The sequence below is a fragment of the Castor canadensis genome, chromosome 16 (assembly GCF_047511655.1).
Source record: "Castor canadensis chromosome 16, mCasCan1.hap1v2, whole genome shotgun sequence".
Classification (NCBI taxonomy): Eukaryota; Metazoa; Chordata; class Mammalia; order Rodentia; family Castoridae; genus Castor; species Castor canadensis.
The window spans coordinates 1111310-1238802 of record NC_133401.1 but is presented as its reverse complement, the minus strand read 5'-3'; the positions used below and the strand labels follow the sequence as shown (position 1 = coordinate 1238802).

At 49.2% G+C, this 127493-nt stretch overlaps 1 protein-coding gene, 1 long non-coding RNA gene and 2 other non-coding genes across 8 annotated transcripts; all 4 read left to right on the top strand.

The window, feature by feature from the left end:
- Window positions 1-5816: 5816 nt before the first annotated feature.
- Window positions 5817-21338, top strand: Kctd15 (potassium channel tetramerization domain containing 15). 5 transcript variants are annotated; one of them, XM_074056966.1, is made up of 7 exons: window positions 5817-5837; window positions 8376-8472; window positions 10069-10158; window positions 10795-10970; window positions 15668-15812; window positions 18510-18815; window positions 19970-21338. In XM_074056966.1, the coding sequence occupies exons 3-7, from the start codon at window positions 10096-10098 to the stop codon at window positions 20126-20128; spliced, it is 849 nt and encodes a 282-aa protein (XP_073913067.1). In that variant the 5' UTR covers window positions 5817-5837; window positions 8376-8472; window positions 10069-10095; the 3' UTR covers window positions 20129-21338. The 5 variants fall into 5 exon arrangements, with proteins under 5 accessions (XP_073913067.1, XP_020037058.1, XP_020037060.1 ...); XM_020181469.2 differs by lacking the exon at window positions 5817-5837 and adding an exon at window positions 6611-6751 and having other exon boundaries at window positions 8373-8472; XM_020181471.2 differs by lacking the exon at window positions 5817-5837 and adding an exon at window positions 6613-6751.
- Window positions 12953-13142, top strand: LOC141418243 (U2 spliceosomal RNA). Its single transcript, XR_012442933.1, has one exon. It is a non-coding gene; the product is annotated as a U2 spliceosomal RNA (small nuclear RNA).
- Window positions 21339-26110: 4772 nt separating the features above from the next.
- LOC141417824 (uncharacterized) lies at window positions 26111-64974 on the top strand. The gene is made up of 2 exons (XR_012442430.1): window positions 26111-26547; window positions 61438-64974. It is a non-coding gene; the product is annotated as an uncharacterized lncRNA (long non-coding RNA).
- On the top strand, window positions 49653-49725 carry Trnag-acc (transfer RNA glycine (anticodon ACC)). The gene has a single exon. It is a non-coding gene; the product is annotated as a tRNA-Gly (tRNA).
- Window positions 64975-127493: the final 62519 nt, after the last annotated feature.

Genomic DNA, 127493 nt, shown 5'->3' with positions numbered 1-127493 from the left:
GAGGTGGAGGAGGAGGGAGAGGAGAGAGAGCTCAGGGAGGAGGGAAGGAGGAGAGAGAGAGGACAAGTGAGGGGAGAGGGGGAGGCGGAGAGGGGGAGAGGGGGACTGGCTGAGGGAGGGGGTCCAAGGAGGAACCAAAGAGGGTGTCTGCAGGAGGGCGTCTGCCATGCCCAGTGATGTGAGAAAGGCTAATGGCAGACACAGATGGAAGAGGAGACAAACTTCCATTATATACAGGGTTATAACACGAGCCAGGCACAGTGGCTCACGCCTGTAATCCTAGCTTCTCAGGAGGCAGAGATAAGGAAGATCACGGTTTGAAGCCAGCCTGGGCAAACAGGTCACAAGACCCTATTTCAGAAAAGCCCATTACAAAAAAGGGCTGGTGGAGTGGCTCAAGGTGTAGGCCCTGAAGTGGGCTGTCCCTTGTGTGTGAGCGTCTGTGAGTGTACCTCTTCGTGTCTGTTACTATGTATCTGTGTCTGTGTCTGTAGTGTGGTGGTCTGTGTGTCTTTGATCATGTGTATTCATGTGCACATGTCTGTGTGAGTCTGTGTAGTTGTGTGTCCGTGTGCACCCCGTGTGTGTAGAATAGAAAAAAGACTGTAGACAAAAGACTAAATAATTGTCACTGTGCCCTTTGGGAAGGGGAAACAGGTCTTTTGCACATTATATTTATTTATTATCTATTTTGCAATGATTACATATTGTTTATTTATCTTGGCAGTACTTGGGTTTGAACTCAGGGCCTCATGCTTGCTATACAAGCACTCTATCACTTGAGCCACTCCACCAGCCCTATTTTTAAATTTTTGTGTGTGTGTGTGTGGTGCTGGGGCTTGAACTCAGGGCCTTCACCTTGAGCCACTCCACCAGTTCTTTTTTGTGATGGGTTTTTTTGAGATGGGGTCTCCAGGAACTATTTGCCCAGAGCTGGCTTTGAGCTGTGATCCTCCTGATCTCTGCCTCCTTAGTAGATAGGATTACAGGCATAAGCCACTGGCATGGGCTTTATTTTTTAATTTTTTCATTAACATGTCTTGATTGTACAGATTAATGGGAGTCAGCATGACAGTTCAATACCTGTGTGTAGCATTCACTCATCAATACACCCTACACCCTCTCCCCTTCTGACTTTTACAAAGATAGTAAAGCCTTTCCCAGCTTGAAAAAGAAAAGAAAAAGAACTTCCCGGCAGAACCTCAATGCCCTCCAGGGCTCCTCCCTTGAGCTGTGCTGCCTTTTCTCTCTTGGGCCCTGGGGACATTTCCTAGCCTTGCCCCAGGGGCAAGGCCCAAAGCAAACAGGACATTTTTCTACAGTCTTGTATTTTATCTTTCAATGCTAGGCAAATTTTACAGGCTTCCCCCTAAGGAATACATGTTTATCTTAATTATACTATCAGGAGGGCTGAAGCCCCACCTCGTGGAGTCTAGGGTTGCTCAAGCCATCTTCATCCAACCTTCCTGGGCTCCTGTGTGCCTTCTGAGGTGGCTCAGGCAACAGCACTTAGGGAGGGACCGGGTACCAGCAAGACGAGCTTGGAGTGGAGCTCCTGGAAGGGCAGTAGGAAGGGGAAGCCAGCCATTCTCGCTTTAAGAACGACACCCGCTTGCTGAGAACTCACCCTAGGCTGAGCCCAGCTCTTTGTGCTTGTGTCCCAGCATCCCCATCACCTAGCTACTCTCACAGTTTTTCACACTGCAAACAAGGGCGCTGGGACTCCAAGAAGTGAAACCCAAGGCCACCCAGCTGAACTCCTATTCCAAGTTCCCACCCTTGCTAATCTTCTACAGACAAGCCCAAAGAGAGGGAGTTGCTAGGGACAAGAGGTGCAGTCAGGTGCTCCAGGCTTGGGTCCCAGGAAAGAGCCGAGAACAGGGCTGACTGAACAAAGGCCACTGTCCTCACCATCTAAACAACTTTCATGAGAAAAACTCCCAGGGATCTTTGCAAAAATATCTGCAGAGCCCTTCGTCCTGGAAGCTCAGGTGGTCACTTGAAGCCAGAATTGTATCCACTCCAAGTCATTAAGGGACAGGACTCAGTGTCCCTGGAATCTAGTCTATGCTTATACTGATTGAGAAAACTGGAGGACCCCCCAGGGAGGGTCTCACTGGTCCCCTTGGCTCCACTAGCGAGTGTGTCGCAGAGTCAATGCTGTAGGTCTGGGGTGGTGGGGCTGCTTGTAGGCTGCTTCCCAATGCCACCCACCAGTCACTGTTTGTCACTGCTGATGACTGGGAGTAGCCCCATCCCCATATCCCTAGGGGCCTCTGGAGGCTCTCAGTGCTTCCCTGCTGCACTTAGGAGAGGGGATGAGCCTGTCAGGAACCCAGGTGGAGGGCCTGGGGCTACTTAGTGGCCTGGCCCTTACCTGGAAATAGCAGTAGCCATATTGCCAGGCCACCCCCATGGTTGCTTGAGGCTTCTGTCTCCTGAGGGTATGGGTAAAAGGCAGCACAGAGGCCATCCCTGGCTTGAGCTTTTCTGGAGGTGCTCATTGGGGGGCCCCAGCCTTGAACACAGCATCCATCCTCTTTTCCTTCCTCACACACAGCCAGTCCTGCCCAGGACTCACATTGCCCCAAAGGAACTCCAGCCCTGCCCAGTCCAGGGAGCAAACCTGATTGGCTGAAGCTAATCAATTTCCCAGAGGTAGTCTTGCAAGTTGGCAGGGGATCCAGTTTTGGCCAATAGAATGTGCCAATAAGAGCTAGGGGGACTACAGGGACAATTTTGTCATTCTGCATGGGTGTCTAGGTGGGTGTGAAGCTTTGCCGTCCATTAATCTTTGGACCAGAGAAGAGCTGGTGTGAGGACAGGCTCATGTGCTGAGGGGGGCAGAGGAAAGAGGGTGGACCTGGATCCTTGAATACTCTGCAAAGTCACCAAATCAACTCCAAGATCATTTGACTTCCCACCTGCTGTTCCTGGAAAGAACCCACATTCCCATCATGAAGCCATTCTAAGATAGTCTCCGCTGCTCACTTCCAAACTCATGGACCATTTGAGCCTTGGTGAAAATGTTGAAATGTCTCTTGGGAAATAGTTCAGGCGAAGAGTAATGGGGGTGGGGAGAGCCTGACTCTGGAAGGCTCAGTGTGGTTCTGAGCAGCACTCCTGGGCTAAGGTAGGAGGGAGGGATGGCCGGCAGCACCTGGAGGCAGCCCCTGCCTTCCCGACCTCCAGAAGTCAAAAGTGCCCACCAGCCCAGCTCAGCAACAGCTGACTCGTTTTCTATTATTCTCCAGGACAGGCAGGGGTGATCTGGTAGCAGTGGTGATGGTGATGAGCACTGTAGTACCTTTTCCACTGCTCCTTTTGGTTTGCACGTTCACTGGATCACAACCACCAGAGAAGTTTGAGGGCGATTCCCAAGGCAGAGTCTGAGGCCAAGTTCACTGGCAGCCTGGCTCAATCCTATCTGTGAGTCTCTAGGTGGGCACAGCCCTAGGAGAGTCTGGCCTTCACCCCAGGAAGCCTAAAGTGGGTGGAAGAAACAGCCCTGCCTAATAGCCCAACTCCCCCCCCACCCCACCCCCAACAACCGCAATCCTCATGATCTCTGCCTCCTGAGTAGCTAGGGTTACAGGCGTGAGCCGCTGGCGCCCAGCGCAATGTGTTTTCAGTCATAATTATACATCTTCAACTAAAAAGTCATCACCATTATATGCCACAGACCACATCCAAATCTCTCCATGGAACTTTGAAAACACTTGAGAATAAATTATGACCCAAACTTACTCTTCGTAATGACATGTCTGAAGTTCAACTCTTGAATAAAACGATTTGGGGATATGAAAACTAGAGTCCCCAGCAGTAAAGGCAAGGCCCTTCAAAGTGGTCAGTTCTTGTTCTGATTAAATTGTGCATTTTTAATATAGTTGGTATAAAGTGAAACTCTTTTTTTAAAATGTAGGAATTTAAAATAAAACAGAACATCCTGTTTTCAGGGTCACAGTATCACGGTGAGATGTGTCTCTCAGACAATGACACTTAGTATCTCTGTAGTTCTATGAATACTTTTGAAGTGTCATATTAAAACCAATCTCGTGGCCTTGAGGCAAAAGGAAGCAATTAGTCTTGGAATTGTGAATAAATAAAAATCCATTTATACACCCGTCCTTGACATGTACCTTCCAAGTCTTAGAAACTTCATCTAGTGGGAAAAGAAATGTTAAATCATGAATACCAGTACTAACCATGTCGCCATGTGGCTTCCTGAAACAGTTGTGTTTACACCAGTCTTTTAAGTGTTAATTTATATGTACATATTCATCCATATCGAACACAGAACAAAGACGTACTAGTAAGCCACCAAGAAGAGGAGGGTGCTGGGATCACAAACAGGTTTTCAGAGGGTCCTTGCTTCTCCAAGGAGCCTGGTGCATTTGTCCCTGGTCTTTGCTCCTTAAAGACGTGGGGAGGTTTCTGTCCCTGAAGGTGGTGACACCCCACGGTGACTTCCTTCACTGGTGATTCCAGGCAGAACTTTAGGGAAGACCTCTGGAGGTCACAGTATTTGGTTAGTTGCTTCACTTCTTTTTTTTTAAGGGTCTGTTTCTGCAATGCTAGGGGGCTTTGCCTGTCGGACAGATGGGGCAGTCACCCACACAGAGCTAAGTGGACCCCTCAGGTTGGGCACCCAGCATCAAGAGTGGTGCTGTTTAGCCCAAGTTGAGAGCAAGAAGCTGGGGGGCTCCAGAGCGTGGGGGAGCCGCGAGTGGGCAGCCTTGGGCGGCCCTGCACAGATCCCTGACCTACTTCCAGGGCCCCTTTCTGTTCTAGGAGCATCTTAAAAAATCCATAAATTAGGGAAATTAACTGATGGGGCCCAGGGCATCCTTGTAAGCTATTTAAATCTATAAATTTACAACATTCTTCTGCATATATCAAGTAATTGAACTAACTGCGGGGATGTAACTTTAATGAGAAAATTTCCCTCTTCTCCAAGTAGATGGAGAGCTAAAATAAATAAATAAGTAAACAAATAAATAAATAAAATCTTCCCTTAAGAGGAAAGTTTCTGCTTATTCCCTGTGTGGAGAAGTTACAGAAAAGTAGTCCGGACACTTTGCTCCAGGTCCCCTAGCCACTCCCCACTTTATCCTGCTCCCCCCAGCCAGCCTCCCCCCCGCCCCCACTGCACTACGCCCCGGGAAATCTGGCCACTAGAGGGCGCCAAGGCTCGGCCGGAGCTCGCGGAGGGGGCGCCGGGCTTTCCGGAGCTCCCCCGCCCTTCTGCTTGAACCTGGCTCTGGCCGGGGCGTCCCGGGAGCCAGGCGGGGGCGCAGTGGGAGCGGGGCGCACCGGCCGGGATCCGTTTCCTAGGAGCTGGGAAATGGTCTAGGAGGAGGAGGGACGGGCGGGGCGCAAGGGAAAGAGGAGGGAGAGGAGGAGGAGGAGGAGGAAGGGGCAAGAGGACCCTGGGACCAGCTTGGGGTGCCCAGGGCGCAGGCCTCCATGGCGCCTTGGGGAGCTTTTGGCCGCCACCGTCTTCATCGCGCAGCGCGCGTCAAGGAAATGGCGCGTCTAGCCTCGGGCTTGTGACCCGCCGGGTGCCCCCCGCCCCTCCCCCGCGGTGGCCACCGCGTGTCCGCAGACGTCACGGGCGGCGCTGCGCCCCGGGGGAGAGGGGCAGCCGGGGTAGAGACCTGGGCAAGAGGGACGGGGAGGGGGAGGGGGTGGGGGGAGGGGGAGGGGCGGCCCTGCCCCGGGCTCTGCTCCAGTCCGGGTCGACTCGCAGCCCAGTTTCTTCCCAAGTCCCGCCCCCAGCCCCGGGCGCCGCGGCGGCGGCTGCTGCTCTCCCCTTTGTAACCGAGGAGTCAAGAAATGTGAGAAACGTGCTCTGTGTTACTTATTTGGGAACCGAAAATTTATGCCCAGCTGAAAACGCCCGGGGAAATATTACATCAGATGAAATGACAATGATTAAAATCAGCTTCTCCCCCGCCCCCTCCCCGAGCCCGGAGGAGGCCCGGGCGCCGCGTGGCCGGCCGGCGGGGAGGGGGGGGGAACGACAGGGGGGCTGGGCCGCGGAGGGCGCGGGGGGACCTGGGCGCCCCGATCGCGGAACGGTCCAGGAGGAGACCCCCGGCGGGAAGGCACGGGCTTCGGGGCCAGGCGGGTGGGGATCGCCTGGCGAAAGGAGGGGAGGCAAGCGCATTTTTGTCGCCGAGCGCGGCAGGCGCGGGCGCGCGGAGCTAATTGCGACTCTAATCCTCTGCCCCGCGGCGCAGCCGAGCCCCGAGCCAGGAGTCGCCGCGCGCGCCCGCTCGCGCTCGCCGCGCTGGGTAATTTGGAGCCGGATCGCTGCCCTTTGCGTCCGGGCTGGGCCGCGGCAAGGCGCGGGCTCCGGGCTGGGGTAGGGGGGCCGGGTTTTCTCTCCGACGATCGGGGGAGGCCGCTGGAGAGAGGAGGGTGGAGAGGAGGTGGGAGCGGCGGGAGGACAGCCGGAGAGCCGCGCGCAGCGGAGGAGGCGGCGGTGGCGGCCGCGAGGAGGGGAGGAGGCGAGGGGAGGGCGGGGAGGGGAGGCCCCGGCGCGGCGCGCCGCGAGGGGCCGCGCGAAGCGGGGGCCGGGGCGGGAGGGGTGGGTGGGGGGAGGGTTGGGGGCGAGAGAGAAAGTAACTCCAGGACGAGACCGGAGCGACCCGCGCAGCGATCATAGGCGACGAGGCTGCGCCCGGGCGCCCGACACCGGCGGCTGCGGGGGCTGCGCCCGAGCCCGATTCGTTGCTCCGGCTCCAAGGTAAGCCCAGCGCGGGCGGCCACCGCTCAGCCAGCGCCGCGCACCCCTGTTCCCAAAGTGCTTGCGATGCCGAGAAAGTCGCCCGGCCAAGGTCCGGACCTGGGCGGGGGCGGCTGCTTTGTCCCTCTGCTGGGCGGCGGGGGGCTGGCGGCGCGGGGGCGCCCAGCACAAAGGCCTGGCGCGAGTGACCGGGGGGGGGGTGGAGGGAGTTGCCCACGTGGGCTGGTCCTGGCCGTGGGGTGGACCCTCCCCACGCGGGCGGGCCCCAAGCTTCCTGCCGCGCGGTGTTTGCGTGTGTCCAGGTCCCCTCACTCTGGTCCCAGTACAAGGCCGAGTGCCCTGCAGAGCTGGCGAGTTTCCGGGGTCAGAAACCGGCTCACTGCAGCTGGGGATTCCGGGCGCACAGGGCCCAGCTTGGCGCCGAAATCAGAGAAGGGAAAAAGTCTCTAACGGGACAGATGTGCGTCCTCTGACGCCCACCCGGCGAGTCCGGAGCCCGCGGGAGGGGCTGGCGCGCTGGTTGGTGGTCCCTGGTGCGCGGGGTGTGGGGCCGCGAGCGGGCCGCGCTGAGCCCCGATCTCCGCCTCCAGATGGATCCCGGCTGGCCTCCCGCACCCCCTGACCTGGACGCACACCCCCCGCTCCCCCTGCTGCAGCGCCTTCCCGTCCTCCGAAGCCCCCGACTGCAGAAAGATAAACCTTCAAGTTTTCACTCCGTGTCTCAAATGTGCACGAAGGAATTTAACTGCACGAGTGAATAACAGCATTAGTTTCAATTAATTTTTTTTTAATCCCGGCAACAATAAACTTTGAGAACAAAAGCGCTTTTACGTCCTTAATTAGACGAGTTTCCCATCTGTGGTCTCCAAGTGTCTGCCTCTTGATTTAACTTTGTCCCCGCCCCCGCCGCAACACCCCTCCCTTCCCGGGCAGGCGCTTCGGGTGCCACTGCCACCCCGCCCCGCGGCGCCCGGAGCTTTGGCCCAGCCGCCCCGAAGTTCACACCGGCCAGCGGCCTTGGCTGCGGGGCTGGCGCGCACCAGGTGGCCGCTCGTGTCGCCCTGGGCCCATCCCCCGGACCATCCTGCTGGCCCCTGGCACTTTGGCCCCGGGCCTGCGCCCAGGGCGTGGAGCTGGAGGGAACTCGAGAGGCGCCTTCTGTTTACCTTTTATGGTTAAAATAACAGCTTAGCAAAGAAGCGACTTCACCAAGAAGCGATTTAGTGAAATCGTCTCAAGCTGCCGCAGCTCAGCCAGTTTAATCACCCCCAGAGAGCTAAACAACTGGGAGCACAATGGGACACAAAATCATTTTGTGTGTAAATGAGCGTGGCATTCTGCTCACTTCCCTCCTCTGCTCCTGCGGGCGGGGCTCGGCTGCGGGCGGGCGCGGGGACCCGGGTCTCCCGCCGCAGCGTGGAGCAGCGGGTCAATACCAGGCCAGTGTGCAAACCCGGGGGCCCTCCCTCTCCAACATTGCCACTGAGGCCCGGGCAACAGGCGGCTTGACTGAGCCTTGGGAGGGTGGCGCACGCCGGGTCTGGGTGGTGGGGTTGAGGTTGGTGTTGGTGGGAATGAACTTGTGTGTCTTACTGCATCTACTTTTATGCCCTGGCTTCAGCAGTGGTCTCAGGAAAAAGGGTCGTTGTCCAGCACAGATGTATTTGTCCGAGGGAGCTTTGGAGATTCCGGTCAAGGCGTAAAGCCTGGGGCTTCCAATGGTGAGTTTCTGGTTTGCCATGGACAACAGTTGTGTGGTTTGATGGGTTGCATGAGACCAGGATGGAGCAGCTTAGGAGATGGATGCTTGATGTTGTGTGCCACTTGTGATTTGTGTCCTAGAAGCAGGGAAAACGTGCAGTCCACTTTGCTTGCCCTTCCAGTCTGTCCTCCATGGGTGCCTCCTGACTCCTCCCCTTGCAGAGCCTTTCAGGGAGAAGCCATTCCTAAGGTCTGTTTTGGTTTCTCAGAACTTCCTTGCCATAACTGACCTGGTTTCCTTTAAGGCTTTCCAGAAGTCCAGAATGGACCTGAGTAGCAGCCAGCCCCCAGGTGAAGGTAGAACTGCCCCGCCCCCTCCCCCCCACACACTCCCCTACTTGTGTCAGGCCTGGGAACTTCTAGGCCCCTGGGGGCTAACAAATCACAGGAGAAGGACCTTCCTTACATTTGCAGGATTTGATTCTCATTGGACCCTGGTCCACGTTTTAAAATTGAATGTTGGATTTCAAGGCATAAATTTAGAAGCCAGAGTTTAACAGGAAAAAATGGCCTCTTGGGTCAGCAGACGTCCTATGATTGCTGTCTAAGGGTTAAACCTGTGAGAGAGAAGTCCAGGTTAGTCTGTGGAGAGAGAGAGAGAGAGAGAGAGGGAGTATGTGTGTGTTCACTGTGCAAATCCCCCTTCAGTCCCCATTGAGATAGCCCCAAGTTAGTAGAAAGGTGGGGGGCAGAAATCTGCCCTTCTCCACCCCTCCTACATGGGAACTGCATAGTGCCTTGGGGGTAGCTTCTCAAGACTGAGGGACAATCTTATTTCAGGTGGTTGTGACAGGAAAAAAATCCCTTAGTAGCTCTGGGGGGAGGCGGAGAAAGGGTCCCGGGTGCTGATTGCTGTCTGGCCAGGGAATGCCTCCAGGGTGTGTGTGTTCCTGAAGGGGTCTGGAATACATTAGGCACAGACCACACCATCCTGGGGTCTGGAGAAACTGGGAGGTGCAGTGGAGACAAAGACAGGTTTTCTGTGCTATTGGGAGCCATAGTGGGGAGAGAGAGGTTCCCAAGTGACTTCGTTTTATTCCTGTGCCCTGGCTTCTGCTAAAAGTGGCTTCCCTGTGTCTGGCCAGTGGCACACTGTATCTTAACATGGTGGAAAGAGGTCCTGGGCTTCCCAACCTGTCAGGGTGGGGGGATCCTTCCTGAGCTGCCGGTCATAAGTTTCTCTGCTGATGCCAGAGGAGACACGCTTGGTAACATGGCTCTAAACCAAAATACCAGGAAAATCAGATTTGTTCTGAAACATTTCAGGGCAATAATAGTGAGCATATGTTTCAGAACTGTCATTAGCAGAATTAACAGAGAAGGAACTGCCCAGAAAACACATGTGAGTGAAGAAGTGAGCTTGTGCATGTGTGTGTAATAAGCTGTGTCCTGGAGGCCTGCTTTGGGCTGTGCAGATAGTGGGGGGTGGGTAGAATCTGGGAGGGCTGTCTAGTGCTCATGGGGGTCCCAGAGAGCGGTCCATCGTCCAGGGGTCACCCAGCACCCAGGACTGTTGGACAGTACGTCTTCTCTGCTTTTGTCGTTGCTTCCCACAGATATTCTGGGCAGGGATGGATGTCTAGATGCCTCACCGCAAGGAGCGGCCGAGCGGGTCCCAGCATCACACACACAGCGCCGGCACCGCGGTGAGCCTGCAGGGTGGGCTGGGACAGTCACGGAGGCCCCTCTTTGCTGTTTTCTGGGGTACCTGTTCACTGGCTGCTGCTCCTCTGGGTGCTGGCACTCAAGAGAAGGCTGTTGACTGGCTGTACCATTATGTATTTTTTTTTTTAAACAAAAATGCTCTTAATTTGATGTGAAATTTACTACATGTATAAAACTCAACGCCTTAGGTGCTGAGGAAGTCACTAATTTAGAGGTGTCTCGTTACTGAGACAAACTTGCAAAAACCCCTGAATCCCAATTCACAAATTGGTGATTCGTTTGTCAGGGGATATTTCACATCTAACACATAAGCCCGCGACCTTTAATTAGAATTTTGCAGTTTGTTTTCTGCCCCTGGAGGCTGACACCTTGAAAAAAATTTTTTTTCTTGATTTCTTATTGCTAATAAGCATCTTTCTTTTTCCCTCTGGTACTTTGAAGAAAATGATGCAAATACACTTAATTACAGTGGTGGCCGTAATTTGTCAGCTGAATATGTGATCAGGCAAAGGCACAAGTGATCTGATTAGATCTGTGATCACACGCACAATAAAAGGAGTTGCATGGCTGTGTCGTTTAGGTGAAACTCTCGTGTTTCTCCTTGTTTCTGTCTCCAGGAGGAAGGAAACATGTCCCGGCTGTCTCTCACCCGGTCGCCTGTGTCTCCCCTGGCTGCCCAGGGGATCCCACTGCCAGCTCAGCTCACCAAGTCCAACGCACCTGTGCACATCGACGTGGGCGGCCACATGTACACCAGCAGCCTGGCTACGCTCACCAAGTACCCCGACTCCAGGTAAGAGCGTGTTCCTCCACGCGCCTCCAGGCAGGAGGTGGAGACGGTAGCGGCCATAGGGACCTGAGCCCCGCAGCCCCCACACGGTGCTCTCTAGGGTGCAGGTCCTGTGAGCTAGGGCTTGTGAAGCTGGGTGTTTGTCAAAGGCTGCTCTGAACTGGGTTTGAGACCCTGCACCGGTGGCATTGACATTGACCATGTGGTGTGTAGCTCCTGCTGGCAGAGACCTGGACTTATTCAGAGTCAGCCCTACCTGATCTTGGTGGGGGAATCTTACAGACCTTCAGCATCCTCCTGAGTGAGACTCGGGCCTGGCTGCTGCCTGGGACCATTTGTGAGCCAGGGATGCTAAGTGTATCTGCATCGTGTGTGTGTGTGTGTGTGTGTGTGTGTGTGTGTGTGTGTGTGCGCGCGCGCGCGTGCACGCGTGTGAAGGTGTGTGATTCGATTTACTATTCTAACCCTGGGGAACGTGCACGGGCAGGAGGCACCATGGGTTGCCCTCTTTGTCTGCTTGGGGTTTGGGTGGCCATCACTAGCTGCAGGCTGCAGTGACTGCCTGAGAATTCCAGCACATTGCAGGGTATTAGAGGCAATGGCTGATTGAGTCTCATACCCCATAATGGATAAAGTGTCTGTGACCAGGCCCCCGGGTAGGGCTGAGCTCCTCCCACACCCAGCCATCCTGACACTTGGCCTGAGGGAGGTGTTGGTTCTGTTGAGTCTTGCTCTTGCCCCTTGGGCGTTTCCCTCCCCGGGGTGGACCTGGTTTCCCGTTGGCACAGCAGCAGGGCTGCCGGAGGTGGGCTGGTCTCTGAGCATCTCCTAGAGGTGATGTGTGTGCTGCTGGCTGAGCCTGTTTGTGACAGTTGTCTCCCAGCACAGTGAGGCGGCCACCGCTCTGTGGGGCCACGGAGGGCTGAACAGTGGGAGGGCAAGACTGTGGGGCATCACCCCTGTTTTAGACATTGGAAATAAGAAGAGGAGTTAATTAATTCCCTAGACACCCAGGGATCATCTCTCGGGGGCGCTTCGTGGACTTGCTTGTGATCTCAAGTGTGTGGAGGCGTCTGCTTTCAGAGCCTGTGAGCGTCCCTCACAAGATTAGGCGTTCCCCCTCAAGAAGGAAACACCGGAGGTAGATATGTGTCTGGTCCAAAATTTGGGGTATAGATAGTGGTTGGGGCTTCATTCCTTCAGCCCCAGGGAGACCAGGCGAGAGGTCCTTGTAAAGTCTTGTAAGGCGCGTCGGGGGCAGGAGCCATGAGGCCAAGCCAGCAGCGTCGGCCAGCATGCTTGCTTGCAGAGCCCTGTCCAGGGTGGGAGATGGATTTTTTATCTCCTTGCAGTTTTGCCTTCTGCGGCATTCCCGAGTTGTGTGAGATAGATCACCCTTTAACCGGCCCACGATGTTTGTGAGTGAAATTCATAAAGTCTGTGCCTGAATACCTCTCGGAAGAATGTTTCCTGAAGTCAGACGTCTGATTTTTCTGGAGGAATCCCAGCCCAGGCCTGGGGGAGGGGGAGTTGAGTGGGGGGTCCTTCCTGCTTCTTGTCTCTGCTGCCACTGAGGAATCAGACCCAAGATGGGAGGTGGTCTTCCTCCTCACGCATCTGCCTGCTTTGCAGTGGGATGTGTTGTCTTCCTGGGGGACTGAGGACCCTAAGGCCCCGTGATCTGGCTTGTGGAACCCTCGGCTGGCAGGACGTACCCGGAGCGGGTGGCAGTCTGCATTCTTTCCCAGGGCTGGGGCTCAGGGTGAATCTGTTGTTCTGCCTAGGTGGCTTCTGGTTCGTGATAGAGCCACTCTGCAGGCCCGGAGTGTTGGCCTAGAGACCAGGGGCCAGTGTGACCTGTACGGTAGTTGGGATGGGGGTCAGGTGACGTGTGAGAGGTGGCTTGCAGAGCTATGCTGGAAGGGGCCTTACAGACACCTCTCATCCTCTCTTTAGTGAACTATTAGAATTTAGAATGGTTTTTCATTGCTTCTCGGCCTTTTGGCCAAGAGCAAGTGTAGTATCTGTTCTTATCAGTTTAACATCTGATCCGTCCTCTATCCGAGGACAATATATTAAATGGATTTTTGGAACAGGGAGATGGAACAGGAGCTGCTCTGATCACTTCATGCAGCAACCTGGCATCGCAGTACCTCTGGGAATGGTGCGCCAAAAAAATAAATAAAAATAAAATGGTTTTTCAGTAATTCTGGAAAAGACTGGCCTTCACCCAGTGTCACTGAGGGTCACCTGGTGACAGAATTAAAGTACTGAGGCCACTAAGGGGGTTGTAGTTGTCAGCAGAGTCCCACCCTGGGCAGCTTGGTGAGAACCAGGGGACCTGTTCCTTGGGTCCCTGTGCCCATAGCACTATGTCCTGGCCTCTGGTTCTTGTTCGGTCAGGGTGGCCTGGTGCCATCTTCCTCCTCTGGCCCACCCAGCAGCAGCCATAGATTGTCACCAAGAAATGGCTGAGCACAGAGGCCTAGGGGACTAGGAGTGGCCCCTGGGTTTGTGCCTCCCCTTGTCTGGTTGGATCTCACTTAGCTGGTGTCATCACCACTTCATGCTGGCTCCATCCTCTCTGTGGGGAGCAGCCAGTGAAGATGACCAGAAGCTGAGGAATAATAAAACAGCCCAGAAATTGGAGCCACAGCTTTTAAAAAACAAAAGGAAGGGTAAAGACGCCATTACACCTCCTTTTGGGTACCAGGGACAAGGTGTCTGCTGGATGGTGTCTTTCACATCCCCAAGGGACCCAGCTGCCAAAGTGTGAACTTGTCAGTTATTCCATGGAGGACTTCTAAAGTGGCCCATGGTTGGTTTCCACAGGGACAGGCGGCACCCACCAACAGAAGCCAGGAGGTCCCAGCAAGAGCTCAGTCTTAAGACCCTGTGAGTGGCTAGGGGTTCCTTCTCGGTGATTATCCAAATTGTCCCTCAGCCTGCCCACATCTGTGGGCGTCTCAGATGCTGAGTGCACTGAGTGGCTATGTCCTATGAGGAGGTGCACCGCTACCATGGGTCCCAACACAGGGACTGAACCATGGAAAGATCTAGAACTCAGCCAGCCCTGACGTCAGAGGGATTTGGAGCTCGGCCAGGCAGAGCACCTTGCTACTCAGCAATTGAGCTGAGCCGAGAAGGGTGGGGAGAGCTCCCAGGGAGGCCAAGGCTGTGACTTGCTGACTCACCTGTGGGTGGGAGTCTCACCTCTTCTGACAAGTCCTCGATAGCCCCTCGCCGGTCTGCCCGCCACCATCCATGGCACTGGTGGCCTTGCTCAGTCCCTGAATGTCCCCACTGACAGCTGAATGCCCAAGTTCTGCTAGGCCAGATGTTAGGGACTTTAAAAGCTGGAATGAACCATAGAGCCGATGAGGGGCTTGTGCCTCCTGGGACTATTGTCACTAGGACTGGGGGATTGATGGGTGGCTCAGTGGCCTTTGGAGCCCTAAGGAGTCATCTGAATAGCCGCCACTCTGGTTCCACGGGCTTGGGCCTCCACACCTCGTACCACGGGCAGCCTTGCCCTTTCGTACTGCCCTGCTGGGATGGGGAGTCACCTGGAGGACAGGTGACAGGTATGAATGGGGGTTCCTGAGAGCAGCTCTGGGGACTCGAGGCTCGCCTGCTTCTGCCCAGCCAGTGTGTCCTGTGTACACATGGCACAGGGCGGGGACAGAGAAGCCCGGGAGCATCCCTAGAGGGCTGTGGCTGGTGCAGGCAGCTGGGGCCTTAGGCCGCACCTCACGCAGGCTGGGCGGGTAGTCCCAGGTCAGACCATCTTTCTCCTAGGCTTGCAGACAGGTGCAGCTGGCGTGATTGTGGCCTTGTGACTGAAGTCCAGTGGTGCTGCTATTAGGAAAACGTTCCACCTTCCTCCTGTTCTCCAGCTACGCTCTTGGCTGCTCCGCTCCCCCCTTTTGGCCTCCTGTTTATCCACAGCTTAGCCAGGGGTCTGCTAAACCAGAGGCTGCCACCCTGGCCTTGGGGAGGCACCAGCCCTGACTCTGTGACCTGGTTCCTTCTCTTTGGAAATAAGGACAGGTTATCAGGGGCTCTGCTCAACAAGTGCCCTGCATTTGTTGGAAGCGCTGTCCTTCTTCCCTCGGTCCCTGCCCTTCCCAGGTGTGGACCCCTGTGGCACACGTGCTCACGTCCCGTTCCTCCTGCCCGCCTCTGTGAGTGGCTATGGGGATTTGTGACGTCGTCTCTGAGGGGCTTATGTTGACTGACGAGTGCCTTTGCCAGGGTTATGGGGAAGGGGACCATGGGACCCTGTGTCTGTTGACTGACTGCTGTGTCTAATGCTTGTTGACACGGGTTGGGTCCAGAAGGTGTGTGTCCCCAGTGACTGTTTTGGCCAGTTGACATGTATTCACCAGGTGTGTGGCTGTTGGTTGGGGTGTTGGGTGGTCAATGTGTGTTTTCTGGGTGCGTCTGGCTGGCTGTGCGGGAGTGTGTACCAGCTCTGTGACCTGCTGGTTCGTGTGGCTGTGGCTTGGGTGTGTAGCTGTGACATGTGGGAGCCTCAGTATCCTATATGACAGCAGCCTGGCTGCCTGAGGTGTGGACAGGCACCCGTCAGGCTGTAACAGAACCTAAGTGACCCACCCAGCAGGGCGGGTCCTGGGGAGTGGGGGCGAGGCAGTGGGCGCAGCCTTTCCCCCTCATGCTTCTGGCCCGGTCTCTCCCAGGATAAGCCGCCTCTTCAATGGCACGGAGCCCATCGTCCTGGACAGCCTGAAGCAGCACTATTTCATAGACCGCGACGGGGAGATCTTCCGCTACATCCTAAGTTTCCTGCGCACGTCAAAACTGCTGCTCCCAGACGACTTCAAGGTAGGTCTGCCCCGCCCGAGCTGTGGCATTGCACAGGGGACGCTGTCACTTAATAAATGGACCCATGGCTGTCATGGCAACGAGGGGAAAAAAAAGAAAACTGAAACGATGAAGCCGAGGGCTGAATCCGTTTTTTTAAACTAATTTTGTTTTCTCACATTTTTAGCTGCTTTATCAGAGTGTAGCAACAGTCAAGCTGGGGCACCTACCCCGGTCATGTTCGTCGGGGTTAAGGGTTGCTGTGTGCTGGAGTTGTGTGAGTTAGAGGTTCACAAGTCTGCTTCCTATTGGAGTTTGGGGGGGAGCCCTGATATCCAGACAGGTTACCCCCACCCCGGGGTCTTAGGATGAGCCTGTTCTGCCTTAATGCTGAGCCCCTCTGAGGTCCCAGGAATCATGGGAGGAAGAGAACTCAGGCCTGGGCTGCCCTGGCTCATGCTAGCAGATATCTGTCCTTCCTCCTTTCCTTCCTCTCTTCCTCCCTCCCTCCCTCCCTCCCTCCCTCCTTTTCCTTTCCCTTCCCTTCTCTTCCCTCCCTCCCCTCTCCATCTTCCTCCCTCCCTCCCTCCCTTCCTTCCTTCCTCCTTTTCCTTTCCCTTCCCTCCCTCCCTCCATCTCCCTCCCACTCCATCTCCCTCCCTCCCTCCCTCCCTCCCTCCCTCCTTTTCCTTTCCCTTCCCTTCTCTTCCCTCCCTCCCCTCTCCATCTTCCTCCCTCCCTCCCTCCCTTCCTTCCTTCCTCCTTTTCCTTTCCCTTCCCTCCCTCCCTCCATCTCCTCCCTCCCTTCCTCCCTCCCTTCCTTCCTCCTTTTCCTTTCCCTTCCCTCCCTCCCTCCATCTCCTCCCTCCCTCCCTCCCTTCCTCCCTCCCTTCCTTCCTCCTTTTCCTTTCCCTTCCCTCCCTCCCTCCATCTCCCTCCCCCTCCATCTTCCTCCCTCCTTTCCTTCCTCCCTCCCTCCATCTCCCTCCCCCTCCATCTTCCTTCCTCCCTCCCTCCATCTCCCTCCCTCCCTTCCTTCCTCCTTTCCTTCCCTTCCCTTCTCTTCCCTCCCTCCCCCCCTCCATCTCCCTCCCTCCCTCCCTGCCCAGAGCACCAGTAGCCCCAGGGCCCTTTGTCCTTTGTCCCATTTGGTCCCTGAGTGCCAACAACTGAACTTGGACTGAAAACCTGGTGACACACAAGGGAGCCAGCACTGCAGAGAGTAGAGGGTATTGGGATGTGGGTGGAGTAAGCGCTGTTTAGCAGGGCAGTGAAGGAAGAACCAGGCAGGCAGGTGTGAGGACCCTGAGGAGGGACTGTAGGTGGCAAAGGGCTTGGTACATCCCAGTACTGTGGAGAAGGTGTCGAGCCTGGAGCCTTGTGACCTGGGAGGGGAATGGTGGGAAGGGAGGCTGCTGGGTGGTGTTGGGGCCTGCGTTTGTGCTTGACCCTGCCTGCAGTGGGAGTGTCGTGACTGGGGAAGGACGATTATTTGCACAGTGGTAAGATTGCTTTGAGGAGGATGCAGAGCGGATGGGGAGGGGAGAGAAGGACCAGGGATGGAAGCAGAGAAGCTAGAGCAAGGTGAACACTTCTGTTTACAAAGAGGCTGCAGATTCATGGGTGTGGATTGGCAGGGTCAGGGAGTCTTTGGGGTGTCTCCCAGCTTGTGGTTGAGGTGACAAGTGGAGGCTCAGGCATGGAACAGGCTGGAGCCATGTGACGCCACACTCCTTTGTAGAAGAGGTGGGGGGCGGTTAGCAGGAGACATTCAGGGCTAGGAGGAAAGATGGAGTTGTTTGGTGTCTAGATCTGTAAAACTCCAGGCACGGGTATGAGAGCCAGGAGGGCAGAGGCCCAGGATGGAGCTCCACAGAGTCTTTCCTGGGGCAGAGAGGCTCCCTGACCGATGACAGGCCCAGAGGAGGGGGCAGTTCCAAAGCCTGGGACTTCTTTGCATTTCCTCCAGGGGCCCTAGTGTGCTGGGCACCAATGGGTGGTGTGAGTCACAGGCCTGGGCTACTGGGGGCTGCTGTAGGGTGAGTGTTTGACTGGGGCACAGGGTTGGTGTCAGGGTCCAGAGGGCAGGTTGTGTGAGCTCGTCCAGCCTGGGAAGGGTAGGCTGCCTGGTGAGGGGTGGGCTTCCCTTCTTGAACACTCATCCTACTCTGCCTGCAGAGCTAGGCATTTGGTACCCATTGTGTCCTTCAGTCCTCACTCCCCTTCTCTGAGTGAGGTACCCATTTTACAGAGGAGGAAACTGAGGCTCAGGGAAGGTCAGTAACCGAGGTTCATAGATCTCTTGGCTGGTAGGTGATGGCATTGTAAATCTAATACCCACATGTCTGCTTAGAGAGGACCGTTTTCCTCCAGACTGGGAGAGGACAAGATGCCCTGTGTCCAGTCTGATGTCCCCAGACATGGGCACAGCCACCACCCCTCTAGTGTAGACTCGGGGGTTTCTATGAGAATTAAACCCCCAGGTGCTGAGACAGAAGGGTCACAGAGGGAATCTGGCCTGAAGCTAGATTCTTTATGCTTGGGCACGCTTACCTGAGTCTTATTTACCCATCTGTACAATGGGTACAACCACCCCAGTCCACACTGTGCCCTGGGTGTCTTAGCGCCTGCAGCCCGGGGAGAGGAGGTCCCCTGGGGTTGGAATGACAGCCGTGACACCTTCCCCGCCCTCCTGACACTGAGTGCGCTCGTCCGCAGGACTTTAGCTTGCTGTACGAGGAGGCTCGGTACTACCAGCTGCAGCCCATGGTGCGAGAGCTGGAGCGCTGGCAGCAGGAGCAGGAGCAGAGACGTCGAGGCCGGGCCTGTGACTGCCTGGTGGTGCGGGTCACACCGGACCTGGGAGAGCGCATCGCCCTCAGCGGTGAGAAAGCGCTCATCGAGGAGGTCTTCCCCGAGACCGGGGATGTCATGTGCAACTCCGTCAACGCCGGCTGGAACCAGGACCCCACACACGTCATCCGCTTCCCGCTCAACGGCTACTGCCGGCTCAACTCTGTGCAGGTGAGGCCCTCGGGCCACCACCCCTGCCTCCCGCCACCTCCCCAGAGCCCTGGAGCTGCAGAGCTGATGGAGGGGGTTAAAAAAAAAATTGATCTGTACTTTTTTCCCTCCCAAAAGGACGTTCTCTACAAATGGCCCGAAGTGTTTTCAACCAAGTGTGCTTCATTTGACACCCAGATTCTGACTCTGGATTCAAATTAAACCCAGGCACCAGCAGAGGGACAGGGGCCCGGAACCTCTCTTTACACTACTGACCTGGGGCCACAAGTCCACAGTGCCTTTCTGGGCTGGTTTTTCCCACATGCATCTCAGCACTCAAAGGTGTTTTCCAACAGCACACTTGGTTTTGTTTTTATTGTTTTTATTTTTTGCAGTACTGGGGTTTGAACTCAGGGTTTCCACCTGAGCCACTCCACCAGCCCTTTTTTGTACTGGGTTCTTCAAGATAGGGGCTCATGAACTATTTGCCCAGGTTGGCTTTGAAACTTGATCCTCCTCAGTAGCTAGGATTATAGGTGTGAGCCACCGGCACCCAGCTCAGCACACTTATATTTTGAGATTTTTGAGGTTAGAGCAAAATTGATTGTGCAGGGAAAAATGTGTCCTGTCCCTCCCCTCTTCCCCGCCCCATCCCCGCCAACCCACTATAGGACACAGGGCAAGACACAGTGACCAGCCCCCACCTCACCGAGGCCCATGTGAACATGGAGGCCTGCAAAGACCTCCACCCTTAAAGGACTGCCCCTTTTCCTCTCCACCCAGAGTTCTCTGGAACTGAAGAGCCCTGAGGCCTCCAGCCATCTGGAACTCCCACTCAGAGAAGCAGGTGGCTGCCCAGAGGCTAGGGGGCAGGGCCTCTCCATTATTGGGGCAGGAGGCTGAGAGAGGGGGTGCCTGGGGCCACGTGTGCCCCTGAGGGCAGCAAGGTGTCAGCCTGAGGGGTGGGGGCGCGGCAATAGTCCACCCAGGTGGGCAGGCTGTGCCTGTCCCTCCTGCTGTGGAGCACAGCTGGTGGTGCAGCCGGGACCCAGGACCTTTGTCAGTGCTGAGACAGGTCTTACAGGAGCTGATAACCTGCTCTAGCTGGTGCCCAGCTGCCCATCCTGCAAACTCTTGCAGCTGGCCACTGCTGACCCCTCTTCCTTCCCCGGCAGGTCCTGGAGAGGCTGTTCCAGAGGGGCTTCAGCGTGGCTGCGTCCTGTGGGGGTGGCGTGGACTCCTCCCAGTTCAGCGAGTACGTACTTTGCAGGGAGGAGCGGCGACCTCAGCCCACCCCCACTGCCGTCCGGATAAAGCAGGAGCCCTTGGACTAGGCCCTGCCTCAGTGCCCACCTAAGGCCCCTGGGCCCTGGGATCACCCAGGGACCTGGAAACAGTGCTGGGCAGTCCTGCCTGAACAGTGGGCACGAGATTGAGGGTCCCACACTGGCCCGGGGAGCACCAGGTGTCATGGCAACAAAATGGGATGCCCCACGCGTGCCCACCGAAGGACTGTTGATGTGACCCAGGCAAGCTGGAACTCCACTGCCAGCTCCAGCCTGGCCTAATGTCCTCTGAGGCTGTGGGGACATCAGACGTCCCCCACCACACTGGAGCAGCTGTTTATCCCTCTGCATGGGTGGCAGACTCCGGCGAGCCTCCTTGCTTCAGGAGGTGGCTTATTTTTCTACAGTATTTAAAAACAGAGAGAACTCACTGCGCAGTCAGCGAGCTGACTAGGACCCACGCTGCTACCTGGTGCTCAGTTCTCAGTCAGGCGCGCGGCGAGCCGGCTTGGATGAGCTGCTGGGTACTTGGGTCAAGGTGCCTATAGGGACAGAGGTGGGGATGGCAGTGCTCCAGGAGATGGAGCAGGGCAGCTGGGAGGAGGGGGGTGGGGACTGGGTGACTCTGTGAGCATCTGAGACCCTCACCTTTGCCACTGCCTAGCGCTCAGGCTGCCCTTGGTGGGTCACCTGACCTTTTTGCCCCTTTGCGTGCACTCACATCTGGTCCCCATCCAGACTGGCACAGGGCCACGCCTTACCTCAGGAATGGGCCCCACCAGAAAAGGGACCTATCCGTCAGCAGCATCCTCTGGGTCCCCAGCTCAGGGAGCCACCCTCAGCTCCAATTTTCCCACACTAACATGTACACTGACTTTTAATTAAATTTGTTACATTAGCTTGCCAGAAAGACCTGAACACAGGCTAACCTAGTGCTCTTGAACCCAGATTCCAGTGAGGACTGGCCCTGGGGTGAGGTGGGGATTCCCTCACAGACCTGTCTCCCAGGTGACAGGCCCAAAGATGGACACCCCCAGCTTTGTCACACGTTGCTGTGTGCTGGCTCTTGAGTGGAAGAACTTGCAGAGAACTGGTGGGTGGAGCCAGCTGGCACCACCCAGTGTATAGTAACTGTAGGCTTGTACATGACTCTGATATTGTAAAGATGATGTATAATTGTCGTGAGTTTCTGTAAACACATCATGTCCCCTGTTCAATGCCATAAACGACGCTATATAAAGAAAAGACTGAGGCTTTCGTCCTGTGCCCAGGCAGCAGCTGGATTCCTGCACCTGGTTCTGCAGGGAGGTTTGGGGGTGGAGTTCTCTGTTGCTTCCGTTCAAATCCAGAAAACACCAGCCACGGTAGCTGGGGGGAGGGCAGGGCAGGGTCCCAAGCTTGGATTTATTTATTGCATTTGGGTATTTCTTTGCTGCTCTGCCTGTCCCCTCTGGGCACACAGATACTCAATTCTGATTCACAGCCCCTAACCAGATGCAAACAGGGAAAGGCAGACAGAAGGTTCCCGGGGGCTTCTGATCCCTGTCTTAAATGGTTGGGATTTTCTCTCTCACTGTGTCTTGGTGGGAGTTGAAGTTCTCTGTAAAATCCTACACAACAGGATGGGAGGGTGGCAGGCCATGGCTCAGGCTAGCTAAGGGACAGAGTCATGCAGCCAGCCAGGGAACGGCAGATCGCCTAAGCAGAGGACAGTAGTCTTTCTGTCCAAGAGAAGGAGTCTGAACGTCACACGGAGCCTTTTTGTATTTTTTCCTCGAAGTCCTTATAATCTAACCCACGAGGACTCTTTTACGTGCCCACTAAGGGCCACCAGCCTCGGTCTGCCTGGGGAGCACAGACCAGCAGCTTGCCGTCTGAGGCCAAGGGCAGACGCCATGCCACCATCCAGGCTAATTTGCCCGACAAACGTGCTAGGCTTCTGCCTGGCAACCGCCTACGGTCGGCACAGCTCCCATCTGAGAGGAGAAGAGAGAGTCGTGTTTATTTAAAAGGAAGTCTCGTGAAAACGGCTCAATGCTGCATGTGTTTATGGATCTTCCTGGCAAAATGGCCAGCGTGGGTCTCGATGGGTGGAGATTAATATTCTAAAACTGTGCTACCTTACTAAATGTTACTCTTTGCTACTGAAATGAAATCAAGAAGTATGATTTTCTACAAGCTGGGGAATTCCCAAATTTGGAGGGAAATACTGCGCTCCCACAATAATGCTGTCATTTTAATATAACTAGTCTCCAAACGATAAGAACGGTTAGTCCATTCCTTGGACAAAGCATTGGTGCACTTCCTGGAGCCAATCTATTATCAGAAATCTTTAGATGAGATACCATCAGTAGCCATGTTACTTCCGCTCTTCTAGAAACCTCAGAACCAATGACTCTTGGTTGTAGCAACTGGACAGAGAGCCATGCCAACATGCTTTCCTGTTTGCCACCAAACCTCTGCCAGGGCAGAGAGCTGGGCAGGTGGCTCCCACCACTGGTCCACTCACGGGGACTGAAAGCCAGATCACGCCACTAAAAATATTGGAAAGTACGTGTGTGGTTTTTTTTTTTTTAATTATTACTTGACTGTGTTCCTTAGAATAAATAAAGACTATTTTATAAGTTACACACAGCTCTGGTGCTCTGTTTGCCACCAGAGGGGAGCCATCAGAAGGTCCCTCTGGCTTGGCTTCTGATCTATCCCAGATCCCAAACCCAAGGCTTCCTGATTTGGGGACTGTGGTGAGAGTTCCACCCTATGCAGCTACCTAGTGCCTGAATACCTCATGTGCACCCTGCTGGCAGATCCCCAGAGTGAGTGAGCACAGGCTCCCTTCACCCCTGCCAGCCCCCAGCCCTAGACCCCAGAGTTCAGGTGTGGTGGGCCTTTTGTACTATGTTGGTTTTGTGCATGTGTGAACCAAACCCTAATACATTGGGAAAAGGGGCAGGGAAAGCAAACATTTCAAAATTGGGGACAGTCTCCTTGAAGCCCATGACCGCGAGAAGACTAGAAATTTCACTAAGCCCTGCAGAGCCTGCTCTTTCCTTGCCAAGGAAGCAGACCTGTGTTCCAGGGAAGGCTGTCTGCATGATGGTCCCAACCCAACTCACCCTGTTTTTCCCCCAGACTCTAGAGACAGGTAATGGCCACACTAGTGTAGGATACACCAGAGAGGAGTTTCTCCTACGTAGGTGACAGGTGGAACATACAAAGAGGGAGCTTCTGGAGGGTTCAGTTGCAGGCAGGAGACTCGGTACAAAATAAAGAGAGCTCCAGGCAGGGTTAGAGGGACAACTGATGGCCAGTGAGCAGTTGAGCTTGAACCTGACGTTTGGTTGGCCGTGGGGGTTGGGAGAAGTGCATTGTTGCAGTGTGACATTTCCCAACTTCACTTGATTTGAAGTTAGGTGGACAGGTGTCTAGCCATGACTGTCAAGGCAGCCTCTTAGCACTGGCCTTGTCTCCTGTGAAGAAGGCATGCTTGGCCTTTCCTGCCCCCCTCTTCCCACCCAAAGGAGGTGACTCCAGTGCAGGAGGGCGTCCCAGACAAGCCGACTTCTCTCTGGAGAGATCTTGACTCCAAGCTAGCAACACTGAAAACTCTGGGTCGCTCCACCAGATAAAAGTGTAGCCTCTTCATTGTCTGAAGCTTTTAGACTATCAACAAATGGATGTCTTTGTGAGTATAATGAGGTTTTTTTTTTTTTCCTTTTTTTGAGACATTTCACTGTGTAGCCCAGGCTGGCCTCAAACTTGAGATCCTCCTGCCTCAGCCTCTCCAGTGCTGGTATTACAGGCATGCGTGCCCACGCCCGGTGAGAAATGATTTAAGGCATGTTCATCAAAAGCAGCTCTTGCTCTTACTAGTGGGAGATTGCTCATTAGCTCAAACAAGGGTTCAGTATCCAAGGAAACCCACAAAGCATTACAAAGGCAAGGCTGTAATGAGCCCCAGAAAGCCAAAGATCATTTTCCTGCTTGATTTTATAACCTCATCCCAACCTGGAAGATGGGCAAGAGCACCAGCTCAGATCAACTGTATTTATAAAACTGGAAAATTCACCAAATGGGACAGAAAGACATTCCCTCCAGAACCCCTGTCTGCTGGGAGCTCTTCCCTAGCTGCATTCTGTGGCCCTGATATCCTCTAAGGGACCTGGGAGGTAACTGGTGTGGGACAAGACAAAGCAGCTTCCTGCCAGGAGCAAAGCTTGCACTGGTGTTCATTTAGAAGCATCGGTGTGTAGCTGAGCATGCTGGTGCACACTTGTAATCCCAGCACTTGATGCAGTGACAGAATTGTGGAGTCCAAGGCCAGCATGCCTCAAAAAACTATCAAAAAAAAAAAAATCAGCATTTTCTAAGGTGGCCAAAGGGGACACAACCCTGATGAAGGCTGATGGTCACAAAGGGTGAGTTGAGCAGGGATTTGACCTCCTTCTGCCAGGGCCTTATAGCCCGTGGCTCAGTCCTCACCCTCATGACCTCTGTAAGCACAGAGGCATTTCTCTGTGACCTTTACTAGAAGGGAGATCCCAGCCCTAGGGAAGGTCATGTTCCCCGCCCTAGGCTAATCCTTGCATCTGGTTTGGGAGCCCCAGAAGCAGCTCTCGTTCCACAAACCCCGAAGCTGAGCAAGCAGGACACTTGCCTGACCCTCAGTGAGCTCTCCAAACCTCAGAGCTGCAGGCGGAATGGGGGACTCACTCCTGGGGGGCCACTCCTGGGGATGGGTTTCCAGGCATAGCTGCCTGTTGGTAGCTGTTTACCCATGGAAAGTGGCCTCCTGCGTTTCTATCCCTCCATCCCTGTCCCCAGCTGTGCCCCCAGTGGAAGGATCTGTTGGTGAGAATTTACGCTTTTTTGGGGTAAGTCACACAGCCATGACTTGGAATGGTAGGCTGAGGTTTTGAATATTGCTTACAATACTTACCTCCCTGTTAGTTAGGACATGAGGTGCCCCTCCCCCAATGTGTTGTAGGCTTAGTTGCTGACAGATGATTGGGTTTTCTGTCACCTCCTGAGAGGTGACTGGTGCTTTCTCAATGGGTTAATCCATTGACAAGTCCATAGCTGAATGGTTATTAGGAGGTGGGGTCTAGTCAGCCACAAGGGTGTGACTTTGAAAACTAAACTTTGTCCCCGCCCCTTCCTCTCCACTGTCTCTGCTTCCTGTCCACCATGAGGTGAACCTCTCTGCTCCTCCATACCCAATCCGCCATGATGCTCTGCCTCACCACAGGCCCACAGTGATGGGGCCAAGCAGCCCTGGCCTGAAATCTTTGAAACCTAGACCTAAAAAGACTCTTTCCTCTTGTAAACTGATTTTTCTCAGATATTTTATCACAGTGATATAAAGCAAGCTAGCCTCTAGAAGAACAGGGGCCATTTCTTGTTGGCCAGCCTATGCCAGCCACACAGGCCTGGAGGATGACAACCCAGAGGCAAAGAGAAGCCAACTTGCTTATCCCCATGAACTGTTTGATTTCAATTGCTTACTTTTTTTTTTTTAAACGGTTTTGGGGTTTGAACTCAGGGTCTACACCTTGAGCCACTCCACCAATCCTTTTCTGTGATGGGTTTTTTGAGATAGGGTCTCATGAACTATTTGCCCGGGGCTGACTTTGAACCACAGTCCTCCTGATCTCTGCCTCCTGAGTAGCTAGGATTACAGGTCACCAGCACCTGGCTTCAATTGCTTACTTGAAGTTCTATAAAGTTATCCAGAAGAGAAACCATAGTCTCCAGGTTTGTCATGGCCACAAACACAAATTACCCCAAATTCCTGGATTTGCACATACAGCCAGCAACTTATTGTACCCCAACAGCAAAAGAAGACCCTGTGAAAGTCTAATGAAAGAAACAGAGGAAAAGAGGGTGCACTCCTGGGGACCACAGGTCAGCTGCATGCGGACTTTAGTGTTTATTTCTATTACCAAGAACAGCGCAGGTCCTGACAGCCATCCCTTGGCCCCTGGCCAGGGGTGGTGGAGGCGGGGATCCGGAGTCACAGCTGAAGAAGAACAGCAGGCTCACCAGGGCCAGCCCTCCCAAAGTCCACCTTACACTGAAATCACGGAGTGGGACAAAGTCCTCAGGGGCATCGAAGCAAGGAGGGAGGAGCCAGCCAAGGTGGAGCCCTGCAGAAGGACATAAGCCACCCATGTCCCTGGCTGGATGGGCAGGAGGTGGGCCACCAGCCCCAGCTGCTGCGGGCCAAAGCCGGCTGCAGGAAGCCGGTGTCTAGAATGTCACCAGCGCTTCCTCCCCTGTGTCCTGGATGGGGTCCAGGGCTCCCGGAGAGGCTGCGGTTTGGGGCGCGCAGCAGGGCTGGGCGGGATGCCTGCCTGCGGTGGACGCGCGCCCCGCCTTCTTGGACGCGAACACACCCCCCCATTTCCCCGGGCCCAGGCGACACGCCTGGCCCTGCAGCCAAACAGGAGGAAGGCAGATTTGTGCGAGTAAGTACACGGTCCTGGAATTCTCGCCGGTTGCCACACACTCCGCGGAGAATAACTGGGGGGGAAGGTTGCGTAACCGCCCGGGAAGCCGGGGCGCGCAGCGAGCGCGGAGCTCTCCCCGCGTTCCCACGGCAGGCAGCAAGCGATCGCGGGACCTGGGGACACAGCCGGACGTCGCCTTCGGGTGGCACCCATGCCTCGCTGCAGCAGGGTGACACCGTGGCTCCGCGGAGGGGTTGAGCGCCAGGGTCCCCCACCACCACCCTGGGCTAATGATTGGGGGGGTGGGGATGAAGATTAGCGAGGGCATCGCGCCCACAGCCCCAGGCCAGCAGCGGTGGCAGTGGCCCCGCCTGGCAGCGCCTAATGAGCCGCAGTGCCATCGCCAAGGCCCCAGGCTGGACGCACACCGGGTCCCCAGGGAGGGGGCAGCCTGGGGAAGCCCCACCCGATGTGATCTGGAAGAGTGACAAGCCCTAACCCCATCCCAGGGCCTGCGCCTGGGCAGCTGCTCCGGCTTCTCAGCCCCATGGAGCCCCCATGGGTGTGGGTCCATCCCGGGGGTGTGTGGGGAGCGGGATGAGTCACTTCCCCAGGCCCAGCCGCCTAGTGGAAGGAGCCACCCTCTCCTCCGGCTGGCGTCACTTCACAGCAACCCTCTCCCTGCTCAGGTCCTGTGGGATTGTAGTGGCACAGGGTGGGGGTGTGCGAGAGAGAGGAGAAGGGGAGCAGCACAGAGGTGGCCAAGCCTGCAGCCTCCAGGGTGGCCTGGCACCCCAGAGCACTGGAGCTGGCTTTCCTACCTCCTCTGCCCTCTGAGGGCCCTGGGCTCCCACTGCTCCAGACATTGGGGAGGCCCCCACCTTCCTCCCCCAGGCTCCCCAGACCAGATGGACACACACCAGGAAGGGAGGGTGGCTCTGTTGGCTCACCCTGGTGGGCACCACTGAGCTGCGGAACTAGCCTCTCCATTAATCTGGAGAGAAGCTTCTGGCACCAGCTCCCACTCCCCTGGCCTCTTCCCACTTCCCATTTCCTGGTGAAGGGACCTTGGAAACCCAGCCCAGAAAGGGAACTCATCAAGCCACCTCCACACACAGTCTCTCCTTTTCCACCTCTTCACTCATCCTCCAGCCCCAGCCTGGAGGCCACACGTTTGGCTCACATCCATCTGGGGCGGTGCCCAGCTGCTTGCTGGAGAGCTGACTGCCCTGCCCTAAGAGCAGCTGCCCACGACATGGTTTATGTGTGTGCTGAGAACCAGTGTGCAGCCCACTGGGCTCTTGTGTTGAAGAAGTAGAAGAGTGGTTTCCAGAAGCACCTGTAGTAGCCAGGTGCTGGTGGCTCTCGCCTGTAATCCTAGTCACTCAGGGAGAAGGAGCAATTAATAATCTCATTTAAATAGAAGAGGAAGTGTAGATGAACAGCCTTAAGGAGGAGCAGAAGAAGAGCTCCAGCAAAGAAGAGCCCAGAGGCTGGGCTCCCACCATTAAAAACCCAGGTCATTGTATTTGTTTTCTATTGTTGCTGTGACAAATGACCACAGACTTAGTGTCTTTAAAAACACTAAATTTGAGGTGATGTATTTTTCATCTTACAATGAAGAGGGCAGGAGCCTGAAATGGGTCTCACTGGACTAAAATCCAGGCGTTCACGGAGGTGGGCTTCTTTCTGGTGACCCTAGGAGAGAATCTGTTTACTGTCATTTCTACTTCTAAAGGCTGCTGGCATTCCTTGGCTTGTGGTCTCTCCTGCTATCCTCAAGGCATGGCATCCTTGGGCTGGTGGAGTGGCTCAACTGGTAGAGCACCTGCCTGACAAGCGTGAGGTCCTGAGTTGAAATCCCAGTACTGCCAAAAAAGAAAGAAGGAAAGAAAAGAGAACAGGCATGGCCTCCTTATATCTCTTTGACTCTTCTGGACTCTGGTCATTACTTTGGGCCCTGTAGGATAATCTCCCTATTTTAATGGCCACTGATTAACCTTAATTCTTTTTGGAACCTTTATCCCCTGTGTCACATAACCTAACATATTTGCAGAATCCCAGGAGTCAGACATATTTGGAGACCCCTTTTCTGCCTGCTACAGCTAGGTAACAACTTCACTCAAGAAGCTGAAGTGAAAACAGGTGATGTTGTCAGTGCCCGTCTAAGAGCTGCCAAGGATACAACAGTGAATAAAGACAAAAATACAAAATCACTGTCCTCGTCTGGTTTGCGTTTGGTGAAAAGTGATGAGAAGTAAACAAAAGAGGCAAAATAGAGATTGTGCTAAGTGCTAAGGAAAAAAATAACGCAGGTCAGGAGCTAGAAGTGGTGCTGGACACCACTGTGTGCTGGACAACTGTTGCCCACATCTCCTGCCCTGGGCCTGGAGGCTGATGTCATGAATGGCGTCACAGGTGTCATTAGGTCATCCTTACATCACTTCTGTTTGAAGCCCATTCAGGAGACTGGAGGGCAGGAGGCAAACGGGCCAACATTTCTCCCCTGAAGGCCTCATCCCCTGTAGGAAGCTTTTCCAAAGAGGCCGGTGTAGGTGTATTACTCAGACTTTGCATCTCTGTGATCAAAGAACCTGAGCGAACTGCTTAATGGAAGAAGGATTTATTGATTGATTTTTTTTTTTTTTTTGGTGGGGGACATACCGGGGTTTGAACTCAGGGCCTGTGGCTTGCTAGGCAGGCGCTCTACCACTTGAGCCACTCTGCCAGCCCTGCTCTGCGTTGGGTATTTTTGAGATAGGGTCTCGCAAACTATTTGCCCTAGCTGGCCTCAAACCATGATCCTTCTGATCTCTGCCTCCTGAGTAGCTGGAATTCCAGGCGAGGGCCACCAGTGCCTGGCCTGGAAAGATTTATTTTAGTTCATGGTTTCAGAGAGTCCAGTCCATGGTTACTTGGCCCCCACTGTGCTTGGGAAGGACATCGTGGAGGTGAAGCCTGTGGCAGAGGAGAGCCAAGGAGGACATGAAGGAGGGAGGGGGTAGTGGGTGGGGGAGAGAGAGAGGGAGGGAGAAGACAGGGCTCTAGAGGGAAAGGAGAGGAAGTGCCAGGGAGAGGCTACCCCAGTGACCTGTCCCCAGTGACCTACCTTCTTCAGCTAGACCCCACTTCTTAAAGCTTCCCACCACCTCCCCTAATAGCACCACCAGCTGGGGACCAAGCATTCAACAAACACCTAAGCCTGTGGGGGATTACAGGTGTGAGCCGCAGCACCCAGCATGTAGGATTTTTTAAGAAGTTGTTTCAGTGTCCCACTTACATCTCCTCACCACCCCCTTTGGACTCACACAGCCTAGATGGCTCCCTATTGCCTGTTCTGCTCTGGGCCTGAGAGCCCTGTTAGGCAGTTGTGGAATGAGACCCTTGTGTGTGGGGCAGGCCAGGGGGTTAATGCCTCTGGGAAGAGCAATGCAGGTTGGCGACAAACACCCAGGTCACTTGCCTTAGCAAGTTGTCACTCACTCATAAACATTCCTTTCTCAGCCCTTTCGCTTCCCTTCCTCATTTCTCGATTTTCCCCCACTGGTGCCAAACTGGCCACTCGGGCTCCAGACCGAGTCTTAGCTTCAGCTTCTGGGGCATCACAGGCACTGTGTGAGCCACCGTTAGGATCTGGGGGTCTCCCAGGGACAGGTGAGCAGCTGCTGCCCAGGGTGAGCAGGGGAGAGGCAGGGGACCAGGCGGATGCTAGGGGGACAAGCCAGAGGTGACCTGGGCAAGGATAGGAGCCAGAGGTGCTGTCATTGTGGATACACTGTAAAGAAAGAGCCAGTGTAACTTGCTGGTGTGAGATGTGAGTGACATCAAGACTTCTGTCTGAACTTCAAGGTTTGGGCTGAACAAAGGAAGGCTGGGGTGGCCCTTGGCTGGGGTGTGCAGGATGGAGAAGGAAAGCCAGGTTGGGACATGTGGCAGCTGAGCTTGGGGAGCCAGCAGATGGCCGGGGTCCCAGGGCCCCAGGGAAGAGCCCAGATTGCAGGTAGGAGTTGGAGCATCATGAAGACACCAGTGATATTTAAAGCCAGGACTGGAGAGGTCCCCGCAGGGACGAATGGACAGAGAGAGGAGACCCCGAAAGTGAGTCCTGGGCACCCAGTGTTTCAGGGTCGGGGGGAGCAGAGAGCACCAGCACAGAAGTCCTGGAAGGAGCAGCCAGGGAGGCCGGGGAAAGCCCAGGAGAAAGAGGGCCTGGAAGAACTGGGATCAAATTATCTGATCAAATCGTCTCATCCATGTGTCAGTTTCAGGTTATTTTGAACTGATAGATAAAACCGTAAAATCTATACATCTTCATGGAATGCTTTCTGTGTTTTATTGTTTTATTTTTTGAGACAGGGTCTCTCTGTGTAGCCTAGGATGGCCTTGAACCCATAATCTACCTATCTCAGCCTCCGGAGTGCTGGAATTTCAGGGATGCACCACCACTCCCAGCTTCCGTGTAACATTTTGATACATGTATCCATATTGTGTAATGCTTAAATCAGGTTAAACAGCTCTGTCTGTCCCCTCAGACGTTCCTTACCTCTTTGTGGTGAAATTTTAAAGTCCTTTTTTCCTGATTTTTTTGAAGCGTACAGTATATTACCATTATCTTTGGCAACCCCGTTGCATAATTGCACACCAGAACTTCTTAATTCCTGTTCCACTGTAACCCGGCAGCCATTGATTGATCTCTCTCCATTCCCTTGCACCCTCCCAGCCTCTACTCTCGACTTTCTTTCTTCTTTATCTCTTTTTTTTTTCTTTCTTTTTTTCTTTGGTGGCAGTGGGGTTTGAACTCAAGGTCTCACTTACACTTGCTAGACAGGCTGTCTTAATGCTTGAGCCACTCCACCAGCCCCTTTTTGTGAAGGGTTTTTTGAGATAGGGTCTCTTGAACTATTTTCCCAGGCTGACTTCAAACTGCGATCCTCCAGATCTCTGCCTCCGGAGTAGCTGGGATTACAGGCGTGAGCCACGAAACGCAGCCTACTCCCAACTTTCTGTGAGAACAATTAATTTTATATTCCACAGAAGTGAGTTCACGTGGTACTCGCCTCTCTGTACCTGGCTAATCTCAAAGCACAACAATCTCCAGTTCTATCCAGGTCTTCACCAATGACGTGACTTCTTTTTAAATTATTTTGCATCAGTGTCAAATTTACAGAAAAAGTTGAAGTATAATATAAAACTCTTTTGTTGTCTGTGTTTTGAACTCACGACCTCCATGCCCGCTAGACAGGTGCTCTACCGCTTGAGCCACTCTGCCAATGGTGTTTTGAAACAGTCTCACCGTGTAGCCCAGTTTGGCCTCAAACTTGAAACCCTCCTGCCTCTGTCTCCTGAGTGCTGGGTTGATGACTCGTGTACGTTACTGACATGATGCTCGTCACCCCCAAATTCTTGCGTGTGTATTTTTCCACAGACAAAGACATTCCCCACACAACTCAGGGCTTCATGCTAGTGAAGCAGGGGCTCTACCGTTTCAGCCACATGTCCAGTCCACTTTGCTCTGGTTATTTTGGAGATAGGGTCTCGCACAGTGTCTGCCTGGGCTGGCCTCAACCCACAGTCCTCTTGATCTCAGCCTCCCAAGTAACCAGGATTACAGGTGTGAGGCACCGGTCCCTGGCCCATCATGTCTCTTTTGTCCCTCCAGGCCTTCCCTCCTGCATGACCTTGACAATTTGGATGATGACAAGGCAGTCATATTTTAGAATGCTTGTCAATTTTGGTGCATCTGATAACATCTCATATGGTCAGGCTATGTAGCCAGCAACTCCATTCAGGGTGTATACCCCAAAGAATTGATAACAGGCACTCAAACAAATCCTTGTACGTGAATCTGCTATGTCCATCCATCGGTGGATGGATAAACAAAAATGACAACTGGCAGAACAGCTCAAGTGGTAGTGCATCTACTTTGCAAGCACAAAGTCCTGAGTTTAAACCCCAGTTTCACCAAAAGAAAAAAAATCACTGGCCAGGTGCCAGTGGCTCACTCCTGTAATCCTAGCTACTCAGGAGGCAGAGATCAGGAGGATCACGGTTCAAAGCCAGCCTGGGCAAATAGTTCATGGACATCTCAAAAACATCCAACACAGTAAAAGTGTTGGCAGAGTGGCCCAAGTGATAGAGCGCCTGCCTAGCAAGTGTGAGACCCTGAGTTCAAACCCCAGTACCACCACCACCACCACCAAACAAACAAGGCACTGTGTATATTTATAGGATGGAATATTATTCAGCCATAACAAGGAATGAAATACGATACAAGCTACAAGATGGGTGAACTTCAAAATATTATGTAAGGTGGGCTAGAAATGTGAATCAGAGGCAGAGCGCTTGCTGAGTGTGTGCAGGACCTAGGTTCAACCCTCAGCACTGCACACACGCACATGTACACACAGATACACACATGCACGCACATGCACACATTCATCTACCATCTGTCAGCTATCTATCTATCATCTATGGCTATCTACCCATCTATCTGTATCTGTCATCTATCTATCTGTCGTCTATCTATCTATTTATCATCTGTGGCAGGCACAAAAGGTCACAGATGATAGCTTTCATTTGTATGAAATATCAGGATAGGTAGGTCGCAGAGGAGACACCTAACAGATTGGTGTCTCACGGGGGCTGGGGGAGAAGGAGGGATGGAAATTAGTTGCTTAATTGATACTTGATTTTTTGGGGAGTAATGAAGATATTTTGGATTTAGATAGAGGTGTTGGTTTCACAAAAAGAATGATTCACTTTAAAAACAATTGCACTTATTCAGTAAGTTAGTTAATTAATTTTTTGCTGCACTGAGGTTTGAAGTCAGGGTCTTATATCTGCTAGGCAGATACTCTGCCACTCGAGCCACTCCACCAGCCCTTTTTGCTTTAGTTATTTTTCAAATAGGCCCTTGTGTTTGTGCCTGGGTCAGCATGAACCGCTGTCCTCCTAGTCGTGCTTCCTGTGTAGCTGGGTGGCAGGTGCACACCACCACAGTCAGCCATTGGTTAAGATGGGGTCTTTTTGCCTGGACAGGCCTCGAACCAGATTCTTCTGCTCTCTGTCTCATGAGCAGCCAGGATCACAGGCTGGTGCCACCACACCCACAGGTGATGCATGTGTGTGAGGTCACCTCAATTTACGAAAGAATCAAGTTATGCATCATGGGCGGGGATATCAGAAAGGCATTTCTGTCTTCTTACTGCATCCAGTTAGGTGACACACAGGTTCTATTTGTCCTGTTGCTGATGGTTGGATATGGTTTAATTGTGTCACCCCCGCCCCCAGGTGCCTGTGTTTGAAGGCTTGATTCCTAGGGTGATGGTACTGGGTGGATGGCACCTTTAAGGGCAGGGCCCAGTAGGAGCTCCATGGGTGATCCCTCAGGAGGGATTCCAGAGCTCTCAGGAGATATAAAAGGACCAAGCCTGGCCCTGACACCCAACCATGCCCTGCTATTGCCACCTGTGTCATGAGCTCTACAGCCAGGTGGGGAGGGGGTACCTTCACTGAGCCATTTGGATTCTCAGCCTCCCAAACCGTGAGCTAAACAAACCTTTCTTCTTCTTAAGTACACTGTGTCAGGTACTGTGTTACAGTGATGGAAAACTGGCTGACACACATGAAAGTGGACGGTGTCTACTTTCATGACTAGATCAAGGTGCTGTCTGCCAGGTTTTTCCTCCACAAAATTACTCCTTTCCTCCCTGTAATTAATAAGGACCTTGTCAGTAGCTGCTTTGAAGCTATGTAAATAGCCTGTTCTTCATCAAAATTTCCGTCTATTTATTTATCTGTGGACATAGTGGTTCTGTCATTAATTTCCACCTGTCTCGGTGTGTTATGATCTCTTATTTTCATTATTTGTTGTGGGGCTTCCATTGCCCCAGATTCGGACAGTGATGACCCCCTTACTGCCTGTGTCCATGTCCTCTTGACATGGCCTGTCCCTTTCTGAGCGCCTGCTGTTTGCTTCCTGCACAAGCTACTCCAGGCTTGCTTGGTGTTTTCACTGATTGACTCAGAGTCAGCCTCTCCTCCGAGGAACTCTGGTTCCATTTGCAGGACAGCAGGATTTAGGAACCAAGAGATGTGAACAACTTAAATATTAATAACAAAAGACAGGACTGTGAAATAGGTACAGGGTGGGGACACTAGTGGGAGGGGGAAGTGAATGAGGAGAGGGAGGTGAGGGAATATGGTGGATGGACTTCATATGCTTATATGAAATAGACAAAGAAACCTCTTGCAATAGTTTTAAGTGGGGCGGGGAGGGTTGAGAGGGAGAGCTGGTGAGGTGATCTGACCAATGTACAATGTCAGGCTATTTGGAGCTGTCACAGTGAACCCCCCTGTACAACAAATGCATTCTAATTAAAAAATAAGAAATTAATAATAGAAAGAAACCACGCGATGGGGCTCATTGCTGTTGGGGTGTCAGTTCTCCCTGACCCCCGGCGAGAAGCCCTGTATGCATGCAGGTGCACATATGCTCACTTTGTGCACACTTATTTCCAGATTTGTGGGCTTTCAGAACCTTGCAAATTCACACCAATTCTTCCGGTTCTACCCTAACCCCACGTGTCTCTGTCCCACGTTCTCCCATCTGTGAATCACTCTTTTCTGCCATGAGAACTGGCCTGCCGCTGCCCTCCAGTCAGCCCTGGGACGGACACCTTCCTCCTCCTGCTCAGACACCCACACGGCCTCAGGGCAGAGTCCAGCCTCCTGACCCAGCGCTTCTCCCACGCCTGAGTCCTCCTCGTGCTTGGGCTGCAAACTCTATCTCAGTTTATCGCAGCCGTTTCCCCTGCTCAGCCCCACCTAATAAATTCTGGCCTGAATTGTTCAGGATGGAAAGAGAAGGCACCAGGATCGGGTGCTGGGGCTCACGCCTGTAATCCTAGCTACTTGGGAGGCTGAGATCAGGAGGATCACAGTTTGAGGCCAGTCTGGGCATACAGTTTGAGAGATCTCATCTCTAAAATAACCCAGAGCAAAATGGACTGGAGGTTTGATTCAAGTGGTAGAGCGCCTGCTTTCCCACCCTTCTCCTCCCCCAGAAAAATAGGGGATGGGGTGTGGCTCAGTGGTAGAGCAAGTGCTTGGTGTGCAGGAGGCTCTAGGTTCAATTGCCAGCACCGTTTTTTTTTAACTTTTAGGAGAATTTTAGTTGCTACATGGTAGTTGTTCACATTTAAGGCACAGTGCAACATTTCAACACGTTACAATTTGTAACAATCAGATCAGGGGAACTGGCAGACCCACAACCTCTCCGCAGACGCTTGTCCTTCTGTGCTCAGAACATTCAAAATCCTCTGCTACTATTCTGAAATATATTACTGTAGATGATACAGCAATTATCACAGTACTGCAGTGCCATGGAGGTGAAAAGTTATTCCTTTTATCCATCTCTGCCCTGTAGCCATCAAACCAGCCTCTTCCCGTCCCCTTCCTGCACACTCTTCAGTTTTAAAATGTTACCTGGAAATAGACTGTAGAAATTTATTTTTACTTTTTTAGGCTCTATTTTTTGTTTATTTTTAATTTTTTATTGTGCTGGGGGTCCATGGTGACATTTACAGAAGTTCTTACGCTATATCATAGTTGAATTCACCCCCTCCATCTTCTCCTTTATCCCCTCCCCCATTCCTGGAACAGTTTCACCAGGTCTCATTTTTCCATTTTCATTCATGAGTACATAATATTCCACCAGATTCACCCTCCCACACCCTTTCCTTATATCTCCCCCTCCTACTGGTGCCAACCCCTAGACAGGACCTGTTCTCCAATTTGTAAGAGGAAAAAAAAGACATTTTTTGTTTGTTTAAGATAGCTACACAGGGAGTTTCTTTGTGGCATTTCCATGTATTATAACCCAAATTGGTTCATCCCCTCTATTTTTCTCCTTTTCCCTTAGTCTCCTTCTTATTGTGACTTCAACAGGTTTAAAAATTCTATATTCATTCTTGTATAGAAAGTACATCAGCCATATTCACTTTCTTAGCTTCCTCCTTTTACCCTCCCTCTGTCGTATGTGACCTCCCCTTAGCGTGACCTGTTTTCATGACGTAGCTGTGTTTGTATAGGGCCTGTATTCCACATATGAGGGAGAACATGTGGTCTTTGTCTTTCTGACCTGGCTAACTGCACTTAAGATGATGTTCTCCAGTTCCATCCATTCGAGACTAGAAATTTATATCGCAAACCTAATTATGTTTGTGAGTTAAAATTATGAAGTCTTTCCCCCTTTATTTTCCAAATTATCTGTAATATAACTATATCATCATTTTGTGTTTGAAGTTTTACTTTTTGGTGCTGGGGATGGAGCCCAGGGCCTTGAACTGAGCCACGCCGCCACCCCTGGCTGTATTACTTTTCAATTAAAATTCATTGCAAAGGAAACAAGCCTTAAATGGCACTTTCTGTCATTGCCACTGCACACCCAGCACTTGGGATTCACACTGACAGCCCAAGAAGGTGGCTGTAATTTTTTTTTTTGACAGAAGACCAGGAGAAGAGCAAGTTTATATCAAAAGAACTAGGATCAGAATATAAAGTTCTTATGAATTTTAAAGAATAAAACTGGAGCTCTTGCTCTGAAACAGGTGATATTTTTTCCCTTGCTCCTCCCTGTGGCATAAGAGCTGAAATAAGACTTGATATCATGCACTGTCTTGTCTGGCAAAACAGAGCGGGTCAGCTGGGTGCTGGTGGCTCACTCCTGTAATCCCAGCCACTCAGGAGGCAGAGATCAGGAGGATTGCGGTTTGAAGCCAGCCCAGGCAAATAGTTCATGAGACCCTATCTGCATTATCTTGATAATACTCAACACAGAAAAGGGCCGGTGGAGTGGCTCAAAGTGAAGGCCCTGAGTTCAAACCCCAGTAGCACAAAAAAGAAAACAACAAACAAACAAAACCAGAGAGGGTCTCAGACAGACTAACTGCTGTCCTGTCCTCCTTATCCTGTTCTCACTTAGAAAGTCCTCCAGCCAAACCTCCTCCTCTCAGGGCCTCAGTCTTGCCAGGCAGGTGCTCTACCACTTGTGCCACTCCGTCAACCCCAAACCGCCAACAAGCCAATCACAGCTTCCTTGGAACCAGGGAGTATCCCACCGGCTTGGTACTGCAAAGCCTGTCTCCCATGGCTCCTGCTTCTTCATTAGGTTCTGGTTCTCATGTGGCCCTGTGCGGCATGTAGTGTGACTACTAAAATGCTGTCCATCTGTCCAGTCTCGGCACTTGTGTATCAGACCATCCCCACAGGGCAGGAATGGCTCTCTCAGCAATGGAGAGAGGAGAGGATTAAAACTTTCCCCTCTAGCTGGGCTCTGGTGGTCGCGCCTGTAATCCCAGCCACTCAGGAGGCAGAGACCAGGAGAACTATGGTTCAAAGCCAGGCAAATAGTTCTCGAGACCCTATCTTGAAATCATCCATCACAAAACAGGGCTGATGGAGTGGTTCAAGGTGTAGGCTCTGAGTTCAAATCCCAGTACCAAAAAAAAAAAAACCCCAACCAAACAAAGAAACAAAAACCTCTCCCCTCTAAATATAGCTAAATACCTTGGAAGTTATGTAACAGACACTGATGACAAGACTTGAAGCTGGAAAGAAGATGAGGGACCAACGAGGGACAATGACATAGTCAGTTCCCTGAGTTTCTCTTTCCATCTGCCATATCTCTAAACAAGGTGCCAAAGATCCCTACAACCCAGAGCGGTCACCAGGCATAAAAAGGGTGAGAAAAGCCTGCTCTCTGGATGAGCGGCTAGTGGACGAGTAAAGGAAAAGCTCCCACAGGACCTTTAGGGGTCCGAGTGTCCCGTCCACCATAGAAGCCCTGGCAGGGGCTCAATCAGAGAGGGCTGACCCACCAGCGGGAGCAGCCCCAGACCAGCCCTGTGTCTCTCAGCCCTGCACTGGTGACACAAAACGACCCAGGCCCGGCAGCTTCTGTGTCAACCCCAACCCTACAGCAGGAGAAGGTGGTCCCCAAGCAGCAGGCAGCCCTGGCAGGGCCTCTGCACAGGGCCAGTGGCACAACAGAGCCCCGAAAGCTGACGGAGCACACTGCAAGGGTTCTGAGAGCAGCTGCTGCTGAAACAGGGTTAACTGGAAGTCACTCGTCACACCAAAGAACTACAATGTTTTGTTTTCCTTCATTGTGGTGCTGGGGATCAAAGTCAAGGCCTCACTCACGCTAAGTAAGTGCTCTACCACGGATGACCTCCATCCCCAGCCCAAGAACTGTAAGCCGGGTGTGGTGGTTCACACCTGTAGTCACAGCTACTGGGGAGATGTATGCAGAAGGAATGAGAAAAGCCAAATGACTCCAATACCTACAGGAATCAGAAGTTGGAATTGTCCAACACGAACTTACAAGGAGCAGCAACATCAAAACGCCTCACCAAACATTTACAAATTCTCTTGAAACAAATGGGGGAAAAAAAAAACAACCCACATCAGCCCAAAAGAGGTGTAATTGAGAAAAAAAAGGATATTATAAAACTGAAAAAGCATAACCAAAAAAAAAAAATTTTAAGGGGCTGGCAGAGTGGCTTAAGTGGTAGAGATTCTGCCTAGTGGAAGGCCACAAGTTCAAACCCCCAGTGCTGTCAAAAAAAAAAAAAAGCTCACTAAGTTTGCAGGTTGCAAGGTCAACACCTTTGGGTGTTGGGTGTTTCTCTGTACTGAACAAAAGGCAAGGTGAGACCAAAATAAAAGCCACAATACCACTTGCAACTGCTCCAAAGAATATTCAACACTTCTGTGGGAGTCCAACAAAACAATCTGTCTGACGACAATGACAAGAGCCAGAGAAAGGAATCAAAGAAAACGCAAATTCTTAGAGTTCACGCGATGGAAGACAGCACGGAGGACGCAAACCTGCCCAAACAGGTACAGGCTTCCTGAAATTAATCCAATTCTCGGGAGATTTTTTTGTTTTGTGTTTTGTAGCTTATTCTAAAATTGGTACAGAATGACACGGGCCTAGTTCGGCCTTCTTTTTTTTTTTTTTTGGCAGTGCTATGACTCCGTCACTGACATACACCCCAAAACTTGCTTGGAAAAGATGGGAAAGGGCGTGAGGAAGCCTCTCTGTGATGGTCGGTTTCACTGGATAGCTACAGTAATTAAGACTGTGGTGAACTCAAAGCACGTCTAGGAAAAGTAGGAGGAAATGTTCATAATGCCAAACAAAGACATCTTCAACCGACAGTAAAAGGGAGGCAGCATCGGGAGGATCATGGTTCGAGGCCAGCCTGGATAAAAAGGTTAAGAGACCCCCATCTTGACCAATTGACTGGAAATGGTGGTGTGTACCTGTCACCTCAGCTACACCAGGAAGCACAAAGACCTGGCAGAGTGACAAAAGTGGTAGGGTGCCTCCCTAATAAGTGTGAGGCTGGTACTGAAAAACAAATAAATGAAGGAAGGAAGGAAAGAAGCCTTCTAGTTACCTGGGAGGCTGAGATGGGGAGGATCGCGATTCGAGGCCAGGCTGGGCAAATGGTTCTAGAACCCCCCCATCTCAAAATAGATAACCAGAGCAAAATGGACTGGAGGTGAGACTCAAGTGATAGAGCGCCTGCTTTGCAAGTGCAAAGCCCCGAGTTCAAAGTTCAAACCCAAAAAGAAAGAAAAGTTACCATGAGGGAAAACAGACTGAAGCACACATATGCATTTCTTTGCAATTTCCTGTGAACCTATAGTTATTTCAAAATTTAAAACTAACACTTGCGACTTGGAGTCCCAAGCGGACAGAATTGGGTTTCTCCTCGGTCTCTAGGAGGACATTCTCTGGGTCTGCTTTATCCGACGTCCCTCGCACAATGCACGACACCTGAGCGCGCACAGCTGGAAAATGAAGGAATAAGGGCACTGGGGTTCCTCAGGGCCGCGGGGTCCCCGCCCGGCCTTAAGGCTTGTCCACACCAACACTCAGCTACATAAGGACAAAGGGTGACAGAGGACAGAGAGCTTGATTTATTGCAGCAATGAACACAAGAAATGACACTTTCCAGCAAGGCCCAGGGAAGAGAGGCCCAGGGACAAGTACCAGCAGCCAGGTGCCAGCGAAGGCACAAGTGTGTGAGAGAGGTTTCGAGTTTGGTGGGCAGGATGGGGGCAGAGAGGAGGCGGGGAGGCAGGCCTAGTGGGGTCTGTCACCACATGGCCATGAGAGAAGCTACAGCCCTGGCTGGTATGGGCCGGTCACACCTCTCAGCATTCCAGTGGTGGCCACTGTGCCCAGGAAGGGGGGATTTCTGGCTTCCGGTCCCTGTCCAAGGGGACATCTAGGGGCTCATGCCCCACCTGTGGCTGGCAGGGATGTCCTAGTTACCGCCTCTCCTTCCTCTCTCATGCTCACCTCAGCCTTCTTCTCTGTCCTCCCAGCAAGCAGTAGTGAATTGGAGCAGAAATTGAGGAGGTGGAAGTAGAGCGCCTGAGGGGACATTGTCCATGGGCCCAGCAACAGAACCTCCTGAGCTGGAAGTCAGACCCACCCTGGGGACCCTCTGTGTTCATCACAGTCCATGACACCCGTGAGGGCTGGTCTGTGACCGGGGAAAGTGAACAGCAATGTCACCCTCCCCACCCATCAGAGGTAGGAATGTCACTCAAGCAACTGCAGAGAGACCCCTGCCTTCATTGCCAGAATCGCTGGCTATGTCCTGGCCTAGGAGAACCCCGACAAGAGAGAGAGAGAGAGAGAGGCCTGGGCTGGAGGGTGTCGCTGAGTCCTGGCCAGGGCCTGTCCTGCCCCCCGGCCTCCTCAGAAACAGGAATGAGCAACAGGCAGTACCACATCACAACTTTTCAGCCAACGTCACGCAGTGAATATGACAATGGTCCCCCCAAATTACAATGGGGCTAAAAAGGTCTATCACCTAGTGAGAAAGGTCACAAAACTCAGGTGTCACACACACAGTCACTCCCTCTGTGTTACAGCTTCCAGTGTCCTGTACAGTGACATGGGGCCGGCTGGCAGCCTAGGAGCAATGGGCTTTGCCATGTGGCCCGGGTGTGTGGCAGGCCGCAGCATCTGATGTTCACACAGCGATGACTCCCGAGGCCGTAGTTCTTGGAACATAGCCCTGCTGTGAAGATGCACGCCTGCTTTTTCATTGTTTTTTTCAGTACTGGGGTTTGAACTCAGGCCTTTGTGCTTGCTAAGCTAGTACTCTACAACTTGAGCCTCTCTGCCTGCCCTGTTTTTTGTTGTGGTTGAGATGGAGTCTTGTGAAGTTTTTGCTTGGGCTGGCCTCCAACCGTGATCCTCCTGAACTCTGCCTCTTGAGTAGCTAGGATTACAGGCGTGAGCCCCCATGCCTGCTTTTGTTCGTGTTAGGCCAATTTGAACTGTGATCTCTCTGTCCTTTGGAATGAAGAGTTTTAGCTGGTAAGAGGATTAGCTACCATTAGAACAGGAAAAATTGGTCGTTACCCTGAGAGCTTAGGAAGTGGTGTGAGAGCATCCCGAGATTCATAGTCTTGTGTGAGGAGCAGAACCTCGCAGAACAAAGTCCACTTCCTCACAGGAGGTGAGGATAAACTTTGGGACAGGTTATTAAAACTTCCAAGAAATTCCAAATTTAGGATTGATAGTGTCCTCCATAGTGGTCTCACAGAGATATGGAAGAAACAGGAAAAACTGTAAAAAGAAAAAAAAAATCGAATTTATATTCATGATTATGAGGACAAATTTCATCTAAAACATAAGGAAAAAGTCACCCAAATGGAGTGAGCTGGGGACAGAAACTCTTGGGGAAGAGAAAACTGGTCATTGAATTTGTAAGAGAGGCAGCAGTAAATAACAGGTGAGTTAAGCCGGGGGCCTGTGGCTCACTTCTGTAATCCCAGCTACTCAGGAAGCAGAGATCAGGAGGGTCATGGTTTGAAGCCAGCCCCAGGCAAACAGCTCAAAAGATCCTATCTTGAAAAAACCCATCACAAAAACAAGGCTGGTGGAGCGGCTCAAGGTGTAGGCCCTGAGTTCAAACTCCAGTACCACAAAAAAGAAAGAAAATCCAATCCATGAATCAGAACACAGGCTCAAGAAATTCTCCCAGGGAAATTCCAAGACTGCTTCAAAAACTATATAATACACGTTACTGAGGGAAGACCTCTAGTTCCATGTTTTTAGTTTGGTTTTAAAAGTCATTAATTTGGCCAGACACTGGTGGCTCACGCCTGTAATTGTAACTACTTAGGAGGCTGAGATGGGGAGGATCACAGGTTGAGGCTAGCCCAGGCAAATAGTTCACAAGACCTCATTTCCAAAAAATAACCAGAGAAAAATGGACTGGAGGAGTAGCTCAGGTGGTAGAGCGCCTGCTTTGCAAGTGCAAAGCCCTGAGTTCAAACCCCAGTCCTGCCAAAAAAAAAAAAAAAGTCATTAATTTTGGAAGTCACACAGCTAAGCAATACATTATAGTCCCCCGCCTCTGACTGAAACCACCTGGTGGGTTTAAGTTCAGTACCATGGTAGGGCACGGTGATTGTGCCTGCAATCTCCAGAGGCAGAAGTAGGAGGATAGAGAGTTCGAAGCTAGCCCAGGCAAAGTTAGCAAGACCCTACATCTCAAAAACAAAATGAAACAAAAGAACTGGGCTCGTGGCTGAAATGGTAGAATTGCTTACCCTGCAAGCTTGAGGCCCCAGGTTCAATTCCCAGTACTGCAAAAGAAACAAAAAGCAAAACCACCAGCGGCAGTTATCTTCTCTGTCTGGCAGTTATCTTCTCTGTCTTCGGAGGAAAGTTGCTTTTTCTATCTGCCCTGGTCCTCAGGGGAAAAGTAGTGGTCGCTAGCTTTCTCTGTTCCCTGGGGAAAAGACAGCTTTTTGAGTCCTCAGAATGAACAATTCCTGGGAAAAGGAGCTAAAAAGCCACCAGCCATCAAACTTACTAATCAGAGTTATGGAGTCCAGGACATCCAGTGACCAGCAGATAATGTTGGCAAACCACCCCAAATCTGTACTTGCGCTCTACCTAGGTCTCCCCCATCCTCCTTTGTCAGCCTCCAGCCTGCAACAAGATGGTCTTTTCTGTGGTTTGCCAGTTCTCCACCCAAACCTCTTTCCCAGCAACTTGACCTCCAGCCTTTTGAAGTGACAAGCAATGAGCATGGGTTCACAGAGACATGTGTGTGAAGTGAGACCCAAGCTAGAAAAGGCAGAATGACTACAAATCATGAAAGAACTGAAGGATTTAGGGCTGGTTTTAAACACTGAAAAACAGTGCATGCATTCAATAACAGTCACTAATCTTAGCAATTAATAAAATATTTTGAATGCATGATAGAAGGTGCAAGATAGAAGGTGCATGATAGAAGGGAGGAGGGAGGAGGGAGGGGGAGGGAGGAGGAAGGAGGGAGGAGGGAGGAAGGAGAAGGGAGGGGAGAGGGAGGAGGGAGGGGGAGGAGGAGGAGGGAGAAGGGAGATGAATGAGGGTGGAGAAGGACAATTTTTTAGCAGAGCCTGATATACATGTGTTGTAACAGCATGCCATAAGTATGTGCAACTTTCATGTCAGTTGAAACAATTTTAATTAAAAAACTAAAAAGTAAAGTGATGGTTGTTAAGACTCACAAAATGGCAAAAAGAGTAACTTGAAGGAACCTAAAGACACAAGACGATAGGACAATAAAATGAGTGCAATGTATAAGAAAAGAGCAGGCCAGTGCACAAAGCACTCTCTGCACACACACACACACACACGTGTACCCACACACACGTGTGAATACAGCAGTGCAAATGGAAGCACAAAGATAAGAAAGAGACTGAAAGCAGAGCAGCCTTCATGACTCACCAGACAAGTGTCTAAAATACCTACAAACCAGACATAAAAGGAAGCGAGGGGTTGTTTTTCCCCAAGAAGTAGTAACCTAACTCTTCCGTGAATTGAAAAATTTCCACACGTAGACCAAAGAATGTCAACAACCCCAAAGCAGGACACTCAAAAGCAATCGTAAGTAAATGACTATGAACTGACAATAAAGAGAAAATGAAGAAACGAGTATATTAAAAGGTTTTTAGGTCAAGATGACCTAAAATAGCATAACCTGATTGCATCCAAACCCGTTTTCAAAGGCATCGTCAGATCCATCTTTACTCCAAACACGGACTAGTATTTGTTTATTTATTCATTTATCCATGTATGTATGTATATATGCATTTATTTTATTTTCATTCTCAATGGGACTGGGGTTTGAACTCAGGGCTTCACACTTGCAAAGCAGGCGCTCTACCACTTGAGCTGCACCTCCAGTCTGTTTTGCTCTGGTTATTTTGGAGGTGGGGTCTCATGAACTATTTGCTCACACTGGCCTTGAACCGTGATCCTCCTGATCGCAGTCTTCCAAGTAGCTAAGATTACAGGTGTGAGCCATCCACGCCCTGCCAGGTTAGTATTTTTAAAAATCACTTAACTCTGAACAGATAAGACCTCGTAAAAGGCATCTGATTGTGTCATGTCACCATGACAGACTCTGTAATAAAAAATTAAGAGGACATCGCGTACAGGAATTACAAAGATAAGAGTAAATGCTGACTTGTCAGAAACAATGAGACCGCGAAGAAAGGAGATAACTTGATGAAGTACTTCTCTGGTATAGAATTGCGGTTTGACTTTTTCCAGAATTTCAGAGAATAGCTTTCTGGGAGATCTTCACCTCAAGAAAGGCAAAAGGAAATTCTCCAGGCTGAAGAAGGAAGAGACAAAATGAAACTTACAGCAACACAGAGAAGGAAGGCAAGGTGGAGGTGGGAAAATAGAACCTGTTCGTTTTCTTGCTATTTTTTCCCCTTAAATCTCCTTAAAAGATATTTGATCATTTAAAGCAAAGTAATAAAAATATTTTTGAGTTATAATATATTTTGAAGTAAAGTGGATAGTGGCGGTTGTACAAAGGGTAGGAAGAGGCAAGAATGAAGTGGTGCTGGGTGCAGTGGCTCATGTCTGTAATCCCAGCTACTCAGGAGGCAGAGATCAGGAGGATTGCAGTTCAAAGCCAACCTGGGCAAATAGTTCACAAAACCCTATCTCAAAAAAACCCTCCACAAAAAAGGGCTCATGGAGGGGCTCAAGTGGTAGAGCGCCTGCCTAACAAGTGTGAGGTCCTGAGTTCAAACCTGAGTGCTGCAAAATAAATAAATAAACAAATAAAAGTCTGAAGTAGTATAATATTAAGTGCCAGCAGACTGCAATACGTTAAAGATGCAAAAGCAAACCCTAGAGATGACGACTAAAACTAAAACGAGCAGGTGTAGTTAAATCAGACAACACAGAGATGGAATAAAAAAAATACTCAATTCAAAATTTAGATGAACAAATAGGAAATAAACAAGACAGTGGTGCAAATTAACCCTATCCATAGTTACTTCCAATGGAACTGGTCCAAGGGCTAAAAGGTAGAGGTTATCAGGCTGGATAAAAACAGGAGATGGAACCATGGTACACCCCTGTAGCCCCGGCTTCTCAGGAGGCTGAGGCGGGTTGAGATCGGGAAGACTGAGCTTCGAGGCCATCCTGGGCAAATACTGGTGAAACCCCAACTCCAAAATAGCCAGAGCAAAATGGACTGGTGGAGTGGCTCGAGGGGCAGAGCACCTGCTTCGCAAGTGTGAAGCTCTGAGTTCAAACCCCAGTCCCACCAATAAATAAATAAATAGACGGAGGGAGTGAATTCAATTACGATATATCGCAAGAACCTTTGTAAATGTCACAATGTACCCCCAGCAAAATGATAATTTTAAAAATGTTTAAAAAAGTCAGAAAACTCTAAAATTATATGTACTTAATAACAGAATTTCAAGATTCATAAAACAGAAGTAACTTAAAACCGATAAAAATGTATTATACCTGGAGATTTCCACACTTCTCTTCAATAACTGGTGAAAATCAGTAGACAGGATCTCAGTAAGAACACAGAAGACTCAGCTGGGACAGAGTGCTCACCTGGTGTGTACAAGGCCCTGGGTTTGATTCCGAGCACTACAAAAAAAATTACAGAAGACATGAATAATAATTAGCAACTATCTTGACATAACTGACATTTATAGAAAATACACTAAAATTCAGAAGAATGTACTTTCTTTTTCAGTACTGGGGCCTAAACTCACCTTGAGCCACTCCACCAGCCCTGTGTGTGTGTGTGTGTGTGTGTGTGTGTGTGTGTGTGTGTCGGGTATTTTTGAGATAGGGTCTCACAAACTTATTTGCCTGGGCTGGCCTCGAACCACAACACGATCCTCCTTATCTCTGCGTCCTGAGTAGCTGGGGTTACAGACGCGAACCACTGGCGCCCAGCCAGAATCTCCATTTTTCAAGTGCACATGGGTCATTTAGACTCTATGCTATGTGATTGAAATCACAGAGTGTATTTTCTGACCACAAAATGTTACATTACAATGAATAAAATACCAACTAATTTCCCCAAATATTTGGGGATTAAACAGTCCAGTTTAAAATAATCCACAAGTCAGGGAAGTGAGAAGATTCCTTGAACTGCGTAACAATGGAAATAGAAGGTGCTGAATTATTAGTACAGGGCATAAGTGGAAGGTGTGCGAGTTTGATGTACTTAGCAGACGAGTGTACAGTCAATGATCTAAGACCTCCACCCTAAGTAACCAGAAAAAGAAAAGTAAATTAAACCCAAAGAAAAGGGAAGGAAATAGTATAAGTAAGTACGGAAATCAACGAAATTTAAAATGAACAAATAACAGAGAAAAATCAACTAAATAAAACCTGGGCTGTTTGCAAGGATCAGTAAAATTGAAAACTACTTAAACCGATCATATGACAAAGAGTCAAGTCACAAATGACCAACATCAGACATGGAAGCAGATCCCACAGGCGTTAAAAAAATCCTAAGGAAACTTTGTAAACTATTTTGTGGCGATAAATTTGATGGTTTAGAGGCACTGAATAAGCTCCTTAAAAGATACAAAGTATCAGAACTGACTCAGGAAGAAATAGAAAGCCTGTGTAGTCCTCCATTGGTTTTTGACATTTTAATTAATTAATTAATTAATTTCCAACAAAGGAAATTCCAGGCTAAGGTGATTTCACAGGGGGAATCCTAACAATCATTTTAAGAAGAAACCACTCGTAAGCGTGCATACGTTCTTTCAGAAAATAGAGAACACATCTCTGTGAAAGCCTGCACAATCTTCACAATGAGAGTACACACAGACACTTAAACTCCAGAGCGATATACCTTCCCCACTTAGCTGTGTAAGCCCTCAACAATACATGAGCAACGGCTTTGATTTCAGGAATGAAAGGTTGGCTTCATGTTTCAAAATTAGCCAATGTAGCAGGTACAGTGTCACGTGACTGTAATCTCAGATACTCCGGAGACTGAAAAGGGAGGATTGCTTGAGCCCGGGAGTTTGAAGCCACAAACACCCTAAGACCCTGATTCCAAAAGAAAAAAAAAAAGTGCCTTTGAAAATCAATCAATGTAATTCACTATCTAACTGAAAAATCTGTATGATTATCTCAATAGATGCTAAAAGATGTACTTGATAAAATTCATCACTCACTCATGAAAAGGCATCAAACAAAAGCGAGAACGGAACTTCTTCAACCCCATAAATGCCACTAGCAAATTGTCATTTTTGGATCATGAGGAACAAGACGTCTACCTCACAACTCCCATTCATCATTTTCCTGAATATGCTATCCAATGCGATAAGGCAGGAAAATCAAAGTCCAAAATATATAGGCAAGTATGTACAACACATAGGAGGAAGTAAAAGTGTGGGAAGTCCTATAGGAACGTCCACAGCCGACAAGGAATGAATGAGAGAGTTGGTGGAGTGGCTCAAGTGGTAGAGCATCTGTCTGGCAACCACAAGGTCCTGAGTTCAAACCCCAGTGCCACCAAAACCACATTCAAATAACCGCAATAACAGAGTTTAGTAAAGCCTCAGGATACAAACACGATAAGCAAAAAAATAGTCTTTTCTCTGCATACTAGCAATAAGCAATTGAAAAGTGAACTTTAAAGAATTTATAAGTTTCTAACACCATGAGATTACAAGGGAATAAACTCTACAAAAATATGCAAGATAGTTACACAGAATCTGTCAAACATTGTGCAGTAAATTAGGGAGCTCTACATAAAGAAAGACTATTTTATGCTCATAGATTGAAGACTCAGTATTGATGAAATATATTTTCCAAACGGATCTACTGATTCAAATGAGCTCTATTAAAATGACAGCATTTTTTGGCTGTGTTAAAATTAGCAAGCCAATGATAAAATTCACATGGAAATGTAAAGTCCTAGAACACCTAAAACAATCTTTTTTTTTTTTTTAAAGAGAAGTGCAAAGTCGGGAGACTTTTTATTAACTAAGTTTAGGGAATTTTAATAAATCTATAGTAATTAAGACAGCGTGGTATTGGTGTCAAGACATATTTTCCATGGCTAGAGATTCTGAGATACAGATGCAGATAGGATCTTACAAGTAATGTTTGACATGGTGTGAAGGTTATTTGATCAGGAAGATGGTAATTTTGGGTTTTTTGGGTTTTTTTTTTTTTTTTTTTTTTGCAGTACTGGGATTTGAACTAAAGACCTTCACCTTGAGCATTCCACCATCACTTTTTTTGTGATGGGTTTTTTTGAGATAGGGTCTTGTGAACTATTTACCCAGGCTGGCTTTGAACAGCCATCCTCCTGATCTCTGCCTCCTGAGTAGCTGGGATTACAGGCATGAGCGCCCAGCGCCCGGCTAAGAGGGTAGTCTTTACAGCAATCAGACATCCATATGGGATAAACAAACTTCAACCCTGAATCTCATCTTGTACAAAAGTTAACTTGAAATGCACCAATAGCCCTAAATTTAAAATACAAAATAATAAAATGTGTACCAGTACAAGTAGGAGAAACTCTTTGTGAACTTGGACACAAAAGCACTTGATATTTTCTTTCTTTTTAATCAAAATTAAAATTAAGAAACTTCTACTCTCTAAGATACTATTAAGAAAACAAAATTTGGCCAGATGATGTAGCAGTTCATGCCTGTAATCTTAGGTATTTGGGACATGGAGAATGGGAGGACATGGGACAAAGCCAGCCCAGGCAAAAAAGTAAAGGGCTGGCAGAGTGGCTCAAGTGGTGGAGTGCCTGCCTACCAAGCATGAGGCCCTGAGTTCAAACCTCAGTACTGCCAAAAAAAAAGTTAGTAAATCCTATCTCAATCAATAAGCCAGGAGGTCTGGTGGTGCCTCTCTGTCATCCCAGCTACACAGACCATAGCTCGGAGAATCACCCAGGCAAAAAGGGGAGGCTCTACCCGAAAAAAAACACTAGCACAGAAAGGGCTGGGGGTGTGGCTCAAGCAGTTGAGTGTCTGCTTAGCAAGCACAAGGCTCTGAGTTCAAACCCCAGTTGGAAAGAAGGAAGGAAGGAAGGAAGAAGGGAAAAAGTCAAGTCACAAAATGAGAAGGAATGTTCACTATACAGACCTTATAAAAAGAGTTACATAATAGCTCACAAACAAAATTTTAAAATGGACAAAAGATTCAAACAGACCTTTCACAAACTAAGAAACACATGAAGTCTTAGTCATCAGGCATTAGGGAACCGTAAGTGACAACTGAAATAAGATACCACCAAATACCCACTAAGATGGTTAACATAAAAAATATTGACAATAGCAGTTTTTGGTGGAGACATTTGAGCCCTCGTACACACTGCAGGAAGTTTAAAATGCCTTACATCTTCAGAGACCCTATCTCGAAATCACCCAACACAAAAAGATGGCTGGTAGAGTCTCAAGTGGTAGAGTAACTGCCTAGCAAGCGTGAGGTGATGAGTTCAAACCCCAGTGCTGCCAAAAGAGAGAGAGAGAGAGAGAGAGAGAGAGAGAGAGACTGTGTACAAGTTTTCATAACAGCTTTATTCCTAGAAACAACTCAAATAGCAGAAAAATGGAACAACAAATTGTGGTGTATCTACATAATGGGATGCTATTCAGCAATACCAATATGCGCCAGTCCCATGAAGTCTAAGTAGTGACAAAAAGCAGCCTTGTCATAGCCTGGGGCTGAGGGCAGGGAGCAGAGTAGGCACTGCTGAGGGTGGGGCCTTAGCTGCAATGGTCTGTGTATACTTTTGTCAGAATTCACCAGACTCTGCCAGGCACAGTGGCTCACGTCTATAATCCTAGCTACCTGGGAGGTTGAGATCAGGAGGGTGAAGATTCGAGGTCAATCTAGGCAAATAGCTCAAGAGACCTCATCTCCAAAATGCCCAGAACAAAATGGACTGGATGTGTGGCTCAAGTGTAGAGCACCTGTCTTGCAACTGCCAGGCCCTGAGTTCAAACCCCAGTCCTACCAAAACCCCAAATACTCAGACACCACACTTAAAGTGGCATTTCACTGTGTACAATTTATGCCTCAATAAATTCAAATTAAAAAGAAAAAAGATAGGAAAATATTTTTATGCCATTGAGGGTAGAGGTTTTTTTTTTAAAATAAGATATAAAAACTATAACCCACGAAGGAAAAGGAGAACTGTACTACATTAAAATTCAAAACTTCTGCATATCAAAAGACACCATTTCAATGTTTAAAAAAAAACAAAAACAAAAACCCGCCCACGGATTGGGGGAAGAGAGTTGCAACCTACATAGCTGAAAACAAAGTAATATCCAGAACAGGCCCCAAACTGTTATAAACAATAAGCAGACACAATTTAATGGGAAACCGTGAGGTATCACTGGACAAATTCTAGGTGAAAAAATCCCTAAACAGTCCATAAACACAGGAAAGACGTCAAGTTCACTGACAAGCAGGGAGACACAAGCACCTCAAACTCTGATGGCCTGAGATGGCCATGGCCACAGCGAGTGGGGAGGTGAAGGTTTGTGTTCCTGCCAGGAGCTGTCTTCACACGGATCTGGCCAGAGTAGGACGTACATGGCCCCAATCCCCCACACCTCCTCGTTTAGCTGTTTACCCGAGTCCCCAAGGGCACCAGGGGTCATTAAAATATTGAAGGGGAAGGTAGGAGGGCAGGAAGAGTGACTATGATAAAAGTACCTTAAATACATGTATGACAATGTCATGAAGAAACCTACTATGTGCAATTTCACACGCACCAATTAGATAGATAAATAGATGATAGATAGGTGATAGATAGATAGGTGATAGATAGATAGATAATAGATAAGTGATAGATAGATAGGTGATAGATAGATAGGTGATAGATAGATAGATAGATAATAGATAGATAAGTGATAGATAGATAGGTGATAGATAGATAGATAGGTGATAGATAGATAGATGATAGATAGGTAGATAGATAGATAGAAAGATAGACAGAGGGTTGGAGGAGTGGCTCAAATGGTAGAGCGCCTGCCTAGCAAGCATGAGGCCATGAGTTCAAACCCCAGTGCCACCAAAAAAAACCAAACCAAACAAAACCCATAATCACAAACCAGTCTACCAGCAAGCACTCAGCAAACACCTGCTGTCCTTGCCTATGGTCTTGGGTCCCTGTCACCTTCCAGCTCAAGCGCTCAGGAGCATCTTTGCTGAGCAGAAGAAGGAACCCTGTCCCTAAGGTCAGGTCGAAGTTTGCGGAGGTGACAGGGAGCAATGATCACAAGGCTGTGATTAGCAGCCAGTGCAGGCACAGTGCCTGTGGGCTGGCTAAGAGCATCATGTGAGTCCTCGTACTGACTGCTTACGGCCCTGTGACTGTCACTGTCACTCCCACTTACGAGTGAGGACGGAAGGGGACCTGCTCGCAGCGAGTCTTCACCAGGTACAGCGTGCAGGGCACGGGGTGCCAGGACACATGGCAGGTCAGGAGGATGGAAGGCTGTCTGTCCAGGCACAACAGAGGCTGGTGGGGGGTGCACAGCAGTGTGGGGAGAAGCCGAGCAGAGGATTTCTGGGGCGCCCCAGAGGTCAGGGCCATGGGGGCAGGGAAGCCCAGGAGGGCAGCTGTGCCCTGCAGCGCTGCAGGCGGAAGCCACCCCCACCGGCCCCTTTTCATTCACATAAAGCAGGGTTTGTTTCCATTTATCTGCTCAACTTTTCAGCCAAGATGCTGTTAGAAAAACATATTGCTCTAATTTCATCCACATGTGCACCGCCGGGATGGAGTCTCAAAGGAAACTTCAGGTCCTGACTCCCAAATCCAGAGTCTCAGTCCTTAGGATGGCACAGAGAAGGGCTCTGGCCTCAGCAGTGACCCTGGCCACCTTGGGTGCCCATCCTGAAGCCAGCACCCACCCCACCTGTGCCCTGGGCATGGTGGTGGGGGAGCCAGCAGAGAGTCTGTGAATGGTCCCTTGCACCTGCCCACCGCCAGCATGGCGTATGGTGGAGGAGCCAGTGGGCATGGGGTGAGTGTAGGGTGGACATGGGGGTCTGTGCAGCTCCGATCAGTGCGGGGCGACCCGGGGCCAAGGCTCAGAGGTGGGCACGGAATTCACACAATCTCACTCAGTATTTGGAGTGAGGTTTAGGAAGCTGGTCTTGCAGCCATACCTTGTTGGTCGAAACCCAGTAGGGAAAAAGCCAGTGGGTAGGATTACCTTCAGATTTTATTCCTGTCATATAACTTATTTTTTTAATCTAATCATACTATTTGAAGGAGTTATTTCTCAAATGAGAAAAACAGAGGATCCATCTCACACAGACATTTTATCCAGGACTAAGTTTGGAGACACAGTACCAAAGAACAGAATCAAAAGGTCTGATTTTGGTTCAAGATCTGAACCTTTTTAGCCAGGCACGGGTGCCTCACGCCTGTAATCCCAGCTACTCAGGAGGCAGAGATCCGGAGGATTGCGGTTCAAAGCCAGCTTGGGCAAATAGTTTGCAAGATCCTGTCTCAAAAAACCCTTCACAAAAATAGGTCTTGTGGAGTGGCTCAAGTTGTAGAGCTCCTGCCTAGAAAGCCCAAAGCCCTGAGTTCAAACCCCAGTACTGGAAAGAGTTGAGCCAACAGAGCTGGAAAGGGCCCGGCACAGCCCTCAGAAGCTACCTAGGTAGAGTCTTAAAGGAGGCTGCTGGGGAGAAGGGACTTGGGGAGACTGTGAGGTTTTTGAGTCACACTAAATGGATTCCTGTCAAAACTGGCAAAGGCGAGCTGGGCATGTAGTCCAGTGGGTAGAGCACTTGCCAGCACGCTTGAGGCCCTGAGGCCCCAGGTTTGATCTTCAGCACCCCAAGAAAAGGAAAAAAAGGACGGAAAAAAGGAGGGAGGGAGGAAGGAAGGAAAGCAGTAAAGGAAAAGATAAATAGTATTTAGCGATTTGGGAACCCTATGAGGCTCCATTTGCAGCCCAAATCAGAGAACCATCCTTGCATGACTCTGGCTGGACAGCATTCTTGGGGTGTTCCACTGAAAGTTGTGGAATCCCCTAACCTGCCAGGGACTCCCCCCTCGATCTCGAGACAGAGGTTCAGCTGTGTGGTCAGGAGGTAGCTATCAGGAAGTTCTTTGGTGTGGGAAGGGCCTGGGAGGCCTTCCTGAGGCCTGGCCTGCCCCGCCGGGGCCCTCCACAGATGGACAAGGGTAGGGGCTATTTCGGATTTTGCAAGTTCGGGCATCAGGCAGGTCTGAGCAGTTCGGGTGCTATAGGGGTAGGTCAGTCACATTCCCAGCCAAGTCTTGGGTGAACCCCATGTGGGAAGCCAGCAGGCACCCACCCAAGAGACTGTTGCCATCAGCCCAGGGTCAGCAGAGGACAGAGTGGTGGGTGTAGATCCACAGATGTTCAGCCCTGACCCAGGAGTCCCAAAGTGAAGGAAGGCCTAGGACCCTGCGAGGGAAGGACAGGAGGCAAGGGGGAGGAGGTCCCCAGATGCCACCAGACACCTGCCCTACACACAGGCTCCAGCAAGGACTTCTGTCCTGCATAAAAGTCAAGGACCTCCTTAGCCGGGCGGGGCCTATATTCTGGTCTCAAATTCCACTGACCACTGATGATAGAACTGCCTTTCCACACTGACCAGGTTTATATGGACAGCACAGAGGCGTGTCACATCCCTGACTCGTGACCACCAAGGCCCGACGGCTGCCTGCATCCCTCTGACAGAAACTTTCTTAAGGTTTTAACAAGATTTGAAGTGATCCTTTTTCCACAAAAGGGCTGTCGCTGGGCACCACGCTGTGTTGTAACCCTGTAATCTTTGGGTTTAGTCAAAACATATTCAAAAACCTAGTGTGATGTTCTGAATGAATGTTTATTTTAAAAACAATTTGCTGACTCTTATTATTAGTTAGTTAGTTAGTTATTTTTAAGGGACAGATTGAGAAAGGAATTTCTTGGAGCCAGGTTTCTCCCTGCCCCTAAGCAGGTCCCAGTGCTGGAAAAGATTGTGGGAGACTCTCAGGTCTCTGTAATTAACCAATGGCTGTTGGGAAAAGGAGAGGGCGTTTGACAAAGAGTTAACAGATGTCGTGTTGGTGGCCGCTGGCCCGCCGCCACTGGGTCATTTGCTGGCTGGAAGCCAGTTCTGCTGCCGTATAGAAGGAGTAGCCACGATTAAAGACTAGGAGGAACACAGGATCCGATGTACAACAGTTCTGGGAGAACCCAGCATTTCTCTCCAGATGCAATGGAGACGACCCCGTACCTCCAAGTTTTGTAAGTCTCCAAAGATTCCCCGCAGATTTTCCAATAGGGAACTAGGTCATGTTCCTCCCTGGCTATTTTCTGCCAAGGTCCGGGGGTGGCACAGACCTGTGCTCACACACCCTTCGGGAAGTCGGTGCTGCCCTACGCCACAGCACTGCCTTTTATTATTTTTTTTTATCCATTTGAAAAATGAAAGAATTCAATTCAAAACAAACAACTTCAATTGAACACCAAACTACAGGATAACCAATCTTAAAAATGTCACAGTATAAAGGATCTTAATACCCATAGAAAACGCAAACCCGGCACCATTGTCCCCAGCCAGGCACCGCAAGCTCCCAGAATCTCGGTGAAGAAGAAAGAAGGGAAAAACACCTTATTACTTCCAACCCCTGCGAGCCATTTTGGTCTCCAAAGGTTTTAGACTGCCCCAGGCCGTGCGTCTGCAGTGTTTCGGGAAATGACTTGCCTTCGCACGAATGCTGCTCTGTTCGGCAGCGAGGCTGCCTGCCCTGGAGCCATCCCGCTCCATTTCTGGTTAACTCTTCCTTCCCGGGCCTGCAGCTCCAAGGAGCAGGGGAGGCAGGGCCCAGGGATGCCAAGGCCACCGCAGCAAGGTCTCCTGGGTGGGGACAGATGGGACTAGGAGCTCACAACTTCTCAGCACTGCCAAGTTAGCTCCACTGCTCTTTGGAGAATTCATGCTCTGAGTCTGTTCCAAAAAAAATGCCATCCACACATCAGGGGACGGGGGGCCTCATGAGCCAAGCTGGGACAATCCAGCCCCTCAAGGACAGATCCCACTCTGTCACCTTCAAAACAGGATGCTTTTCTGGCTAGTAGGGTGCAAGTAGGGTCCAGCCTGCCATCAGGGCATCACTTGGCCCAAGGGACTTTACTTCCCTGTGGCCCCCCGATCCTGGGAGGTCCAGTGACAGAGACGTGCTTGCACCACACACGTCGGAGCTGAGAGGCAACGGGAAACACTTAGCACTGAAGAGGTTAACGCAATTCCTAAGTGTTCAGCAATCACTTCAATTTAGAGCCATTTCGATTATTACACAATAAACAGACCATGTTGTCTGGAAGCAAATTTTTATGAGTATAGCTGAAGGGGCTGCAGCTCATTTAGCTGCTGCAAGTCAGAAGGAGAGAGCCTTTCCGAACACCAACCCACGGATCAGAGATCCAGGTAAGAGCAAGGTTATTCTCAGGTCACTGCGCGACCTTCAAAATAAGGATGTCGTTAGCGGGGGATAAAGTTCAGCAAAGTGTTCTTTACAGATCTTAACGACAATATTGTCGAGGTTCAGACTGAAAGATTTGGGGTTTTCCAGAAACTTGCTATGCTTGAGAAATAACGTCATGTTAACATGGGCTGGAAATGGGTGGACCTTTTTGGCTACCTCAAATCTGTATCGGACACAGAGACATACAGACAGAGTCAGAGAGACAGAGAGAGAGAGAGAGAGAGAGAGAGAGAGAGAGATGGAGAGACAGAGTCAGAAAGAAAGAGGGAGACAGACAGTGACCAGTGTTGTATTTTACAGGAATGTGAGTGCAGTGATCACTAACCAGATCAAATTCCTAATATACTAAAAGAATCAAGCATTTAAAGCTGGAGACCGGCAAGTGGTAGACCACCTCCTCAGCTAAGGCAAGACCCTGACTTGAATCCCCAGTACTGGAAAAAACCAAACAAACCGGAGAACTGATGTGCAAAATTTTGCTGCACACTGAGTTCTAAGGGGTCCTTTTGTTTTCCAAGGTTCAGATTGGAGGAGACCAGCATCCCTCAGCCCCATCAATGGAAGAACAAAATCCCCCTGATATCAACCAATCCTATTATACTTTGGGATTCAAGGTTAAAATTGCACATGTTCGTAGAATACAAGTTTGTGCACCACAAGGCTTGTAAACAGCTCTCTCTCCTCTCTCTCTGTCTCAATGGCAGCACTGGGGTTTTAACTCAGGACCTCGTGCTTGCTAGGCAGGCGCTCTACCATGTGAGGCACTCTGCTAGTCCAGCTCTCATTTTGATAAGGTGATTTGAAGCAACCACCAGCCTTCTGAGCAAGACGAGGTTATCATTTTTACCCCCATTGTACAGATGAAACCACTGAGGCTCCACCCAAGAAGAAACAACTTTTTAGTCCACACAACAGCTTCTACATTCCAGGAACCACTTCCAGAAGGAATGAAACCTGGGGAGAAGAGCCCTCTTTTTTGGGAGGTAACAGATGGTTCTGTGGCTAATCTGCATGCACAAACTGCACCCAGAGTGGCTGGGAGGCCAGGCAAAGCTGCAAGGTGCACCCCCCCTGCCCTGCTCCTAGGGCATAAGCAGTGAGCCTGCTGCTGAGATGGGTGAGGCTGTGGGACACAGACTCTGTTTGGTGGCAGGGAGGGCTGGGCTGGGTCCTGGACTGCCTTGCCTGGTGCAGAGAGCAGAAAGGAGGTACAGCTGCTGAGACCAGGTGAAGGTGGCATTCCACCCCACCTCAGTGGACCGGCCTCCCTGTCTTGAACTCCTGCCTGTAGAAGGCAATGGGCTCCACCACTGGAATGTCCTGGGGTGCCTCCCCAAAGGGTACATTTCTGGTCATGTAAGTCTGGGGTGCATCCCAGGATCCAGATGAATGGGTCAGAGCAAGTGGTCAGAAGTGTATCTGAGAAGGCCTAATTTGGGGTCACGTTTCTTTGTGCAAAGCTTGTTTCAAAAATTCTATGCTCCTTGGAGGCCAGTATATTCAGTTCCTGATGTTTATGAGATGCTGTCAACTATCCTCCAATCTTTCTGTTTCTCCATCTGTCCACTCATCCATCTATCCATTCATCCAACCATCTGCCCATACTTTCTTCTATTCATCCATCTACCCGTTCATTTATTTATTTATTTTTGGCAGCACTGGGGTTTGAACTCAGAGTCTCACATTTGCTAAGCTGCCACTCTACTGCTTGAGCCACTCCACTAGCAACATCTACCCATTCATTCACCTTTCTGTCCATTTGTCCATCTTTCTATCCATCCACCCATCCACCCATCCTTTGTTCTATCCATCCAGTCAGCCAGCTATCTTCTGTTCATCCATCCATCCATCCATCCATCTACCCACCCATCCATCTGCCCATCCTTCCTTTCTTCTATTCATCCAGCCATCTAGACATCTTTTCTGTCCACATATCCATCCATCCATCCGTCCATCCACTCATCTGTCTACTCAACAGACCTTCCTGAACACATCCAAGTCAAGCCATGTACTAAGAGTGACAGAAACAGTCCGAGCAGGCACACGAGGGAGCTGGTGACTTAGAAAGGGGACACCACTGTGGGAGGCCCAGAGATGAGTGACTCCACCTCAGCTGCACACTGGCCTTGGTCTCAGCAGTTCATTGTGACACGTGGCTCAGGGTACAGTTTGGAACCAATAGCACTCATCGTCTACTCAGGGGTCAAATTCTTTCCCCCTCAGAAGGGAAACTGATTCATGATGATTGCATGGGAAGACAGAGGAGGAGGCATGAAAGAACAGGAATAGGTGGAGGATGACAGTGGCAGCCAGAGAGAACTTTCCCTACCCGAGGCTTCTATCCAAACCCAGTAAGGCCTATTAGGAACCTAGAAACCACCGGGCTTTGAGTCTTCAAAACTCTATTTTGAATTCTCTTTGAACTGTTTATAATTGGCCACTCAGAATAACTACTGTGCTTATAAAGCCATCACCCTATGGTCCAGTCTTAGGGCAGTGTTTCAGACAAAGGAAGGCAATCCATCAGCCTGCATATAATTTCAATGAGAGCCAAGTTCACCCTGCCATCCTGGGGCTGGAAAGGAGAGACACAGTTTCCTACATGGCGCCTTAATCCTGCCCGCGCTCTCCAGGTCGGGTCTGGAATTTTCCACACACTGCAGCACTGTTGCCCAGGCCTCTCTGTCTTCACCCTGACCTCTCGCTCTTCCTTTCTTTCTGCTCTTGCCATGCAAAGTCCCCAGAAGGACTGGCCTGGCTGGCCGGGAAGGGAAGTTGCTGAATCCTTCTGGATCTGGAAAGTGGAGACGAGCCCACGATCTCACAGATTTCTGGGAGGAATTAAGCAAGTTACGAATAAAGCATTTAACAAAGGAATTGTTATTTGTTGGTCAATTCAGAAATATCACTTCCCCAAGAAAAACCTAAATGTGGGGGCCAGGGGAAGGAATCACCACAGACTATATCTTTTCAGAAGGATTTATTTTTTTCATATAAAATGATTCTACAGTCTATAAAAATAGATTTGTAAATTTGGGGGGAATATTCTCATAATTTATGGAAAGGAGAAGTGAAGTTACAATGACGTAATGTTTTCCCTAGACAAGTTTCATACTGATATTCTAGTGAAAACAGGGTCCCCAAATTCTGCATTTTTATTCCGTGTACCTACGTAGCATTTATGTTATATTCTGAATTAACAAACATCAAACGTTGAAAAAATTACATATGCATAAAAATGGGGAAGGATATACACCTTTTGTAAATCTCACTGGAGTGTAGTCAAACCTTTAGCCTTCCCAGATCCTTCCAGATTCAATGACATGGTAATTTTGGAATAAAGGATGACAAAACAATAAGAAGGTTTTGGGAGCATTTGGTTAAAAAAAAAATCTTTAAAATCAGGCTGTGTTTTAATGAACAGCATTCTCAATGAAGAGCCTTTCAGCTCACCCACACTTTTTCTGCTTGTTGAAATAGCACTCAAGTCATTTTATGAAACACAAAGTTAATGCAAACTCTAAAAAAAAAGGGAAAGAATGTCAAAAAGAACCAACTTTTAAACTCTGTACTTTTATTAGTAGATGCTATTTCTAACTTGTTAAAATTGATCAAATAGAAAGCTATGAAAAGAGAAAAAAATTAAGCCAAGGAGAAAAGTGTGACTTGGATTTAATATTTTATAATTGCCAAGGGATATTCTGAGATCAATGAATTTTTGCCTAAGATGAACGTCAGAAAGAGATGTACTTCAGTCTTTCAGGGAACACTGGTCTATTTAATTCTTGTGTCTGACGCATGCGAAATAGGCCTGCCTCAGCCTTCTTTCTTTGCCGGGGGCGTCGCTGACAGGGGACATTACCAGTTTTAATAGGCCGCTGTCTGAGGAGCAGCAAGGGACCCTATAACCTATCCCCGCTAATGGAGCTGCCTGTTTGTTCACTTACACCTCTTTTTTTTCTCTTTTTCTGCCCAGCTAATTTTAGTTTTGCATGCTGAGTTGTTTCACTTTGAATTAAAAGAATAGAAACAAAGAAAAATGCTTCTGCACTTAATAAACTAAGATTATATCCCTGGTCCCTCTCAACAGGCCACTCAAGGTGCCAGGTAAACGCCACCAGAAAACACTCGCTGTGGCATTTGCACCACTTGTTGACGAACATGCTCAGATGTAGAGAAAAAAATTCGATTCCTGCCCTCATTTTTTGTGGAGAATGTGCTGTTGTTTGTAGTAAGGTCTAACTGGCCACCCTCAGGCCCCAGATGTCCTCACTTCGAGCACCGGTCAGTGACTTCTCCAGCCCGGTGTTGGGGCAAGGGGGTCACACACACGGGACAGATGCAGAAACGCTTTGCTTCGGGTAATGAAAACCCAAGAGAGACACAAGAAGTCCACAAAAATGACAGGACTCAGGGGTTTTCAAACACCCTCCACTCACAGATACCTTGAAGAAGGGGCTGGAAACCTTTTAGGGAATGCACGGCAAGGGGTGTGAGTGGGGTGAGGATGTCCGGTATCAGAAAGAGGAGGGGGAGAAAAAGGGACCTCATTTTCTGAATAATTGGGGCTTAAAATTGTCACCAAGACCCCAACAGCAGAAGGGGCAGATGTCCCCAACCCCCCACTCCCTGTAAAGGCGGTGTAGGATGCAGAGTGGGTCCTGTGTCCTCAAGAGACAGTCTCACTTACAGGGAGAGGTTCCCCCTCAAAATAGCCCATCCGCAAACGGATGGTGCCCCAAATGGCAGAAAATGGACTAATATTTTTTGCCCAATCAGAAGCAAAGAGAATTTACGAAGTAATCTGGGAAACATGAGAGAATTCAGTCCGAGTACTGCACAGAGTGTCAACAACCATCCCTTCCAGACAAAACGATAGCCCATACCCAACTTCTGCCCTCCCACGGTTAAAATAGGGTCATTCTTTTAGCCCATTTCTCACAGCTCTAGCCTGTCACCAGGAGAAAGCCCTCTGGCTCCCCAACTGGGTCCAGCTTCTTACAATGTCTTTTCTTTCCCTTGTCCCCAGTTCTCATGAAGCTGGAAGTCGAGCAGCTTAGACCCTTCAGCTCTGCCTGGCTTGGATTCACATTTCTTTGCTGTGTCGTCCTCCCTCCAAGCTCACAGCACCCCAAAATGGTCTTTTCTCCAGGATTTGTTCCACAAATATGCATTCCTTCCTACCAGGAGGAGCACTGAGCTAGAGGTTTGTTTGCCGACATGGAGCTGAGTGAGATGCTAAAGAAATAAAGCCATGTGTAAGGTGCCCGGCTTACCCCTCCCTGCAACTGTCACTCTTATCGATACGGAGGTCACAATAAAATAACAGTCCAAACCCTTCAGAATGGCCATCAGCACCCCTCACCATTGCAAGAAGCAATCTGGTCCCAGCCCCACTGTGCAGAGCAGAGGAAGGAAAAACAGATCCAAGTTGGAAGTGATTTTACCTTCATTAGCTGGGATTACAAGTTTAACTTACAAACCAGAGGTCAAAATTTCTCATTAACAAGGGGGCCGTGGATGGCTGCAGGCTCCAGTTCAAGAGGAGACCACTCTTATTACGAATTACACATTTCAATCTGTCTTTGATGTTCTCCTTCTTCCCTCCTCCCTTTTTATTTTTTGGCAGAAGAGCTGATTTTAATTGTGACTCTACAACAAGGCCCCCTTCCATCCCAGAGCAGCCTCCTGTCTGCTGCTGCCTAGCCAGCCAGGCTGCCGGATTGGGTGCACTCCATCGCTCTGGGCACATTTTAATGGCTTCCCTTCCTACAAGGCTCGGATTGTTTTCTACGTGACTCTGGTTAATTTAGCTGCGGGAAAGGGCATCGGTTTTCCTTGTGAGCTTCTGATCAGCCTGCTTCAGAGAGGTGAAATATATTAAAACAGAAAAGGAGGCATCACTGCAACTTTGAGAATGTGAGGACCAGACCTGGCGCGTTCTCCAGCACCCAGAATAAAGGGATGAGTTTGACAGAGGGCATTTAGGGTAGAAAAAGCACTCTTTTGATAAATCAGCTTTTGGTGGTTTACAAAATACTCAAGTCTGTCTTCGTATGCCCCGCCTCTTCAAAATCATTGCCAAGGGTTAAAAGAAGCCGCTTGAATGAGATAAAAACCTTTGCAAAATATGCCAGACTTGAAATCTCAAACCCCAACCTCATAGAAGCCTTCTCCAAATAAGGATACCAGGAAAATTTTCTAGCAGCGTCTGCTCTGTGCAGAACAAATAGTAGCACGCTTAACATGTACATTCTGGGTTTTGTTTGTTTGTTTTGTTCTGAGACAGGGTCTCCCTATCAGCCCAGGCTAGTCTCGAACTCGTGATCGTCCTACCTCCGCCTCCCGAGTGCTGAGATTACAGGCGTGTGCTACCATGCGTGGCTTGTTCTTTCTGTTTCTAACGCCCAGCTCCCAGTTGACCACTGTAACTGCACCAGGTCTGCGAATGGAGTCACTAGGGTAATTATTGTAATATGTACTAATTTAGAACCATGGAAAACAGCTAAATTGCTATTCTGGTCCAGTCTGGGGAGAAGGTCACAATCAAACCACTTAAATTCCAGGAACACAGCTGTTATTGTTTGCTACCCCTGAGAGATGTGATCTTAGTCGCTGTGTGACAGGACCTAAGGTGGCACAGAGACCACAGATGGGTGCCCAGTGTCCAGAGAGGCTACTAAGCCGTCCCTGTCACAGAGTGGAGAGTCAGTGTTGCAGGCATGGAAGCCACAGTGCTGGGGATGCAGGGGTGGACAAAAGACCCATGCAAAAGGAGCAAGACAAGCTGGGGTGGGTGGCTGCGGAGCTGTGGCTTCTTGGTTCTCACTTGGTGCCTCGGTGTTGGGGGTGGAGCACCCTTGGTTTTCTTTGCTGTTGTCTTTGCTAAGACTCGGGTGTGTCTCGCTTCCCTGGGGCAAAAATACTGCTTAGAACTCAAGGGGTCTGCGTGAGCTTTGGGGCGATGCGGAGAAGAGCCATCTTCAGCTAGGGACTGCCAGTGCTCAGAATTGGAGAGCCTCAGTGACCTGAGTTGTAAGAACCGGAGGCAGCCCAGCCAGCCATCTAGGCTGGAAGCCATCTCTTGTCACCTGGCAGCACCCCCAGCCAGGCCAGGCAGTCACCTTGACCTGGCTACTGGGACTTCTCACCCATGAGAAATGCGGGTGTGTGTGGGGTGTCCCCTGGCAATCTTTCAGTTCCAGTAAGTAGGGGGGGCGGTGACCTCAACGACGAGCCATTTTAGAAAGTCATTATTCCAGCCTCATTTCAAACAGGCACTTCAGGGAGGACTGTCTTTGTGGGACATTTATTTTCAAACCCCAGGACTGGATGGGGGGGTTGGCATAGGACTTCTGATCCCGGCCACCGCCGGGGGCTGGTTTCTTAGGAGACAGAGGCTGTGACAAGCCCTTCAGTCAAGCTGAAAGCAGGCAGGCGGCCAGCAGCAGCCACAGCCCCAGGGCACCCTGTGACCCCTCGGAAAAGTCACATTCGCTCTGCTCTTGAGAAAGGAAAACTAATGCTGTGGGCGTTTGATTTCAAACCATGTGAAATAAGAAAATGGTGAAGATACGAAAATGAAGTGAAAAAAAGAGTTCCAATTCATTTCCGTCCTTGCAACGGCTTAGAAGCCAAAGTCGGTTCATTTTGAAAATGTGTAAGAAATCTGATTCATTCCCTACCAGGGAAAGTCTACAAAATGCTTAAGGTAAAATATGTAAATATGGAAAATTATCTGTTGAAAACCATCTCCTTTTGTGCATGAAAGAATTTTTTAAAAGCATCTTTATTTCTATTCTGCATTAATATACTGTTGAGCAGAAAAGTTACTTTTTTGGCAGAACAACAACGAAAAAAATAAAAAAAAAACCCAAGCAGCTAAAAATTGAAGGACAGGAAAATGAAATCCCCAGACAAAGGGAAGGTCAGAAAGGATTTCTAACTTATGCTCTACTTGAATGGCGTTTTTAGTAACAATTTAAAGAATTCATTAACATAGCACATGATGGGATTTATTTTTTCAAAAGCATTGTTTGCCTGAAAACTTCAAACAAAAACTCACCTTTCGGCCTCTGCTACCATTTCTTTGGGAAATGGGGTCCCCGTCCTCCTGAACGTCCTCTGTTTGTACCTGAGCCAGCCCCACTGTTCTCACTGACAGAACCAGGACCCCTCCGTCGTGTGTTAGACACACACCACGAATAACTGGCCACAAACAGCTTACCTTATTTCCAAGTCTTTTCAGATTAATTTAAAAAATACATGGAGAGAGAGCCCAGCATGCTGGTGCACTCCTGTAATCTCGGCACTCAGGAGACTGAGGCAGGAGGATTGAGAGTTCGAGGCCAGCCTGGGCCTGTCTCAAAAAAAATATTGAGAAGAAGGAGAAAATAAATGCCTATAACCATATTATCATTCATTTAATTGAATTTAAATATATTTCATTGTGACGACAATGGTTTCATCGTATGACTTTCAACTTTCAGAAACAGTTTTGTCTTTTATCTCTCTCTCTCTCTCCTGATCCCATGTTATCTGGGACAATAAATGGATAAAGCCACCAGCTTCTAGATGGAGGTCATTTCTCGTCTCTTACAGGTGAAAATGTCCCTGGTGATCTGCCTGCAGCCCCCGGCCAGGGACAGAAGGATGCACGTAGGGTGGAGATTGGTGTGTGCTGGGACTTAGTCAGCTAAGCCTCTAAGTCAGGTGCAGGAATTCTCCCCACCCCCGGGGGACACTGCACACCCCACCCCTCCCCGCAAAGCCCGTGGTTCTCACAGCAGCATGGCCTGTGGAGCAAGAGGCTTAAAACTGAAGCCCCGTTTTGCAAGCTCATGATTCTGTCTGAGAAACAGAAAATAGGCTTTCTCAAAAAGTGTCCATGACTGCTCAACCTTCTGTGACTCTCGTGTTCCTAGGCCTGTAAAATCTCTCATTCCCTCAACAGGCTCGCCAAAGAATTAAAAAATGTAAAACACACACACATGCGTGCACACACTAGCATACAGAATGGTCTCCCGGTTTCTCCCATGCTGATGGAAGGCAGGTCTAGCCAGGCATGGTGGCTCACGCCTGTAATCCCAGCTACTCAGGAGGCCGAGGCAGGAGGCTTGAGAGTTCAAGGCCAGCACAGGCAAGATAGGTAGACCCTATCTCAAAACAACAGCAACAATAAACAAACCCCAAAACAAACAAACAAAAATATCATCGCCCCCTCCCCGAAAAAAAACCCAGGATGGGAAAGAGCTCCTGAATTAAATTAGAGCTTTTCTTGTCCATCACACGAAAGGTGAATTATTCTGTCAGGTGTCACCACAAGCCACTTCCACATCCCGCGACGGTTTGCTGTGTGCTCAGGCGAGGGGAAATGTGTTCTTTGCATCTTTATCACTGACCACTGCTGTCCCCTCTCGAGTGCATGCACGGGGTGAGGGATCCTTAATGCACAAGCATGACTTTGCTCAGTCCCCAGTAACCCCAAAGGCAAGTCTGGGGGTGCACAAAGTGGCATGGGAGGAAAGTCCAACACCAAAGCTTACATCCCTGGAGCCTCAGAGGGGGTGACAGGCGTTCTGTGCTCCTGAGCAGTTCGCTGACCCAGCCCTGTGCAGGGCTGCTGAGCCCAGGCCTGAGGGCTGGACATGTGGCTGCAATGGTGGATCCACCAGGTAAGGCTGAGGACTGCAGCCGAGAGCCCCTGAGTGTGGCCTTGCAGAAGAAGCAGGTGGCCCGGTGGCAGGGAGGACAGAGCTGTGCTGTGGTGGCACACTTCAGCAAAGCCTGTGAGACCAGAGCCCACGTCCTCTGCAGGACGCCTTGGAGGGCATAGCAGCAGTGGCACTGATTTTTTTCCTGTTTTTCGACAGTCTCACTCTGTAGTCCAGGCTGGAATTGAACTCTCAACCCTCCTGCCTGCACTTCCCAAATGCTAGGATTACAAGTGTGCACTATGCCTGACTTGGGGCACTGATTTTTTTTCTTTTTTTTTTTTTTTTTGCAGTACTGGGGTTTGAACTGTGGGCCTACAGCTTGAGCCTCTCCACCAGCCTTTTTTTGTGATGGGGATTTTTCTAGATAGAGTCTCAAAAACTTTGTCCAGGCTGGCTGTGAACTGCCATTCTCCTGATCTCTAGGCGTGATTACAGGCAGGAGCCACCTGTGCCCAGCTGGGGCACTGATTTTTAATTCTAGATCCGCAGGCAAAAATAATCAAGACTTCCTGTTGGAGCACCCGGATCTGCTTGCAGGGAAGAAGAGGAGGACCGTGTGAAGAGCCTGGGCTGATTGTCCCCGCTGGAAACTCCATCTCTATGTGTCCAGGACAAAGCGTCCTCCAACACCTCGCCCGGTCCTGCCCGGTGGCCCTCTGGGGACCCAAGCTCTGTGGCTTTCGCACTGTCCTCTTCTCTGTGCCCCTCGGCAGCCCCAGCGGGGATCTGCTCAGGGAACCTCTGGCTGGCATCTCACCCAGCCATTCTCTCAACTTCTCCTTTACTTATGCCAAGATCCCCTACACACAAGACCTCTCCCCACCCGCTCCACCTCTCAAAGTTATCACCTCTTATTCACGGGGCACACTTGCTCAAAATCCCCAAAAGTCCCCAGGCCCTGAATCCAAGGTCACCCCTTTTCCATTCTGTGACAGGTAAACACTGGGTTTGTATTTTTTCTTTCTCTGAAGGTACTGGGGCTCGAACTCAGGGCCTCACACTTGTGAGGCTTGCCAGACAAGCTAGACAAGTGCTCTACCGCTTGAGCCATTCCACCAGCCCTAGTTCCTCTATCATTTTTCTGACTTTTCCCCCTGTATTTTGCAGCACACGCTTGAAGTCCATTGAAACGACGGAGAGTTGTTATTGATGAGTTTCGTTGACTTTTTTTTTTTTACATAAGAGACACAGTGTTCTGCAAATTTGGGTTTTTTTTAAACCCGACCATACCTCTTAGAGATCTATTTGCATATATATAGATCCAAGTCGGTTTTTAAAAATTGCTGTACGAAAAACTGCACGCTGTGAAGATGCTGTGATCTGCTTAGACATTTCGGAATGGATGGGCATTTATGCTTCTGCTGCCGCGAATGCTGTCTCCGTGATGTTTCTCCAGGGTGGCTAAGACAGAAAGGAGATGGCTGGGTTGCAGGGCTGCATTCTCATCCTAAAAGTCACTGTTGAGTGCTCCAAAGCATTCACCGCTCAATTCTCGCCAGCACCTGATATTGTCAGGCATTTAAAAGCTTGTCCATTTGATGGGTGACAAATTTATTTCATTTAATTTGCATTTCCTGGGCTGGGTGTGGTGGCTCACGCCTATAATCCCAGCTACACAGGAGGCGGAGATGGGAAGATTTCCCATCTGAGGCTGGTCCCAGGCAAAAGCACCTGATGCTGCCTGAAAAAACACTAAAGCAAAAAGGGCTGGAGGGATAGTTCTAGTGGTAGAGCACCTACTTAGCAAGCACAGGCCCTGAGTTCAAATCCCAGTACCGCCAAAAAAGGAAAAGAAAAAAAATAGCTAAACAACCAAGGCAAACCCCACTGAACAGTGACAGAGACCTAAACAGTGAGGGCCAGGAGTGTAGAGCAGGCCGTGTTAGGGGGAGGGCAAGCGCAGGAGGGAGGGTGGATGAAGAGGTGAATAGGGCTGAGTCCACACAGGTATGAATATGGAGCATTGAAACCTGTCAAGGTCATTTAAGAAAGGGCATGGGGGAGGAGAGAGAGTAACGGAGGGGATGAGCCAAATATATGTGGAAATGTCACAATGACACCCCTTGAACAGCTATCATGTGCTAATAAAAACCGAGTAGTTTGTCTTTTTTACTTAAAAAAGACACTTTACTGAGGTCTGGTTGGTAGGTAAAATGCTCTATTTACTTAAGAGGAAGTGCAGACTCGTGAAAGCCATCACCACCTCCAGGACCAGGTGTCTCTCTGTCACCTCCCACGACCCCCTCCCCACCCTTTGGTGACATGGAAGGGCCATGTCACAGAAGATCCGCCCGCTAGCAGATTTCAAGTGTAAAACAGCATTTAACTGCCAGGTTTCTGTAGCGTGACTTATCTTTTTTAAAATTTTTATTTACGTATTTATTTTTGGTGGGGCCGGGGTTTGAACTCAGGGCTTCACACTTGCAAAGCAAGCACCCTCCCACTTGAGCCACACCCCCCAGTCCATTTTGCTCTGGAGATTTCTGAGACAGGGTCTTGTGAACTATTTGCCTGGGGTTGGCCCTGAACCGAGATCCTCCTGATCTCAGCCTCCCGAGTAGCTGGGGTGACAGGCACGAGCCGCGGTGCCCAGTTGGTTTGACTACTTCAGACCCCATGTTTAAGTAAGATCAGGAAGGTGTTTGTCTTTCTGTGCCTGGCTTGGTTTGCTTAGCACCACATCCTCCGGATTCAGCCTGTGGTCACAAATGTCGGGATTTCCTTCTATTTAAGGAGCTCTGGTTGTGTGCATGTGTGCGTGTGTGCACGTGTGACATTTTCTTTATTCATTCATGAACCCTGGTGGCTTCCAGATCTTGAGGATTTAGTACACGATGCTGCCATGACCACAGGAGTGAGCACAGGCGTTTCTGAGACCCTGACTTCGGTTCCTTTGGGTGACAGGTCACATGAACCTCTGGATCAGAACCTCCATCTTGGTTCCCATAATGGCTGCACCAGGACACACTCTCACTTCCCCTTCCCCTTTCTCTGCCTCCTCACCAGTACTCATGATCTCTATCTATTTTATTTTACTTTTTAATTTTTATTTATTTAGTCTTTTTTTTTTTTTTTTTGTACTACGGGGGTTTGAACTCAGGGCCTTCACCTTAAGCCACACCAGCCCTTCTTTGGTGAAGGGTTTTTTTTTTGAGATAGGGTCTTGTGGAACTATATTTGCACAGGGCTGGCTTTGAACCACAATCCTCCTGGTCTCTGCCTCCTGAGTAGCTGGGATTATAGGCGTAGCCACCGGCGCTCGGCTGTTTATTTTATTAATCGCCATTAAAGTGTCGGGCAACATCTTATTATACTTTGAGCTACATCTCCCTGTTGAGTAGTGACAGGGACATGTCTCACAGACGTGGTAACCACTTGCATGTGGAGTTTGTGTTTGAAAATCTTCATTACTTCTCTGCTGAGCACACACCGTGCGGGGGACGTGGAGTCTCAAACCGCCCAATTCACTTCGTGAGTGGACACAGCCACCCTGTGGCTCCCGTAGATCCCTTCAGAAGAAATCAAATAATCAGGTCTTCTGAGCCTTCCCAAGATTCCCCTGATATTTGGGGATTGTCAATGCTGGTGTTGACCATGAAGCGAGTGGACACTGACCAGGAGCCCCTCGACGGTGGAGGACCCCACAACACCCCACCTTGGACTCCCACCGGAGTTTGCTTCCAGGTGGAGCGGTCACAGATGGGCTGGGCTTAGCCCCAGCCTTGGCCCAAGGTGTGAGGCTCCGAGGGCTCCACTTGCAGGATGCCCACCTCTGAGCACCTACTGTGTGCAAGCCCTAAGCAAGCAGTCACCACACGTCCCTTAACTCTGCCATGCTCACAGATGCCAACATCCCGTTTCTTGACGTGCCCCAAAGCTCTCTGCAGGGCTCTGAGAAGAGTGGGATTTGAACTCAGCTCAGCCTGTGACTGTGGCCATGACCGGGACCCTGGCTGAGCTCCTGAGCTGGACTGCTCCAGAAGCTGAGGTGTGGCCACCACCTGCATCCTCACCACTGCGTGTGCACTCCAGGCCGCAGAGGATGACGAGTAACAGGGACACAGGCATAGCACCCCCTGTGAGCTGGGAGTCCCGGTCAGCCAGCAGCCCGCCCACACCGGGCACCCCTGCCCCAAGAGCCAGGAGGGAACAGGGCTTCCTGGACCCCAACGGAGCAAATTTGGCATAAATTTTAAGAATCTGCCACTTAGCATTAACATTTAATACAGAAAATCCTTAGAGTGACCCAATATCTCTCGGGTTCCAGCGTCTCTCCAGGTGATGCCCTGGTGGTACCTGAACTCATTAGTGCCTCATCAATTGTGCTGCCCTTACTTCAATCAGCGAGGCCGCAGCCCCCAGTCCCGCTGCTCCACAGGTGGACCACTGTCAGACAGCCAGGCCCCAGGCCCAGGAGCAGGGCAGCCAGCAGCCAAAAGCCAGGGGTCTGCAGCCCTGTCTGCAGAAGAGGGCTTCTGGGCAGTCGGAGGGGGAGATGGACCAGGTCAGAGGTCCAGAGCAGAGGTTTCTGCTGGATCCCAGGAGGGACCTGGCCAGGAGGCCTTCCTCCAGGCTCTTTTCTGCTGTTGGAGACAGAGTCTCACCCTGTAGCCCAGGCTGGCCTAGAACTCGTGGACCTCCTACCTCTTGGGGATTACAAGCGTGTACTAGCATACCCAGCCTTGTGGGATCTTGACTTGCCCCATTCTGGGGTTCTCTGAAACTGGGTGTCATCCCTTCAGTTTACAGCACAGTTACTTGGGACATAGTCACTTCGGCAAAGGTGAAGAGGTACCTGTCAGCTACTCAGGCCTGTGTGTGAGCGCCGCCCTCATCATGGTATGGAGGAGGACGGGCAGCGGCAGACACCCAGGTACAACGAGAGCTGCCACCCACCAGCATGGCTGGCTCCTTGAGACGTCACAGCTCTGTCCTGTGTGCACTGTGCTTGTCGGGATCGATACAGTTGTGACACTTGCAGAGTTGCAAAGTGATGTCTTTTTTTAAAGCAGGTAAAGACAAGACAGCTTTTGAAACGTCACTTCTTAGTGCCAGATGAGGTGGTGCACGTCTGTAATCCCAGCACTTGGGAGGCAGAGGCAGCAAGAGCAAGGAGTTCGAGGCCAGCCTGGGCTACCTAAGGAGATCTGTCTCAAAAGATCAAGGGCTGAGAATGTAGCTCAGTAGCAAAATCCTTGCTTAGCTTGTGCCAGTCCTAACTTCATGTCCCGCACTACAAGAATAAATAAATAAAACAAAATGTCTCTTCTCGGCCCGCCATCTGAGCCTACCCAGTACATGGATGGGACAGCACAAGGGACACAGACCAGGATCAGTGCCCAGGGAGCCTGAACCTCAGCAGGTCTGGCTTTGAATCCAGACCTGCGCTGTGTGACTGTGGCCAAGTCACCTAACTCCTCTGACTCAATATTAAGAGACAGCACTATGTGTCCCGTGGGGTGGTTATAAGAGACCTTTCATGTCCCAAGTGACTTGTGACAGGGACCAGCTCCATTCAGCTGCTCAGGTGGCATTGTGTCCAAATTGTCTAATCAAAACCGGAAGTGCCGGTTCTCATAGCTAAGCCACGTGTGAGCCTGCCATCTTGGATGGAACCCATCTCGCCATCTTGGATGGAACCCATGTCTGACCCCCATCCCACCATGAAGGTTCGGGGCAAGGGGAATATGACCTTCCACAGAGCAGGTGTTTAAAATCTCGTTGCGGGGCCACACCAGGGCGACCCACACTGAGGTGCTCCATCCCGGCTTGACGGGCCTCCTTAAGGTCACCTGGCTAGTGGGGTGACAGGGCCAACTGGGAAGCGGGGAGAAAACGCAGGTCCCGGGAAGGTTTAGAAAATTGCTCACATCCTCAGGGGAAGGGAGGTTGTGCGTGCACGGACAGGCGCTGCCAGGAAGGCCACAAGGAACTGGCCCAGCAGTGGCTCTGGGGAACCTGGAAATGATGGTGGGGGTGCTGCCAACCAGAGCCAGGACTGCTCAGAAAGTCCTGGACCTGGTCACCCTCACTTTGGCCCGTGGTGTTCCCTAGGCAGGGCAGAGCTGGGGCATCTGAGCATCCTCCAAGTGGGTGGGGAAGAGGTCCCGCCAGGGATGGGTGACCGGGTCCTACAACTAAAGACAGAGGCGAGGAGGTGGGAGCAGGTACGCTGGGCTAAATCCACCAAAGGGAAAATGGAAAGTGACCTGTCATAGTTTGGGTGTGGAATGTCCCCCACAGGGCTATGTGTGAAGGATTGATCCCCAGGGAGAAGCTACTGGGAAATGGGGTACCCTTTAGGGGGTGGGGCCTACCCGAGCACAGTGTGGTACATGCCTGTCATCCCAGCCCCTCTGGAAGCTGAAGTAGGAGAATCCTGGTCCAGGTTTGGCCAGGGCAAAAGCATGACACCCCAGCTGAAAAATAACCTGGAAAGCGAAAGGACTGGGGCGCATGGGTGAAGTGGTAGAGGCTCTGAGTTCAGGGCCCAGTACTGCCAAAAAAAAGAGGTGGGGCCAGTGAGAAGGCCATAGGTCACTCTCGCCCTTGTAGGGAATGAGCTATGACCTCTTCAACTCATTCCCTGAGCCCCTCAAACCTTTCCTCTTTCCTTTTGGCTTCCTGACCGTGAGGAGAGCAGTTCCCTTTGTCACCTGTTCCTATCACAAGGCAATGGACCCAGGACAGAAACCTTAAAACTGTGAGTGGAGATAAACCTTTTCTCTTTATAAGGTAATTATCTCAGGTATTTTGCCATAGTAACAGACAGCTGGCTGACACAGGCCTGTATGAAATCTGTTTCCAGCAGCTGAACCTACAAAGTTCAAACTGTGAGGATTTAAAAAGAAGTTAATTTGGAAAGATATAAAAGATACCCAAGTTCACTTAATCAATGGTAGGGCCTTCCAGTGGGGGCAATAGCCATCTTCCTTGGGTTTCCCCACCATGATTCCCCACTGAAGTCATATTGCCAGCCTGTAGGAGAACAGGAGAGCATTTGTCCCGGTCAACGGCACCACTTACAGAGAGACTGGTTCCCAATGAGTATGGGAACCTTCCAGAAACCACCAAGGAAATGCCAGGACCCTGATCGCCCACAAGGACCGGGGCCTTCTGACACCTTCCTGGGTTTGGACCTGTCCCCTACTAGCAAGCAACAGCCTGGGGCAAAGTCCCCAGAGACAGGGGGAGGGGCAAGGGGAGGAAAAGGGCGGGAAGAAGCTCCAGTCTTCCATGTGCCTGAGATATCTGAGCATGATCTCATGGTCTCCCCCCTTGCTCTGCAAATGTCACCCACAAGCCCAGGGGTCCCTGGAGGGTGGGAAGTCTCCAGGAAGCCTGCTTCTCAGTTGCCTGGTGAGCTGAGAAGGGCACTGGACCAAGATATCAAAGACATGGTGTCAGGGCCTGATGTGGCTCAAGTGGTAGAGCACCTGCCAGCAAGTGCAAAGCTCTGAGTTCAAATCCCAATACTGCCAAAGACCTGGAGCCTACCAGTCAGCTCCTTGGGGGGTAAGCTGGGGTCTCACTACTTGTCCTGTTTGTGCCTGGACTTTTTATCTCCCCCTCGGAAATATATATATATATATTTAAATTTCTGTTTTATTTTTGCAGTCCTGGGTTTGAACTCAGGGCCTTGTGCTTTCTAGGCAGGTGCTCTACCACTTGAGCCATGCCCCTGGGGCCTCTTTGTTTTAGTTATTTTTCCAATAGGGTCTCACACTTAACGCCTCAGCCGGCCTGGACTGTGGTCCTCTTATTTATGCTTCCCATACAGCTGGAATGACAGACGCATCCCACCATGCTCAGCTATTGATTAAGATGGGGCCGTGGGGTGTCACAAACTTTTGGCCTGGGCTGGCCTCAAACCATAATCCTCCCAATCTCTGCCTTCCAAGTCACTAGGATTACAGACATGAGCCACCATGGCCAGGTCCCATTGGGTTATTATAGGGATTGATGAGATAAAAGTAATGAGGACCCCATAAAAATTGGTTTGTTTCATACCACCCCCTATTTTGACCTGTGACTCTGCTTCTTTGCTCTATATTTTATAAGATGGAACAGTATTTTGGAAAGAATGTAGGTCCTAAGTCAGGGGCAAGCAAACCGTGCAGTGGTTCTTTTGGGTCTTAGATCAGGGAAAAATATTATTAGTGCTGGCTAGTATTTGTAATTTCATGGTTATCTGTTCTTTTCATGGCTTCAATTTCTTCATCTGAGATTTGGGGAAACGAATCTTGTTGGGGAGAACAAGATACTAACCGTCCAAATGCCCACAGGTGACACGGTCCGGGTGCAGCCAGCTGTATCAGAGCATGGCACCCAGGTTGGCCCAGACCTCAACCAACCAGAGAGGCATTCGAGAGAAAGGGAGGCTGCAGAGGATGAAAAGTCGGGGTGGAGGCACCCCAGTCTCCCACACAACAGATTTCACCATCGCAGATTGTCACTTCCTGGGTGACTCCTGTTTCTGCCCCCGCACCGACTCCCAGCTCCACAGCCCCGGTGACACGCACACACTCGCTCTTCCCTCCCATTCAGGGCTCCCACATGGACCACACCATTTGTCAGAAGCACCTGGCTCGCTCTTAGGTACCTGCTGCTACCTACCCACCACGCAGGGCTGGCTGAACCGTCACCTTGTCTCTGGAGGCTTCCTCAGCACCAGAATCATCGTGACTTTGTCTCCTTTTCTACTTGGTGCCACCAGGATTTGAACTTTGGGCCTCATGCTTGCTGGGCAGGCACTTTACCACTTGAGTCACTCCACCAGCCCTATTTCATATTGGGTATTTTTCGAGATAGGGTCTCACAAAACTATTTGCCCAAGCTGGCCTCAAACCATGATCCTCCCGCTCTCTGTCTCCTGAGTAGCTGGGAATTACCTGCCTGAGATTCCAGGATTTTCGACACTTAACCCCAATCTTGCATTTTTAGCACTTATCCAAAGGAAAATAGTTTCAGTTGTCTGATGACAGAGTGACTGCTGCTTTACAACTTGACAAAAACCGTGTTTTTCATCTGGGAACAAAGGATTTGTCATCTGGACACATTAATGAGGGAGGTATTTATTTCCTGATTTCTGCAGAGTTAGTTACTGTGTTCTTTCTCAGTGCGCTCGCTCCATTAGTGAGATCAGGACAGAAGATTTCCCCCTGGGTCAGACATCAGAACTTCAAAACAAGACACATTGCTGAGGACGTGAAGGTCCCCTGTAACTCAGCCAAGGCGTGACACGGTTCTGCTCTTGGGGTCTGCTGAGAGTCGGCTGGAGTTTTCCCACAAGGAAGAAAAGGAGGTGGCAGAGGGGTGACCCCCAAGTTCAAGGGCACTGAGGACGGAGGAAAGTTCGTTTTCCTAAGTGTCCTTTGTGCTGAGCCCACAGATGAAGACCATCCAAATGCCCACAGGTGACACGGTCCGGGTGCAGCCAGCTGTATCAGAGCATGGCACCCAGGTTGGCCCAGACCTCAACCAACCAGAGAGGCATTCGAAAGAAAGGGAGGCTGCAGAGGATGAAAAGTCGGGGTGGAGGCACCCCAGTCTCCCACACAACAGATTTCACCATCGCAGATTGTCACTTCCTGGGTGACTCCTGTTTCTGCCCCCGCACCGACTCCCAGCTCCACAGCCCCAGTGACACGCACACACTCGCTCTTCCCTCCCATTCAGGGCTCCCACATGGACCACACCATTTGTCAGAAGAACCTGGCTCGCTCTTAGGTACCTGCTGCTACCTACCCACCACGCAGGGCTGGCTGAACCGTCACCTTGTCTCTGGAGGCTTCCTCAGCACCAGAATCATCGTGACTTTGTCTCCTTTTCTACTTGGTGCCACCAGGATTTGAACTCTGGGCCTCATGCTTGCTGGGCAGGCACTTTACCACTTGAGTCACTCCACCGGCCCTATTTCATATTGGGTATTTTTTGAGATAGGGTCTCACAAAACTATTTGCCCAAGCTGGCCTCAAACCATGATCCTCCCGCTCTCTGTCTCCTGAGTAGCTGGGATTACAGACGTGAGCCACCGTGCACAGCTGGCTTTGTCCTCTTTAGCACAGAGCCCCCAGCACAAAGGAGGTGCTCGGTAAATATTTTAGCAAGGTTGAAAGAAAGGGATGAAAGCGCTTTCCAGGAAGACAGCCAGGCTTCTGTGCCTTCGGGATAGACTGCACTCGATGATTTGGGGTCCTCTCTCTCCCATGCCTGTCTCTCCCCAGCTCCCGTGAGTGTGCATGGCTCAGAGCCCAAGAAAGAGCCTGACCCTGTCCCTGAGCTGACCTCACAGGCTCGATGCCAGATGAAGCATTTCCACTGACTGGCTCTGACACCTTGGTCATTGGTGGCATGGGATATCTTTTCCCATCCCTGTCCCTCCCTCCCCCCTTCCTTCTTTGCTTCCTTTCTTTGTTTTGAGACAGGATCTTGCTAAGTAGCCCCAACTTGTGATCCTCCGTCTCAGCTTCCAGAGTACTGGGATTACAGGCATGCATCACCATGCACAGCCTCCACTTTTCTCACCGTTATGCGTAAGTCTCAACGTGTAATTGGGTTTAAGTTATTGCCCTGTCAGAACGTTTTTATAGTTTGAGATCCGATATGTCTGTATTTGAGTTTAAGCCTATAAAGTCTCTATTTTCTTTTTTCTTTGCCTCAACTGTTTTATGTTCCTTTCCTTCTCCTTTGCCTTCTTTTAGAGGTAAAGGAAAACATTTTTTTTACTTCATCTCCTTCTTTATTAGACAATTACTTACATCCTTTTTACCATTCCTTGAGAGCTTGTTTGGAGGTTCTAGCAGGGGAGCGCAGCTACTCGTATACCCTTGACGGAAGAACGGTCCTCCTCTATCGGGGATGGTCGTCCTCTTCGACCGAGCGCGCAGCTTCGGGAGGGACGCACATGGAGCGGTGAGGGAGGAAGGGGACACCCGCCTAGCCAGCCAGATCAGCCGAATCAACCCTGGCGATCAATGGGGTGACAGATGTCACAGCCAGATCGCCCTCACATCCTTACCATTCCTTTAGTAACTACACCCTAGAGATTATACTATGGACTGAACTGTAGCCTCCAGAAAATCACGTGTTGAAACTCTTAACCCCAATGTGACTGTGTTTGGAGACAGGGCATTTATGGAAAAAATGAAGGTTAAACACCATCATAAGAATAGGGCTGGGGTCCTATGGGATTGGTGCATTTATAAGAAGAGACACCCAACCAGGCACAGTGGCTCATGCCTATAATCCCAGCTACTGGGGAGGCAGAGATTGTGAGGATCACAGTTTGAGGCCAGCCCAGACAAAGAACTAGCAAGACCCCATCTCAATCAATAAGGCTGAGCATGGAAGTGTGCGCCTGTCATTCCAGCCACTCTGGAGGTATAAACAGGAGGATCTTGTTCAGGCTGGCCTGCGAAAAATGCAAGAATCTACTTGAAAAATAACTAAAGCTAAAAGGGCTAGAGATGTGACTCAAGTGACAGAGCACCTGCCTGGCAAGTGAGAAGCCCTGAGTTCAAACCCCAGTGCCGCCAAAAGGTTAAAATTTTAAAAAAAGAAAAGTGATCTCTCTCTGTCTCCCCGCCCTCCCCCATGTGAGGACTCAGGCCACCACAAGCCAGCCGGGGAGGGAGACACAGCAGAACCGAACCGTCACCATGGCCGTGGACTTTCCCAGCCTGTAGAAAAGTGAAAAACAGCAGGGCACCAGTGGCTCACGCCTGTAATCCCAGCTACTCAGGAAGCAGAGATCAGGAGGATCACGGTTCAAAGCCAGCCCTAGGCAAATAGTTCAGGAGACCCTATCTTGAAAAATCCTTCACGAAAAAGGGTTGGTGGAGTGGCTCAAGGTGAAGACCCTGAATTCAAACCCCAGTACCTCAAAAAAAGAAAGAAAATGAGAAATAAATTTCTGCTTTTCAACCCACCAAGCCTGAGCAGACTAAGGATTATATTATGCAGCCTTAGCATATTAAAATCTAAAATAAAACAGTAATTTTATGATTTCTTAACAATTTGCAAGGACTTCAACATATTTTAAGATCCTATTCACTTTTCCCACTTTCTGTTCCTACTTATCATGTATTTTAATTATATATAGTGAAGAATAAACCAGGCATGGTGGCTCACACCTGTAATCTTAGCTACCCGGGAGGCTGGGATTGGGAGGATCTCAGCTCAAGGCCAGCCTGGGTAAATATTTCGTGAGACTCCCCCTCCAAAATAACCAGAGCAAAATGAACTGGAGGTGTAGTTCAGGCGGTAGAGTGCCTGCTTTGAAGCCCTGAGTTCAAATCCCAGTCCTGCCAAAAAATAAATAAAGATTAAAGCCTTACACTACTTTTAAGTTTCCATCTATGATAATTTTGGACTGGAGGTGTGGCTCAAGTGGTAGAGAGCCTGCTTTGCAAGCATGAAGCCCTGAGTTCAAACCCCAGTCCTGCCAAAAAGTAAATAAATAAAAGATCAAAACCCTACACTATTTTTAAAGTTCCATCCATAATAATTTTGGACTAGAGGTGTGCCTCAAGTGGTAGAGAGCCTGCTTTGCAAGCATGAAGCCCTGAGTTCAAACCCCAGTCCCCTCCCATCAAAAAAAAAAAAAAACAACTCCCCAAACTTGCCTTTCATATTTCTTTTAGGTCATATTTGCTAGTGATTTTTGGACCTATTTTTTGAAAACTTTAAGGTTCTTTCTTTCTTTCTTTCTTTCTTTCTTTCTTTCTTTCTTTTTTTTTTTGATGGTACTGGGGTTTGAACTCAGGGCCTCACACTTTCCAGGTGCTCTACCACTTGAGCTACTCTGCAAGCCCTGTTTTGTGAGTGTATTTTGTTGTGTATTTTTTGAGATAGGGTGTTGCTTTTTAGTTTTTTTGCCCAGGCTGTCCTCAAACCGGGATCCTCCTCATCTCTGCCTTTTGAGTAGGTAGGATTACAGGTGTGAGCCACTGACGCCAGGCTAAGCTTCATTCTTGATAAGAGTTTTTAGAATGACAGAATTAGGGATCGGCCTGTGTATTATGTCTCTTGTGAAGTGTCACTTTGCTGTCTTCTGGCTTCCATGGTTTCTGTGAAAAGTCCTGCCATAGCTACATTGTACTTGGCTGCTTTTAAGATGTCTTATTTATCTATTTTCAGTAGTTTTACTTTGTGTTTTGGTGTTATTTTTTCTGCATTCGTACTTCTTAAGGTTCTACAGGGCCCCTTGGATTTGTGGTTTGCCTTTGATCCATTTGGGGAAAATTCCTGACGACTATCTATTCAAACATTGCTTGTATTCCACGATCTCTCTCCTTGCCCTATTCTTCTGGGACTGATGTTACATGCCCTTTCTGTACTTTCCATCCTTTTCTCTCTGTGTGCTTTAGTCCAGAGAGTTCCTTCTGATGTATCTTCCAATTCACCAATTCTCTCTTCATCTGCATTTAACCTGCTTTAAATCATCTACTGCGTTCTTAATTTTTAAAATATTTTGTTATAGAAATTCTATTGATTTTTTTAAATATATCTCCATTCTTTGTTGAAATTACCAACTTTATCTCCTTAAATATCTGAAGCACAGGTTATTCTAAAGTTTGCATCTGATAACTCCAGCAAATGCATTTCCCGGGGGGCTGTTTGTACTGTCTGCTTTATCTCTTAGTTTTCAGTCATTTGGTCTTGTCTCCTAGTATGCCTAGTAAGTTTTGATCAAATATCCCATGTCTTATATGAGAAATTACAGGATCAATGTAATGCTACAGACAATGCCATCTCTTCTGTTTTGCTTTTGTCAAGAAGTTAATATAGAGTCAGATTATCTTAACCTGGTTTGAGTCAACACTATATCTTTGTGAGTGTTGATGACTTTTAAAAATATACTGTGACAGTATAGCCTTTCAGAGGCCCTAACCAAAAGCTGACAGTATTATTACCAGCGTCTTTCTGAGACAAAGTTTTGCTCATATTTTTTGCCTTGAAAACACTGCTCCTAGAATCAAATACTTGGAGGAAAAGAACAATGTGAGGGGTCAGGCTTGTCTTTCTCTGCCTCCCTCCCCTCCAGGAATTTGCTTCCTCAAGTCCTCACTGCCTGGGTAGTTTTCCGATATCTTAGAACACATTTTTAAAAGTTATCTCACTGTTCTCACTGTTCGAGGTGGGAGGTTTGGTTTGATCTAGGCTGGTGTTCCAGCAGTCTCAAACATTCTCTTTAGCATAATTTCCTCACCTATAATGATGGCTAGCACAAAAATTAAGGTTTAGAGTCTTGGCTTTGGTGTAATAAACTCCATCTGGCTGGGTTAAAAAAGAATAAATTGGTTAAATTGATTGGAAAGAGTAGAAAATTATAGTTTTCTGTTAAAGTCAATTATTCTAATTAAATTAGCATAAGGAACTGGAAATATACAATATATCATAGCTATCTTTCTTTGTAGTGCTTTTTTCCCACAGTGAAGTGTGTCTTTGGTTTATAGCAACAAGAATTAGGAGATTTCCAAGCAATCCCAACCCTCCACCCTGCTCTGAATCCTGTCAGGTCCCTCAGAAAACAACGTGCTTCACTCAGCATCATAGCTCTGCTAAATTCATTCGACAAACATCAGTTGCCAGCTTTAGAGATTCATCCAAAAGTTTCAGAAACTGCTCTTGTAAGGTGCAAATAGCTGTAAAAACCGAGATGAAAAGAGGAAGACGCAAAAATAATTTTGCACAACAGACTGGTGAGGTGGTACAGCTACTCGCTAACTGACCACTGCAGCGCAAGCTTTTCCTTAGCGTGTGGAAGGAAGAGGTCTTCAAAACACAAAGTCAGACCTGTCATGCAGAATATTAGAATGAACCAGTGAGCATGGAGGTCCATGTGCTGGACACCGAGCCACACGCACTGTGGAATGAGAGAAAAGACAGAGTAGATGGAAAGGTCAAGAGTGTCTACTGCATACTCCTACATGGTGAAGACCAGGTGAGCTTTAGGCTGACTGAGTTAGAAGTAAATCTAAGAACCCAAGACCATTTCGTAAGCAGGGCAGGGACTGACTAATCTGGTTTTGCTTTGCCTCTAAATGCAATGGGGAGATTTAAGACCAACAGTCCAGCCAGGCACACCTGTAATCCTGGTTGCTTGGGAAGCTGAGATTGGGAGGATCACGGTTCAAGGCCAGCCCAGGCAAATAGTTCTCAAGACCCAGCTCCAAGATAGCAGGAGCAAAATGGACTGGAGGTGTGGCTCAAGCAGTAGATCACCTGTTTTGCAAGCATGAAGCCCTGAGTTCAAACCTCAGTTCCACCAAAAGGCAAAAGAAAAAAGACCAACAGTTCCAGCTGGCTTGCTTCAGCTAACAAAGTAAGAGATAATGACAAGGAGTTCCTGGGGGATGGGGGGAGCTGGTCTCTAAACTCCCTGGAGAGACACGCACCGAGGACAAACATAGATTCTGGCAGAGTGTTATCACAGAATCTATTAGGACCTAACAGGTCCTCCTTGTCGATCTAGTCTAACCATCTTATCTTCAGAACATGAGCAGACACGGGTCAGGGAGCGCCTTCTACCTGTCACAGCTCATATCAAACATGGAATCTCTGCAGAGCCTTCCATGGCTTTCTATTTGGTGGCTTCTTCCTCTGGCTTTTTTTTTTTTTCCTCCCTTCTAATCTAATCTCAGGTGTAAATTCCATGATTTTAGAAGTTCTAGCAGACAGGGGCCCTCAGTCACCTTTGCTGAATGGCTATCAGTGACAAGGACCATGGGGACATGTGCAAAGGGTACACAGTCTTAGCTGTCCCCAGCTCCAGCCTCAGCAATTCAGCCAGGCTCCAACACGGGTTCACAAGCTCAAGAATACCCTGAAAACCAAATTTAAACATGACAATATGGGACTGAGGGTGTGGACCAAATGGAAGAGCACTTGCCTCACAAGCACAGAGTTCAAATCCTAGTACTGCAGGTGACAAAACAACAAAAACGATAGTAATAACCATTACTATATTCCCATTGCTGTACCTTCACCCATTTTTCTTGCCCTGCTATAAAACTACTTAGAAATAAATCATGTCATTTCATCTGTAACTATTCTACCTTGTATTTCTGAAAGATGGCTTTAAAATATGACCAGAATACCTGCCATCCTTATAAATATTGGAAGTGACCCCTGAAGAGCACTTTTTTTCTTTTTGTCGTTCATTTGATTTGGGATCTAAATCTGATTGTTTTCCTTGCAATGTAGAGCTGGCAGAGTGGCTCAAGTGGTAAGAGTACCCGTCTAGCAAGCGTGAGACCCTGAGTTCAAACCCCAGTGCTGCCAAGAAAAGGACCCCCCCACACACACACACACACTCCCCATTCCTTGCAGTTCATTACCAGGGAATCAGGCCGTTTATCCAGTCATTTCACATGCCTGGATTGTTTCATGTCTCACAGTGTTGTTTAATGTGTTCACAATACTTTGTATTTCCTATAAATTTGTAGGTGCTCTAGATAAGGTCCATCAGATTGAAGTTTGATATGTGAGGTCAGGGTGACAAGCGAGGCATCTAGACTACTTCAAGGTTGCTGCTAAGTCTGATTCATTAGAAAAAGCAAAATGGTGGGTTCTCTCTTTTTACCTTAACTGTTCATTAGTGATCATGCCTAAACCCATGCAAAATGGTGATATTCTGGATTTTGTTATTTCTTCATTTATTATTTTTAAAATTTTTGGTGGCACTAGGGTTTGAACATAGGGCTTCACTCTTGCTAGGATACTCTTCCCACTTGAGCCACTCTGCCAGCTCTGTTTTGTATTGGATTTTTCAAGATAGGGTCTCATGAACTATTTGCCCCAGGCTGGCTTTGAACCATGATCTTCCTGATCTCTGCCTCCTGAGCAGCCAGGATTATAGGCATGAGCCATGGCTCCTGTCTCCCTTCTTCATTTTACCTGGAAATTTCCACTTGGATAGTAGGTGGCCACTAAAGTTCAATTTGAAATCAATATAGCCAAAATGGTGCTTTCTCTTCAGCTGCAATTTTCTGCAGGAGAATGAACAACTTTAAGCCAACCTTCATTTATTCTTTATTTTCTAGCCAAGAGTTAACCGGAAGGGGGGCCTGGCAGCTGGAGAAAGGCATTCTGGCTTGGTTCTTCGCCCACCAGTGGGCTGAGCGGGGCCTGCCTGCCCTGAGACTTGCTTACAGAACCATTGCCCCAGGACTCACTCTAAAGAGCTGGCCTTTCTCTTTGAAAATGTTTTCTCCTGTAATTAAGGGATTTTCTAATTTGAGGAATAGATAAAAATTCATCAAAATAATATTTTCTAAAAGTCATAAAACCGAAGCAAGTAAGATCTGGCTCCAGGGAACTCCAGAGTGAAGGGGAGATGCTAATCAGGAGAAAATTTAAGACAATAGCTGACCATCTTTCATTCCCTGGGAAGAGAATGTCTCAAGGAAATGCCAAGGAAAAAAAGTAAAACCATCCATCGATTTTGCATTTGGAGGAAAGCGATCGACCCAACTTTCTCAATCAAAGGCTGATTGCCAGGCTGAGTCAAGGTTAGGCAAGTCCTGCCAGGCACCTCCTTTGGGCCTACATATGCTGCGGTTTTGAAAAACCAGTCTTGGGCCATCAGAGCCCTCTCTGCTGCACAAAGGAAGGACGCATGCCCTCTGCGCAGCGCCCTGCCAGGCTGGGAGGGGTGGCAGAGGTTAAACAGAATCTCCATCTCAATTGAGGACAGAGAGGCATCTTGTCTGTACTTTTATGGGGCTGAACGCCCCGCGGCTACCCAGCGTGGAGGAGCTGTCTGGGTTTTCTTCTCTCTGCCCCCCTGTTCTACCCCGCAGAACCCCAGAACTCAGATCCTGGGAAAATCCCGGCCTCTGTCAGGCGGCTCCCGGGAGGCTTTGAAATTCGCTAGCTCACAGAGTGGCCTCGGGACAGTCTTTGTGCCTCAGTTTCCCCAACTGTGAAATCATGGAATTGAACAGGAGGCATGACTCACTCCGGGAGCTTTTCCAAAACTCGCGGTCAGGGCGCCCCAGGGGACTCACTGGATGGGAACTGGGGTGTGGGGCTGTGGGCGGATCTGCAAAGGCCTGCGAGGCTCGGGGTCCTGGCTGGCATCCAGAGTTCCGGCTGGCCGGCAGGTCCACCCTCGTGCCTGGCCCCGGAGCTCGCCTCCGGCCTGGGCGGGCGCTGCACGTCTCCAGGCCGGTTCCAGGAGGCTGGGCTGGGCAGCCACACCGGAAAGACTCGTTTTGAGCCTGGCTGGCGGAGACCGGGAGGAAAGTGACTTGTCCCTCCCGCCCCACCGCACCCCGAGGTCCTCCCCATCCCCGCGAGGGCGAGGACGAGCGGGCCTGCAGCTGCCGCAGCCTCCATCCCCACCTCCATCCTCGCCCTGCCACAGGCCCCGCCCCAAACCACACCTGGCCCCGCCCCCGCTCCCGGGCCCCGCCCACGGGCCATGCTTGGGGCCCGCCCCCGCTCCCGGGCCCCGCCCACAAGCCATACTTGGGCCCCGCCCCCGCGCCCGGACTCTAGCTGGGCGGGGCTTGTGGGTGGGGCTGGGAGGAGGAGTGACTCGCTCACGGAGGCCCCGCCCACAAGCCATAATTGGGCCATTCTCCCAGGCTCTGGCTGGGTGGGGCCTCAGTGGAAGTCCCTCCTCCAGCCCCGCCCCGACACAGACCACGCCCCCAGACCACACCCAGGCCACGCCCCTCAATCTGGGCTCTGGCTGGGCTGGGCATCAGTGGGGGAGGAGGTGCGGCCAAGAGAAGGGAGCCGGGAAGGGATTGGCCCGTGGTCCCTATAACCGACCCGGCTCCCCGCAGCCGCCTCCCGCTGCCCCCAGGTTGTTCCAGCCAAGGCCTCCTGCAGCGAGGGTGCTCAGTGACCCCAGGCGACAGGGACAGCTCCGCCTTTCGGTTGGAGCCCCGGGCTGAGGTCCCAATGGGTTGCAGCATTGTCACCCCCCTCCACACACACACACACCACCAGGAGGACACCTCGGCGGCGTCCCTCCACCTCCACTAGGCAGCCAGGTCCAGAAATGCATGGGTCTGCAGGTTGGAGGGTGACCCTGCAGTCCTCAGGGTCACCAGGGTGTGGCTGGGCCCTGCAGCCAGGAGCTTCTTTCCCGCCATGGTTGGCCTCCAGGCTGCAGCTGTGCGGTTCCCCCATGGCTGCTGGGAAGACAGACAGGCGACCCCAGGTCTCTGTGCAGCCTCCCGTGGGCCACCATCAAACGCTGGAATCAAGCAGATGAGCACGGAAACCTGCGTGCCACCTGGTCAGGAATCGCTGTCCACCCACAGCTCCCAAGGTCTGCGACATTGGGCCCGGAGAAGACCCGCGGGCACCTCAGAGCACGTGCCCTTAGTATCCAGGCTTGGCTTACTCTGGAGACCAGTTAAGAAAAAGGCAAGTCCAATGTTCAGACTTGGCCTCAGGAGACCTGGGTGGCCTGGGTGGGAGTTCCTGGGCTTCCTCCCAGCGTGGTCACCTTAAAGTCCTGAACCTACACATGGCAGCTCAGGGCTCAGGCATGAGTTCTAGCAAACAAGGCAGAGGTTTGTTGACTTTATAATCCAGCCTTGGAAGTTACAGCCTCTTTTCCTACCAGCCACACGGCCATCGACCGAAAACAGAGGAGAAGGAGACACTCCCTCTTGACCTTGACAAAGGAGCTTGATAGAAGACCCGTGGATGCTCTTGGAGACGCCATGTTTTCCTTTAGGTCACAATAATTCTTGTGCAAAATGCCCTCCCGCTGCTAAAAGCCCCTCCTCTCTCAGTCTCATTCCATTGAATTATCAGACTCAGACTCGGAGTCCAAGACTCCTTCACTAAATCAAATCCAGGTGTGCACAGTGCGCCTCAGGTATAATGCGTTAGTACACATCTCTATTTGAAGACTAAACAGACAGACACATTTGCTGTGTCCCCACCACCAACGCCACCTCAATACAGAATAGTGAGGCAGAAATAGGGCAGCCAGTGCTCCCAATAAAAAGGGAGAGGGAGGGCCACCTATAGGAGACCTCAGACCACAGCAATTCTGAACAGTAGCTGGGTGGATGTCATCAGTTCCCTGGGGCTTTGTCTTATTCATGGCTCTTGACTTGCTGCTCTCTATTTTTGGTGGTATTGGGATTCGAACCCAGGACCTTTTGCTTGCTAGGTAGGCACTCTATTACTTAAGTCATGCCGCCAGCCCTTTCAGTGCTGGTTATTTTTGAGATATGGGCTTGCTGTATGTCTGGACTGGCCTGGACTATGATCCTCCTCTTTATGCTTCCTGACTATAAGTGATCTGGAATGATGGACGTGTACCACCACGCCCAGCTATTGATTGCAATGGGGTCTCCTGAACGCTGGCGCTGAATTGCAGTCCTCTGGATCTTCACTTCCCAAGTAGGTAGGATTACAAGTTTGAGTCGCAGTGCCAGTGCCAGGCTATGCGATTTTTTTTTCCTTTTTCTTTTATTATTCATATGTGCATACAAGGCTTGGGTCATTTCTCCCCCCTGCCCCCACCCCCTCCCTTACCACCCACTCCACCCCCTCCCTCTCCCCCCCCTCAATACCCAGCAGAAACTATTTTGCCCTTATTTCTAATTTTGTTGTGGAGAGAGTATAAGCAATAATAGGAAGGAACAAGGGGTTTTGCTTGTTGAGATAAGGATAGCTATACAGGGCATTGACTCACATTGATTTCCTGTGCGTGTGTGTTACCTTCTAGGTTAATCCTTTTTGATCTCACCTTTTCTCTAGTTCCTGGTCCCCTTTTCCTATTGGCCTCAGTTGCTTTAAGGTATCTGCTTTAGTTTCTCTGCGTTAAGGGCAACAAATGCTAGCTAGTTTTTTAGGTGTCTTACCTATCCTCACCCCTCCCTTGTGTGCGCTCGCTTTTATCATGTGCTCAAAGTCCAATCCCCTTGTTGTGTTTGCCCTTGATCTAATGTCCACATATGAGGGAGAACATACGATTTTTGGTTTTTTGAGCCAGGCTAACCTCACTCAGAATGATGTTCTCCAATTCCATCCATTTACCAGCTAATGATAACATTTCGTTCTTCTTCATGGCTGCATAAAATTCCATTGTGTATAGATGCCACATTTTCTTAATCCATTCGTCAGTGCTGGGACATCTTGGCTGTTTCCATAACTTGGCTATTGTGAATAGTGCCGCAATAAACATGGGTGTGCAGGTGCCTCTGGAGTAACCTGTGTCACAGTCTTTTGGGTATATCCCCAAGAGTGGTATTGCTGGATCAAATGGTAGATCGATGTCCAGCTTTTTAAGTAGCCTCCAAATTTTTTTCCAGAGTGGTTGTACTAGTCTACATTCCCACCAACAGTGTAAGAGGGTTCCTTTTTCCCCAAATCCTCGCCAACACCTGTTGTTGGTGGTGTTGCTGATGATGGCTATTCTAACAGGGGTGAGGTGGAATCTTAGTGTGGTTTTAATTTGCATTTCCTTTATTGCTAGAGATGGTGAGCATTTTTTCATGTGTTTTCTGGCCATTTGAATTTCTTCTTTTGAGAAAGTTCTGTTTAGTTCACTTGCCCATTTCTTTATTGGTTCATTAGTTTGGGGAGAATTTACTTTTTTAAGTTCCCTGTATATTCTGGTTATCAGTCCTTTGTCTGATGTATAGTTGGCAAATATTTTCTCCCACTCTGTGGGTGTTCTCTTCAGTTTAGAGACCATTTCTTTTGATGAACAGAAGCTTTTTAGTTTTATGAGGTCCCATTTATCTATGCTATCTCTTAGTTGCTGTGCTGCTGGGGTTTCATTGAGAAAGTTCTTACCTATACCTACTAACTCCAGAGTATTTCCTACTCTTTCTTGTACAGGCTATGCGATTTTAACTGTGCCTTTTCTCTGAGAAATAGCCTGGGCTTGCAACTATGTAGCCTTTTGAGCCCTTAAGAGGCAACAAAGTAGCCTTCGGAGCCTTTTAAGTGGCAACCAAGTAGACAAAATAAAGAGGCTCTTTATTTTGAAGCAGCTCTGTTCCTGCTCCTTTCAGTACATGTGTTTAAGCCCACTTTTCATTACTATAACCAAATACTGGAGCCAGGCTACTTTATGAAGAAGTGTATTTTGACTCATGGTTCTGGAGGACCAAGGTCAAGAGGCTGTGTCTGTGATGTCCGTCCTGCTGGCTGAGTCCTCAGGTGTCCAGGGCATCCCATGACATGACACAGGCTGCATGTGTGTTCTTCTCTCCCTCTTCTTAGAACACTATCAGAATTTAACCCTGATTGGGCGGGGGTGGGGGGCCCATCTGATGAATTTATCTAATCCAGTCACCTCCCAAAGGTCTCACCTTAAACACCACAATCAGACTAATCCCTCACCATGTGGATTAAATTCCAACAAAGGCACCCGTGGAGGACACACTCAAGCCGTATTCAAACCATAGCCCCCAGCTAATTCAAGTCCTTTAAAACTTTGTGGATTTCTTCTGCCTCAATTTATAACCCACCCCACTAAACAAAAGTCATGCTTGTAAGTATTTTCAAAATAAACTTTTCTCTACTTTGGACTCGCACTGGAGTTGATCTGGGACAATTCTCATAGGCTCATGACTAATGTCAGCTACGTGGGAGGCAGATGTAAGAGGACTGCCATCTGAGGTCAACCCAGGCAAAACTGGGTTTCAGATCCTGTCTGAAAACAAAACAAAAGCAGAGAGACTTAAGCAGTCCAGTGCTTGCCTAGCAGGCACAAGGCCCTGAGTTCAAGCCCCAATACAGCCAACAAAAATTTAAGTTTAAATTTAAGAAAAGATTGTTAGGAGTCTTTTAATACAGGGGCTTCTTTCTAGTTAAAAGAGTCAGCAAGGCACAACCTTAAAACTTCTCAATGTCTTAATAGAAAGCTTCACAGTTGGGTGCTTGGCTTTCCCTTCATCTGAGATGTTTTCCTATATTTCTGGATTTGATCTTTGACCTGCTTTGAGAATCTTCCATGGGGAGAAAGCTGGATTGAGAAATCCCTTCCAATTCTGATTTGTAAATTCTGCTCATGAAGGCTTTTGATCCATGTCTCTGTCCATATCTTATGCTGCACAAATAAAAACAAATCCAATGTTACTCTTAACATTTTGTTTACAAGTCTCCTTAGGCTGACGGTGACTTGACAGTCCACACAATTGGGCAATTCATCCTCTAGAAATTCACCCAACTGACTAAACAACTTATATGTGTCCAAGAAAAAGCAAGCATGTGCTTCTTTATAGTAGATCTATTCATAGTCACCCCAAACTGGAAGCAAATAAAGTCAATGTCTTTCAATAAGTGAGAGGCTGCAGAGAGCCCTTGAATGGAATACTACTCAGTGATAAAAAAGGAATGAGCCATAGGAGCCATGGATGGGAGGAGAGGAGGTGAATTTTAAATGCACATTTGTAAATGAAAGAAGTTAATCTGAAAAGGCTACACACCATATAATTTCACTCTGAAAAAGGAAAACCCAGACACACAAACAAGTGAGTAGTTTGTAGGAGGTTGGGGAGGGAGGAGACTTGAGCAAGTGTAGCACATGTGATTTTTAAGTGTGAGGAGACTATATGATCTCGTAATGATGGACACACACCTTTGGATTTATAAAAACCATAGAAGCCAGGCACCAGTGCCTCACACCTGTAATCTCAGCTATTCAGGAGGCAGAGATCAGAGGATCTGGGGAAATAGTTCATGAGACCTGTCTTGAAAATTGTCATCATCACATGGGAGGGTTGGCACCAGTGGGAGGGGGAGGATATAAGGAAAGGGTGTGGGAGGGTGAATATGGTGGAATATTGTGCACTCATGTATGAAAATGGAAAAATGAGACCTGTGGAAACTGTTCCAGGAATGGGGGAGAGGATAAAGGAGAATGGTGGAGGGGGTGAATTCAACTATGATACATTGTAAGAACTTTGGTAAATGTCACAATGCACCCCCACCCAGCTCAACAATGAAAAAAGAGAGAAAAGAAAAAAAAGAAAGAAAAGAAAAATGCCCAACACAAAAAAGGATTGGTGGAGTAGCTCAAGTGGCAGAGTACCTGTGTAGTAAGTATGAGGCCCTGAGTTCAAACCCCAGTGCCACCAAAAAAGAAAAAACATTAGAACTATACATCAAAAAGAGTGAGCCTTAGTTAATGAAAATGTGAACATTTAGGAAGGCACAGGACCTCAGGATGGAATGCAGATAGCCAAAAAAATCTATGTTAGGACTGTAACCAACAATTCCACTGGAGGTGTGATGGAGGAGGGGATGCTGACCCAAGTGACTCTGGAGACAGACGACTGGAGACGTGTGACAAAATGCAGAAGAAACTGAGCTTCAGTTGATAGGTCACTGTCCATGAGTGTGAAGTCCATGAATCGTGAAACCATTATTCTTATTTATTGGAACAGAACAAGAGCAGATGGTGGGGGCTGCAGCCTGCTTTCTCGCTATTCGAGGGAAATAAGCCAGGACAGGAGGTTGGACTTGCCCGTGTGATGAGGGAGTCAAGTTGGAGACCGTTTGAACTCATTCTTGAGTTAATATAGACAAATTTGGCTGGGTGTGGAGATGTTTACCGAGCGTATATACACGTAAGCTATTACACACACTTAGGATTTCTCACTATCAGAGAACACCTAGAAGCAGTAAGACCTCAGAAGCAACGACGTACTGTCTGCTCAAATCTTGGTTTTTAATAGGATTCCTCTATAAAAGAAGCCAGGCTTGAATGGTTAATTTTATGTGCCAACCTGAGCAGCCCATGGGGGACCCAGCTACTGGTTAAATATTGTGCCAGTGTGTCTGCGAGGTGTTTACAGATGGCATTGCCCTTTGGTTCAGCAGATTGAAGTCAGTCGCCCTCGTTGGGGGGTTGGGCGGGGTGGGCCTCACCTGAACCGTCAAGGTCTGGCTGGAGCAACCGTGCTGGGAAGGGAGAATTTGCTCTCTCTGCCTTAATGTCTTTGAGGTGGATTTTGGTCTTCTTTCTCTTGATTTGCACTTAGGCTTGAACTGGAACATGTACCATTGGCTCTCCAACTTCTCAGGCCTCGAGAGTCAGGTGAGTCAATTCCTCATAATAAATGTGTCTATCTATCTGTCTATCTATCTATCTATCTACCTTTCATCTATCTACCTATCTATCTACATATCTATGTATCTATCTGCCTGTCTACCTATCTATACATCTGTCTATCTATCTGAACACTATCATCCATCTATCTATATATCTATCATCTATCTGTCTGTCTGTCTATGCATCTATGTATCTATGAATCTCTCTCTCTATCTATCTACCTATCTATGCATCTACGTATCTATGTATCTATGTGTCTGTCTGTCTATGCATCTACTTCCTATTGATTCTTTTTCTCTGGAAACTTCTTCTTAATATCAGGGATCCTTGAAGAAATGGCTGGTTCTAGGACTGGGTATATGTAAGGCAAGCTAGGAGCATCTTAACAGTGCCAGAAAAACCAAGGAAATGTCCCCAAAGTACAATCATGGAGCTATGTCAAAGGTACACAGGAACCAAGTGAAAGATCTTCCAGTGGCAAAGATGGAACAATTTAATTAACAAAATAAATAGCATACTATTAGATCGTAACTCAATGGGTATTGCAGATAAGCAGGAGTCCACACCAACACACATAACTCACTGAGTAAACAACTAAAGGGGGAAATAAACAAGCCTTCCATGCAGAATTCCACAAAATTTATGTCTGAGTTGGTACAGCCTCCCACTCCCTAGTTCCTTCCAAAGGTACAATGGAAAATTGCGGGGATAAAAAATAACTTTACAGTGGAGATTCCTGAGCTGGGTGACCAAGGTCAGGAGAGGGAGTACCCTTGACACCATGGATGAGAGCAGCACTCCATCATGAGGTCTTCTCCCAAGCCCATATCCCAAGTCAGTCAGAAGAAAACCATCAGACAGATGCCAGTCGAGGACCACAGTACAAGAGACCTGACCTCAAATCTGGAAAGCTCATCAGAATGAAGGAAAGTGGGAGACACTGGCACAGCCAGGAGGGACCTGGGAGAGAGGACGATCACACGTAATATGGTATCAAGCATGGAGTCCGGGAAAAGGAAAAATAAAGGAGTTAGGTAAGAACTAAGGACTTCTTCCCTTAAAAATCTCTAACAGGAGAGGAAGCTAAGAAGGTGAATATGGTTGATGGACTTTCTATACAAGAATGAACATAGAATTTTAAACCTGCTGAAATCACCATAAGAAGAGGACTAAGGGAGAAAGGAGAAAAATAAAGGAGATGAACCAATTCAGGTTATGATACAGACATACGTGGAAATGCCACAGGAAACTCCCTGTGTAGCTCTCTTAAACAAGCAAAAATGTCATTTTGTTTTTTATAAAAACAGACAACAGGAGGGCAGAACAGTTCCTGTCTGGGGTTGGCACCCGTGGGAGGGGAGGATATAAGGAAAGGGTGAGGAGGGTGAATATGGTGGAATATTATGCACTCATGTATGAAAATGGAAAAATGAGACCTGTTGAAACTATTCCAGAAATGGGGGTGAGGGGGGGATAAAGGAGAACGATGGAAGGTTGAATTCAACTATGCTATACTGTAAGAACTTCTGTAAATGTCACAATGTACCCCCACTACAACAATAATATGATAATAAAAATTAAATGCAGAAAAGAACTAAGAAAACCCAAGGACTGGAGGTGTGGCTCAGTGGTGAGCACTGACCTTGTATGTGCAAGGTCCTGGGTTCAATCCCCAGCAGTGGATAACAGAAACAAAACGACACAGTTAAGGCATTCTGAGTGAAGTATGGGTTTTACTTGGTGTTAGTGTGTCGACCATGGTTGTTGATTGTAAGAAATGAGCCCTACTGATGTAAGACGTGAATAATATAAAAAATTGAGTCCGTAGTATATATAGGAACCCTCATCTCTAATCTGCAACTTTTCTGTGGATTTAAAGCTATTCCAAAGTAAAACTGTCATTAAGCCAGGTATGGTGGCACACAACTATAATTCAGCACTCAGGAGGCTGAAGAGGCTTATGAGCATTTTAAATTTTATTTTATCATTTTTACATTTACTTGCATGTGTATACATTGTTTAGGCTACTTCTCCTCAACCCTCCTCATGCCTCTGGGGGGAATATGAGGTTTGAGGGCAGCCTAGGCTACCTAGTGAGACCATGCCTCCAAAAATAATCCTGGCCAGGCATGGCAGCTCACACCTGTAATCCCAGCTACATGGGAACCATAGGCAGGCAGACTGTGGTCTGAGGCTGGCCTTGGGCAAAAAGCATGAGATCTGATCCAAAAAATAACCAAAGCAAAAAAGGGCAGAGGTGGCGTGACTCCACTGGAGGAGCACCTGCCTAGCAAGCATGAGGCCCTGAGTTCAAAATCTAGTACCACCAGAGAGAGAGAAAGAGAGAGAGAGAGAGAGAGAGAGAGAGAGAGAGAGAGAGAGAGAGGGAGGGAGAGAACAGCAAGAAGGCCCTCATTCAATGCTGGTGCCTAGATATTGGACTTCCTAGTCTCCATTTCTCTTCTCTATACATTACCCAGCCTGTGGCATTCGTTACAGCAATACTGGTGGATGATGACCCTCCCTAACAATGTGTGACCAAGGCACAGGTTACCGGATTCTTTGTCTCTGGACTTGGGGACTTCGTCCTTGCTATGACCCAATCTCATGGAAGAAGCTGCCTTCTGAGTGTGTGACAGGTAGACATAAGATTGCTTTACATATTTTTTTCTAATATTTATTCTGCTTTTATACAATAACTTCTGACAGTTTTGTCCTAAACCTTAGGTCTAGAACGTGGTGATGGATCAATGTCATTGGCTCTACACACAATAAAATAACCTCTAAATTAAAACAAAAAAAAAAGTGGAGTCTGTGGGGCGGCCAAGGTTTCCCTTAGGGATCCAGAACAAGGCAGAGGCCAGGAGCCGTCCATGCCTCCGACCTGAGGTCCTGTCTGGTCCCAGGATGGGTTGGGTCTATGGCTTGTCACTGCAGAAACCCCATACGAAAATAAGAAATAAAAAAAAGAAGAAGAAAGGAAAGGAAAGAAAGAAAAGAAGAAGGAAGGGAAGGAAGGAAGGGAGGAAGGGAGTGATGGAGAAAAGGAGGAGGGAGAGAAGAATCCCATGGCTCCTTGACCTTGGACCATCGTCAAAAGGCCAGAGAGAAGCTGGGAAACTGAAATCCAGCTCGGGACGTGAAAGCCATCTCTTGGCTTTAGTGGGAAGCTTGGAATGGCTTCAGAGTCATTCGAAAGGTCACTAGGAGGTGGCTGTGGCTGATGTCACCCTCTTTTTTCAGAAGAGCAGACTGAACTTGGGAGGACAGACAACCTACCCACTGCCAGAGGAGCAGTTGCTCTGCGTTGGGTACCTCTGTGACAGGCTCAGGCTACACTCTGCTCCTACTTACAACAACCGCTCCTATAGCAACCGCTGCTATAGCAACCGCTGCTATAGCAACCGCTCTACAGAGACCTCTACTACCGGGACTACTATTGTAGTGACCGCTGCTGTAGCAGCCAGCCCTGGAGCAGCCCCTCCTCCTTCTGCCATAACTGCTGCATGCCTGCAGACAGCACCCAGCAAGGCGGCCTCATCTCCTATCCATTTCTTTTTAGATTGGCCAAGTGTACTGCCATATGGATGGATCGATATAAAATTTATATTCTTGGCTAGAGTTTATCGTTGCTTTTGGCAAGCATGCTGAACACCTAGTGAGTATTTTGGTTTTGGTCAACACCATGAGTCCATTTGAAAGATCCAAAATTGCCAAGGACCTCAGCTGCAAAAACACAGAACTCTGGGATGCCCTTGGCCCTTAAGGTTTGTTTTTGTTTGTTTGTTTTTAATGAAGAGACTTGATTTTTTGGTTTTGAAAAAAAAAAAAAAGTGAGAGTACAGAGTCCCCTATTATAAATGTCCTACATTCCAGTTCAATCTGCATTTGTTACGATTACAAATTACATTGTAGTTAATTGTTACAATTACAATTACATTATTTGCTGTGTTCTGGTTTGGTTTTTGTTTTCAGGTGCCGGGGGTAGATGCTGGGGGTCAAACCTCACAAATGCTAGGTAAGCACTCTAACACGGAGCTGCACCACCAGCTCTATTGGGTTTTTTTAGACGGAATCTCATTATGTAACAGACTTGTCTTGAGTTCTCCATCCTCCCACCTCAGCCTCCCAAGTCCTGGGATTACAGGTGTGTGCTGCTGTGTCCAGCTCGGTCACATTACTATTAACTCAACTTCACAGCTTACAGTAGCGCTCACTCTGTGTTGTATGTCTCATGGGCTGTCACATGTATCCAACCTTATAGTATGATCTAAAATCATTTCGCCGCTCTAAATCTGCATCCTCCACCCACTATCCCTCCACCACTCTCTTCCTGAACCCCTGAAAACCACTGGCCCTCTTACTGTCTTCATAATTTTTCTTTTACCAAAATGTCATATAATTGGAGTCATACAGTGGGTACCTTTTCAGCTTGGCTTCTTTATCTTAGAAATATACATTCAATATTCCTCCATGCCTTTTGACAGCTCATTAGTTCTTCCTTACTGCTGTATAATATTCCAATGAGTGACTGCACCGCAGTTTGTTCAAGCATTCCCGGTTGAAGGATGCCTTGTTTGCATGCAAGTCTTGGCAACTGTGAATAAAGCTGTTAGAAACATTCACGCGCAAGTACTTGTGTGGACACAAATTTTCAACTTGGATCAACGATGAGGCAGACACTGCTGTAAGAGTAAGAGTCCACTTGATTTCGTAAGAAACTGTCAAATTTTCTTCTAAGCCAGGGCTGGCTTTGAACCATTATCTTCTGGATCTAGACTTCTCAAGTAGTTAGGATTACAAGTGTGACCACTGATTTTAAGAGTTCTTTGTGTATGATGGATACTGCGTGTTTTATTGTACATTCATTTTGTAGATTTTCTTCCAGTCCGTGATTCGTCTTTTCAGTCTCTTAGTAGTGTCTTTCACCAAGCAAAAGTTCTTAATTTAATTCTTCTTTTCAGGAACCGGGTTTTTAGTGTTGGGTCTAAAAAGTCATTGCTATGTGAGAACTGGTGTTCAACCCAAAGCACTGAAAAGAAAAAGTCATTGTCGACCTCTAGGCACCTAGATTTTTTCCTGTTATCTTCCACTTTTATCATTTTGGGTTTCCTACTTAGGTATATGAAAACCTCTTCTTAATTGCAAACCCAGGAGGCAGAACACACCATCCATCCACGTGTAGAAACATCACAAGTGAAAATGCTAAACAATGATTGCAGGCCGGGGTTGAGACACACACAGGTGTGCCATCCTGCGGGCAACATGGCACACAGGGACACCAGGATCTCTCCTCTGAGGGCACCTTGCTCCCCTCATATTCCCTGATTCTTTCCAGCCCTGGAGAGAGCCGACCTCATCAAAGGGAGAGGCAGGAACAGAAATATTCTTCTGGAGAGCTGAAGGTCACTTCTGTGTCTCGTCAGTCACTCCCACTGAGACCTGGCCCCCGGGGAAGGAAAGGCTCCATTCTGCTACCCAGGTTATAGAGAGCCAGGAGGAAAAGAGGCAGGGAAGAACTTGAAATCATTGCTGTTCTTTTGCTATTGCTGTTGTCACTTTCCATGTGCTTCTAAGAAAAGGACAGACCGCGGGGCTGCACTCATGGCACACCCGCTTCGCTCAGGGGAAGATGCTGCCATTCCTGGGGCTCCACAAGGAAGGTTTCCTTGTGCCTGTGAGCCTTCAGCAAAGACGTACAGCCTGGACTTTCTCTTCTCCAAGTCAGTCCCAAATCTATTAGGGAAAAAGTACACCCAGCATTTGGAATGTGTTAAGAAGCAGACTGAAGGGTTGGCTGCGGGGAAGGATGAGTGGGAAGAGGAGTCAGGGAGGAGCCTCAGCCTCCAAGAAGGAGGAGCCAGAGATTCCCGCATAAATGTGCTAAGACTCAAGTAGACCTTGGACCTCTGAAAAACGATGGCCGCCCTTAAGACAGAACGAGGGCCTCTGTTTCCTGGGGCGTCCTGGGCTCTACCTGGAAAGGGGTAAGTGGTCCAGCAAAGTCCTTCTCCATTTTCCACCCTACTCTCAAAATTCCTTTGATGGTCCAGTGGGCCTTAGGCCAAAGGAAGGAAAGAGTTCATGAAAACCATTCAAAGAACTAAAAATAACTCATTTATTTCTCAGCTAGACTGGCTGTGCTCGAGTCTTGGAAAAAGCAAGGGGGAAAGAAAAACCTTGAGAGGAGAATTCCATGGCAACAGCAATTTCTGTTTACGGATAGCATCCTGGGGAAATTCAGTGTTTGGCTGTGGTGGAGTAGATGCGGTGAAGGTGAAGTCAAACTTATCCATTTAATCTCCTCTGATTGAGGAAATAGCCCAAATTTTTGTACTTTTGTTTGAGGAGATGTGGCTTATTGATTCAGGAGTTTTTGAATCCGGATTTACAATATTACTATGAATGCTGGACCACAAACTGCCTTTCTGTACAATGGATTAATTACCAAGAAGGAAGGGGGAAAAAATGAAAGGGGTGATTGTTAGTAAATGTAGATCCTAATTTCTAGTTAAAATCACTGTTCCAACTTCATTTAAACTACTGATCACCCCCCATCTTTGATACTCTTTTTTAAAACTTATAATTGATTTAAACATAGACAAAAAAGTAAGATGATCCATACCAGTTATTCTATTTTTTTTAAGTACTGAGATTTGAACTCGGGGCTTCACCCTTGCTAGGCAGGCACTCTACCACTTGAGCCACTCCACCAGCCCTTTTTGTGTTAGGAATTTTGAGATAAGGCCTCGTGAGCTATTTGCACAGGGCTGGCTTTGAACCGTGATCCTCCTGATGTCTGCCTCTTGAGTAGCTGGAATTATAGACGTGAGCCACCAGCACCCGGCTCTACTTTCTGTTTGCTGCAGCTGATAATCATCTGTAATTTACGACTGTGAACTCAGCTCTGGAAGTCTCACGTGCTTGAGGTGCAAAGGCGATGCCAGTGAAGTCCCTTGTAGCAGTGTGACATTCCTACCTAAGACCCTGGAGCTCCTCTCTCAATTCTGACAGGGACATCCTGGGGATCAGGCAAATGTTAGGAGCTAGCTTGATTGTAGGCGGTTTTGGTTGGGGACCACATGGGAGTGGTTAAAGTCAGCAGGAGACAGATGCCAGGCAGAACAGAGACAGCACAACAGCCTGAGAACAAGAATGTGACTCAGGATAAGGAGGGGGATAAGGACCCATCAAAGTCCCACCTATCGGGAAAACTGTCCCCAGCATCTTGCAAAGTCTGTCTCAAAGGTGCACCAAAAACTAGACAGCAACTCCTAGACAACTGTCTTTCTTTACTTCAATAAACTTCTGTCTCATTTGCCACTCACCTGTTGACTTATTCTTTGACAAGAACCCAACGAACTCAAAACCAGTATCACGAAGACATCACTTCTTCCAGGTGTGTGTGTGTTAGAACTCAGGCTCTCAGAAGCAGAGAGAAGTGACAGATAGCACAGTGACCACATGTGTTTGTGAAGTTATCTCCCCTGCACACGCACTGGGCCCTGGCTCCCATCCTGAAACTGCTTTCCTCCAATGACAGCCTTCACGTCTCCCTCTGCTTCCTCCTGTCAGGACCCTCACCAGTAAGTCTCACACCCTCGCGACAACCGGGTCTTCGTGGATTCGCTGGTACCGACCATGCTCGTGTTTCATGGCCTGATAGTTACAACCATTTAGAAAATCCTGCTTCCTAAACAGCGTGATTAGAAAAGGAGCTCCGCTCTGCAGATTTGGACTCCTGTCCATAGAGGCAAGGGACAGGGACATTAGCCAAGACGCACCACCCTGGGGGCTCTCTACATATGACTCTCAAGGGAGGGAGGTCAGGGTGGAGAGGGAAGGGCCACCAGAAGTCCTGGAATTTGGCAAGAGAGGCAAGATGTAAGGAGAGGGAAAGACCGGCCATCCCCGGTCAGGGAATGATGACTACAGGGATCCAGAAGAGAAGGCCAGAGGATGGGAGCAGGGATGAGTGCAAGGTTATGTGCACGTGTGCAGGTGTGCATTGTGCAGGTGTGCATTGTGCATTGTGCAGGTGTGCATTGTGCAGGTGTGCAGACGTGCAGTATGAAAGCACACAATGTGTGCAGGTGTGCATTGTGCAGGTGTGCAGTATGAAAGCACACAATGTGTGCAGGTGTGCATTGTGCAGGTGTGCAGGTGTGCATTGTGCAGGTGTGCAGACGTGCAGTATGAAAGCACACAATGTGTGCAGGTGTGCATTGTGCAGGTGTGCAGGCGTGCAGTATGAAAGCACACAATGTGTGCAGGTGTGCATTGTGCATTGTGCAGATGTGCATTGTGCAGGTGTGCAGGTGTGCATTGTGCAGGTGTGCAGGCATGCAGTATGAAAGCACACAATGTGTGCAGGTGTGCATGAGGAGCCTGGGAAGCCGTGGGTGTCTGGAGGAAGTGAGAGACTGACCCTTCTGTATCCCATTAGCTGACAAGTCCGGGGTCTCAGCATTGGCCAGGACATTGTTGCTATTCTCCCCCTTCATAGTAGACGCCTCCTTGCACCATGATGGCAACCAACCCGTGCTAGCTCACTGCGCTGGTTGAAGGGGAAGCCTTGAACTTGAAGACATTGCCAAGCCTGGCCGTACCAAAGCCAGGAAGACGTGCGGTTCACAGTCAAGAAGCAGCCGTGCCCAGGCTGGCCAGGATCCCTGCAGGAGCCACCACGGTCAAGGGTGCTCTTGCTTCTGGACCTCGTGGGTCATGCAGATAAAATGAGGGTGCCTGCCCACAGGGGTTGAGCCAGAAAATGAGGGGGGAGCCAGGTCCCAGAGACAGGCACAGTGGTGGGGTGACACAGAGCTATGGGAGACCCACAAGCGCTCTGCCTGTTGCAACACATCAGGACCGTGAGGGACGAGCTCCTTGTTGGACATCTGTAGACCGAGATCAGATGACTGGAGGTGAACCTGACATGCAGATGCACCCCCGAGACTGCCAGGGGTGGGGACACGAGGCTGACATCCATAACACCTGTGAGCAATCTTTTTCCACTACCGGGCATGCTCAAACAGTGGGGTTTCACCTGGGCCAGGAGCTACACGGAGTAAACGAACATCAATGTGCGTGATTGTCACTCGACCGCCTTTTGCCGCATGTGTTCCAAGTGGCAGGCACAGGATTCAACATAAGGGATCAATGTGGGAGAGACAGAGCAGGCCACCAACCCATCCCGAGGCAGGAGGGGACATTAGAGCAACAAACAAACGAGATGATTTTGGAGACCCTTCTGAATGCTGCAAAGGAAGTACTAAGTGTCGGTAGCACGCTGAGGGACACAGAAGTGGGGGGTGGCGTGGGGTTGGTGAACAAGATGCAGACAAGGGGGCTTTTTGGTGGGGGAACCAGCTGGAGGTTGGTGGCTGGGAAAAGAGGTTGGAGGGAAAAGAGGATGTGATCAAGGTACCTTGTCTGTACATGTGAAAAAGTCATAATGAAACCTGAGCAAGATTTAACAAGGGAAGGTTGGCGGAGGGGAGTAAGAAAGAGCAATAGAGGTGGTGAATACAGTCAGAGTCCATTATATGCAGATATGGAAATATCACAATGAAACCTCTCACTTTGTACAATTAATATATGCTTAAAAGAGAGAGAGAGAGAGAGAGAGAGAAAGTGCTTCCCACAAGGTGGTTTTGAACTGTGATATGAATGTGAAGGTGAAACCAGCCATGAAGATGGAGGGAAGAGCATTCCAGGCAGAGGAACAGCCAGTGCAAAGGCCCTGGGGCAGAAAAGTGTGTCAGGAGTTTCTAAGACTGACAGAGGCTGGGGTGAGTGAAGCCATTGGGAAGAACTGCAAAGATACCAAAGAGAGGCAGAGGCGAGGGCAAGCAGGCCTTGGGCTCTGATTACAGCTGAAGTCTATTCTCAACACAATGGAAAACTGTCCGTTTAAAGGTGTGGGATAGCATGGTCCAGCTCATCTTTTAAAAAGCTCGTTCTGTGCATGGAGAGAGGGCTACAGAGGACCTGAGAATGACAGGGCAGCGGGTGGACGCTATTGCATCTGTCCAGGTGAGAGGGAAGGGAGGCTTGAGCAAGGCTGTAGGGAGGAATCACATCCCTGCCTTGGAGGGTTCCCCAAACTCATTTACCCTGGCCTTTCAGTCATTCTTGCCGCATGGGTGTTCTACGGAACACACTTTGGGAAAAGCCACTTATGTTAAATTCTTATTTAACATTTTTGTGATTTTTTTTTTCCCATGCCACTTGGTCTGAGCATGAGGTTAAACACTGTATTTTCTTTCTTTTTTTTTACTGGGGTACATTGTGGCATTTACAACAGTTCTTACAATGTATCAAACGTATCATACTTGAATTCACCCCTCCACCATTCTTGTATTTTCTTGATTACAGAAGTCCGTATTTCCATGCTTTTGGGATACCTAGCACTGGCCTTTACTTTTTTAACATAGAGACTCAGAAAGGAATTTCCAAAACTAACCACTTCATAATCATTCTTATTTACAGACAGATTCCTGACTGAGTGTCCCAGAGTCCACAAGAATTCTTTTTTTTTTTTTTTTGAGACAGGATCTCCGTATGTAGCTCAGGTTGATCTTGAACTCAAGATCCTCCTGCCTCAGCCTCCTGAGTTCTGGGATTACAGGCTTGTGACGCCACACTCAGCGATCCCTTTATAAATATATAAGGAGGAATTGCCTTGGAGATGAAATGGCTACTTTAAGGACAAATTATACAGTTTAAAAATGCTAACCAGAGTGATTACTAATACTGAAGATGCCAAGACAAAGGTGAAAAGTCCAAGAGATAGAATTTGCCCATGGTGGGATCAGCTCTCATACCTCACCAAGCCACAGTGTTTCCTTCATTCCCAGAAGCAATGGATTTTGCACTAAAGATTCTCACCTCAGTCCTCCTGCGACAAATCACAGGAGATGTAAGCATCTTGGAAAACACTTCCACGCACGCATGTAAACAGAGCGAGAAGGAAGTTAACTCAACCAGCAAGGATAATTGCAGACACAGGCACAGCGGCATCTTCCACAGTCAGCACCGTTTACCATCCCGAGATGTGCCCAGGACCCCGTCAGGTGATGTCACAGGCTCCCCCAGGGCAGTTCCAGGGACCTGAGCAGCTCAGATCAGCTGCTGTCCCCAGGGGCACAGTACAGAGTCCATCCTGACGGCACCCAGCGTGCATCTCACGCGTCCTGATTGACAGGCTGTTTGGGCATTAGGCCTGTGGCAGCCGACTGTAATCCTTGCTTATGTCACACGACTGAGATGTCCTGAAATACACAGAAGCCGGGCTACTGGTGCCTGCCAGCATGTCTCTATTAAAATGCAATGGTGACAATCAGAAAGAACCAGCTACCTCTGCCCCCAACCCAAGAGGTGCTCAATCACTTGCTCTGTAGATAAAGGAAGACGACAAAGGTCACCTGTGGTTCTCGAGTTTGGTCTATTTCTAAGGCCAAACTGGAAAGCCCCGCCCCCTGTGACCACTTCCTCCAATCAGGCCCCGCCCTCCACAGTCCTCCCCCCCTTGAATCCATCAATGGATCCCACCACTGATTATGTCAGGACCCTCGGGGTCTAATTGTTTCTGCAAACGCCCTCATCACACCCAGAGGTGGGCTCCACTAGCGTCCTGGGTGTCTCTCAATCCAATCGAGTGGACTGTCAGGGTGACCCATCACTGGCCTGGCTGAAGAGAGGAGGAAGAGGGTGTAGACAGAAGCAATGGGTACCATACCAAGGCAGCAGGATTGATTCTCAGAGACCACTGTGGCTCAAAGACCACTACCCACAAGGGAACATTTTGCTCCAGCCTAGAGTAAGGCTCTGGAAAGAGGGCATTTAGATGGCTTGATCTCCACCGTGTCCGCAGGCAGACACCAAGTTCGTTTATAGAAGGAGCAGTTAAAAGAAACGGAAGTGGGGTTTAGTGGCCAGAGCAATGGCTCAATGACACACTACTGCTGTGTGTCACCGTGTGTCTCATACAGGTGCGTGTGGTACAGCCTTCCTCACCGGTTACCCCTGAAACACAGGGACTCACGTTTTGAGATCTGTGGTAGGCCGCAACAGTGACAGGGTCCTTGAGGGGCTGGACCACTCTCAGCGGGCTCTACCCTGTTCTGGGGACAGTCTGAGCAGCTAAACGTTTGCTGGAGCCTCCTGGCCTCCTTCACTAAGAATTGTGTACCCTGCAGGTTTCTGGGCTCCACCTAAAGCTTAGCATTTAAATCAAAGCCAGTGATTCCAAAGAAAAACAAAAGAAAGTTCTTTCTGGCAAATAAGAGTGTTTGCTCGCAGCTCTAAAGCTTTCTGGGATATTCAGCCTCTCCCCTTTCCTGAGCACCAGCTTGGCAGGGCAAACAGGCATCCATGGAACCCAGGAATTAGAGAAAGGCCACAGGCCTGTGGCACACACAAGAAAGAAAGTCCACATGCCAGCTCCTTGTCGGTTTTCAACTGGAATATCTTTGGCCCACATCCAGTTAGAAATGCCAGTGAGAAAGCTCTACCCGCCCACCCCGTCTGCCTTCTCTGGGCAGACGGCAACAGTGGTGAGCAGGGATCATTTACAAAGGTCACAATCAGGGAGCCAGCCCGGCAGCGGTCATTTCAAATTCGATTGATCCCTATTTGTAGTCAGGGAAAGAAAATGGGTGCTTAGACTGTGATTACGAAGCTCCCAGGCAACCATAAATAGATGGGCAGTCTCAATGCTGGTGCATACCTGGGAGAAAAAATTATTGCTCTGGCTGAAGATAAAATTGCACATAAAAAATATCAATCAATCTTTTAGCTAATTTACCTCACTCACCACCCATCAGGGTTATCACAATAGTCAGATGTCAGCTGCATATATTAAGAGGAAAGTCTACCTGCTGAAAATAATTGGCCAGAATGCAAAGGCCTCAAACTCTGGGAAGGTGACATTTAGGGGCAGGGAGTACAAAGGAAGAGCTCGGGTTGGGACTCTCTGAGCCTCTGGCTGTCAGGATCAAGAGCATCTGCCCCGTGTGGGCACTGCCAGTGCCATCTCTGTGCCCATCCTGTAGGGTCAGGGGGGAGTGGCCCAAGGAAGAGGGTGTACTTGTCCTGTGAATAGCAGGAGAAAGGCAAATGTCTGGCACCTCAGTGCCTCTTAGTCCCACATGACTGGCCCTGGGTTTTGTGTGTGTGTGTTTATTTGCAGTACTGGGTTTTGAACTTGGGGCCTTAACCTTGAGCCACTCCACCAGCCCTTTTTTGTGATGGGTATTTTCAAGATAGGGTCTCACGAACTATTTTCCTGGGCTGGCTTTGAACCCTGATTGTCCTGGTCTCTGCCTCCTGTGTAGCCAGGATTACAGGCATGAGCCACCAGCCCCGTGAAATAACTTTTACAAGCCTCTTATAACCAACAGGGAAACTAAGGCTGGATTGTAGGAGGCCAAATACACGAGCTAATCAACTTATTAAGGAAAAAAAAAGGTTTCTTTTGGCTCAGAGTTGCAGAGGTTTCCGCTCCCAGCAGGATGACTCCATCGCTTTGGGCCTGGGGTGAAGAAGCATGTCATACCAGAGTGCACCAGGAACTGAAAAGAGAGCAAGAGGAAGGGGCTGAGGTCCCACTGTCAACTTCAAGGACATGCTTGCAGCAACCTGAAAACCTCCCACTAAGCCCCACCTCTGAAAGTTCCCACCCCCTCCCCAAAGCCCCATGCTGCAGACCAAGCCTTTGCCACATGGATCTCTGGGGATCTCTTAAGATGCAGACTATTGCAGAGGCCCAGGTGCGTGGCAGATCTGGACTCAGAGGCAGCTGGAGGTGGAGGCTGAGGACATGGGGGCCACCCAGTTCCAGGCCATACCACCTCAGTGCCTCTGGAAGTGCCAAGGGCAAGTGATGCAGGCTCCTTCCTCTTTCTCACACCACAAAGAATCTCTCTGTCCCCTTGCAGCCTTAGGATCCTACACGGCTCTAGGCAAAAGCGACGCTAGGCTTTTGCAGCCTGGTGCCACCTGGAGGCTCACCATGGTCCTGCATGGATGGGCTCTGGTGTCCCTCCATCTGGTCAACCTCATCTTCTGAGCTGGTACTTTTGCACCTTGGTGTCCCAGACCGTTCATGATGGCCCTCCAGTGGATTTGGCAGTGCCTCTCTTAGGAGTGGTGCCTATTAAGCCAAAGTCCCCTTTTCTCCATGTGGAGACAGCCACACTCACCGGCAAGGGCCATGACACTGGAAGTGGCTTACCAGCCAGATGAGGGTGACCAAGGGGACCCATCTGCCACCATGGAGCAAGCACGTAAAGGCACTCAGAACAAAGCTCAAATAATTCTACTTCTAAAATTTTCTGCCAGGGAAATAGTCAGATGAAGATAGAGATTGTACACAGTGATGGTGATTGAAGGCAACCATTTTGTTTACTTCGTGAAAATGCATTGTGAAATATCCAACAGGAACTATGAATTATAAATTATATGAACAGCAAGGAATATTACATTGCCATGACAATGTTTTATATAACATTATTTTCAAAATGTTTTATATTCAAGAGCTCTGAGGAAAAAGTGTGTGAGATAACGCTAAGCAATGATCACAAAAACCCAGGTGTAAAATGATATGAGACCTTATCAAGTCAATATGCGTGGATGGATGGCTTCAAGGATGGCTGGACGGACTCTACTTTCATGTGACGGTTTGGTTAATGTCTAAATCGTCTACAGTTAGCTCAGCCACGCAGACAGCAGCCCAGGAACCTCAATTTGGGTTTACCGCAAATCTTTTTCATTTTGATAAAATAGACATAAAATTTATCATGTCAACCATTTGAAGTGAACACTTCATCGTATTAAATGTAACCCTGTGCAACCATCATCACGATTGGTCTCGAGACATTTTATACTTTCCCCAACAGAAATTCTGTACCCATTGAGCCATAACCCCAGTGTCCCCTCTCCCCAGTCCCTGGTAACCTCTACCCTATAGATTTGTCAATTCCAGTGTCCTGTATACATGGACTCGCACAGTATTTGTCCCTTTGTGTCTGGCTTCATCCACTTTGAACAATGTTTCCAAGGCACACTGACGTTGGCACCGTCACGCTGCCCGTACTTTAAACCTTCTGAGTTCAGGACTGACTCCATTGAACTCACAAGAGACAGCCAGGACCGTCCCTTGGTTCCATACTGAGTCATCACTCATGGCAGGAGGCAGGCCTGCCACAAGTGGTCCATGGTCAGGCACGGAAGGAGCAGTGGCTTGTGTGCACCCCATCACCTGAGAGCACCTCATTACCTGTGCACACCACATCACCTGTGCGCACCTCACTGTGCACACTTCATCACCTGTGCACACCCCATCACCTGTGCACACCTCACTGTGCACACTTCATCACCTGTGCACACCTCATCACCTGTGCAAACCTCATCACCTGTGCACACAACACCGTGCACACCTCATCACCTGTGCAAACCTCATCACCTGTGCACACCTCATCACCTGTGCACACCTCACTGTGCACACTTCATCACCTGTACACACCCCATCACCTGTGCACACTTCATCACCTGTGCACACCCCATCACCTGTGCACACCTCACTGTGCACACTTCATCACCTGTGCACACCTCATCACCTGTGCAAACCTCATCACCTGTGCACACAACACCGTGCACACCTCATCACCTGTGCAAACCTCATCACCTGTGCACACCTCACTTTTCACACCTCATCACCTGTGCACACCTCACTGTGCACACTTCATCACCTGTGCACACCCCATCACCTGTGCACACCTCACTGTGCACACTTCATCACCTGTGCACACCTCATCACCTGTGCAAACCTCATCACCTGTGCACACAACACCGTGCACACCTCATCACCTGTGCAAACCTCATCACCTGTGCACACCTCATCACCTGTGCACACCTCACTGTGCACACCTCACTTTTCACACCTCATCACCTGTGCACACCTCACTGTGCACACCTCATCACCTGTGCACACCTCACTGTTCACACCTCATCACCTGTGCGCACCTCACTGTGCACACCTCATCACCTGTGCACACCTCATCACCTGTGCACACCTCACTGTGCACACTTCATCACCTGTGCACACCCCATCACCTGTGCACACCTCACTGTGCACACCTCACTTTTCACACCTCATCACCTGTGCACACCTCATCACCTGTGCACACCTCATCACCTGTGCGCACCTCACTGTTCACACCTCATCACCTGTGCACCCTGTATCACTGCATCATCTGTGCTGGCCTTGGAGCATGAATGTCTCCCTCCACCCCGTCCAGAATCTAAACAGCCCACGCCCTCCAAAAGTTCTCCTAAGTCCACTAGGGTTTCCCGCAAGACTATATACCCTTCTGGTGGCCCTCTCCAGTCCTCCCCCCTTCCCAGAGCACTGGTGGCCTTCCAGCCTACCGTGGACCCCAGGTGAACAGGCCCCCCTCCCCACTCCTCAGCCCACTGCCGTCCCCATGTCCCACTCTCTCCCTGCGACACCCCGAGGTGTGCACACAGAGGTGGTGACATCCGGTACACAGCGAGGGTCGGGCTGCAGCTCCAAACCACGTGATGACCACCTTTACCTGTGGTCACCACCGTGCAGCACCTGCTTACCTGGCTCCCTTCCTAGCAAGCAGAGGCCACCTTACCCTCCCCCCTTCAAACCAGTTGCCCAAAGGGACGTGGTGAGGGCTGGGTCACAGCTCCCCGGGAAGCCCAGGCACTAGGAGAGCTCTGTTACAGTAATGGGCCGATTTGTGAAAAATCCACCGATTAAAGGTATATTTTCCCTGACCCAAACAGCTAATTAATTGATAAAGTCCACTTAAGCAAGCATTACACCCACTAAGAGCGCACCTGGCTGCAGGCCTTCCCTGGGAGCTGGCGCTGCCACTATCTGGTTTCTGCTTGATTTAATACGACACCTTACATCACCTCCATGGCGGAGGGGCCTTCGGAATTTCATCTCTACGGTGATGATCCAGACAAGCCTGCCCGGTGACACGTGTCTCTTCTCACGTGGGTCCCACCATCCCCAGCTGGGCCACCTCAAAGATGCCTCACCAGCCTCCCTGCGTTTGCTGAAGCATGAGTTCATTCTCTCAGAGTGAACTTAAGTAAGTAAGCCAGCTCTGAGTGCTCCCTGTTCCAGAGGCTCTGATGGCTTCACATGGCAGCTGGACTCACCTCACACCTCTCGGTGGCTGTGGTGCCCGGGTGGTAAGACCCAGCAGGCCCTGGCCTCCTTCCCTCCACCTCCCTTCTCTCCCATTGCCTCTTCCCCTTGCTGTGCACACCGACCCCAGGGCTTTTGCACTGACTCCCCCCCTACTTCTCTGCCTGGCCAGGTCCTTCCCGTCACCCACAAGTCAGCACAGTTGTCACCACCCAAGCCTTCTGTAGCCAAGCTAGCTGAAGTGGCCCTGTTGCTCTCTGTCACGTCACCCTCCTTTACTTCTTCACCCATCTTGTCCCTGTCTGCAAGTGTTTATTTTTGCTAACTTAGCTTTAGCTTCTGAAATAGTGTTCCTTCATTCCTTCTTTATTCTCTACACATGAAAGCTCTGATGACTGCTGTGTCCTCAGAGGTTAGCCACAATAGCTCCAATAGATTTGTTGACTAACAGAATGATCTTTTTTCTCTGTGTTTCTCAATATTTATTATTAGCACATGTGAGTTTCACAAAGGGTTTCATTGTGATATTTCCACACATGCATTTATGAACTTTGATCAGATTCACTCCATTTCTCACTCCTTTTTATCCTGCCCCCACTTTTTTTTTCTTGGCAGTACTGGGGTTTGAACTCAGGGCCTCACACTTGCTAGACAGGCGCTCTACCACTTGAGCCACTCCACCAGCCCTTCTTTGTGATGGGTTTTTTTGAGATAGGGTCTCTAGAACTATTTGCCTGGGCTGGTTTCAAACCTCAATCCTCCTGATCTCTGCCTCCTGAGTAGCTGGGATTACAGGCGTGAGCCACCAGCACCCAGCTCACTTTTTAAACCATTTTAACTGGTTTCATTATTCTATTTTCATGCATATAAATGAAGTACTTTGGTCATATCCATCTTCCTCTCATGATCTCTGAGGAAAAAAAATAAGACTTCCTCTTATCCCAAGCCTCCCTTCGGCCTCTGCTGTATCCTTCCCCTCAAATGAGTTGCCCTCGCTCATTTTGTCACTCATTCCAGTGGTTCAAAAGCGTCCCCAGTGCCCAGGGTCAACCTGCCCACACCCTCCCGCTCCTGGGGTGCAAATCCAGCCCCTAGCTGACCTGCAAGGCCCTGTGCCCTCCCTCCTGTGGGGTTTCCCTCCCAAGCCCTTGCCAAGCTCTCTGGGAGCCCGAAGCTGAGGCTGGCTGTGTCCCCAGCATCCTGTCCTTTCGGGGGACAATTTAGAATTATATTCCACATGGATCCACAGAAACTCCGTCAGGCCTCTGTTACAGTCGCCCACTGCTGATTCTATTGCTCAGTTATTCACCTTTCCCTGGTCTTCTGACCCATGCTGACCCTCTGTGTCCTCCCTCTGCTTCCTACCTCCTACCCGATGGGCCATTCCTTCACCAAAGCCATCCGGCCACGCCTCCCCCTGTCATGGGCCCACGCCTAATCGCAACGATGCTGCCTGTTTAGTTTCCCGTGGCTGCCGTAACATGTCGCCACGGACTTGGTGGCTACAACAACCTGAAGTCGCTTTCTCGGGGTTCCAACAACCAGGAGTTCAAAGTCAGTGCCAGGGGAGCTGCAGGGCCACTCTCCCCTGAGAAGAAAGCCTGTCCCCTTTTTCAGTTCTAGTGGCTGCCAGCATCCCATGGCTCGTGGTCACATCCCTCTTACGTTGGTTTCCATGGTCACACTGCCTTTTCCTCTCCGTGTCAGATGTCCCTCTGCTCCCTCTTCTAAGAAGGCAAGTGGTTGCATTTAGGGCCCAGGCCTCCAGTCTGGTCCCATTAAACCCATTCTCCTGGCTATCCTCAGACATCTTTCTGGAAGGCCAGCCTGCTCAGACAGGGCCTCATTCAAGGTCCTTTTGTGGCTTTCACATCAGGATCTGCTGCCCAGAGAAGCCCAGGCCCTTTCTGCACTGGCCCCTCAACCTGACGCTGCAGGTTCCCCTGCCTTGGGGACCAAGAAACCTCTGTAGTCCTGTGTGCAGGGCTCAAGGGAGCTGCTGTCAGGCAGGAAGGCAGATCCCAGGTGAAGAGAACCTAGAAGGGTGGGCGCTGGTGGCTCACGCCTGTAATCCCAGCCACTCAGGAGGCAGAGATCTGGAGGATTGAGGTTCAAAGCCAGACTGGGCACATAGTTCTCGAGACCCTATCTCAAAAAAAAAAAAAATCATAAAAATAGGGCTGGTGGAGTGGCTCAAGGTGTAGACCCTGAGTTCAAACCCCAGTGCCACGCACACACACAAAACTTCATGAGACATTGCAAAAGAAGAAACTGGGTGTGGTGACATGTCCCTGTTATCCCAGTGATGGGGGAGGTGCAAAATAGGACTGTCCAGGTCGGCCTGGGCTAAAGCAAGACCCTCATCTCCAAAATAACCAGAGTGAAGAGGGCTGGAGTAGACCACCTGCCTCGAAAACATGAAGACCTGAGTTCAAATCCCAGTACTGCCAAAAAATGGCTTGATGACCCAGGACTATCTTAAGCAGATGACACATCCTTCTGACACATCACTGGGCAGAGGTACCGGGCAGCAGCAGGCCTTTGCCCTCAGGGTCGGGTCATGGGCCTAGAAAGTGATAACCTGAGTGTGGCCCTTGGAGCACACAGGAGGCACCTGGCCAGGTGTTTGAAGTTCTCAGTCCAGCTCCAGCTCCAGGGAGCGCAGGGTTTAGCTGGACACCAATGCCAGGTCCTTCCTGACAAATTGTCTCCGTCACACTGGTGCCATGAGTGCTCGTTTCAGTTCCTGGCACTCCCTGGCAGAGACATGATTGCTGAGTGAGTCTTGGGGAATTAGAGATTAAATCCTAGTGTCTTCTTTAACCCCGAGAATGGCTCAGTCTAGTGGCCGTTGTGACCAAGAGTCTGTGCCTCTCTTGGCCTTTCCCAGGGAAAAAAGCCGCTGGACTCTACTAAGTCAATATTCAGACTTAGGTGACCCTCGGATAGTGACTTGGAATGTTCCCTCCACAAATGGGAATTCTGTGAGAAAGAGAAGGAGGTTTTGTTCCACGGAGCCACCTCAGGTATTCCGGAGTCGGAAAGGGGCCCAGCTCTATGTCCTCCGGGTGTGGAGGAGCTCTCCCTGTGCCTTGCACACATCTAAACACTCACCCTAGAAAAGAGGAGCTATGCTCAAAAGGGGGGGAAAAGCAGGGCTGGACAGGGTGGTGCATGTCTCTAATCTCAGCTACTCAGGAGGTGGAGGTAGGAAGATCGCAGTCCCAGGCAAAAGCACGAGACCCCTACCTGAAAAACAAACTAAAAGCAAAAAGGGCTGGGGGAGTGGCTCAAGTGATCACCTGCCTGGCAAGTGGGAGACCCTGAGCTTAATCCCCTGTACTGCCTAAAAGAAAAGGAAAACGTGCAGGGTGAGGGGAAGCGCCCTATAAAGGTGGCAGGGTTGTTACAGCCACTTTAGAAGCAGTGGCGTGTGCTGCTGGGGACGGCTTCATTGTCACATCCAGCCCTCGGACAGTGCGGGGATGGGCTTGGACTTTCCACCTCCATCTCCATCTTCCTGCTTGAAGCAGGAAGTCTCACCCGGCGGCAGGGGACAGCTGCCAGACCCAAGGAGCAGAAGAGGGGAATCCACGGCGCGGCTCCCAAGCCTCCTTGCGGGAGGTCCTCACCGCGTGCCCCGATCCCCCACGGGAGTCTCCCCTCGGCCCGTGCTGGTTCCCATGCTGGCTAGCTCTTGCCCCGGTGCTAAAATAGACTCTGCCCATTGCACCACCTTAGAAAGAGCGTGAAAAGCACTTCGGTGCAACTGGACAGAAGGTAGGAGCCTCCTTTTAGCTCATTTTATGTTATTTATTTATTTGTGCAACAGTGAGGCTTGAACTCAGGGCTGGATTTTCATCAAGTTCTCAAGGTCCTCTAGTTCTGTGTCACAGCACGGCAACCTAGTGAACATTTCAAATTAGGTGGACAGGGAACTTCGAGCACTCTCGTCCCAAGGAAAGAATGACTGTTTGAAGTGGTGCATCGCTAATCACCCTGATTTGATTATTATACGACATGGATGCATATTAAAACGTCACATTGTATCTCCTCGTGTGTGCAATTACTAGGTGTCTATTAAAAATCCCTTGCTAGGCACCGGTAGCTCACGCCTGTAATCCCAGCTTACTCAGGAGGCAGAGACCAGGAGGATGGCGGTTCGAAGCCAGCCCCAGGGAAATAGTTCTAAAGACCCTGGCTCAAAAAAACTCATCACAAAAACAAGGGCTGATGCAGTGACTCAAGGTAGAGGCCCTGAGTTCAAACCCCAGTACCACCCCCCAAAAATTCTTTAAGTTAAAAAACAAAAACAGGCCAGAGGTGGTGTTGCTCACCTGTAATTTCAGCACTCAGGAGCCTGAGGTAGGGTACTCACAAGTGTGAGGCCAGTGTGAGGTAGATCGCAAGACCCTGTCCAAATTATAATTAAACAAGTAAAAAGTAATAGAATTAAATGTGAATTTCTTAAGTTCGCAGCGGGGGCGGCTGCCTTTGCCTGTGGGATTGAAGTCAATCACAGGTTCCCTTTCCTCTCTCCATCCCATAGTCGGTCTTCACACCTGCCCAGGCTCCTGCCGAGCCAGAAGCTCATGGGATCTGGGGAGGGGACCCAGACTTGTGCAGGGGCGGAGGAGCCCAGCAGGCACACGCTAAGGACCATGGCTTCTAGAAACTCGTCCAGATCCCGTCCTGAGACTGGAGGGCCATCTCCACCTGGCCAGCTCTGCTCATTCCCCAGGGCTCCTCACCAGTGTCCCTCCCCCTGTGACTCCAGTCCCCCCCTTGTGCAGCCAAGATGACTGTGGGCCACTAGCCACACCTTGTGTTGAGGATGGGTCACTTCTTTCCCCCATCTGCAGACAAGTCCCACGACCAAGCACGGTCCATGCGTTCCTCCCGGAGTGGGGCAGGGAAATGCACACAGCACGTGTGCACAGCAAGCTTGCGGGCAGGAAATCAGATGCAGAAAACATTCTAGAAAACAACTACCCCGACCCCTACCCTTTCCCAGGAAAAGCAGGTATAGCGTTCTTTCCTTTCTCTAAAGAACGATTTGCCAATGTCTTGCTAAAAAAATCTCTGCAAGTGAAGCTGGGTGCCACTGGTTTGCTCTGTAATCCGAGCAAATTGAGAGGCTGAGATTTGGAGGGTCAAAGTTCCAGGCAAGACTGGGGGAAAAAGAATTTAAAAAGTTTAAGAGACCCCATCTCAACCAGTAGCGGAGCACGGTAGTGTGTGTCTGTCATCCCAAGCTATGTGGGAGGCTGAGAGCAGGGGCACTGTGGTTCAGGCTAGCTGGGGCAAAAGAAGTTTGCAAGACCCCATTTCAATGGCAAAAAGCTGGGTGTGGTGATGCATACCTGTCATCCCAGTGACTTCAGGGAGGCCTAAAATAGGCAAAAGGCAAGACCCCATCTCCAAAATAACCAGAGCAAAAAGGCCTGGGGGTGTGGCTCAGCTGTAGAGAGCCTGCTCTAGCGAGCACAAAGCCCTGAGTTCGAATCTCAGCCCAACCAATAAAACAAAATCCACCATAAGAGCTGTGGGTAAGTAGACAGGTGGACCGTGTTTAAGATGCTAAGTCAACACCAATCCTGATAGGGGGTTATTTAACCATGTTCCTCAGCAGAGCCCACCCCAACTGTTTTTATGGGAAAATCACACCGTTAACTACCTTCCTTTCCACCAGGAAGAAATCACTACCATGCACTGAACCTGGGATCTGCAGTGTCTTTTGCAGGCAGGGAAAGCAGGTGATTGGGCTCCCTGTCCAATCAAAGCCAAGTGCTAGTGTTTTGAAGGAGATTTTTGAAGACACCCCTAAAACCCCAATTCCAATAAACGAAGGTCTTTCATACAAAGAGTATCTCAGCCAGGCATGGCGGCACACTCCTGTAATCCCAGCACGCCAAAGGCTGAGGCAAGAGGATCACGAGTTCGAGGCCAGCCTAGGCTACATAGCCAGACCTTGTCTCAAAAAAAAAAAAAAATCGCCGAAATTACCTGCTGCACTGTTTTCTTCCTGAGCAGATGGAGTCCCCCAAGAGATGTTGGGGAGAACCAGTGCTTGAGGGAGGCCTAGTTTCCAGAGGCTTCAGGCCTCCCCCTGTGCAAGGGAACCACTGGTCCAGATTGCAACAGCTGACCTGCAACCTGATCACTTGTCACCAGGCACCTGCTCTTGCAGACGAAGGGCACGAGACCATTTTTCATCCGGTGACAAGAGGTAAAGGAGGAAACCGAGTAAGGGCAGCGCACCCGGGTCCCTTCCTGTCGATCACATGCAATTTGCATCTGACAAAGGTGAGCATGGTGGTATCCCTGCTCCAGCAGCAAAGTCGCAATGATTTATTCATTTCAAATGAAAAAGAGAAGGAGTTCACAGGCTGCCTCGCTCTCGGGGCGCCAGGCGAGGCTCGCTCGCGCGCTGCCCCGAGGCCTGGTGGCCAAGTCTCTCTAATTAACAAGGTGAATCAGGCGACTCTAATTAGTGAGTGTGACGAGCCAGCGGACCAGGCAGGCAGACGGGGGGCCCGGGCCGGCACTCCCTGGAAATGCAGATCGCTTTTACACAACTATAAAAAGTGAGGTGCTGGGGGGGAAGGGGGCCCCCAATTTTTATCCTCCTGCTTCGTGTGTGTCGCACGTTCATTTCCAGTGATGGCTCGCTCCAGCCTGAGACAAGGTTGCCTTAGCCGTTGGTGCAACCTTTGCACCTGCAATTTAAAAACAATTATTTTTCATAAGATGTCCGGGTGCATTACAGGGCTGTGTAAGTACTGAGGAGCCCGGTGCACAGATCTGTAAAACCTATTCATCCTGTTTAATTGGAACTCCTGTCCACTGATTAGTCACTGACCACCTCCCTCGCCCCACCCCAGGCTCCGGCAACCACCATTCAACTCTGAGAGTCTGTGAATTTGTTCTCCATCCCTCTTTATCACTTACGCAGAATTTGTCTTTGTAAAAACACGGGTGTTTGGGCTCCAAAGAAGGGTCAGTGTATATTTCTGCCCCAAAAGTCTATTATTTATTACCTTTATATCCAGTTCTTCTGTTGTTGTTTTGGTTGGTTGGTTGTTTTTTGACAGGGGTCTGGCTATGTGGCCTAGGATGGCCTTGAACTTGCAATTTCCTGCCTCAGCCTCCTGTGTGCTGGGATTACAGGCATGCACCACCACACCCGGCTTTATTCCTAATTCTTCCTGAAACCAGAGATGTGTGATGTGAGGCCCACAGGGCACCTTGCAAGGTGCCCCCCACGGGAAGGAACTCTCAGTCTCTAAAGAGGGTGACGCCCGGGGCTCCAGGGCCACAGCCAGGTCACCAGCCTGGCTCAAGGTGTGCTGGCTCCAGCTGGAAACGGGCCTGGCTCGCTGCTCCGATGTTACCTGTGCTTGTTTGTCTGCCCAGCAGGGTTTTTCTCCCGACATCCTCAGCTGGAACGCAGGCAGGGGTGAGGTCGTTCTGTCACCTGCCTCACACCTGTGCCACCCCCTCTCCCCCATGCTCCTCTTCCCTGGCCACCTCCTGCCCTTCTGTTGTGGTCTGGGTGTGAAGGGTCCCCAGAAGGCTCACGTGGCAGGCTCGGTCCCCAGCTGGTGGACACAGTCACGGATCCGAGGGCTCTGACCTCACCTGTGGATCCATCTCTGAAGAGGTCACAGTTCCCTGGCTTTGTCAGGAGGTGGTGGGAGGGGGCCTGGCTGGAGGAAGTAGGTCGCTGGGTCCCTGACACCCTCTCTCTCCCTCCCTGCCTCTCTCTCTCTCTCTCATTGTTTTTCTCTCTCCCATTCTCTATCTTCTTCTCTGTCCCTCTCTCTCTTTCTCTATGTTTTTATCTGTGTCTGTCTCCCTCTCTGTATCTGTTTTTCTCTCTGTGTCTCTCTCTTCTCCATTCTCCATCTTCCTCTCTGTCTCTGTCTCTCTCTCTCTCTCTTTGTGGTACTGGGGTTTGAACTCAGCCTTCACCTTGAACCACTCCATTAGCCCTTTTTTGTGAAGGTTTTTTCAAGATAGGGTCTGGTGAACTATTTGCCTGGCTGGCTTCGAACTGCGATCCCCCTGGTCTCTGCCTCCTGAGTGGCTGGAATGACAGGCGTGAGCCATGGCCCCTGGGATTTCCAGCTTTACTTTTTTATTCTGGCCTTTAATTCGTGTGGGATGAGTCGTTAAATGTGAAGCAGACAGATGTGTGATTTGTGTGATTTTCGTTTTTCAAGACAAGTCCATGCTGAGGAAAACATACATGGCGCTCACGCTGCGTTGCGCGACAGCAAATTGGCCTCTGCCCATTGACCGGGTGAAAGCACCAGGCTGCTCCATGATGACAATGAGGATTTCAGTCTAGGATCTGGGGAGGGACTGAGACCCCGGGAACGCAGGGGGAGGAGGCCTGTGCTGGTTCTGCTTGGGAAGTGGAGCGACCGTGACCTGGTGACACCTGGACCCTGCCGAGGAGAGAGGAGGGCCTGGGGCTGGCGCCTGCCACGTGGAAAGGGGACGGGTGAGCCCATCATGGTGGCTTGGGACCACAAGAGCCTGTGACCTGCAGGTCAGCCTTCCAGGGGGGACTGTGACCCACTAACCATCTTCTCACACCCCAAACTGTGCTCGTGTCCCCTGATGCCTGGCAGACACAAAAACGAATCCACTGTGGAAGAGGCTGACATGAAAACAAGACAATATGAGTTAAAAGCAACAGAAATAACAGTCCAGAGAAACACGCGGGCCAGGCATGGTGGCTTACATGTGTAATCCCAGCTACTCAGGAGGAGAGCAGGAAGATTGAAGTTTGAGGCCAGCCTACGCAAAAAGTGAGACCCCATCTCAACAACTAAGCTGAGCGTAGTGGTGCACATCTGTGATCCCAGCTACACAGGAGGCTGTAAGTAGGAGGATCCCGATCTGAGGTCCGCCCAGGCAAAAACATGAGACCCTACCTAAAAAATAACTAAAGCAAAAAAGGGTTGGAGGTGTGGCTCAGGCTGCAGAACACCCGCCTAGCAGGTATGAGGCCCGGAATTCAAATGCCAGTCCCACCAAAACTTTAAAAAAAAAAAGAAGAAAACCCTTGATCAATCCAAAAGGTGGTGAGAGGTTATAGAGAATGCAGAAGGTAAAACATGTCAGAGGACAGGCTTACGTCAGACACATCAATAACGGAGGCAAGAGTAATGACCAGTGGAATACGGTTAGTGGATTTAATGCTCTCAGGAGAAGAAAACGGGGGTCTGGATGAGAATAGAGGAAGAACTATCAGTCATCCAGAAGAGTTGCATCTAAAGCTGAGCGTGGTGGTGCACGCCTGTAATCCTGGCACTCGGGAGTCTGAGGCAGGAGGATTGAGGTTTCAGAGTCATCCTGGGCTACAGAGTGAGGCCTTGGCCCAAAACCAAAACACAAACAACTAAAAATTTACATCTGAAATGTAGGGATACAGAAAAGCTGAAAACAAACGGATGGGAAAAGATAAAACCCTGAAAATGCTACCCAAAGAACAGCTGTGTGTGCAAGGCTGGAGCACGGCTCAGGTGAGCGCCTGCTTAGCCAGTGCGAGGCCCTGGGTTCAAACCCCAGTCCCACCGAGAAAGAAAGACAGACCAGCCGTGTGCCAGTGGTGTTAGAGCAAGGACACGCAAGCAAGCGTGAAGACTTGAACAAGATGCTACGGGCTTGGTGTCGTGACCTATGCACGCCATTGCACCCGACGTGAAATGACTGATTCGGAGAGGCTACTTTCTCACCATAATTAGACAACTAGAAAATTATCATTGTTTTTTTTGTAGGACTGGGGTTTGAACTCAGGGCTTCGCACTTGCAAAGCGGGCGTTCTACCCCTTGAGCCACTCCACCTGTCTGTTTTGCTCTGGTTATTTTGGAGATGGGGTCTCACCTGGAACCTCGAGCCTCCCGATCTCTGCCTCCCAAGTAGCTGGGATTACAGGATTGAGCCACGGGTGCCTGGTTAGAAAATTCTTATATGTTTGAAAACTAATAACTCATGTAATGGAAGAAATTAGAAAAAAATTAAGATCTTGCTATGTAGCACAAGTGATAGGAAACTCTCTCCTGCCTCAGCCTCCTGAAAGCCGGGATTATAGCGTGTGCCACCACACCCAGCTCAGAAAACACTTTGGTCAATGAAAATACCAAACATCAGTGCAGCAGAGTGTACCAAAAACCATGTGTAGAGGGAAATTTTCATTTTAAACATGTGTATTGGGGGGGGAAGACTTAAAAAAATCCATAAAGTAAGTGTCCACCTCAAGAATGTAACAAGAAATACCAAAAAAGCCAAGGGAAATAAATAAGAAGAAAAGTACAAGTAAACGTGAGACCCTCAGTTCAAACCTCCCTACCACCAAAAAAAGTACAAATGAAATACAGCATTAGCATAAAGTAAAGAGACATCAAGAAAGGCAAAAGTTCTTTGAAAATTTTACTAAATGGATAAATTCCCAGCAAGGCACAAAAGGAGAAAGGAGCAAAGAAATACTGACAGATACGAACAAAGACATGTCACTACGGATCTTACAGACTATGTAAAGCTGGGCATCGCTGTGCATGCCTGTAATCTCACCTACTCGGGAGGCGGAGGCAGGTTGATTGACAGTTCCCAGCCAGGCCGGCCTTGGCAAAGCTAGCTAGACTTTATCTCAGAAACAAAACCAAAGCAGTACAAGGGCTGGGGATGAGCTCAAGAAGTGGAGAGCTCACCATCCTCAAGATCCTGAGGGCAGTCCCCCGTACTGAAAAAAAAAATGCTGCGTAAAAATTACATTTCTCAAAATTGATTCCTCGCCTGACTGCGGTCCATGTAGAGGAGACCGTTTTATATGCAGTCAATCCTTTTAAAACTTCCACTTTCTGAAAGATTCCAAGTGTACTCAAAAGGAACGTTCATTCCGTAGCTGTTGGGTGTAAGTTTAAAAATTAGCCAAAGAAACTCAAGTGTATCGATTTAATTTTCAAATCCTTGCTGATGTTTTTCTGTTTCTTCTGGCAAAGATGAACAGAGGTGTGTTAAGATCCGCTGAAGTGAAGCGGAGTTTACATATTTATGTTAGCAGTTTTGTCAATTTTTGCTTTGCGAGTTTGGAGAGGATGTTATTGGGCGCATACATGTTTCAAGTTGTTGCTTCCTGAAGGATTAAAACGTTTTCACTGGGAAGTGGGTTGTTTTACCTCTTTTTTCTTGAAGTCTACTTTGTCTAATATTGGTTGACAGCTCTACAGTTTTCTCTTAGGTTTCCCACGGCAGATTTTTTACCCGTCATTTTCAGTCATTGTGATTCTCTGGGTTTTGGGCGTTTGTCTTGAAAACAGCACGTGGATGGATTGAGTCCATTCGCCGTGGGAACGCTCGTTTTGTTGGCATTTCATGGGTTTATCGATGTTCCTGGGCTAATCTAAGCCGGCAGGGCTCACCCTGTGTTCTGTGCTCCTCCAGTTCTCGCTTCTTTGGGATGAATAAACCCAGCAGACGGCCACGCGGCTGTGTGCAACCTGACGACTCGCGGCCCTTGCACTGTCCTTGAGCACCCTGGGGACTGCGACAAACATTCCTGATTTACCAGCGCCTGGCGTGGATGAGCACAGGCACCAGGGCCTCGGCCACCTCAACTCCTTACCCGTCCATGTGCCATTCTTGCACATTCTCCCTCCATGTCTCTCTCTCCCTCTCTGTCTCTCTCTCTCTCCTTCTCTCTCTCTCCCTCCTTGTCTCTCTGTCTCTCTGTCTCTCCTTCTGTGTGTGTCTCTCCCTGTCTCTCTTTTCTCTCTCTCCCTGTCCCTCTCATCTCCTTATCTCCCTCTCTGTTTCTGTATCTCTGTCTCTCTCTCCCTCTCTCTGTCTCTCTCTTTCTCTCTGTCCCTCTCTCTCTTTCTGTCTGTCTCATTCTGTGCCTTGCTCTCTCCCTCCTTCTCACTATCTCTGTCTCTCTCTCTTTCTGATTGTCTGTCTCTCCCTCCCTCTCTCTCTCTATGTCTCTGTCTCTTTCTCTCTCTCCCTCTCTCTTTCTGTGTCTCTCCTTCCCTCCCTCTCTCTGTCTTTCTCTGTCACTGTCTCTCTCTCTCTGTGGGTGTGTGTCTCTCTCTCTCTCTCTCTCTCTCTCTCTCTCTCTGTCTCCCTGTCTCCCTCCCTCTCTCTGAGATGGCATCTTGCTATGTTGCCCTGACTTGTCTTGAACCGGGCTCAAGCAAGCAATCCTCCACTTCAGCCTCCCAACTGGCTGGGATTACAGGCGTGCCCCACCACGTCTGCTCCTTTACACCTTGATCCTCCAAAGCCATGATGACGGTTATTTCAGCACAGGTGATGTTAACTTGCACTTGCCCTCACATTAACTCCTTGCTGTTCTTTCTTCATTTTTCCCATAGTCACCAAGCTTCCATCTGGGATGGTTTTTTTTCTTCCACATTTCCTTTTGTCGAAATCAGATGCAATTTAATTCCCTTCCCTTTCATTTATGTGACAATGTCTTCCTGTCACCTTCATTCTTGAAGGATATCATAGATAGGCACACAGTTCCAGGTTGGAGTCTTCTTGCCTAGCATCTTATTGCATTGTAACCCAAGTCTACTTCTTCTCTATAGACAATTTTTTTGTGGCCCTGGGGTTTGAACTCAGGACCTCATGCTTGCTAGGCAGGCGAGCTGCATGATAACCTGGTTTCATTCTTCCCTTCAACCATGTGTGTCTTTGCACCGAAAGTGTGTGTGTGGCAGACGGTGCATAGCTCGGTATTGCGTTTTTTAAGTCATCAGCAACTCTCTGCTTCTAAATGCGATGCGTGCACCTTTTACATTTGTCGTGGCTATCGCTGTGGTCAGATTTAAGCTTTATCTTGCTCCTCGTTTTCTGCTTATCCCTTATGGTCTTTGTTCCTCTTTTCTCCTTTTTCTTTCTTTTAAATTAACCGAGTATTTTTCATCATTCTATTTGATCTCTCAAGGCTTGTTAGACGTGACTTTGTTAATTATTTTTGGGTTTGATTTAGAGTTTATAACATGTCTTTAACTTACCAAAAGCTACTTCTAATGATATCGTAGCACTTCTTGTATAGCAAAAGAACCTCACAAAGAATATTCCATGGTTTTTAAATATATTGAATATAAATTTGTATTACTCGACTCTTTTCAGTTTCTGCTGGCTCCTTATTATTAGTGTCCTTTTTCTATCTTTATGTATACTTTTGTTTGTTCACTTTTACTGTATGTTTTTCTTCTCTCTCTCTTTCTCTCTCTCTCTCTCTCTCTCTCTCTCTCTCTTCCCTCCCTCTCTCTTTTTTTTTTAACAACTTTACCTATGGAAATTTCTTGAGATTATAAAGAAAGTAGATTTCTCCCAAGAGAACATTTTATTTTGTTTCTATGTAAATGTCTTGAGTTTGTAATGAAAATAGCTTCTCTAAAGAGAGCATTTTAATGTATTTCTGCCTATTTCTTTAGTCCTCCTTCACATTTTTTTTGGAGACGGGGTCTTGCTATGTCACCCAGGCTGGACTTGAACTTGTGGGGCTCCTGCCTCAGCCTCCTGGGTCTGGGATTACAAGAGGCATCACTGCACCTGGCTACATCCCCTCTCTGAATTCCTATCTTCATGTGATTTTTGGTCTTGGGGCTTCTTGCTTTTCTTCCAGGTCACTGATTCATTGACTGATCGGGTTCTCTTCTCACCAGTGTTCATGGCCAGGGTGGCCTGTGCCCATCGTGACACCAATAATGGAAGCATTTCCAAAACACCAGGCAGGTCGTGTTCTCCTTGGATGGCTCCAATGGCCATCCTAACCACACAGGGACTCCTTGACTGACACCCAAAGTCTTCCTGACCTGGCTTCTGCTCACCCCACTAGTCCCAGAAAGACCCAGTATGAGAGACACTGGGTGGGGCCCCCTCCTGGGGTGTCTCTGGGCTTCCCTCCTCCTCCAGGAAGCCACCAACACCCAGACTGACCTCAAGCCATCATGGACTGTTCACCAACTCCCTGCACCATACCTCATCCTTTTCACTAGATCAGAACCTGTGAGAAACAAGGATATGTTTTTCTAGCAGAAGCTATGAGTCACAACAGGCATTTAATAAGATTTTTTCAGACAAATGATGGAAAAGCATCACTGGTGTGAGCCAAACATTGAGTGTCAGAGTGAACTAAGGAGCATTTGAAAGGAATAGGAAATTTGAGTAAGAAAAGATTTCTTTTTAAAAAAATATTGTTGTGCTGGAGGTGTGGTATTTACAGAAGTTCTTACAATATATCATAGTTAAATCCCCCCCTCCATCATTCTCCTTTATCCCCCCCCCCCCATTCCTGGAACAGTTTCAACAGGTCTCATTTTTCCATTTTCATTCATGAGTGCATAATATTCCACCAGATTCACCCTCCTACACCTTTCCTTATATCTCCCCCTCCTACTGGTGCCAACCCCCAGACAAGATCTGTTTTACCTCCCTGTTCTCTGTTTTTGAAATGAAGACATTTTTGTTTGTTTAAGATAGCTACACAGGAGTTTCCTTGTGACATTTCCATGTATATATATTAGAACCTGAATTGGTTCATCTCCTCTATTTTTCTCCTTTCTACCTCAGTCCTCTTCTTATGGTGATTTCAACAGATTTAAAAATTCTATATTCATTCTTGTATAGAAAGTCCATCAACCACACTCACCTCACCTTCCTACTTTTACCCTCCCTCTGTCGTATGTGACCTCCCCTTAGCGTGACCTGGTTTTCATGATATTGCTGGATTTATATTGGGTCCATATTCCACAGATGAGAGAACATGTGGCCTTTGTCCTTCTGAATGTGGCTGACTTCACTTAAGATGATGTTCTTCAGTTACCTGCAAACAACAAAATTTCCAAAAGCTTTCAAGTTTTCAGTTACTCGTGGTCAGCCACTATCCAAAGTGTCGCCAATGGAAAGCACTGTGCCTGTGTTCAACAGCCCTTATTTCACTTAATAAAGGCCCCGAAGAGCAGGAGTGGCGATTCTGTCAATGGCATTGCGATCTGTTGTCGTAATTGTTCTCTTTTACTATTAACGATTATTGTCGATTTCTTACTGTGCCTCACTTGTAAAGGAGGCTTCCTTCTAGCTTTGTGTTTATAGGGAAAAACCTGGTGTGCAGAGTTCAGTACTATCTGTGGTTTTAGGCAGTAGCTCAGGGTCTTGGAATGCACCCCTTGCAGATAAGGGGGACTATTATATTTGAACTTAGAAAATATTTAGGTAGGTTTTTTTTCCTGTACTGGGGTTTGAACTCAGGGGCTCACACTTGCTAGGCAGGCCCTCTACCGCTTGAGCCACTCCACCAGCCCTTTGTTTTATTGGGGTTTTTCAAGAAAGGGTTTGGTGAACTATTTGCCCCGGGTTGGCTTGGAACCACGATCCTCTTGATCTCTGCCTCTTGAGTAGCTGGGATTACAGGCACGCCTGACGATTTAGGTAGTCTTAATCTGATACTACTTTTCACAGAATATCAGTGTTTTAACACTTCTCACAAGCCATGAATTCTGAATCTTTCCTGAAGAAAACCTCAGGCAGTTAATGGAAGAAACATTGTGTTTATAGGTTTGCAACTTTCTTGCAAAATTCTGAGCAACCCAGGACGTCCATTTCTGAATTACATTTTAAAAAATATCCGGCAGGAGCATATGGGGCCCACCAAATAGAGGAAAATGAAGCAAGAATTGCTGTTGAGGGTGAAATTGGAGGGTGAAATCTTTACTTTCTGCTGGAGTTGGGTGAATAGCACCTAGTGTGTCGCATGACTCTTGATGGATACTGCAAAGAACCATCCTTACTCTTTCTTCCTCATTACCCAACTGTCTACCAGGTGAATTTTCCCCCCACCAAATCAAAAAAAAAAAAAAGAAAGAAAGAAAGAAAAAAGAAAAGTCCAATTTAAACTCAAGAAACACAAAAACTCCAACTGGGACAAAACAATCATATTCAAGACTAATTTTCACTTTTATTGTTCCAGCTGTTACATTGTTAATTGATACGACCTATTTATTCATAAATAAAGGTATTCATAGCAAAACTATGGATAATCAAACCTGATTAGCCATCTGCCGAAAGACTTAAAGTTAGACAATTCTTAATGCAGCCATTACTCAGTGACTTACAGTTCTCGGTGAGTTCTGGTGAAGACAAGGTTTCTTATTCAGCGTGTTGGGGTGGACTCCTACATGTGTATGGGGTCAGACTGAAGACTGACATTAATTGAGGACACATGGAACCGTTCAATTATCATATTAAGGCATCTACCTGGTACCACTATGCTATTTGCCAAAAAGTTCCATTTATTTCACGCATTCAAAGTTTTAAATATATAGTTTCTATACTGCTACTGATTGAAATGCAATAGGAAATGGAGCAACCAAAACACTAAGACATGACTATGATAAAATGACGGGACCAAGTAACACTGACTCAGGGCAATCCAGTCTATGTCATTCTCCCCAAGTCAGGCCCCTGCCAGTTACCAAAGCTGTCCTTCAGTGGGGCTACTGTGAGCTGTAGTTCTAGATCACAATGGCTGCCTGTGCACCAGCCAACACTTCACACTACCCTAGGCTTTTCAGGGAACATTCGAGTCAAGGAGACAGAGACAAGACAACCATTCCCCTAAGACCCAGCCAGTCCCATCCCTGCCAGGCACACGCTGGGCCGCCACTCTGCAGAAAACCCACCGTCTCTGTGCTCCCATGGAATACCAGGGTATCTGGCTGTCTGTCTTGCATATCTAGAAATGAATAAGACTCTTAACCTGTTGCAGGAAACCAGGCCATTAGCTATTTTAACAGAACCGACCAATTCTGCCTTGAACCCAATGTTTAATCTCCGAGTCAAAATCCCCTCTACTGCAAAGTGGCCACAGCTCGTGGGCTTCCCCAGAGCTGCCACAGGAGCCTTTGAGACCCTCCTGCAGGGCAGACCTGCAGGACAAGGACTCCCCCGGTCCTTGGCACCTAGCGAACCCTGGTAAGTACGGTAACTGTTAGTCAAATGCTGTCCTTATCACTTCTGTTTAACAAATGACTTCAAACTTTAGGAACTTAAAACAGCACCGCCTTACCACCCCATACAGGTTGGGCAAATCAGCAGGGTGGCTGAGGGTTCTAGGTCAGGGCTTCTCCCTGCTACCTGGGGTTTTCGCCAGGGACTGGGGACCCCACTTCCAAGCTCACGTTCCCCGTGACTCTTGGCTGGAGGCTTCTTCCTCTCTTGGGCTCCTCAAGAAGGCCCCCAACATGGTGGCCAGTTTCCTTCAGAATGAGCAAGGAAGACAGACAGCAAGAGAGAGGCCCCAAAGTGAAGCCATAAAAGGCACCAGAAAGTGTCCTTCTCCCACACCATCACTTCTCCCACAGGTTGTCGTCACACAGATGGATCCCAACACAGTGAGGAAGGAGACTTCACAAGAGTCTGAGTCCTGGGAGGTGGGAGTCACTGGGGACCATGCTGGAGGCCGGCCACAGCGTTCCATGATTAAATACATACATCCTGTGGGAAATGTGTGTCCTGTGTATTTGGTTCCCACGGGGAGGTTTTCCCTAAATACTCAGTTGGAAGTGTTGCTGGCGGGTCACAGCCATCGGTCCGCTTTTCTTGAGCAGTTAGAGGAAATCTAAACCATTCCAGGCTGGATATGATGGTGTATGCCTGTAATCCCAGCTGTTGGGATAGATGAACCATGGTCCAAAGCCAGTGGGGTAAAAACACAAGACTCTATCAAAAACAAGCCACAGCAAAAAGGCCCAGGGGCACAGATTGAATGTTAACACACCTGCCTAGCAAGCCATAGGCCATGAGTTCAATCCCCAGTAATGCCAAAAAGATACATCTTCCTCCCACTGGAGTCATTCTTGGCAGAACTCCTGATCAAGTGAGCTCACTCTACAGATCCAAGCTTGCCTTCCACAAGATCAGAGCTGGCTGTGGGAAGTCAGAGAAGCGATGTGGACAGGAGGTCTGGCCTCACTTTCACTTACACCGTCATGACGAACCAGGGGAGGCGACATCCATCGGCATCCGTCCCCATCCTTGGTTGCTTCTGAGCTCAGGTGGAAGCAGGCCATGCTTGATGAGCCACTGAGTCCCTGGTGGACAGAATGGCAAAACAGGACGAGGCTCTGGGATATTTCCGATTCTGCAGCTTAGCACAGCGCTGACCACCGCTTTTGGAATTTTGTTCACTGACTGTCCTCACTGAGATGGGGAGATTTTTAATACATTAACTCAGTTATTTTTCCCCCCTCAAGATCTAAATCTTTGCAGGGGGCCTTACACCCCGTAGGATGCAAGATTGGAAATTCAGCCAGGCTGTTGCAAAGCAGGCAGAACTGTAGTTATTAGCTCTCAGACTGGAATGGAAGAACAAGCGATGGGAAAGGGTTATTATTTTCGAATGCTCGGTCACTTCTGTTTCCGTTTTCACATGCCTCTGACCTCCAGCCGAGCCTGCTGTTGTGACCTGATTCTTGGGTCCTGTAAGATTCTTGAATCCATCTTCAGTCGGAAGATAGATTTCCCCACCATTGTCGTGTTTCTGGGATCAAGATGGCAAAAGAACCCTGTCTGTGTTTTCTCTCATTATTAAAGGCTCATGTGTCCTAGAACGAGTGGTGTTTTGGGCTTATGGGATCTGGGTAGATACCCCCCATGTTTAAAATAAGACACTTGTGTTCACAGGGAGGCCTTGAAACCCATTCCCCAAAGATGCTGAGGAACGTGGTAAAACCAAAAATCCTTGAGATTGTATGTAAAATGAACATGAGAAAATTGTAAGGTGGAAGAGATACGGCAGACTGTCCAGGGCCCCAAGGACCCAAGAGACAACATGGTAGTGAGTGGTCTACATTCTCTTTTTACCTTAAATATTCTAGACTATTGCTTTAAAAAAAAAATAAAGCTACACTCCAGACACACCAAAATGCATAAATAAAACAAAGAATTTTTTAAAAAAAACCATAAAAATCTGCTTTTACTAACCAAAGAACCAGAGAGAGGCTGGCTAGCCACACAAAAAGTCTTTACACAATAACTGCTCTATTCCAACCAAATACCACAGAAAACTTGGTGTCATGGGGCTGGCAAAGGTTGAGGGAGAACCTGA

Bases quoted from the DNA above. Each gene is read 5' to 3' on its own strand.
- Kctd15 (XM_074056966.1), top strand. From the start codon at position 10,096: ATGCCTCACCGCAAGGAGCGGCCGAGCGGGTCCCAGCATCACACACAC. The intron at 10,971-15,667 runs GTAAGAGCGTGT...GGTCTCTCCCAG, and splicing joins ACCAAGTACCCCGACTCCAG to GATAAGCCGCCTCTTCAATG. The intron at 15,813-18,509 runs GTAGGTCTGCCC...GCTCGTCCGCAG, and splicing joins TGCTCCCAGACGACTTCAAG to GACTTTAGCTTGCTGTACGA.